This window comes from Camelina sativa, chromosome 7, assembly GCF_030686135.1.
Source record: "Camelina sativa cultivar CO46 ecotype springtype chromosome 7, ASM3068613v1".
NCBI lineage: Eukaryota > Viridiplantae > Streptophyta > Magnoliopsida > Brassicales > Brassicaceae > Camelina > Camelina sativa.
Window position 1 is genome coordinate 27,436,265 of NC_141886.1, and position 136,517 is coordinate 27,572,781.

Here is a 136,517-nt window from a genome sequence, read left to right on the forward strand (position 1 = left end):
ATGGAAGAGGTTTACTCAGACGTGGCTGTATCAGACAAAAAAGGAAACTACAAGTTCGTTGTCCACGACGATCACAAGGACGAGATGTGTGACGTTATGCTTGTGAAAAGCTCTGACAAAAGCTGCGCTAAAATCTCCGTCGGACGCGAACAGTCTCGTGTGATCTTGAACCATTACAGTGGCATTGCCTCGCAGATCAGACATGCCAACAACATGGGATTCGAGAAAGACGTGAGCGATATCTTCTGCTCTGCACTGTTTCAGAAGTACATGGTTGATGCAGACGAGGATGATATTAAAAGCCATCTCTAAATCATCTCTCTATCTCTTTAATCTTATGATTTGCTGTTCTTTTTTTATCATTTAACGAATGAGTTTCGGGTTATGAAGGAGCGATATATATTTGTATTTGTTTGATTACTTGTATTTCTCTTAGATGATGTGATGATGATGACTCTGGTGATCGGAAGCTCTGTTTGTGTAAGCTTCTCCTTATATATTGATGCGTCATTTCCTTCCTTAGGAAGTGTCTTTTATTTTAAAAACAACTCTTCATTCTTCGTCCGATCATGGCTTCGGCCTTCTTACATATTTACTATATATATTATGTAGGGGCTAACGGTCTATTTCCCGATGAGAACTATCGTATCAAGTCAAATAGAGTCCAAACTTTGACCTCCATCTATATGTTCCCGAAAAAAAAGTTCGAAAACTAATTCTCCCCAAATCAAAAGTTCAAAATCTATATCTCCCCCAATTAATAGTTCGAGACCTATTAACTCACAAACCCGAGTTATGTTGGTTTCATGTTTGTTATACCGACTATTAAAGAACATGAACCAAAGGAAACCAGATTTTGACCCAATTCTAACCTAAACCCAATTAAAACCTAAACGATGTGTTAGAAATAGCAAAAGACAGAAATCTAAATTACAAACATTCATGACACAACTAGACTAATCTTCTTCTTCTTCGTAAGCCCTTTTTTTTTTTGTGCAAACCTTCGTAAGCCCTCTCACCCCTTTTTTTCTGGTCAAATCCCTCTCACCTTAATCCTTTTTCTTCTTAAGCCTTAACACCCATAAATTATGCAATTTCAATTATTCTATTGCAAATTAGATTGATCGATCTGGAAATCTAGGTTTTCTGTTCTTAAAAAGATCTTAGGAAAGGAAGCATCAGAAAATTCTTAGAGATAATATTCAATGTATCACCAAACATTTCCCGAGAATGTCACAAGGGAGCACGCCAAGAGGAAGACAATGACTGCCATGGATGATGTCTACTCTTTGAAGAGGCAATGTCGCACTCTCCAGGGTTAATCGATTTGGAGATTAGGATTATGAAATCTGGGAATTGTTCTTATTTGTGTGATTTGTGTTAAAAGTAAATTTGGGAATTTTTCTTGTTTTTGTTTTTGTTGTTATTTAAATATTTTGCAAACCTATGCTTATGAAATCTATTGAGAATCGCTCAATTTTTCTCACCATTATGCACTAACTCCTTGGAAGATTCATGGTGCGCTCGCTCACCCATTCTTCGATGGGGTTCTTAAGCTGAGATTTAAATTAATTAAGCTACCACTAGATTTCTGAAACATCGTTTAGGTGTTAATTTGGTTTAGGTTAGAATTGGGTCAAAATCTGGTTTTCTTTGGTTTATGTTCTTTAATAGTCGGTATTATAAACAGGAAACCAACATAACTCGAGTATGTGGGTTAATAGGTCTCGAACTATTAATTGGGGGAGATACAGGTTTTAAACTTTTGATTCGGAGAGAATTAGTTTTCGAACTTTTTTTCGGAGACATATAAATGGATGTCAAAGTTTGGGCTCTATCTGGCTTGATACGATAGTTCTCATGGGGAAATAGACCGTCAGCCTATTATGCAGGCATAAGTTTAGAAGTTGTAGTAATTATATATGAAGAGTTAAGAGCCTAGAGATAGTCATAGTCTCGAAATATATACACTAGGAGTGTAAAAATAAAAACTTTTCACAGCGAGCATTATTAACCTGAGCACCCGGTTCGGTGGCTTATCTTTAACTCGGAACCATGAAGTGACCTTATAAGTTATATGGTGGACCCCTGAACGGTTACTTAGCATATCCTTAAGCCTTTTCATACACATCAAATAATCATCATCAATCATCACCAATGGTTGCTGGGGAAAAAACTTAGAGCATCCACATTGGTGGGGGACTTTTTTTGGTCCCTCCTATTTAATAATAATATTTTGATAGTTTCTTATTTTTAGTATGAGCATTGGTGTTTATTTGTATTTGGTCCCCCGAATAAAATAATAATATTTTGAAAGTTTAAAGATTAATTATTTAAAGTTGAAAAAACAAAAACATACAATTAAGAAATTAATAACAGAAAACATATAACATAAAAACATCCATACGATAACAAACATTTTATTCAACTCATAGAAATTTTAAAATCAATCTTGAAGATGTCCAAAGTTAGTCCAAATATGCTCAATCAAATCTTGTTTGCAGTATTATTGTTAACATTTTTATATCAAACTACTGGCAAACAAAGTGGTAACAACTTTTAGTTTATGAAAAAGAATTTGTCTTTGGTTACAAACAAAAGAATTTCTTAAATCATTTGGCTACTATATAAACAATACGTGAAATATCTCTCTGATCTGACCATAGACACAAAAATAAAAGTAACTGATACAGAACAATCTTTCTAATTCACAACCTTTGTAGAGTCTCTTTGCTTTTGTTCACCAAAACAATAGCTAAACCTCCTTTGAAGTCTTGATCCGATCCTCAGAGAATGGAGAACAATGGCGTGTCAAGAAAACTGAAACAGACTCAGCAAAAACTTCAACCGGCTTTATGTTTTGAACCGTCTAAACCCGAACCAAATCTCGTAGTGATTGAACAGCAAGCTATCATGTGTTTGTTTACCAAGATACTCAAGTCCTAAACTTGCTAGCTTCTGCGCACACTTGTCTCCTCCTAACCGCGAACAAACTTTACGTTATGTGAAACAAAGATTCTCCCATCGTAAGGCTTTAACTTTTCTACTAGTCTTTCCAGTCCAGTCCACACGAGTTTATCAGGCATGTGGAGAAAGACAGCACTTGCGTATATCAGATCATAGGTTGTACCTCAACCAAACTTGCTGAATTCCATATCATCGCCTCTTACTATAAGAGGTCGTTTATGTAGAAGACCTTCAGATGGAAGCTCATATCTTAAAGCAGCCATTAACGAAAGCTCATCCTTTTCAAGACAGTGAAAATGTTGGGGACTGAGATAACGGATAAAATGCAAACCCACACGCAAAGTGCCACATCCAATTTCTAGAACACGGGAGTTTGGTTTAAGCTTAGCTGATTCAGCCAAAAACTCAAATACATCACGACCACCTGCCCATGGTTCACCATAGTTACTGTGATGCTATAAGAGCTGTATGGTTGTTTGCTTCATCTCCTTCGTAATGAGATATACCCTTGTACCTGAATTTCAAAGAGAGTGAAATCAGGAAAAAGGTAATGCCAAAACAGACCCTTTAGAGTATAAAAACAGAACAATGAAGATGAACCACTTCTTTTGCAAAGACGGTGACTATTATAGAGTTAACCAAAATAACACTCTGATAAGACCTATCTACATGACAAAATCCATAGCTAAATCAGCACTCAGATCCGTGTGCTCTCACTAATAGTAACAGTAAATCATACGACTTCATTCATAGAAATGGATTCAAAAACTATCCAATCAAGGTTAAATCTCATATTGGGGGAAGAAGACAAACCTTAATATGGTAAGAAATTCCGGTGACAAGAACGGAACGGCTTCGTCAAAGAAGGGATGTGTATCGTCGCCGTCGAGAGAGAAGAAAGAACTCGAGAAAATTTTTTTTTGTCCCAAATGAGTTTTTTGGTTTAACCCTAGCTAATTCGACAACCAATCAAACGAGTCCACGTGGCGAAGAGGACGGACGAAGATCGTCCCCAAATAAGAACCGTTTTTTCGAAATTGGGCTTTTTTGAATTAAATTTAAATCTATAAATATCCTGGGACGGGCCGAATATACACCATTGCCCATGGTCTTAAAAGCAAACTTTAATTTCACATTGACCAACCCCCAACAAGCTAAAATACATCACCAAACTCAATAGTCAATACCCCATAATACAACATATACATAAGAGAAATAAGAAGCTTATGTAAGTTAATTTATAGGAAAAAACTACATATATGTACATACATGCTTTCTTGTGACAATTACAACTCAATTGTTGTCGTTAATAATAATCGTAAAAGACAGTAAAAAACAAAAATAAACTCCAAAAAATGAAACAAAAAAGAATCACGAGATTTGCAGAAAGGGCCAAATAGGCAGAAACCTGAAAGTGTGAAACGTAACTGGAAATTGCCAAATGTCAAACCCAGTTCGTCGCCGTCAAGAAAGCTATACACAAGCAAAAGAAAAAGCAAACAATAAACCCTAAACTAATTAAATACGAAATCCCCCCCCCCCCAAAAAAAAAAAAAAAAAAATCGTCGAAACGCCTCCTTCACAACATCAACAACCACCCTCTCGTCGTGTTCTCCCATCACAACTTGTCTCTTTTCTACGCGCAAAAGACATAATAAAGGAGAGATTGTTCATTCTTCGCCACAACTCCCCCCTCTATATAAAAAAGCTTCATTCTTTCGAATCAAAAAGTTTTATTGAAATCGACGTGTACGCAATTCCCTCATTTGGCCCTTTTCTTCTTCATCTTTGGTTTCGTCGCCATAGCCTTCTTATTACGACAGGTATGTTAATGCTATAGCCTTTGATTTTGCGTTTTGGTTATCGAATTTGAGATCTTTAAATCACTTTAGCTTTTACGTTTCTTGATTATAGATAAACTAAACCCTTTTGATATATATATATATATATATATATATATATATATTTTTTATAGGAATTTTCTGAGAAATGGCTACTACGACTATGTCTCACCAAGCGATCGGGTCTATTGTCTCTCATAGACCTTTCAAAGCTTCTCTTTTTCTTGAGTCTTTGAATGTACCCATGAAATTTAGTCCAAAAAGATTCAAGATTGAAGCAACTGCATCCCAGGTCATTGACAACACTGTCTTGTCTCCTTCCAAGAACAAACCTTTTGAATCCAAGAAGAGATCAAGTATGCTCCTTTTTGTTCTTTGGTCTCATTTTATATTAAGAGAAGAGAGAAACATTGAATTAAAGTACTTGTTTTATTTTTTGTTAGATGAAGCTGCTTTGATATTGATTAGGCATGGAGAATCTTTATGGAATGAGAAGAATCTGTTCACGGGTTGTGTTGATGTGCCATTGACTCAGAAAGGTGTGGGAGAGGCTATTGAAGCTGGGAAGAAGATTAGCAACATTCCTGTAGATTTGATCTTCACTTCTTCTTTGATCCGTGCTCAGATGACCGCAATGCTTGCTATGACTCAGCATCGCCGCAAGAAGGTGGTTACTAAATAGATTTTTAAAACAAGGTTTCTATTGCTTTTTTTTTTTTTTTTTTTTTTGTCAGGAGATTGCTCTGTATCTGACTTGTGTCAGTTTCTCTATAGGTTCCAATCATCCTGCACAATGAGAGTGTAAAGGCTAAAACTTGGAGTCATGTCTTCAGCGAAGAAACAAGAAAACAATCTATCCCGGTCATAGTGGCTTGGCAGCTGAATGAGAGAATGTAAAAACCAAATGCCACTTCTCTTGTGTTTCTTCTTATGTATACGAATTTGATGTGTTAAATTTCCAACTTTTGTTTCTTGAGTTAGGTATGGAGAATTGCAGGGTTTGAACAAGAAAGAAACAGCCGAAAGATATGGAACAGAACAAGTTCACGAATGGCGTAGGAGTTACGAAATCCCTCCTCCTAAAGGCGAGAGCTTGGAGATGTGTGCTGAGAGAGCAGTGGCTTATTTTGAAGACAATGTATGAATGAATGAATGAGACATTCTTCTATTACTTAATGTAACCCTTTATGCTGATGTCTAAAATCTTTATGCAGATCAAACCAGAGCTTGCATCTGGGAACAACGTAATGATTGCTGCTCATGGGAACTCATTGCGATCTATCATTATGTATCTGGACGATTTAACTTCTCAGGAGGTAACAAAACATTCTGGTTCTAGTATTCAGTCATTTTGATCATTGTGTGTTGCGGAGTTGCTGAAACTTATGTTTTGATTTTCTCAGGTTACAAGTCTAGACCTATCAACGGGTATACCATTGCTCTACATCTTCAAAGATGGAAAATTCATGAAACGAGGAAGCCCGGTCGGTCCTACTGAAGCTGGTGTCTATGCTTATACGAAGGTAAGCCAAACCAAACCCAACTGTTTCTTCATCTTCTTTATATCTCCATTGTTATGAGTTTGCTGATATACTAATAATGCTTCTTGGTTTCAGAGACTGGCACAATACAGAGAGAAGCTTGATGAGGCGTCCCTTAACTAATAATGTCTTCCAGAAATAAGCAGAAAAAATCAGTTCTTTTTGTATTTCACTTGTTTAGCTCTTTTGTAGTGACATAACAACAATCATGAACAGTTTAAATCTGTATTAGATACACAAATCATCACATTTATTGCATATTTGCATGTTATTCAAATCAAAAAAGTCAATTCAAAAGAATTGTCTTTTTTTTTTTAATATGTTTTCAGATTCAGATATTAACAGTGAGAGGAAGCTCTGCATCTCCAACGGTTAAGTAATACTTTCCTTCTTCAACAACCATAACTCCAACTTCATTAGCTCTGCTCAAATGTTGACAAAGACCAATCTCAAACTCCATCTCGGCTTTCTCTCCATTACTTAGCACAATGCTCTTAAACCCGACAAGCTGTTTCTCTGCGCGTTTCCCATCTTCTCCTCCTCTTTCGTGTCTCGCAAACATCAGCACCGGATGTTTTCCTGCCATCTCTCCTTTATTCTCCACAGAAACAGTGACCTTCGTCTTGGCTACATTGCAACCTTCTTTCTCCATTTCCGAAACAAGAGCGTAGCGAACAGAATCCGAGTTGGTTTGAACTTTAGATTGGTTCAAGTAGAGACTCATTTCAGCCGGATTCTTGAACTGGTAAGCGTATTTTGAGTAGCTGAGACCATGTCCAAACTCAAACACTTTGGGTCCTTTATAGAACTTGTAAGTCCTTCCTGGATATCCTGTTGCAGACCTCATTCTCATGTCTGTCATCTTCACATTCACAAAGCTCTGAGGATACCAAGTCACAGGTAATCTCCCTCCTAAAACACCACAATACAAAACATAAGCTTTTTCACTAACTGTTGAAGAAGAAGAAGAAGAAAGACTCACCTGGATTGTGATCTCCAAATATGATTTCAGCAAGAGCAGTCCCTCCGGCTTCTCCAGGATAACCAGCCCATATAATGCTTCCGATTTTATCATTATTCGTAGCAAACGAGACATCGACAGGACCACCACAGATCAGAACCAGAACCACAGGTTTCTTGGCAGCTTTTGCAACGCTCGTTATGAGCTCTTGTTGCTTCCCGGGAAGACTGAGGCTCACGCGGTCCAAATCTTCTTTCTCTTGAGTCAGGTCTAGTCCCATGATCAAGACCACATGATCAGCATTTCTCGCGATTGCAACCGCTTGACTAATGGCAGCGTTAGAGCAAGCCACGGAATCACATCCTTGGTGGTAAACAGCGTTTTTAACATAACCTCGTAAGGCGTCAAGAGGAGTCACAGTCTTGCAAGGCGGACCAGCGTAGTTTCCGAGAAGCGTTTTAGCGGCGTAAGCGTTTGGACCGATCACAGCTAACGACGGAGAGGCTTTGGGTAAAGGAAGGAGTTTAAGATTGTTCTTCAAGAGAACTATACCGTTACGAGCGGCTTCGAGTGCTAAAGCTTGATGAGCCGGAGCACAAACTTCGTTAGGGCTAATGTTTCCGTAAGGGAGTTTGGTTGAATCGCCGTTAAAGAGACCGAGACGAATCCTAACAGAGATGAGATTGAGGAGAGCTCTGTCAATGTCATATTCCGAGACTTTCTTCTGTTGAAGAGCTGATTTGGTGTGTTTCTGTAAGTATGATCCACAGTTTACGTCCATGCCAGCTTTGAGGACGTCAGCCACGGCGTCTTCAGGGGTTTTGGCGTAGCCTTGAGCATCATGGATGATTGAGACAGCGTCACAATCTGAAGTAATGTATCTGAGAAAACAGAGCCAGTTCTGTTTTGTTAATTAAAAAGGAGGCGAGTAAAACGAAGTAGAGAGAGGAACGAACCCTTGAAAACGCCAGAGGCCACGAGCTGTTTGAGTCAAGAGATTTGGGTCAGCGCAAGTGGGAATGCCGTTGACTCGGTTATAAGAACACATGACACCACTGGCTCTGCCTTCTTCTACGCATTTCTTGAACGGTGGTTGGTAGGTCTCCGCCAGGTCAGCCAAACTCACCTTTTAAAAACCAAAAACGAGAATCAATACTTAAGTTTTAATGGGAAGAATATTTTGTGAACTTTGTCAACATGGAAGATTAGTTTATATAATGACAATCAACGTACATATTCGTGACAAGACAAAAAGATTAGCACATAATCAATGATAAGACATAAAGAGAGTACGCAATGAAGAAACAATATATAAACTATTAAAACGGCATTATGTAACAAATTCCACATTGAAGATACTACACTTTAGGATATAAAAAAACATATCAAAAATGGAAAAGATGAGTCAAAAGCATTGCAAAAAAAGTGAACTAATTAAGAGAAATGTAATTACCTGAGCATTGAAAACGTAGCGAGTGATACCATTCCAACGGTCAAGATCATAGGCTGTAAAATGCTTACAACAAGCGGAGGCTTGGAGATGACCGGCGAGACTTTTACGACCGTCGAAAGAGTCACCTTGTAGTCCTCTGACGTAAGCCACGGCGTAAGATCCGGTCATCATGGGATCCTCGCCGGGAGTCTCTTGGCCTCTTCCCCACCGTGGATCCCTAAATATGTTAATGTTCGGTGCCCAAAATGTCATCCCTCGCGCTTGCCCTGCGTTATACACTCCTCTTGCTTCCCTTCCTATTACCTGAAAACACCTCAATACAAACACATACATTCTTACTAAAAACAAAAAATAATTGGACTTTAGTAGTAAATTTCGATATTAATTAAAACATAATGGATTCTTGCTAGACTAAAGTAACATTTTAATCAAGGCAGATAATTAAATTGATTAAATAAAACAGAGAGAGAGAGAGAGAGAGAGAGAAGAAACGAACTTGAGCAATGCGGAACCATTCATAGGAATCGAAAGAAGCAGCGGTTAAGATGACTTGAGGGAAACTAGTGGCTGCTTTAACCGTTCCGTTAAACCGGATTCCTGGACCGACACCGGCAACGCCGTGTAAAGCCTCCGACCACCATTCGTACGCGGGAACTCCAAGACGCGGAATCCCTGGAGCTGTATTCACCAGCTGAGAGATCTTCTCGTCTACGGTTAGCCTCGAGACGAGATCACGCGCTCGTTTGTTGACTGGGAGGTCAGTGCGGCAGAACTGGTAGAGTTTCGTGGATGGGTTCGAAGGGTCGCACGCGTGCGGCGGAGGAGCTGAGTCGACGCAATGGTAGAAGAAGAAGAGGAGAAGAAGAATCAGTTTAGCCATGGCTTCGAAATTGCGGAAAAAGAGAAGATGAGGAACTGATGAGTACTGGTGTGAGAGTGTGTCAGAGACTCTTCTTCTTGTTTTTATTAATTTTTGTTTTTCTTTTTGTTCAACAGTCTTATTTATTATTCTTTCCATAATTATATCTCTCTATTTAATATTGTGACTTTTCAATAACTGTTTGTCCAAAAAAAAAAAGAGTTTCAATAACTCTTTCCTTCTTATGGGCCTAAACCCAATAATGTTTCTTCAAATAGAGATTTTGCTTTAGGCTACGAAACTTAAGATTAGTCCCGTTTAGTCCATCAAAACGTTTTGGTAATCAAATATTGTAATGTTATCCAAAAGACAAGCATTAATAGAAAAGTTAAAAGTATACAACAAAATGACAAATTATCCGTCCAACTAACCACAACAAAGTGTTGACCGGTTCTCCCGTTACCTCCCGTAAATGCTGCGTTTACAAGTGGTAGCGGTTGCTAGCGATTAGAATCAATCACACAAATCGCTTCCAATCAATCCTAATCACTCCCAACTGCTCCATACCACTGAATTCCAAAAGCTGCTTCCCGCAAGCGTTTGCGGTTGTGAGCGATTGCGGTTGGAATTTTTTTTTTTTTGTAAAAAAACTTAAAAAAAATCAATAATAATGAAATTATTTTTTGTTATATTTTTTATGTAACCATTTTACTCATTAAGGATGAAAGAAAATGAAGTACGGATAAGATTGCAGAGATTATAAAATAAACAATTAAAAGAAAATAATATTCCAATTAACAATAACTCGAAAAATTTGATGTAAATTTAATGGCACATCGAACATAAGTTCAAAAAAATATAAATAAATATAATATTTCATCAGAAATTTAAGAAAATAAGATTATTTGTGAAAAATATTAAAACAAATCACCAGTGATTCTTCTCAACTCTCACTTGACCATTCCTACCGATGCAACTACTGACCCACGATCTAAGAGAAAAGAGAAAAGATCTACGATCTAAAGCATATGTTTTGTCATTTATCAAAATTACTTGCTTAAATTTTTGGTGAAAAGCCAAATGCATAAAGGATCAAGAATTTCAATATGAATTTTTTTTTGAATAATTATTATTTTAATAAATTTTAATTATAAACCAAGTTTAATAAAAAATTTGGTGTTTTTAAACATTTATATATTAGACTAGATTAGGACCCGCCCGATGTGCGGGTTTAAAAATTTTAAAATAAAATAAAATTTAACAAAGAATATAAAGTAAGTATTTTTAGTAAGTAAAACCTATCTATAAAAATAAATAGATATACCGAGGTGTCTAATGTAAATATTTGGTGTAAAAGGTGCGACTATGCGGTTGAGACTATTAATCACATTTTTTTTTGAATGCCCTCACTCGTGGGAAGTTTATGATTTATCTCTAACTCCGATCTCATCAGAGGCTTTTCCATATGAGTCGGTGTACTCAAATTTGGATTTTGTTTTCTGGAAGGATGTCTCTCAACAGGGTGATATTGATAAACTTCTTCAATTACCATGATTTTTATGGGCAATCTAGAAGACCATAAATAAATAAAAAAATTTAAGATTTAGAGATCGAGACGAATGATATAATTGCTCAGGCTTTGGGCGATAAATTAGCCTGGGAAGAGGCGCTATCTTTTACGACGGTCATGTCGGCTCCATCTCCGTCCTCGGATGTCCTGGTTTCTTCACCTTGTTGTCAAATTGATGGTTCTTGGAAAGCAACCAATGAGCATTCATGATTGGGCTGGTGGTGTTGCGTTGGTGAGGAGCGAACCTTGTTGTTGGGGGCCAAGTGTCTAAGACGGAGCCCTTCCCCCTGCATTCAGAGTTAGAAGCGTTGTTGTGGGCCATGGAGCTGATATGTGTTGAGTTACTCACTATGGTGCATTACCCTGAATATTGGCCATCCTTCTTCAACTTGCTCGATGAGTTTAATACGCTAGAGTTTTTTCCACTATTCTCCATCTCTTGGATCCCGCATGCGACAAATTCGAAGGCGGATTATCTTGGTCGTGCTTCGCATTTTCTTATCTCTGAAGATTCTTTTGTAAACCTCTTCCCTCTGGCTTGGGCAACTAACCGAGGAAATTCCTTTTAATTTATTGTTTAATTGAAAAAAATAGATACACTTTTAGTCAAAGAAAATATTTTAGATGAGTTCAAAAGTATTAAAATTAAATAAAATTTAACAAAGAATATATATTTAAAATATACTCTTTAGTCTTAACTACTACCAACAAATTGTCTTGATAAACACATTAAATAACCTATTCTATGTCTCTTCACTTTAACATTTTTATAGTTACAAAAACACATACATTAATCTTACATACTTCTATCATATATATTACAATAGCAGTCTTTTGAATAAATTATTTGATTGGTGAAAAAAATATGAAACGATATTTTTCTTTATGTAAAGGTGAGTATTTATATTTTTTTAGAAACAAGAACTAATTGTATAATTTTCACTATCATTTTTTTTATCTTATATAAAATCTTTTTCTTGTAATATAGCAACTAAAAATTAAAATAAGTAAACAATTTTATAATTTTGCATTTTATGGTATATATATAATTTATCTTATAATTAGATTCTAAATAAAATTAAGTTTTATTTTATCTATTTACTTTTATATAAAACCTTTTTAGGTTAGGTTTTGAATTTTTACATTTTTATTTTTGAAAATTTTAATAATCAATTTACTTTAGATTAGGACCCGCCCGATGTGCGGGTTTAGAGTTTTTAAAATAAAGTAAAATTTAACAAAGAATATTTAATTTTAATTTTCACAAGAACTTGCAAATTTAACAAAGAATATAAAGTAAGTATTTTTAGTAAGTAAAAACTATCTATAAAAGTAAATAGATACACCGAGGTGTCCAATGTAAATATTTGGTGTAAAAAATGCGACTCTGCGGATGAGACTATTAATCACATTTTTTTTTGAATGCCCTCACTCGTGGGAAGTTTAGGATTTATCTCTACCTCCGGTCTCATCAGAGAGTTTTCCATATGAGTCGGTGTACTCAAATTTGGATTTTGTTTTCTTGAAGGATGTCTCTCAACAGGGTGATCATGATCAACTTATTCAATTAACATGATTTTTATAGGCAATCTGGAATGCCATAAATAAAATAAAAATTAAGGTTTAGAGATCGAGACGAATGATATAATTGCTTAGGCTTTGGGCGATAAGTTAACCTGGGAAGAGACACTATCTTTTACGGCGGTCATGTCGGCTCCATCTCCGTCCTTGGATATCCAGGTTTCTTCACCTTGTTATCAAATTGATGGTTCTTGGAAAGCAACCAATGAACATTCATGATTGGGCTGGTGGTGTTGCGTTGGTGAGGAGCGAACCTTGTTGTTGGGGGCCAAGTGTCTAAGACGGAGCCCCTCCCCCCGACATTCAGAGTTAGAAGAGTTGTTGTAGGTCATGGAGCGGATACGTGCTTAGTTACTCACTATGGTGCATTCCCCTGAATATTGGCCATCCTTCTCCAACTTGCTCGATGAGTTAAATTCGTTGGAGTTTTTTCCACTATTCTCCATCTCTTAGATCCCGCATGCGACAAATTCGAAGGTGGATTGTCTTGCCCGTGCTTCGCATTCTCTTATGTCTGAAGTTTCATTTGTAAACCCCTTCCCTCTGGCTTAGGCAACTAACCGAGGAAATTCCTTTTAATTTATTAGTTTGGTTGAAAAAAAAATAGATACACTTTTAGTTAAAGAAAATAGTTGTAGATGAGTTCAAAAGTATTAAAATTAAATTAAATTTAAAAAAGAATATATATTTAATTCTTTTCGTAAGTAAAAACAATGTATAAAACTAAAGAGATAAACTTTTAGTTATAGAAAATAGTTGTTTTTTTTTGCTATAATACACTAATGTATATCCATTTACAAATCTACTGTCTACATTACCACTAAAAGTTTATTTGTACACATAAATATATTTTACTGTTAAAATATACTTTTTAGTCTTAACTAGTACCAACAAATTGTTTTTATAAACACATTAAATAATCTATTATATGTCTCTTCATTTTAACATTTTTATAGTTACAAAAACGCATACGTTAATCTTATATACTCCTATTATATATATTACAATAGCAGTCTTCTGAATAATTTATTTGATTGGTGAAAAAAATATGAGACGATTTATTTATTTTTTTACTTCAACAATATGAGTATTTACACTTTTTAGAAACAATAACTAATTGTATAATTTTCACAATCATTTTTTATCTTATATAAAAAGTAATATTTTTCTTGTAATATAGCAACTTAAAATTAAAATAAGTAAATAGTATTATAATTTTGAATTTTATGGTATATATATATATATAATTTATCTTATAATTAGATTTTAATTAAAAATATGTTTTATTTTATCTATTTACTTTTATATAAAACCTTTTTATGTTAGGTTTTAAATTTTTACATTTTTATTTTTTTTTAAAATTTTAATAATCAATTGATATGTGTCAACATCTGAATGATATAATTAACAGGTGTCACGATCTTGTTAATGAGTAATTTTGTCATCAAGGTTTATGTAATAATATATCACATTTATTATGTTCCAACTGTTATTGCATCCGCTGGTCAACCAGTCGTAAACCTTCCGCAAACGCACCAATTTTAAATCGCTAAATCAGTCGTTCAAAACGCTTAATAACGTTTGAAACCGCAATCATCCGCTTTCACAATCTTCCGCAATCGCAATCGCAATCGCAACTGCAGCGTTTAAACCTGTCAGGTCCTACGCAAAAATAGATAACAATAATTATAATAACATCAACTTATCGTTTCAAGCCATTTGTCGCAATAAAACCTAATTGTGATGATCTATCCGAGTTTTATCTGGTCACGTAATTAGATTTGACTGGATAAAAATTGTCGGTTTCAAACAATTAATCAATTGTTAGTAGATAAGATATGTTATTTGTTTCTGTCTCAACTCAAAAAGTGTTTGGTGGAAGGAGCTTTGTTGAAATTTTATTTGGAGTTCAAAATCTCATACAAATTCTAACATGTTCAGAAATAACAGTTGGGTTTAAATTTAAAATTTCTAATGTTTTTTTTAGGTAGTATCTGATAGAGATCGAGAATCAAAAACTCAAAGCTTAGTGCCACGTGGAGGAAGCTAAGCCCTTGCAAAAATTATGAAGACACGTGGCAGGCCTGGTAAACGTATCAGTCCTCGTGACGACATTATAATAAGCTCGTCGTACGTACTACGTAGCCGCTTGAGGACTAAAACAAAGAAGGGTATTTACGAACTGACGAAATTGCCCATTAAAGAGACTGTGAGATGTCGGTAGACTACGATAGCCACGTTCCAAAGCTCCTTCGGATATCAAGTACAAGCCGTGTGACACTAACAACAAAGAAGAGCATATTTTATTACAATTTTGTTTGAATATTTCCTCGTGGTCTTTAGGAAGTCCTCTGCAGTCTGCATCCCCCTTAGATCTTTTCGTGTTCATTAAAATTGTCTGTCTCATTTCCCATTATTTTCTCACGAGTAGAAAATTCAGATATTTTGTTAGGTTAAAGGTGTCCAGTCTCTCAACTCTCTCAACCCGACGTCTGGGACATATACAATTAATTCAGATGGTAATATAGTAAAGAAAAAAACAAACAACAATTTGGCTTTAATCTGTTGACATCACTAAGAAAATATATATCAAATACTATTACATCAAATCAAAACAGGTTTGTTTTTTTGTTAATTACAAGGCTCTAGTTAACCGGACCCACGGAAACCTTGTCGTATTTATATTAACCGGTCTCAATTCCTTCCACCGTTGGTTATATAAGTAGTAAAGCCTAAGGTCCCTTTTAACTCCATCCCCACCGTTTCTTTGGCTTAAACCACCACACAAAAAGCTTTGCTCTTCTCTCCTTCCTTCACCAATTCTCTCAACAACAGGTTACAACTTTTGAACAACAGCACATATGTTTTTGTTTCCCTCTTTCTGCTCGATTATGCGAATTCGTTAGCTGTTTATGGCCGTTTTATATATATATATATATATATATATATATTTATTGTGTTTGATGATCGATTTCAGCAGGTTTTAAAGATGGATATTTTCGACAACTCTGATCTCGAGTACCTCGTTGATGGTTTTCACGCTGATTTCGATGATGATGAACCACCCTTTGGAGAGGTAGTTGTCACGAGTGATTCTGATTCGGATTCTGATTACATGGACTCCGAGTTCGAGCTGGTAATGATATATACTATGTTTATTCTGCTCTGTTTTAAACAAAGGCTGGTGATTTTTTTGTTGGATGTGATGAATGAATTAGTAGGTAAACTTGTGTTATGTTATTTTTGTTAGACGCAGAGTAAGCTGAGCACTGATACGTCAGCGTTAGAAGCTAGGAATGGAAAAGATATCCAAGGGATCCCATGGGAGAGACTGAATTACACTAGAGATAGATACCGTGAGAACAGATTGCTACAATATAAAAACTTTGAGAGCCTCCATCGATCACGACAACACCTTCATAAGGTTTGTTCTGCAACTATATTTATATTGAAAGATTTCTGATTTTTGAGTTTTTTGTGTTCATGTTCATGTTCATGTTCATGATCATTGGTATTATTTTATATCTGACAGGAATGCTTGCAAGTAGAGAAAGGGAAAAAATTTTATGGCTTTCAGTTCAACACAAGGCTTGTCAAGTCCACTATTGCACATTTTCAGGTAAAAGATATTTGCTTTTTACTATGTTTCTTGATGTGTAGAGTCTTTTACAATTCACTCTGTTGCTTTCTTCAGCTCCTGTGTTTATTATTATTAATCGAGTCAGCTACTGCTATATGAGATTAGATAGTTCTTGTTCCATGCTGCTTTCTTCAGTCTCACAATTTTTTCACACCCAAGTGATTGTGTGAAGATGACAATTCAAAACTTATTTTGAAGATGAATAGCATGTGTATCTGTTGTCAGTGTTTATTCTGTTGGTTAATTGTGTTTGATCTTAGAATTTGCGACACCTCTTCCTCTTTTCTTAATGTTCATTGTTCCCACACCTCAGCTCTGCAGCTGGGGGGTTGATTCACACCAAGTCCTTTTCTTTTGCAGATAAATAACTTCAAGGGTGCTTAAATTTAAACCTGCTCGTTCCTAATAACCTCTCGAAATATAATAGTTTAGATTCGATATTAACTCAGGTACAATAATATTGTGTAAGGTTCTAACTTATTCAAAAAAAAGTGTCATGATATGTGTCTAGGATGGTCCAGGCAGAGTTGATAAATCTAACTCTAACTGGTCGAGGCAACTTTTTAACATTTTTCATAGAGCTTCATACGCCTATAAAATTATAGTGACAGAGTGTATTAAGATTCCCTTGCACTATATGTTGCTCAATGTTCATTGTTAGACCATCGGGAACTATATAGAAAGACTTGTCGCTAACTCTGCTGCATTTGAGAAACAGTTACTACATGCCTTAACCTTTCTTAAACAGGTTGGGAGAGCAGCTGGCGCCATAAGGAAACCTTTGTTAATATGGTATGATAGGAAATGTTTTGTTCATCTACAAGGACTCTCTAACTTTGTCATCCTTCTTTCTTGCAGGGAATCATTTTGTTTGAGCTTACATATTTCTGCATTTTTATGAGTGCTTCAATGTGATCTGCATTTTTCGTGATACCAATGCTCTTATGCTTATTATTCATCCTTATAATTTTGGTCTTCTTTTATCTTTTTCCCCCTGGCACAGTTTATTCATAGGTCTCTAAACCATTAATCCTAAAATTCGAGACATTATAGATATTAGTTTTGATTCTTTTCAAGTTCATATTTGATACTCAAACGGTTGTTTTGTTTCCTTCTTGGTTTGTGTTTTGTGTGAGAACTTGCATGTTCTCTTCTTTCTTTCTTTTTTTTGTCTAAGATGACCAGTTGTGTCTTATGTGAGAATCCTAATCTCGATTGTCTCATATTCACAGCTGAGGAACTTGGTATGGGCAACATCAAAGCACGATGTGTTTTTCATGAATAACTACTCTCTCATGCATTGGTCATCTTTTCTGCAAAGGGGCAAAGAAGTACTTAATGTGGCGAAGCCCATTGTTCCTGCAATGGTGAGCAACCTTACTTGTTCCTGAACCTCGGAATCCAACTCTATATTAACATTGGTATTTTCAATCTGCAGAATCAGACTGGATCGTTATCACAGTCTGTATCAAGAGTCCAGATAAGTACCATGGCAGTTAAAGACGATTTGATAGTTGCTGGAGGGTTCCAAGGGGAGCTTATCTGCAAGGTATATATTAAACACATTTGGTGTTCTACAATCTACAGTGATCTATTAGTTAATTTGGTTTCTGACTTAGCGTGGTCTCTCTGATTGCAGAGAGTCAAGGAACCTGAGGTTGCGTTCTGCACTAAACTAACATCAGCTGAAAACGACATCACCAATTCTGTTGACATATACAACACACCTACGTAATTACTAAAACAGAACATACATTGGTTTTAGAAATATCAAACTACTCTAATCCTTGTTTTCTTAATCCATGTAGTGGCTCGTTAAGGGTTATGGCTGCGAACAATGACTGTACCATCCGCCAGTTTGATGCTACAAGCTTCACCTTCCTCAACAGTTTCACCTTTGATTGGTCTGTAAATGTAAGTCATCTCCTTCTCTTCACTCTGCTGTTGTTATCTGCCCTAATCTCAAAAGTGCTGTTATTTATGTTTTCGGTGCGTCTCTGTCTGTAGAACATCTCCACCAGTCCAGACGGCAAGTTAGTAGCTGTTCTAGGGGACAGTCCAGAGTGTTTACTAGCCGATGCCGGATCTGGAAAAGTGATCCACGGACTAGAAGGCCATCTAGACTACTCGTTTTCGTCAGCATGGCACCCAAATGGTCAGATCCTAGCCACTGGTAACCAAGACACAACCTGTAGGCTATGGGACGTAAGGAACCTGTCTCAATCACTCAAAGTGCTGAAAGGAAACATGGGAGCAATCAGAGCCTTGAGGTTCACGTCTGATGGACGGTTCTTAGCCATGGCTGAGCCAGCAGACTTTGTACACTTGTTTGACACGGAAGCTGGTTATAGTCACTGTCAAGAGATTGATCTGTTTGGAGAAATCGCGGGTATCTCGTTTAGCCCAGACACGGAAGCGTTGTTCGTGGGAGTTGCTGATCGTACGTACGGCAGCTTGTTGGAGTTTACCAGAAAGCGAAACCACTCGTATGTTGATTCCATATTCTGATCGAACTATTCAGCTTGTCAGTGAGATTATTATGGTTTTAATTATCTAGTAGTGGGCCTTTGGGAGGGGTTTAAGTCTTTGTTTTTGCATGACTTCCCCTTTGTCATGTTAATGTGGTTTTTGGAATTTTTCATCATACATATATATTTTCTCTATGTTAAGTCATATTTTGACTAGGGGGCTGATCATGCTTACGCGTCCGGACACCCGGATCCGAATAAAAAACCTAAAAACTAAACTGGGTCTCCAATTTTAGCATCGCTTCATAACAATTTGTTTAATGGGCCGTTAATAATTGCAAATCGAAGTACCACAACAGCCATAACACCAAGGCTTTATTTATAAAAGAAACTGAAGGTTGCAGAATGTGATTTGGTCGATGTGGGACAAAAAACAACAGCTACAAGTTTTGTAGGCTTCAAATAGTTGAAGTAGCCCAACTCGTTAATCAGACGGTATATAGAAGAAAATTTCGTTTTCGACTGTGTGTGGAAAGATGTTCTTCAACATATAGTAGCTGATCAAGCTACGTTCGGCTGGTTTTCAACTGAGTATTCGAATTTTGTGATTTATAATGTTGTTGGTCCCTTAAACAAAACTACTAGCTTACATTTTAAGGTAGTTGATTGATTAAATATGCTGTGATACAATGATTGATATATGAGAACTTGAGATTGAAATGGTATTAGAGCAGCATCTAATACTACAAAAGAGTAGGCATAAAGATGATTAGGTGATTTGATGGTCGAGTTTTTTTTTTTCCTCAGACGAATAAAACAATTAAGGATGTGTCATATGTGTGTGAGCCACACTAAATCTAATGTTTTTAGCTTTACGAAACATTCCTCAATTATATAACACCTAACCTTTCTTCTTATTCCAGAAAATAAAGAGTAAACTGGATTCTCTATCTTTACAATAAACCTTTTTCTTTTAAACGTGTCACATATTTTAAATTGCATTCTAACATCTAATAAGAGACAACAAATCTTTTGATATTTGTCATCGAAAATAGTGGTGTTACAATCCAACTTGGGAACTATGTGCTATACTGAAAAGACAGTTGTAATTTAAACCAATTTTTTTGTACTAGTTTTTGGATCTCCATTGATATATATATATATATTTTTTTTAAACTTGTACTAATAGCTTATAAAAAAAATTGTAGAAATTAGACCATATGTCACGTTAATCACGATATCACGCGAAAACGATAAAACCAAAAGGGTCATTGAACAAAAAATGTGACAGAGACAATTCATCTAAAAGGGTCACATGCCATTCATCTTCCTCATAAAACGACATCCAACTGCTCTGAAAACGACAACATCCTCTCTTTTTTTTTATGTGTGCAAAATAGTATCCATATTTTCTATTTGCATCCTATATTATTATTATCAACTATAAGCACAAGTTTTAATAAAAATGCGAATGCCGAATGGAACAAATCTTGTATATATAAAAGGAGTGTTGGTTTGTAATTTGTTTTATGTGAGGAAAATGAGATATATATTCAAAAGAGAGACATAAGTGGAGTGAGGTTGGTTACAGTCCACGATAACCACACACATACACAGCTAGTTTAGTTTAGATGACAGTTCAATCTGGGCCATTGATTATAAACACGTGGCGTAAAAGTAAACGGGTCACTGGATTTGTTCAAGAAAGTTAGAAACGGCAACGTTTGTGATGGAAACCGCGTTGAGAGCGTTGAGAGCGTTGAAAAGGCTTTCAAAGTAACGAAACGATGAGAAGGACACGCGCGATCCATGCCATTCATCTTATTGGTTACCATCTTTCTATTATTTTAATATTTTTTATGTATGTTTTTAGAAGTTTCTTTTGAGTATATGACTTTGTTGACTAAGATGATGAATTTACATAATCTGACTATTATGTAGTTGTAATTGTAACCATTGCATATTTACTTACAAATATTATTTTTTTGGTAAATTGCTTCTTCTTGTTTCATTTTTTTTTCCTTTGGGTGAATTCTGGTGTATCGTAAAATGTTAAATATTTTTTGGACCCCTATAAAGAAGTGTTTGGAGTACATTGCATCTTTTCGTATTTGGGTAGGTTTAGTGTTGAGGCGAACGTGGGAACATTGTTTTTATTCAAGAGAGGATATAATATTCTCAAATATTCCAAGTACAAGAAGTCAAATACAAAATAATTTGACCAAAAAAATATTAAAATACAGATAATTTAAGGCAATTATAAGTATAGTCCAATTTTATTAGGAGAATTTTGCACCCACACCCACTTTTTCTAAAACTATTTACAACTACATCTACTTTCTACTACTTATATATTTTTCTCAAATTTAATTAAGTATTACTTTTCATTCCTTCTAACCCCTTCTCTCTCTCTCCACATCAGATTTTATTTTCATAATTTAGTAATCAACAAAAAAGGGTCACAATTTATTTTTAAAAAATCAGATATCTTATTTACCGTAAAAAATAATTATTACTTTTTAGTTTCCAAAATATATCAAAACAAATAATATTTATGCTATAAATCCTAATTACTCTACCGCACCTCTCATGATCTTAGTTAAAAGAGTCCTAAAATCACTTTCAATTATACAACTCATGAATTTAAATTTTACATGTTCCACCATATATTTTCACAAAAATATTTTAAATTTATCAGTTACAAATTATTTATTTTCCAAACTTATTAATTACTGCAAAAAAGCTATTCGTCAAAAACTATTAGAGCTACGATAAAAATAAAATGACGTTAATTGATATGTTTCTTTTCCAAAAAAAAAAGACATGTACAATGCTAAAAAAAAGAAATAAAGGTAGAAGAAAGAGCACGTTCTTTCTGTTCTACAAAACAAAAAAAAATCGAAATACACATTTAAGAAAAATTCAAGTAAAAAAAAACAAAAAAAAACAAATGTAACTGCCACTTAACGTCACATAACTTAACATAATATATTAACAAGAAATTAACAACATATATTAAGCTATCTGAAAATAATAAACAAGTTACTAATTTTTGTAATTAAAATTTTTAAATTTAATTCCTACACAATGATGAAAAAACTTCTTTCTATGATCTTTCTGCTAACTCCCCCACTATCTATTTATTTCTCCCCACAATAACAATACTATACCTGCAGAATATGAATGAACAAAACACCAATGGTATCCATGCTACCATGTACATATGGTTATCATTTGTAGCGATCAAACTAAACTAAATGATATCCCACAATAACAATATTATACCTACAGAATATGAATGAACAAAACACCAATGGTATCTATGCTACCATATACACATGGTTATCATTTGTAGCGATAAAACTAAACTAAATGATATCATAGCAGAAGAAAGCATGTGCTCATGTCCAACAAACATATGTCAACAAATTAGGATTAATGAACATGTGGTCAAAGTTAAGTAGATGGGCTTAGATGGAAACCATGGATCTTAATGTATGAATATACTTTGTTATTGCCGCACATTCCAAACTGGTGGTGGAAAAGAGACTAACCTTGGAAAAATTTACTTTGTTTTGAATGAATCCATGGAGACCTATCCATAATTTATTTATCCACTAAACTTTGTTTATTTTTTTTTTCGAGTTAAGGTCCGTAACTAATCATCATAAGCTATTTTTTTATGTTCTTTGAATTTTGGGTAACACATGAACCTTACAAAGAGATCATAACATAACATAATATTGCAATTGATTAACCACTTATCATTCAACAAATGTTCAATGACAAATGGATAATGTATAATCTAAAAATTCATAAAAAATATAGCAATATATATTTTAAAATGTATGAAATATATAATCATAACATATTATATATAAATAAATAAATAATTTATTTTATGATAACCATTTAAAATGTTAACAACAATAAAAAAAAAAAAAAGAATTAGAGAAAGATGAGAGGGGCAATTTTGCCATAAAAAATGACACCTAAGCCAAAAAACTTGAAAATGTATAGAAAAAGTATAAAATATGTGAAAATGAAAAAAGATTTATGTAAAGTAGGTGTGTGTGCAAATTTTCCTTTGATTATCTGTATTTTGGAATAAAAGCCAGTAACATTTACCAATTTGAAGTTCTTGAAAAACATGCAGATTATATGTGGAAAATGTTGCAGTAAAAAAGGATGGAAATATTTGTTTAGGATGGATGAAAAAAGAGAGTGACTTAAAAATATAGCTAGATTAGAAGGTTCATTATGCAGTTGACAATTTCATTTTCCTCATGACATGCTCCGCTAATTAGCCCTCATAGTTTTCGTATTATTCCATGTGAAATTTTGTGTATAACCAAAGAATATACTTGAGAGTTTAAAGGACTCTTCCGATATATGAGAAGTCAAATATACCAAACAATAAACAAAGTTTTCCTATTTTTATGTATATGTACAGTCTGTTTACGTACTTTGACTTTATGTATTACACGTTTCATCGTTAGCAAATGATTGATAATTTAATTAGTATATTGTATCCATAATATGTTAACATGTTACTCAATTCATCGGAAAAACTGAATTAAATACGATTTTTGACAGTACATGAGTAACTGGCCGATTAGACTATTTTCCTAAGCAACCTTAAAAAAAGTTGCTTCCATATTTTTTTTTCAAAGCGGGTTGCTTCACATTTTATGCTCATTGTTATTTAAGTTTTATAACAAAAGCAAATCTTAACAGTTGGCTTTTTCGTACTCGCGTAGATCCGCCGCTATTTTAGTGGACTGTGAAACTCGAAGTTTCTTCCGCCGTCACCGCAACGGCTTACGTGTTCAATGACCACCTGCTTCCCACATGTATCCCTTACTTCGCCTTGCGTCTTCCATGCTCATCTTCTGACATTTTTTTTTTATATATACAAACAAAAACCACTTTTTACATTTTAATCTATTTTGAAGAACTCTAGACGCTTCTCATTTTTTTTCACATACAAGTGGTACTTCATTATGCTTACCAAGTTGTAATTAAGTTTTCTAAAGGTTGGCGTTTTAAATAAGCATGGGTGATCGTAATGAAGCAACTAGATACAACAAACTAACTAGACGTTTTACCTTTCGGTTCTTTTATTTTATTTTTCTTTACTCATCTCTTGTTGTTATATAGATTGTTGTTGGTCGATGAGGGGAAAAAAAGAAAAACGATTGTTGTTTGTTTTTGAAATAACATGGTTCATTTCTTATGGAATTGAGAAAGTTAAAAATTTGTTATTTACGGTAGATTAAAAACTGTATATGGAAAAAGTGGTACTTCATTTTGCTTCTCATTCTAATGACTTGTCTTCGTGATGCTTATTCATACAACATGATAATCGATTTTGCATCTTCGTCTCATTAAGTTCTCGTTAGAACTTTATTTTGTCGGGAATTTGTATTTAAACTAAAGCTTTAGTAATAACAATAATCCAAATTAAAGTAAATGCGGCTAAGAATAAAATACACAACTAGATAAGATGGCGAAAGGTTCGGACTTTAGCTAAAAAATAGGGTTTTTATATATAGTAGAGATGTGATATAATATGGTAATGATAATGGTGGAGTTCTCCGCCAATCCATCTCTGATAACGTCTAGAGAGTTCTATTAATTTTTGTAACAAATTATGTCGACTAAAGTCTTAACGACCCATTATAAATTGTCATGATTAATACTTGCGCGACTAAACAACAACTTTATAAATTAAATAATCCTAATGGTGATGTATATCAACATCACTACGGGCGTCTTACGATATTTTTCTTAATTCAAGATATTATTTCTATATAGCGTCGATAGTTGAATTTTGAACAACATTCGTTTGGCTAATTCCGTAGAAAATTCTTAGTGATTACATGTTAATGGTAGATTATTATTGTACGTACATACGACCAAGTGAAAATTCGCATCTTATCGGTTAATGTTTACGTTATTAATAAGGTTATGGTTAGTTTTACGATCGAAGAACAATACTACTTTTTTTCTCCTTAATATGAATAAACTTGTGAAACTAGGTTCGTAGCGCTAACAAAATCAATATCATTAATTCATAAGACAAAGAAAGTACTTACAAGAGATATATATATTATCTTACCAAAAAAGAGATATACAAATATATATATATACCTGTTTATTATACTATTCACAAAACTACCAACGTTTCAACGGCTCGTGTATTTTCTTAAATTTATCTGATATGCGATGGTAATATGCAGGAATTATATTTAAGTATGTCTTAAAATCATCTGAATTCTAATTATTTTTGGGAGTAGTGGTGTTTATACAAAGGAAAAAAAAATAAAAATAGTAATAACGAAAGATAAGAGATAAGAGATAAGAATGAGAATGAGAAAATGAGTGGCACAGGGATGCTTCCAAAACAGTTGTGATGATATTCTTATTAATGGATGGGTCACCTACTTCCTCCTCACCAATTTCTATTTTATTTCATTCTTAGTGGAGCTGTGGAGATAGAAAGGTAGATATTTTTATAGGGACGAAATTTAATCTTTGTTCGAAACTGAAAACATGTGAGAAATTTAAACAAGCTATATACAAGTTGATAAATTCATGCAACTACATATGAATCTATGATACATTAGTTGCTCTACAAAACACTTTTTAATTTAGAAAAACAAAGTCTCAGTAAACAAACCTAAATAAGTAATGATGTAAAAAACTAAAAATAAATTTTGACTTTTTTGGTAATTTATATAAGTTTATAACCAATGTCCGATAATACCAACAGAAGAGAAGAGAGGATCAAAATAGGACCGACGCAATAACTAACGAACAAATATAATTAGCAAAATTGGTCTGTAAAATGTGGACGTGTGAACACGAAAGTTAGATCGGTCAACAAAATCAGGTACGACTATTTACTCCACAATACACAAATAATACGAAGACACGTGTTTTGAATTATTACACCTGCTGAGCCGCTTCACTGTGTATTTTACACGTGTCACATGATCATTCGCTGCATGTCATTTTTCCCACCCGCTCACAGGTTAGATAAACTACAGTTTACCTCAGAGTCAGAGATAGAAAAAAATGAAATATTTGTTCGCTTATGAAAAATAATATTTCTTCTTTAAAATATTAATAAAAGAATTTTAAAATAGAGTAATTAACCAAATTAATTGTTTTTCTTCATTTTGATAGTATTAATTTTTGACATAATTATACAACAAACATAATGTTATATTATGTGACACCAAAATTATATTTTAATATTTTAATTAATAAATAAAAGAAATAGTAAAATAACAAAATTCGAAAAATATGATACTAAGAATCGAGATGATAAATTTTCTATTTATGTAATAAAATTTTGAAATATTATACTAATTTATAGTTATTTAGACTGTTTTTTTTAACACATTAGAACTTTAATAAGAAACTTTATACTATCAGATTATTTGATAGACTGATAAAAAATTTATATAATTTGTTCTTTTAAATTAAGATGCTATATATTTTGAAACAGAAAAAAATAATTAACAAAAATCAATCTTCCTTTTTTTTTTACCGTTATCTTTTACCATGTATATATTTTATATTTTTTCTGATATTTTTACCGTTTACAGCATCAATCATAGATTCGCTCCCTCTCTCTCTCTCACATAGATTTTTTCAAAATATAAAATTGGAGGAAAATAAAATATTGCTTAAAAATGGAAAATATCGTTGTAAGAAAATGAAAAAAATAGGGAAATTAGGTAAGAAAAAAAGAGAAAATAGTGTGAGAAGAAGACACCCACTATATAAACAAGAGCCCAAGCTGCTGAGGTTAGTTCATCGGTGAGGTTTGAGAGAGAGAGAGAGTAAATTCACTTCACACACAAAAAAATATTGAGCGTCCTCCCCAAGAAAAAAAAATTGGTAGATAACAGCAAATTGTTTATTCTCATCTTGATCCTGAATTTTTACATTTTTTTTTCAAATTCCCCTTTATTCTGTGTGTTCCCTCTTCATTGATCCGTTTCTGTGAATCACCTGTCTTTTACAAAAATCAAAGCTTATGAAACTTTGTATTTTTCTTTGTTTCGATTTAAAAGGCAGGTTTTTTCAGAACGAGATCTTTTTTTCTTATTTCTTCTGATTTTTTTTTTCAATTTTTAGATTTTTAGTTCTTCGAGGGTTGATTTTTTTTTATTTTATAATTCCCTCTTTTAGGATCTACACAAAGGTTGCTTATTTCAAACCTTTTAGATCCATTTTTTATTTTTTCTTCTTCGGAACTGTTTCTTTACTTTTGATAAGATTCAGGTTTCATTTTTTTTTTCGGATTTCAAATCTTAATTTCTAGAAATGGCAGCTGCTATGAATTTGTACAGTAGTAGCAGAACGTTTCAAGATTCGTTCGGTGGTGAACTCATGGACGCGCTTGTACCTTTTATCAAAAGCGTTTCAGATGATTCACCTACTACTCCTTCTTCTTCTTCTTCTGCGTTTCTTCATCCCGCAGCGTCTGCGTCTGCGTCTGCGTTTTCTCTCCCTCCTTTCCCCGGTTATTACCCGGTTCACGATGACTGTTCATTCTTGACCCAACCTTTTTCATACGGGTCGGATCTTCTTCAACAAACCGGGTCATCATCATCACTAATCGGACTCAACAACCTCTCTTCTTCTCAAATCCACCAGATCCAGTCTCAGATCCATCATCCGACGCATCACACCACCAACAACAACTCTTTCTCCAACCTCCTCAGCCCGAAGCCGTTGCTGATGAAGCAATCCGGAGTCGCCGGATCTTGTTTCGCTTACGTTTCAGGTGTTCTTCCTCCTAAGCCGACGAAGCTTTACAGAGGTGTGAGGCAACGTCACTGGGGGAAATGGGTGGCTGAGATCCGTCTTCCGAGGAATCGTACTCGTCTTTGGCTTGGGACCTTTGACACGGCGGAGGAAGCTGCGCTGGCCTATGACAAGGCTGCGTACAAGCTGCGCGGCGATTTCGCCCGGCTTAACTTCCCTAACCTGCGTCACAACGGATCTCACATCGGAGGCGACTTCGGTGAGTACAAACCTCTTCACTCCTCAGTCGACGCTAAGCTTGAAGCTATCTGTAAAAGCATGGCGGAGTCTCAGAAACAGGACAAACCGACGACGAAGTCATCATCGAAGAAACGTGGTTCATCCGTGAAGCCTGAGAAGGTGGTTTCGTCGCCGGAGAAGGTCAAGTCCGAGGAGAAGTCTCCCTCGATCGCCGGATCTCCTCCGTTTGAAGAGTCCGCCGCGGGATCTTCGCCGTTGTCGGACTTGACATTCGCTGATCCGGAGGAGCCGCCGCAGTGGAACGAGACGTACTCGTTGGAGAAGTATCCGTCGTACGAGATCGATTGGGATTCGATTCTAGCTTCTTAGTGGGGGCAAAATAGGAATTTCAGCCGCTTGCAATGGAGTTTTTGTGAAATTGCATGACTGGCCCTTTTTTATTAGGGAGTAATTAATTATGGTTTAGGGGTTTAAGTTTTCGTATTTGTTAATATTTTCGGTATTATTATTATTATTATTATTATTATTATGGTTTGTTGTATTAGGGCTCTCTCTCTGTGTCGGTCGAGCTTGCGGTTTTTTGTCAGGCTCTCGACCATGCCACAGATTTCATTTCATGTGTAATCTTTTGTCTTTTATGTAATCTTTTTATCTTAATGAACTTTATTTTAGTTTTTGTAATCTCTCTGTTATGATTGTTTATTTACATCAAACCTATCTTACAACGCTATAACATATTATTAACTCAGATAAAAACCATGTTATGTCTTACATTGTATAAGAAGATGAATGTGTTTGTAACGTATAATCAAACTAAAAGATTATATTAGATTTGTAGTTTGGTGAACGAATTTAATCAAAATACCCGTCACCTAAATTGGTATTTAACGTATTAATCCTTTTACTACCATCCAAATGAAACACGTCTCTTTGAATATAGTCATAGATTTTAACGTTTTCGTAACCTGTCAATCCGTCGTCTCTAAAAGTCACGATAAATCCAAATGTCGATTTCATATTTACGTAACCCCCTAAATAAATCAATAGTTGTAGTCGGATTGATACAAAAAAATTCCAGCGCATAATAGCTAGCATTCTTGAAATATATTAGTATCTTACTTAACGTTTGCCAAAATTATAAGAAGTGTTTCCAAAATGGTAATTCAAAATAACAAAATACTTAATAGTACAATCAAGTATGCATAGTAACGTTCTAGTCATAAACAAAACAGCTGGCAAAACAACGGTTTCGTTGCATCTATGAATGTTGTAACGCATTTACATGATATAACTCATTCCCTCCTAACACGTCACTTTATTCTGCATATTCGTAGTTACATTTTTCTTTTTTTGGATTCTTTCTGACAAGTTCTCAACTTTGCAAGAAATCATTATCTTACCATATTACATGTATATATAACATATATATATATATATATATATATATGTTACTTGCCCGTTATAATTCACAAAATGGTGAAAGCTTGGCGTGTTAGTATATGTGGCCGGCCTTGCCGCAACTTTTCGCGAAGTTCATCTTCCTTTATCAATTGAGTCACTTATGTTCAAACGTAATACAAGTGTTGGATTTTGTAATGATATCAAAAGAATCTACAGAAAAACCCAATAATTCGATGTCACTATAGTGGAGTAGAAAATGACAAAGTCGGAAGCAATTTGATCGAATCTTCTACACATATTTTCAAAAAAAAAAGTAGATATGGGTTTTCACCTATACATATAAGTAAAAGGGAAAATACAAAAATTATTGTAAGCTTTCAAAACAATTTTACAGAGGAATCTATATATTTTTTTATATGTACTAGAAGTATATTATAAGTAGCAAATCGAAGAGAATTCCAAATTACGCAAAGGAAGCATAAAGATGAAATGTTTGAAAGGCACACAACACCAAAGAGCCCCCACCAAAAGATTATGTTCACACTCCATTTCTCTTCTCTTTCACATGGATTTTTTCAACCCATGTTGTTGTATTTTTATGACATTGCATTGAATTCGCTAGCACCATTATTGTTCGTTGACGTGTGGGATGGATGTTGAATTAAAAAAGCTATCCAGCCTGAGTAGATGTGTCCATTTTTAGTAATATCATTCTTCAGTTAGTTTTTTCACTTTCAGTTTAGATAAACCAACTTACCCAACTTATACTAATAACGTTCGACTATTACAAATATTTACAGATCCCAAAGGCTTAATCTAAATACAAAAAGAACCCACTCATTAAGAGAAAAAGCCCAACAACAACATTTTCAAGTGGTAATTGAGTTAAAAGAGCACTTAATCTTACAAAAGTTTGAAATATATGGGCTCTTTTCAAATTAGCCCATACGAACACAATCTTTCCCGAAGGCCGATTTTAAGTATAAAAATTATTGTTTCTTTTTTCTGTTTGGGTCAAGAGTTACTTCCACAATAAATCAGATAATATTCCTACCAAAAAATAAATCAGATAATATACAGCAGTAATCATTAAACATGGTGAACTTGTTTTTCATTGACGTTTTCTTTATATAAAAAAGGATATATAATAACGATAGATAGCAAAATTATCATAAACTTGAAATTGAAATATTCATAAACTTACAAAAATATAACTTTGTGGGTTGATTAACTTAACTTGACAAATAAGTATCTTTTGAAACATAAAGCACATTTGTTCTACATACAATAATTTTGTTGAAAATCCAGAGTACATTTGTTTATCGGTGTACAAATTAACACGCAGTCAGTGGAGAATGGGCTTTTAGTGGGCTTACGATGGTCCTTTGATGGATCATTCCTACCCCGATATTTCACGTCGCTGTCCGTCCCCTTTTCTTTTTCTTTCCACGTCGATAATTCACTTGTTTGTATTTCCCTAATTATGATGTTCCCAACTCAGAGAAGTAAATTATTTTATTTTTCCGTTGCAATTTTTTTTGATAAACCCTATTGGCTGATTCTGTCAGCTCCAGTAAAAACGCACAGAAGTGTTTTAGAATGGACTTTTCTTCGAAGAGCCACCACACTGTGGGTCCGAGTTTAGAATGCTTTCCGACTAATGCGAGAGAGTAGTCAGACCGCTTACATTTCTGACTACCACTGTGGATCTGACAGATTTCCTATACAACTATGATATTTGTTTTCAGAGTGGATCAAACCTGGGTTAGTTCCTTCCAATCTTTTCCCAAATTTCCCTTACCACTAAACCACAACTGTAGGGGCAAAAAGATAATTACATAGACTCAAACCCTGGTCTATTAATGTTTTTAACGTAAACACAGAACACATGAACTCCAATATATGTAAAAGAAAAGAAAAGTCCCCTTAATGGAACGAACTATCACCTCAAATTTATGTTTGGTACAAATTACGCAACTTAATTAAAAACTGTAGGCACTCGTCGAAAGTTATGTTATTAATTCTATTTCGAAAGTATAATAGAAAAAGAGAGTCCAAATAAACAAAACAAAACCAGAGAATGCACTAATTTGTGGACCTTTTTTTTTAACAAAGTAACTTATTTCAAGTAAATGCTTAAGATTTTGACGTTACATCGAGAGACTTTGGTACTAAAGATAAAAAACTTAGTTGGAAATGACAAAGAGCTTAGTGTGTACCGTAAAACGGACAAATGTATCCACTACTAGGAACTAGCTTATCAATGGAGTATTTCAAAAAATTATTAACGTAATCCTAAATAGTTATTTTTTATTTGTCAACAATTAATTATAATTTATAGAGATAATATTATTTTTTGCCTCCCCGCAAAAGGAACTCAAAGTACAATTACCAATCAGATATTCCCATTTAAATAAGCAAAGCGAAAACGTTCCGTTCGTGGCAAATCTTGAAAACCTCCATTTAAAAAAACAAAGATAGATAATTTGTTATTTATAAACTATATATGAAATAACATGCTCTTTCCTATTGCGAATTTGCGAGTCACCTCTAGCAATGGATGAATTTATAGCACCGCAGTGGAAATAATAGTTGGGGCGAGAAGAGATTATCGGGGACGTGATCATATACCTAAAAAATATATTAAGTAGAAGACTTAGGTAACAATAATGCATTCCGAATTTCCGAATAGTTTTTTTTGTTCGTTTGGTATTGTTAAATGTTAAGAAAGTGTGGTTAACATTTAGATCTGATTCCTAACACTTAAATTCTAATATAACTTCCAAATTTGAAACTAGTATTAGTATATATAATTCTAATCTATATATATTCTATATACTTTTTATATTAGCACAGTTGGAAACGAAAACAAAATATTTGTTGCTGTTGTTGCTTTCTTAAAGTTGTTTCTGTTGTTAGAAATAATATTCATGATATATTGAAAAAGTTTTTCTTTATATATAATATAATAAATATGTTTCATATTCTAGTATGTGTTGGACTAGCCGACTAGCTAAGCGTCAATATGGTGGTTGACATATAGATATGTTATATCTGATATCTTATTTTATGAATATATGTAAACTTCTAACATGCATGTTACATTCATATCTAAATATCTAATATAGTACACTTTAACAATTTTACAAATGAAGTAACTCAAAACTGTAAATCAATCACAAATCAACAAAATTTTAACTTATTTTTTCCAAAACAGATTATGATTGGTGACATTTTTAATTTATGTTTATACATAATCTATATCACTTATTAATATGGATATAACAGTTAAGACGAATAAATATGTTACATATTCAGGAGTGTATTGTACAAGCTAAGGATCAATTCGGTGGTTGACAAAATCAATATTTTGCTTAATTAATTAGAAAAATATTAAGCGACAGAAAGGGAAAAAAATAATATTACAAGTAGTTTAATATTACTCGGTTTACTAAAAAGCATTTGCGGATGGTAGCCGGAAAATCAATCACACCCTAAGTCATTTAGTTGGAAACGCTATTCAAACCTAACTCTCTAATAGTTAAGTATATCCCCCTCTCTTTTTTATTTTTGTTTGTCAAAATAGTTAAGTATATCTTTCATCAGTTTCTACCAAACTAATTACATGTGTCTTCACATGACTTAACTTTGTTTTCCTAATTTTCTTCCATCAAATCAAATACTATTAATTAATGTGCATGCCACAAACCAAAAAAATGTAATATACATATATTGAAAGTTTAGTATATTTTCCAATATAACCGACCACTATAGTACTCAATAGACATTTATTTAGTTTCTTTCTTTTTTCTTTTTATGCAATGCAACATTCATCTAGTTAATTATTCATGGAGAATGATCGTGAAGTCGAAGTTGGCGGCATACATGAGGGCACAGAAATATGTTCAAACGGGGTAACAGTCGAATTCAACAGTGGTCAGCATGGTATACTTCATAGTTCACAATATTAACTGGCGTTATTTTGAAAAACTTTTTAGATTTTTTCTTCTGAACTGTGTAGCTATGTTTTTCAGAAATTCAACAATTTTCTGTAACTTAAACTGTTGCAGAGTCTTAATTTAGACCATCTCCAATTTTTCCTATTTTTTTCTATAATATTATAGTAGAGATAAATTTTATTCCTATTCACTTCTATTTTTATCTCTAAAATAAATATTGCTAATTTTTCTTTTATATATAAAAAAAGAAATTTTATTTTTTTTCTCTATAAATAGAGAAAAATATAGCAAAGTTAAAATAAAGTTGGGTTGGACTAAAACTCAACTCAATATGCCAATACGTTGAGTACTATATTAAGCTGCAAAGACGATCATATATAGGTTGAGAAATTGTTTGTTCTAAGATATAATTCATTTTCAGGATTTTGTGTCCTTTTTGTAGGGATTATACACGACTTGTGTTTTTTTTTTTTTTCGTTATATATAATTTCTATATAGAATTATTATAATAATCTAGTACGTTTTCTTCTAAAGGTTTTTAATGTTTGGATTTTTGGTGCACAAAATAAGAAATATATATGACATTGACCTCTTATTATAATATCTATTTTGAAAAATCAAAAATATTTTAAGTTAAACTTATTCTATTAGTTTTCTAATTTAGGATGCAATCTGTACATGTGAACATATAAATAATTTAGTAAGATTTCCCTCCTTACAAGGAATCGGCCTAGCGAATTTAATAAAATTCAACTATTAGATCTAAAAATATGAAAATCAACAGAATATAATTATAATTCCTCTTTTAATGGAACATAATTTTAGTTCTTACACTTAAACGTGTTTGACAAAAAAAAAAAAACACTTAAACGTAATTCAACCCACTACATTACTTTGTATTCATTTAAACAATTTTCTAAAACTTGTTTTTTAATCAGTATAAACATCTTGGAAAAGATAGCTTACCATTTCATATATAGACTGTAAAAACTACTCAATCCATTTTGTTGGATCGAGTGAGTTTAAATATTCTTCATATCAAATAAAACAGTATATGATATTATTGATCGCACCTTAGCAAAAAAAACAATGATGGTATAGTATTATTTAAAAACAATCAAACTAACATTGAATATATATATATATATATAACATTTGGAAAGAAAGAACACTAAAGAAGTAAGCTCCTTTAGCTCATGGGGCAAGACAGTTGAAATGTGGCCCTATGCTTCATCGAAGAGACTAACAAATCTTCAGTTTTGTTTTGTCCTTTTTTTTAATTAGCATTGGGAATGAGCCAAACAATAATTTACAAACTGATATTATATGAAATTGTGACTATCATAGATAATAATTAAGAAGAAAAATAGGTATCTTTTTCTTAATGAAAACATTTCTCTAACAGTAAATTTACTGAAATATGAGACTTTGTGTATTTTGTATGTATATCAGAGCTAGTATAGATTATAATCTAGTTTAGTTTTGAAGCTGGTTAATTTAACAATACACAAATAAAATAACATTAGCAGATAAAAGAACCAGATTATCAGGAAAGGAAAAAAAAATGAAAGTTAACAAAAAAAAGATTTAAGTATATAACAACTAATTATTTGTGCAAGTGGGAAAATAATAGATAGCCACGTATGCACAAAATTGAGGAGCTGTGAGATGGAGACACATTCACATGTTTTATAAAACCAAATTATTGTGGGATAAAAAAACGAATAACAAAAAAGTACCATTGTGTTTACGTACATTAATATTTAGTTCTAACCGTACGAATCTTACCGTTGAATTTCAATCGCATTACGTATTTTGATTTGATTACACAAAATAACTCTTTTGGATTATATTCGTATAATTTTTCTAGAAAAAAGAATCAGCGGTAATCGCAGATTAAACAAAACGAAGATTTCGATTCTATGAATTTACTATATTATAACTACAAGTCACTCTCTAAATCTAATTTTTCCTGATTCGAATAAACTTGAGTTGGGATTTATTAGTGAAAAGTCGAAAAATAAAGGCACTGCTCAGGTCTATAGATCTCTCCTAATTAAAGACTAGAAAACTTAGGCAATTTACCAAATTCTTTACGCATGATATGAGCACTCAATTTCTTTCCATTTGCATTTTTATTGTTTCCAGCACTAATCTGGAAGCATATATTATAAACAAAATCTGAATGACGGTGAAGAAATCTGAAAATATATCGTTTGTTCGTACATATCTTCGGCTTAGCAAACTTGAATACGAATATAATGATCATAAGCAAACTATAATAATGATAAATGATGAACCAAACAGTAATTTACAAACTGATCTCGTTCGTTCGTACATATCTTCGAGTTTTGTCAGATATTTGGTACTAAGAGATTATGAACCAAATCTCCCAAGTTCTTTTATGATAATTAGTAATGACACGATCTTACTGAAATGACACGTGACACTACGAGTTTCTGACATAGCATTTTTACGTGGTGACATGAGAGTCAAAACGGTATCTTAACGTTAAGCTAAAAACAGAAAACAGTAAGAAAAAAATCAAGACGATATCGTACTGCTAAAGCTGAAATACAGTACTCTTTTTTTCTTTTTCTTTTCCGAATCTCGTTCGCCCTCCGCATAAAATGTAATTAATTACTATTAAAAGTCATTTTTCATATTTATTTTGACATTTTCGGAATATTTTTTTTTATCCATTACTGTGTGGATAAAGTTAAACAGAGAGTAACAAGAAAAACAGAGTAAGTTAAAAAAAATATATAATATATAAATAGCAGTAAAAAAAAGTGTCCTTGTAAATTAAAGAAGAATGGAATTAGGGAGTTCGAGAAGAGAAAGGCCCAGCGTGCATGGACCATGCGAACAAATTTTTATTGAAAAAACAAAAATCTTCCTTAATAAGAAAGTTATTCTAATGTCTTTTTGTGGAATGGGGACCCTTAATCAAAATATTAATTCTCTTAAATAAATTAATCAACTTACACATCAATAGTAATTATAGTTTTAATCTATTTAACAAATGGCTTAACAGCCTAATTAAGTCTTCTTTTATGTTAGTTTTTCTTCTGATGACAAGTACACTAAGTTTTGAAAACGTTTGGTAAACTCACATGTGCGTGTGTAAAACCTGTATTAATAAGTTGTCATACCATACACGTAAACGGTAAACCTTATTAGTATCCTCGTTAGATTCAACCCTTCTTCTACACATTAATTCATTTTCACCCAAACAAAAAACATGGTTTAAAACATGACATTGTAGGGTTAAAAAATCGTACGTTATTTACGCTAACAAGTAAACTAGGAGCATATTGACAATATTCATTTGTTAGTCATCCTTACACATTGTTTCTGAAACGTGTTCTTTTTCTTAGACAAACAGAACCTGGAGGAACTATGTATGAGTTATGGAGCCAAATCTTTGGGACCTCTTGAGCCCAACCGCTTGGCTGCATCCTAAGTTTCTGATCGACTTAGCTAGCTTAATTGTTCGATAAAACTATACTTTAGGTAGTTTTGCCTATGTTTGTTTCTCATAAAAATAAAAATATTTATTCATTATTTGTCATTGCTTCTTTATATTGTAAAGCTCAAAAACAAAGAAAACTTGTGTATTACAAAATCTTTGTATCATAATATGATCCGTGATGGTGTAAAATAAATCTATTTCTCACGTTAAAAGTGGATCACCATTTGTATATACCTTTTATGTTTGTTTAAAGAATGTCATGTGGGATACAAAATTTTGGATCAAAATTCTAATACATAAAACTAATCATGTATTGAAAGGGAACACACATAAATCGAAATTTCATCGTGTCAGAGAATATAATTTGGTATATGGAACTATTTACAATGAACTTTTTGGGTTATGGTGATTAGTTCATGAACCCAACAATGCCTAATTTAGCTTTTCTCTAACCGCCGCCAAATATAAAGATACTAAATAATTAAGCAAACAAATAAAGCAAACCACAAACACACAATGTCTTAATTAACAGCACGAAAATGATCAGAAACTTCCACTCATGTGTTTATGACTGTGTTTTATATAAGTACAAGTTAGTTGAAACACAATGAATATATAGAATATGCCAATGAAAATTAGTTTTAATCAAAAATTAATAGTTTAATACTACTAAATACAAAGTGGTTGTCCCCGACGGAACAAGAAATCTAAAGGGTTTCTAAGTTTGTGCCCTTTGTGGATTCTCAAGTAACGAAAGTCAAGAATGTTGACCCATGTGGTCGTCTTTAGCTATGAAATTGTATTCAAATACCAATTTGACGTAATTTAATTAGAGAAATTCTAAAAGAAGGACAACAAACCGTCGCGAATAGTGGTATTAATTAATTATATACATTAAGGGTGAATCCGTACGTATAATACAAACAAGTGCATGCAATGAAAAAAACAATGAAAGAGAAAAGTGATACACGTAGGATTTATGTACGATTTTCTTATTTACAAAACTAAAGAGAGTTTATAGCTATTAGCTTCGACTGAATACAGAATACCGCAAACTATTAGATAGATTGTTCCTGTGGGCGTTTCGCTCTATTTCTTTGTCTTTTCCTGATTTTAATTAGGTCTAATTAAAAGCGGGCTGCTTAAAGATTCCTATTAAAGTGTCCAAAACAAGAGTTTTTTTTTTTTTTTTTTTTTTGAAAATATGTGAATTTCAATAAACAGAAAGTTTGGTGAAGTTACAAAAGCTTTATATAGTCCTCATCCTTTGCCAAAAAAAATAAAAACAAAGAAGGAGTGATTAGAGACAAAGATATGAGTAGGTTAGTCTAGCCATATTTCAACCATACGAGCCATATTTCAACCAAAGCAGAGCTCCTTCACTCTGATAGCTATGCTCAGGCTTCGACACTTTGCGGGCAACTTCTTGAAAGCCAAACTTGGTGATGGTCAACAAATAAGCTTCTGATTTGATCATTGGATCCCTTTTGGACCCCTAATTGAATTCATGGGAACCACATGACCCTATCAAACCGGAATCCCTCTTCAAGGGAAAGTTGCCACTGCAGCGTCTGATTCAGGCTGGCCCTGAGACCAGCAAGATCACCCCAAGCAGAAACTCTTCAAATTTACCTTTCATCAATGCTATCGCCTTCACTTTCCACAACCCCGGATACTTTCATTTGGCGAGTTGGAACAGAGGATCTAGCAAATTTCTCCACCTCCAAGACTTGGGACACTCTCAGGCCTCGAACAATTTTCCCAGGATGGACAAATCAGGTTTGGTACAAAGGAGCTATTCCTAGGCATGCTTTCCACAAGATCACGTTTGCTGCGATGGGGTTTACAGATTGACCCTAATTGCTGTATATGTGGTCTTGCTTTGGAGACTCGCGACCACCTTTTCCTAAGATGCCATTTCAGTGAAACGCTTTGGACAACTGTCAATCGTCGTCTCGGGTACAGACCTTTCACGTTCCACACTTGGGAAGCCTTCTCGGTTTGGTTGGATCTTAAAGATAGCACTGCTCCACGATGCCTCCGAAGGTTGACTGCACATGCCACTCTTTATGCAATCTGGTTAGAGCGAAACAACAGATATCACAACAACTCCTCCACTGATACTCAGACCATTTTCAAGCACCTGGATAGACAAATTCGAGATGCCATCCTGACAAAACAGAGCAAACGGAAAAAAAAAAAAAAATCCAAAACAAGAGTTCCCATTTCCGGTAGTTCGGTAAACCGTACCAATGGATCTATGTGCTATGGCTGGTTGTTATTATAACGCATGTGATAGTTAGACAGGCAAACGATATTTATAACTCAGTTCGTCATAGGCTCATAGTCATAACCATCGCCGCATTACTCGAACTATATAAATTTCATTACCGCATCTTTATTGAACTAATACGTATAAAAATACACATGCATACGTATACTATACTTTCTTACAAGTGCTCTACTAATTCTTTATTGAATTGTTGCCCTTTCCATACTTATTTGTAACATAAGTAATTAAATAGTAATAGACTGATCAATGTTAAAGAATCCGATGTACCATTCGTCCATTCCAAAAGATGTAGTAAGAATGTTAGATATACATTGATCCTTCTATAGAGAAATATGTTGCTTTCTTTTTCCCTATCATTTCGTATTTTTGAGATCTCTGAATTTTTTCATTGATATGTTAGTTTTTTTTTTTCTTTTTAGATTGAAGAACAACCCAAAGTACTTAAGAGTTGTAATGTCCTTCAAAAGAAATCGAGATAGATAGACCCCATCTTATTATGTATTACATATGCACGTATACTTTTTCCGTAAAATCAAAACTTTTCTTGATTCCCAATTTTTACGAATATAGGCGAGATCATGTACAGATATGGTTTTTTGATAAAATTCCTGAATTTATTAATATATTGATGTGTATTCTAAGAATTCCGAATAACCTTCAAAACTCAATAGTGATTACATATTTTTTAAACATTTCAAGCCGTTTTTCATTCATTATACATTCCTTATCATCATTTTCTATCAAAAGAGTAACATATATTCAAAACATAAAAGAAGACTTGGAATAAATAAACAAACATATTGAAACGACCATTTCCAACAAATAATTACCACATTTTACACATGACTAACGTCTGCGCGTATTATACAACCGTCGCATTAAATTGTAGCTGTCTAGTAAACTAAACTTGTAGTACTCTCAATTATTGATTAAAACCACATACAAATAACACTAATTAAACAAAATAATGTAGCTCGGATGATTAAAACAACAACATTTTTGATATCTTAAATAAAAAGGGGTCTTCTTTCGCCTGCTATCAAAAGCTCATATCTCATGCTACGTAATTAAAAATATAGACCAATTATGAATATGATTATTAGACGCATTTGTTTAGATCAAGAAATTCAGATATTGCGGTCCATAATTTTTTCAACACAGATAGTTTTTGCCAAGACTCGAGCTCAATCAACACATAGTCTACCTCCAAAAAAAAAAAAAAAATCATAAAAATAGTTTTAACCTATGGAGACCGAATAACATAAAAACAAAAAAAAATTGCTTATGATAATTTATTAATAATAAATCAATTTGTTTTCCAATATCTTAAATTTCCATATACACCATATCTGTATTTTTTTCATTCACATTGCTAAATTATTAAATATAAGACTCACGATAAAAGGCATGCTTAAAAAACCTAAATAACTATTTTTCAAGGATCCAAAGGGAGAGTGAAAAAAGAGAGAGGGAGGCATAATGTGGCCAAAAAGATACAGAGGGAGCCACCAATGGTAGATGGAGTTTTTTATTTCCTATTTCTTTTGTCTTCTCTCTACCTTCTTCTCACACTTGTCCTTATAAATTCCTCTTCTCCTCCTTCACCATTTCCTCCTCCTCACCCTCTCTCTCTCTCTCTCTCTCTCTCTCTCTCTCTCTACATCTATCTATCTCTCTCTCTGTCTTCTCTGTCTCAACAAGAAGAATATGACTAACCAGAATGTCATCGTGTCCGACAGAAAACCCATCTTGGGTTTGCAAACCATCACTGTCTCTGTCTCAAACTCTCCTCTGTTCTCTAATTCATTCCCCACTTACTTTACCTTCCCTCGTCGAAAGTTCTTGAAACTTCTTGAAGCAGCTGACAACAACAACAACAACAACAACAACAGTAACTTAGTTGTTGCTCCAAAGATTACTACATCTTGGGTCGATTCCATGCGTGATTCTTCCCCTACCCGTCTCAGATCCTCTTCCAATGACTCTGTTTCAGATAACGACGACAAAACGTCTTGGATCGTACGTTAAAATCTGAATATTAATTACTCATTTTGCCGGATTCTGGAATCTGAATATTAATTACTCATCTTGTTTTTGGTTTAGGTTCGATTTCCTTCGGCTTTAAGTATGTTTGATGAGATTATGAATGCTGCTAAAGGGAAACAGATTGTTATGTTTCTTGATTACGACGGAACTCTTTCTCCCATAGTTGAAGATCCCGACAAAGCTTTCATTACCCATGAGGTTTTTATTCTCTATCCCTTCCATGGCTTTTTTGGGATTGATTATTAATTATATTGTTTTTGGATTAATAGATGTATTCTTTTTCTTACAGATGCGAGGTGTTGTAAAAGACGTCGCTTTAAATTTCCCTACTGCTATTGTCACCGGACGATCCATTGCTAAGGTACATTACATTTTACCAAATATTTACTATTTTTATACATTAAAAATCATTTAATTGAAATGTGTTTTTTTTTTCAGGTTCGTAGGTTTGTGAAAGTAAACGAGATTTACTATGCCGGAAGCCACGGCATGGACATTGAAGGTCCGACCAAAGAAAATAATTATGGCCAGGTGTGAAAACAGATGCACAAAATTCGACATATGAAATAAGTAATTTAATTAATTATTTGATTCTAAAGAATTTTTTTGTTTGTTTGTTTTGTTTTGTTGAAATGTTCATAGAGTAACGAAAGAGTGCTGTTTCAACCTGCACGTGAGTTTTTACCAATGATCGAAAAGGTACATTTTGAGATCTTTTTTTTTTTCTTTTTTTAATATAACAAAATCGAATTACGTACGATGGTTAAAACAGTAAAATTTATTTAACTCTGTGGGGATATAAATAATTTCAGGTGGTTAAGATTTTAGAGGAAAAGACAAAATGGATCCCTGGGGCTATGGTGGAGAACAACAAGTTTTGTCTGTCCGTACATTTTAGACGTGTTGATGAGAAGGTAAAGAACAAATATTATGATGAAAAAAAAAAAAAAAAAGTTCTCTTATTTGAGAAAAAGATAAATGGTCCAAACTATTTCTTGTTTTTAGCCCGAAGTACTTAAGACTTATTCAAGTATGTTTTTGGTAATGTAGCACCTAATTTTCAAATAATACACTATCGTTAAACACCGGTGTAGTGTAGACTATGGTAATGTTAGTCTTATTCGGTATCTCACTTTTCAGCAATAAACACAAATTAGCAAAACACCGGTTTTATTTTAATTTGTGCGTAGAGAACGAATTATTTATTTTCATGTTTGTTGTAACAGAGATGGGAAACGCTAGCCGAAGTAGTAAAGTCAGTTCTTACTGATTATCCGGAGCTGAAACTAAACCAAGGTAGAAAGGTAAAATTAATGTTTCATCTCCTCTTTTTTACTAGTCATTAGAAGGCTACCCTCTTTCAATATCGATAATCTTTAATTAATCTCTTTTTTTTTTTGTATATAAAATCAGGTGCTTGAAATCCGCCCAACGATCAAATGGGACAAGGGCCAGGCACTCAATTTTTTGCTAAAATCATTAGGTGAGAGAACCCTCATAAATATTTATTATTTGGCAAATACTGTAGTACTATTTTTTAGATCTGTGAACTCTTATTTATTTTATCTAATTAAAATAGGATATGAAAATTCCAAAGATGTTGTGCCGGTGTACATCGGGGATGACCGTACCGACGAAGATGCGTTTAAGGTAGAGTCACAAATAATTAATACACGCTTTCGTACCATCAAAGGACTATATGTTAAAACAAATCTACTTTATATTATAGCGTACGTACTAAATTAACCATAATATATAATTTTTATAGGTTTTACGTGAAAGGGAACAAGGTTTTGGGATTCTTGTCTCAAAAATTCCAAAGGACACCAATGCATCTTATTCTCTTAAAGACCCTTCTCAGGTTAAAGAGTTCCTGAAGCGTTTGGTTGAGTGGAAGAAGAAGTCAGTGGGAGAAGAGTGAAACGCATACAACATAAATAACACCTGAGTTTATTTCCAAATTTTGAGTAGATTATTATTAGTTAAAATAAACACCCTTTTCATTTAGTTGATGCCTGGAGGGTGTTTTCGGTCTGAACTCTTTTTTTTTTTTTTTTGGATCTACATCGAACCGAAAATTGTAAATTTCGTGTAATGATTTAGAAGTGAAAAAAAAAATTATCAATATTTTTACTCATTCTAGTTTAACCTTATATCTTTCCTTTTTACTTTCTTGTTGCTCCTGAGCATATATACCACTTCAACATTCTTTTCGTTTATAACTTTGATTGTCTAATTACTAAATATGAGATATTTTTCGGTTTTAGAAGAAAAAAGATTAACTGCACTTTTTTCTAACATTGAAGGCATTAATACTGTAAAATCATCATTTTCACAAATACTGTATATAAGTTTACATGCACTTGTAAAACGAATAAAATAAGGAATATGCTTGTATTATTATTATGATATAATACCCTTTAAACCAAAATTAATGATATTAAGAAAGAGCAAACATTAATGTCAGTGGTTACAGATGGTTAGACTGTGCGTGGTATATATACTTCATGACTATCCAGCAAAATCACCCATTAAATAATCAGGCCAAATGTCATTGGATTTTTTTCCCCCTGTAAAAATAATAAAATAAAGTATGGATCACTGATCACATGAAAAATCATATAACTAGTGTTAAAATAATAATATTTTTATAATATAGTTTTGAACAGAGTTAAATATTAGTGAAAGTACTGTTTTGCCGAGAAGGAAAAGCTCTCCTTGTCTGTTTATTTAAATACTCAAAAAGCAAACTGAAATAATACGATTATGGACAGCCTGAATGAAGCACTTCCGCAAACCCAAGAAATTCAAATCCCAAATTACATCTTGGTACTCTTTTTCTTTCTTTTTTTTTTTTTTTTTTTCATCACACACCATTTACGAGGATAACCTACAGTTACATTTTGATACAATTCTGAAACCTTTAGAGTAAACGACTAAACGTTAACAAGACATATTAGAGGAAAAAAAAAAGATGTGGACATCCAAGGTAAAAGACGTAACTATCTTTGGTCGTTCCATTTTAAATCAATTAAACTCCTAAAAGTGTAACAAATAGTATAAACTTTTCATTTGAAAAAAAATGAAGACGAAAGGAAAAACATTACTACATCCCCCTACATAAAATATAAACAGTTGTAAATATTACGATTTTTTTAAGAGTGAAGTGGATTGAATAACTCCCTAAAAAAGCTCGAATTATTGGAAGAAAAAAGGATACCTTAGGGTGAACACATCAATAACAACTTTATCCATATATAGAAACTTTTTTTTTTTTTTTTTGGTTCAAACATATAGAAACTTTAAGTTTATTAATAGGCTATGGGTGTAGACTATATATTGGCAAATGGCACTGCCACTGAGAAGAAAAAACAAAGGAAAAATTGACGAAGTTATGATTTCCCAACAAAGTGATCAATAGTATAGCTTGGTCGACTTTAGTTATATATATTATTTTTTGTTAAAGAGTTTCAACTTACACATTCCTATTTTCTTTCCAAAAATTTCGATATTTATTAATACATTATACATATTATATATAAAAAGGATTAACTATACCGTACCGTAAATAATATCTAAAGATATAGATTCATGATAGATTATGATAGCTATGATGGGTCAGCAGGCTTTATCCAAAACTTTTAGATGAAAACTGCATAACATTTACATGTTACTTGCGTGATCTTGACAATTTGTAACGTTCTCTTTATAATTTTCGTTAAGTATCAATTATTAATTATTATGGCAACCAGGGAGATGAAAACATTAATTACAAGTTGCATGCAGATCACGAACATGCAATAAACTGAGAACTTTTTTTTGTTTAATAGCAACTTTTGTTAAATAAATAGTCTCCAGATATTTGAGATATAGCTAAAGTCACAAACTTTTAAACAACACTTATTAAGTTATATTTTGTGCATGATAACCAACATAACTATCAAGTGATCTATAATAAAAAAATATATATTATCAATAAAGATAACCAAATGGACATAGCTGATAGATCTGACCTGTATAGTGATCGTGCTAAAACCATGTAAGGGAGTTCGACAAGTGGGAAAACAATAAGAGCAAGTTCATGCGATTACTGAAAATACATCTGAATGGTCTATCCTTTTTTATCTTTTTGTCAATGGGTATTCGATCGATTTGTACATGTGCATGCGTTAACACTGACACATACTTCTGAATTGGCTTATCTTTCTTTCCCTTTGTTAATGGTTGTTCGACTTATCCCTTTATAAGCGGCAGCCAGATATTATGATTTTCATGTTGCCATAAGTTATTGTACCATCAAATAAATACATCAAAAATATATGAAGATAGCATACGATTTTTTTTCTTGGTTTTATCATAAACTGACACTGTTAGATAATTTGGTGCGCTAATATGTGAATTTAGGTGCATAATGATTCTATTATTATTACGAAAGTGTTTATAGTAGATTTTAACAACTGTATATATATGTTAAACAGAAACGAAATGGGAGGAGGAATCTGGTTAAAGTGAAGTCTCTTTTATTTTCTCTTTTAAATGAACTTTTCACTATTAAAACGAAAAGACTATATATATTATAGTAATGATATGTGTGTATATATGTGGGATAGTGAGTTATATTTCGAATGGTAGGTGGTGAAAAGGAAAGCCGCTATAAAGTAACACTACTTAGGTTGAATGAGGAGTTGGAATCCACTTAAAGTGGTTCGAATTAATGAAAAATAAACATATAAAAGGCTTCTATATACTATTGTTATTTTACACTAATCCTTTCTTTTGAATATGTTAGATATATTTGGACTTCAAGTGGGACAACCAACATGCTTCCATTCCACGAGAAGACATGACTCGATATGTGTAAAGAAACCAAAGCCGTTAAGTGTGTGTGTATCTTCACTTACATTTACCATATTAATTACTTATTGAGATATTTTTATATGAAGAAGAAACCCCATCATTGGTGGCCCGACTTGGATTGAAAAAAAATAAACTAAGTACGATTTCCTCCAATTATTGGGATCAACTCTATTTGCTACTTAATTTTATGGTAGCTTCCTGCTTCTACTTATTCATTTTTTACTATGATTCTCAATTTATGTTGTTAGGCATTGACCAAGTAAATAAGACCATATCCACATATATCAAAATCTCCCAAGAATTAATTAGTTTCACCTAGTTAGAAACTTAGAATAAAAAAAAGAGTACATTTTGTAGTAAGGGAAGACAAAATATTAGAAATATCGTATTTCAAATAACTTTTTTTGGTTTCAGCCAAAGTAATCATTTGGTGACGTGGTTTTATGAAACTTTTGTGTGAAAGATCTATTCATCCCGATATTGATGGGACGCTCGCTAGAGCAAAAATAAGATACATTGTATTATCAATAGGAATGACAAATAAAATCATAAGTTTGTGCTAAAGACTCAATATATTCATGAATAGATAAGATGTTTTGGATGGTGACAACAAAAAGAAAAAGATGGACATATATAATTAAGGAAATACAGAAGAAATTAAAGAAAAAAAGAGAGAGGAAACATAATAGTCTGTTTTCTATGTGACAGCTATCAATGACTCACTAAACTATTCACATGAACAATGGGGTTCATGTGTTATTGAGTTATTCTTTGGATCTGTGTCCCAAATTAACTACTTAGTATTTGATATTTCATTTTTTTTAAATATCAGTTGGGATCTTCACGTCTTAAAAATATATTCCCTAAGAATAGTTGAGACCAAATTATATCTTAAATTACAGTAAAATATTAAATATTTTAGAAGACTTTTTTTTTTTAAATTGTTTTGGTTGCTTACACATGTTAGTTTATATAAGTTTTTTTCTTGTTGTTTATTAGTGATTATTGAAGGATTCCTGAATGAATGGCTAAATCCTTCTTCTTCGAGCAGTGACAACTGACGAAACAGGCTAGGTCCAGTACTGTTTAAGTAACACCAAGCATTATATAATAATTTGTTATTTCAAAATTCCTTAACTACAGCTTAATCTGTTAACCCCCCATCATGTGAAAGCTATAAGGGACCGAATAAAGCTAACACGCATCTTAAAAAGGTAACGGGGACCATTTAATCAGATTCTCAACATTAAGTTAATTACGATTAGTGAAGCAATAATACAGGGTTTTAAGCACACACGTGTCACCCTAATGGTCCCCTCCTCCCATCTGCTCTAGTAATTTGCTTCTCCCATGTTGTAGGCTTTTAGGCCTCGAGAAAATTTTGTGTACTATATACAATATTTTTTTAAAAGTCCTTTCCTAATAAAAAGGATAAAGATTAATCTTTTGATTGGATGATTAAGATTTCAGACCATGTGATTTAGTGATCTTACACTGGGGAGCAGATTTAGTTTCGTCCCAATAGTAACCCCGCTTTCAGGTTTTAAAAACGTAGGTAACATATTAAACATTTGGTAGAGCCGTAGAGGTGTACTTATGCACTTATTTTTATAATCTTATTGTGTAGTGTATTGGACTACAAATTAAGGATAAAAGTATAGAAGCTAGAGTTATAGGGTTAGTTGCTTAGATCGGATCAATGATTCTACTGGTTATTGTTATACTACTACTCTATTTTTGTTCTTAGATTCCAACTAACAATTTAAATTAAAGGGTTAATGGAGTAACGAATATTTTAAAAGTTTTCATATAAATATTTAAAAATTTTCATTTAAATGTCACTCCAAGTTGAGTTGAGTGTGACCACAAACAAAAGAAATACTCGTTCCATCTTTTCTCATCCTCTATATAATAAAACGGAAGTACACAACATTGTTTTGTAGACTATATAATTTTAATAAGTTGGTTACAAATAGGTTATAAATTAAGTTTTATATTATTTGTATAGTCTAGATTTATTGTTTCCAAAAATCTTAAAAAGAATATTCTAAAGAATCATTTGATATCATCTAACTTATCATATTAATCTCCTTTATTAAATTATTCATCAAATAAAATCTTTTGATATCTAACTTAACATATTAATTTGTTAATTATTATTATATTTCACCTCTCATTTTTATATATGAGTCTATTTTGTCAAACAAATAAATTATCATATTATTTATTATAATTAAAAAATAGTTTTATTTCCGGATATACCATAAGTTAAATTTTTAAAAACAAATATAAATGATTCAATCTATAAAATATTTAATTTTTATTAATATTATTCTTTAAAAATAATATCTATTGAACTAAAAAATTTACTGAGTAACGAGTCAAAATTTGAATATTAAATTCAATTTCATACTTTTTTGTTGAATTTTATAATTTTATATAATATAATAAACTTTAAATAATTTATTTTGAAATATTTTTAAAATATTGAAATTTGATATTAAAGTTAGAAACTCTAAACACTCTAAATTGGTTTGTTATAGCAATGTCAATAATATGTCACTATAATATGAAAGAATTTCAAAAAAACAAATATTTTAAAACAAAAAGTATAACAATATATTAAATTAGTCATAATATAATAACTCGCTTTTTAAAAACCAAATTCACAAAATTATATCTTATAATGACATTCAAGTCATGAGGTAGAATATATATTGTTGAAATAACTTCACGTACATAAACTAATATAACATATTAAAATTTTATTTTAAACTAGAAAATATACAAAATTTTGTATAAAAGAAAATTTAACCAGTGTTATAGCACGGGTACTTATCTAGAATAACAATCACATAAATTAGATTTTATAAAAAATTTACAATGTAAATAAAATGAATTTCAACACGTGCTCTAGCACGGGTCTTAATCTAGTATATTCTATTAAAGTTGAAGTACTCACTAGACTCAAATTGAACCATGACTTTGTTTTGGTACGTTTTTCATTAAAAATGATTAGAGAATCACTTAATTTAATTAAATTAACCTATAGTTTCGATTTATCTAAATGACCATTATACCCTTGGGTCGATCACTTAAAACTAACCGAAAATAGAAGAAAAAAAATTTGTGGATCTGTTTGTTCTCCAGATTAATAATTTTCGGATAATGTATATTATTTGATTCAAGAATAGTTAAACACACAACCAAACAGAGGTATAATCCCTATAAATAAGAAAACTGATATCAGAGTATTTAATGGCTTCAGTAATATCAAATATTAACTATTACCATACTTAATCCCTATAATTATTACGAATATTAACAATAATGAGAAATCTTTAATACTTATCAATTTTGACTTTGTTGCTTCCAAAATAATCAATAGATTAAATACAAAATTGTATATATATGTACACTAATTTGATTTGCTTTTATATTGTGAGATATTTACGGAAACAACAAATCAACTTAATACAATTAAATAAAAACAAATCATCATTTAGTTTAGATTTTCAATATTTCCTTAACGAAATTATAGTAATTAATTATGATTAGTATAGATGAAAAGAATAAAAAACGCATAAATTATATATATGTAATGTTGTAAACTAATTTACAGAAAATGTGTATTGTATATCCCACATCGACTAAATATTTTGGAATATGGTTGATAATCACTATAAATATATGACTAATATGTTTTGAGTACAAATGAGCAAGAAGCTTGATTTATCAGGTATCCAAATTTAACAGTTTAATTTGGTTATATATTTGAGCATATTTAAACTTTTAAAAGTAAACAAAATATATAATCCCGTACTGTAGCACGGACCCGAAACCAGATCGACAAGATCATTCAAAAACTTAATTTTGCCATCGCCTTCTTAATCGCCATTTTTTCGTTCGCCTTGGCACTATCCTTCTTAATCGGCATTTGTATCAAAACCAAGTATAATAATAAGACACATCTTACGACTTACTACAATACAAACAAAGCCATAAATTTTAATTAACAGGCCTTGATTAAAAATCTTATGGGCCCAATAAATGTTATACAGATCAGCTATGAAACGAGATGTTCATATTCGAATATAGAAATTAACTATACAATAATGGGCCTTAGAGTTCAAACATTTGGGAACTCAAAAGAGTATTATTAACTGCGGAAACAATTAGGACCCAGACCAAGTGTTGTGCTAATTATTAACATTAGCCCCAATAATATTGATCTGCTGCCACTCAATACTTATATTAGTGACTATTAATTTTTCCAATTAATTAATTAATCAAAATAAGTAAAAGAGAGGTATAATATTACAGTAAAACCTTTATAAATTAATAATGTCGGGACCAAGACGTTTTATTAATTTATAGTGATATTAATTTATCTATAAATTAATAATTATTATTTTATAGTGTAAATTAATAATTATTAATTTATAGATATATTTTTAATTGTTTTTTTTTAAATTATGAATTAGAACAATTATAGCAACATAAGATTAAACTTTCGGATGTTATAAATTTTATAGTTTAGGAATTGAACTTGTAATATTTATAAAGCATTATTGACAATAAATTACAAATACTATAAACAAATTGACTTATACACATGACATACATAAATTCAAATTTATGAATAATAATAATATCAATTCTCATATTTTAATAATCTGTCTAATTATCAAATTGTAAATGATGCATATCTAAAAATTAAAACTTTAAAATTTAATTATTTGTATGACATGTTATAAAATATTTTAGAGATATCATTATAGTTTGAAAATACAACATTACAATTGTTCTATAGAAATGAGTTTTAGGAGAAACATGCACTATTATATCAGTATATATATATATATATATATATATATATATATATAAATTTACATGATTATTAATTTATGATATTATTGGGACCATATTTTACATTGAGATTTCAAAAAACTTATTATCTTATTATCTTATCGATATTGTTAATTTTTACACTGGCCCGACTTGGGACCAGCAAAATTTATTAATTTATAGTGATTATTAATTTATAGAGTATTAATTTATAGATGTTTTATTGTACCTCAAGTAAATAATTGGGTGAAGGTATAATATTACCTCAAGTGTGGTTAATAATTTCAAAACTAAATATACCGTTTTCTTATACATATGATATGATAAATACATACGCCCCCCAGTTCCAAATTTCCATTAGATATACTTCAAAGTCCAATTCCAAAGGCTAATTAGCTAAACTATTGCTGTATTTCTCTTCTCTTTTTTTTTTTTATCATCAAATTTCTCTTATATAATTATAATCAGAGGCAGAGCCTAACTAAACCACTATTCCAACTGGCGATTTTATTTTTAATTAGTTTAGCTTAGCTGTGAATTTCGAATAGAAAAAACCTAATAATGATTCACATAAAGCCAATGATTAAGATCTTTTAATATCTATTGTTTAGTCTCCGTCACGGCTGAGTTGTCCACTTGTCCCCCAGATTAAATTAGAATAAGCAATATCCACTTTCTCCTAATTATTAATTTCAGCAATTCGGCATAGTGCTTTAAAATACCAAAATTGAAGAACAAATTTTTATTTTATTTTAGGGAACTGTTTATCAAGTGAATCTTATTATATAAAGTTTGATTTCAAAGTTACTCATTAACAAGATTGTAACATATGTTAAGATCGTAACACATATTACTTGTATTAATAAAATGTTAATATGTGTCAATCCTAAATTTACTAAAATATTAAAAAAAAAAATTAAAAAAAAAAATTTCTAAACCTATTGTAAAAAAGAAATCCACTAACTATCAATATTTGTTAATTCTTTCTTTTAAATATTTTAATTTAATTAAATTGTAATATTTTTAAATTTTACTTATATTAGTTAGTTAAATATGCTTTCTTATTAGAAATTCGTGATGATTTTAAAATATATATTTTTTATTATTTTGAATTTTTTTTAGTTAAGGATATGTAGGATCAGTATTTTTTTCTTAAATATTTTTAATTTTAATTAATTTATAATGATAATATTTGTAATGATTAATGTTTGAAAAAAAATTTGGTGACTCATAAAATAGTTTTAAAGTATTGTAATAATTGTAATAATATTTTTAAAATATAAAACTATAATTTAGTGTATTAAAGTAAAAACTTATCTCTTATTAATAATATTTATATATTTATTTTTAGAAAATATATTTTATTTACAAAAAAATATTAATATATTCTTTCAAAATTTTATTTTATTCTTTTTGTCCCTAATAGATTGATGTTTTATGATACTAATTTTTGTCCCTAAAAGATTGATGTTGTAGATAGATAATAAAAATAAAATAATTTTTTAACTTTATATTTTTTTGTCATTAATAGAATAGTATGTATTTTCTCTTTCTACTCAAAAGTAAATATAAATTAATTTACAAATACAAATTAAATTATTTCTTAATATATTTCATAATGTCAAAATATTAATCTATTAGGAACAGTAGCACTAGCTTTCGTCCTATTTAAAGACAGAATCAAAATAAATAAAAGATAGGTAGTATATAAACACAATGTCGTAATTTTCATAATACTGTTAGAGTTCTACAGCGGAAGAAAACAAAATTCTTAAATAATATATATAGTGTGAAGCAATCTTTTTCTTTTTGAGCTAATTTTTTAGAGTGAATTAGACCTATTACTAAAATGGTATAAAAGTCTAGATTCAAATTTATTGAAAGTTGACTATCATTTGTGGATGTCTAATCTCACAAACTTCATGCTTCAGTTCAGATGTTCAATCCTGAGCATAAAATGAGTGTGTTAGAGTTCCACGTCCAAAAAAACAAAATAATTGGACAACATATATAATATGAGTCAACCATCTTCTCTTGAACTAGATTTCACGAGTGAGTTAGACTTATTACTAAAAAAATACAAGATAATAAAAAAATTAATTTCAACAAACAACTTCTAATTTATAATTCGATGGATTATTCTCTCTTGTTGAAAGAATCTCTGGTTTTATATTCCACAGGTTCACTCTCTCATAGTTAGTTGTCTTAGAGCAAAGCGTGGACAAATGATAATTAAATATACATAAATTTCAGTTTTTTTTTAGTGGTCACAAAGTTTAACATTTACTATTAAAGCTGAGATAATGATTCAGTGACGTAAATAATGTGGAAGAAAGAGTCAAGTTGCCTGTGACAGACAATAAATCAACAAAGACAAAATAGGCAAAAAAGAAAAAAAGAGACAAAAAATAAAAGTTGGAAATTGAACCCGTACCTTTTTGGCAATCGCGTAAACTTTTCGAAAGATGTCAATTTGTTCCGTGCCAATAAATATTTTCTCATTTGATTCCCTTTTACTAACAAAGTAACAGCATTGACTCTCTTTCAAATACAAAATACAGAATGTGAATTAAAATTGAGAAAAATATCAAAAAAATCACGAACTTTCAAATTGTGGCCAAAAAAAATCATCAACTTTTAAAATGTCATTTAAATTATCAAGTTTTTATTGACTTTTTTAAAAATAAGTAACTTTCGTTGACTAAGCCATTTGAGGCACAACGTTAAATTTTCAGTTAAACAGCGATAACAAAATTAACTTCCGTCATAATTTCCGTTAAGCCAAAACGACGTCGTTTTAATTAGAAGATTAAAACAAAAAAGTTTTGCGTCAAGCAGAAATGGAACAACCTACCTTTGAAACTAAAAACAAGCACTTTACCATTGAACCACGATCACATTTCAGCATATTAATAAACAGAGATATATTTATAGATAAAAACTCGATTAAAATAACAAAACTAAAAAAGGTTATATGTAATGTATTTATATATATATATTATCATATCATTACTTTACATATATATATATATATATTAACGTTTTACAATATAATATATAATATAAAAAGCAAAAATTAATATAACTTTTTCTTTGGTAGATAAATATTTTTTTATTACATACTAAGTAAGATATATAACTGATAGCGTGCATATATCAAAATTAGTATGTCTTATTTATCGGGATGAAGTGCATAAATTTTAAATACGGTTTTTTACACATATACCAAATAAAACATATTGATTGTAGATTTTATTTGGTATTTGTAAAATATTTAATTTTTACTCTTTATATTATATATATAAAAAGAGTAATGATATGATAATATATATATTATAAATATATTACATATAACAGTATTTTAGTTTTGTTATTTTTAATCGATTGTTTATATATATAAATCTCTGTTTGTTATTATCGAAGTATTATTGTGGCTCAATGGTAGAGAGTTGGTAATGAGCCGACAAAGGTAGGCTGTTTGATTCCCAGTGGAATCTAAATATTTTTGTTTTAATCTTCTAATTAAAAATGACGTCGTTTTGGTATAACGGAGATTCTGACGGAAATTAACTCCGTTAACTGAAAATTTAACATCGTGTCTCAAATGACTTAGTCAATAAAAGTTACCTAATTTTTTTAAAAGTCAACAAAAACTTAATGATTTAAATGATATTTTAGAAGTTGATGATTTTTTTTGCCACAATTTGAAAGTCGGTGATTTTTTTGACATTTTTCCCAATTAAAATTTTACTTTGGTGTCATAAAAGAATTAGCCAAACAAACAGTGTCGTAAAATAACAAAATGTTGCTAATATCACGTGTGTTCTCTTCAAATCCAATTTATCATGAAAAAAGGAGTGTAATCTAAATTAGCAACGTTAAATGTTTTCTTAATTTGAAATCTCTATGCGAGCATTATACTTTTATATACCTTTATTATGACGTTGTTGTCATATTAACTGAATTGCCATAATTGATTCAAGACCAGTCTAAATTATTGTCGAGAGTCATTACTCTCGTGAGTAAGACATTTTCTACTCAGCCACTATATCATGCATATGATGTATGGATCTCCATAGAAGGACGTGTGACAAGATCCGCCACAACAACTCCCAAATCCATGCATTATTTCAGAAGACAAAAAGTGCATTAATACAACCTGTCCCAACTTTAACCTCATCATCGCTCGAGCTTTACATATTGAAATAATATAATAAATATATAAATGGATTTCAAAGTAACTGTAACATAGAGAACACTAATTATACATTAAAAAAAAAAAATTCGTTGCCTCAAACCAATAAGGTCAGGATGAACCTAGACAAATATAATCATAATGTCTTAAAAAGTCTTCAGAATTCGGTTTAGTGAATGTTTAAATATAATTATCACCTAATAAGTCATCTCGATATTTTTTTTTTGTGCAAAATAAAATATAAATGTCACACAAAATTAATAAATTCGGCTTCTATCTAGTGTAAAATTCTCTATGAAAGTAATATAGGAAAATCCACTAGAATTTGTGTTCAAGCTCGAACTCACAAGCCATCTTAAATAGACGAGGAGACTAAAACAAGACAATACAGTGTTTCTTCTATGTTCCCTTATGTTAACACCATGATATGATCCATCAATGCTAAAGCAGAGAGAGAGAGAGAGAGAGAGAGAGAGAGAGAGAGAGAGAGAGAGAGAGAGAGAGAGTGCCGCCTTACAGGGTTGGCTTGTGAGCAGTACAACTTTCCGTACAAATGCAACGGGAGCGTACCAAGGATGCTGATGATTCCCCGTGACCGTGAACCACCACGGGTGTTGTAAAAGAAGGTTTTGATTGGTTGTTCGTATATTTAACGTAGATATGAGATGTTTGCATTTGCAATTTTCAAATATATTCTACAAACACACAAAATGTTCTTCTTCTTTTTTTTGGGTGAATTTATTCCTACATGTAAATGCAAACCAAAGACACAATTAAGTCTTTTTTTCTTTTTGTCAAAAGTCTTTGGAACGAACAAATAAATTGATAAAGGCTGTTCGAACTAAAATTCGGTATTGTTCGTCGACACTGAACCAAATAAAAATCATATGTAGCTATTAATTTATTTATTTGAGGAGATAGACTTTTGAAGTTAAAGTCGTTTATATTCGCACTACTAGAAAACAATATTTTAGACCTAATAGCTAGAAAAGTTAACACTATTTACTCTCTTTTCATATTCATGATCATGGTATTGGTATTGGTACTGGTAGGGGTGGGCATTTAAACCGAACCGAACTAACTGAACTCAAACCGACCCAAACCAAATTCAATCCTACATTCCAACCATTCGATTATGTTTCTTTTCAACCCAAATGGTTCGGTTCGGTTCGGTTTTAAACCAATGTGTTTCTGAAATTAATTAATAATATTATTAAAATTATAAACATGTGATCTTATCTATTACCACTTGCATTTTATTTATATTTTACATTATTTTAGTTTTTCTAATAAAATTAACTAAATATAAATATAAATTTAATTATACTTAATATTAGGTATTAATTTTAATTTTCTATCTTTTCTAATTTATTTGATTAATTAACTATTATAAAACCATAATCAGTTTCATTTTGTTACATTAATTGATTCTTAAACCGAATTAAAACTAAACCAAACTAAAACTAAACTAAACATAAACCGACTTGAACACAAACCAAACTAAATTAACTTGGGTTGAGTTTGGTTAGAGTTTTAACAAAATCGAACAAACTGAACCGAATCGAATCCAAACACAACCCAAACTTAAACCGAAATGCCCACCCCTATCGAATTATTCATCAGTCATAAAAACTATATTTTCACGAAAATTTCAAAAAGGTTTATTTAAAGCTATGGTATCCATCCAAATGATCAATTACTATGATTTCCCCCCCCGGTATGGACCGTGATGATTTTGATAGAAAAGTTAAAGCAAGACTGGACCGTTGATTCAGGACGGTGTCGCCGGATAGGAGAGCATCTCAATCGTTGATGTCTCCTATTTAATTATCAAACACCAATTAAAAAAATTGCAAAAAGCCGTACTTATTATTCTTTATTAATTTAACTATCATTATACCGACGGCAATAATGACCCTACATGCCGGAGAATTAAAATAATCATCATATATCCTTTACCCCATTTCCCTTATTTATACATAACTCTCCTCTCTTACACACACACAACTCATTACAGAACACAGAAACAAAAGTGTAGGAGTCTCTCTAACCAATCCCGAAAGGTTTTAAAAGGGTATTTTAGTCAAATCAGCATGGATGCTTTTGATGCGATTCCAGATCCTGTGGTCATCGACATTTTAAACAAAGTCGGTGACGTGAAAACGTTGATACGGTGCCGTTCCGTTTCGAAACGATTCAACTCGTTAGCCACTCAGTCCGACTCGCTCCTTCTCCAACTCGATCAGATCCTCGGAACCACCGATTCTGACCCCGAGATCGATTCCCCGATCGCTAGCTTTTTCCGATCTCTGTTCAAATCAATTCACGGCTTCCTCCCTATCTTCCCCAAGCCAGCTGACCCGGCCGAGATCCTAACCCGATCTCCGAAAACTCCGGCTCAGATTCTCGTCGGGTTTGAACGGATCCGGAACCTTGAGGTGGAGTTATACGGCGGCGATGTCAAGCTAGAGAAAGGCGCCGCCGTTAAGTGGAAGGCTGAGTTCGGGAAAACACTCAAGAGCTGCGTCATCGTTGCTTTCCGTTCAGCCACGGTTAATACTACCCCAGGAACTACCGATTCTTCCGCCTCCGCCGCCGTCGACGGTGCTGTGGAGTCTGATTCTGAGTTCGTCTGTGGGTTGAAGACGCGCGTGGTGTGGACGATCAGCGCGTTGATGGCGGCTTCGACGCGTCATTACCTGATGAGAGATTTGGTGAAAGATCACAAGGAGATGGAGAAATTGACTGTACGTGACAGAGAAGGTGAAGGTACGGTGGTGATGGACGCTGCGGGGATGAAAGAATACAGAGAGACGGAGGCGCGTGAGGAGGATAAAGGAATTGAGCGCGTCGGGGAACGCACTGTGGTTCCTAGCGTGAGGATGAGTATGAGACACGCGCCGTCGCTGCTGTTGAAGAGCGGGATTTGTCTCGAAGCCGCGACGCTTGTGGTCGTAAGGCCGAGTGGTGTAGCTTCCGATGATAACGACGCCGAGCTGGTGACGGAGGCTTTCGCCGGAGATGGCGGCGATTGTATGTACGGAGAAGCCGTTACGGCGTTGCTCAAGCGTAGGAGGAATGTGTTAGAGATGAATTCTTTCTAAAATATTATTTTTTTTAAAAGGCTTAATGGGCTTTTTTTGGGCTATCGTATGTGCGGCCTGTTTCTTATGTATATAAAAACTTTGAATCGTACAAAGCCGATTGTACTATTGGCGTACGACTTTGGTCAAATGACATCAAATCTGAATTATTATTCCTCTAATATGATATGATTACCAACATTAATTGCGTTACAGCATCTAATATAATATTCTCTCCGTTTCATAACATAAGATGTTTAGAAAAGTATTTTTGTTTTTTAATATAGGATGTTTCCAACTTTCTATACAATTTTTAAATTAAATTTATATTTTATATTATGTAGACTTTTACGATTGATTAAACTTTTTAAAAGTAATTATTTTGTAATATACGTGTTTTCACTAAAACATCCTATATTTTGAAACTATATTTTGAAACAAACGAGTATTACTGATATGATTCGAACGAATTTATTAATAGCAATAGTTTAAATATAAAACGCTGTTAAGTATCTTGAGTGATCTCACCCATATGGCCATATCTAATGAATATGTTTAGAAAAAAATACAGCTATTTTATTCAATAGCAATTACTTTCGAAATCTGACATTAATTTTTGTGATTGCCTATGTTCATGAGGTGGATATAACATGAAATAAAGGCAATTATAATTACGCAAATTGCAAGATTCAAGCCTATCGGATCCAGTTTGAAGCCCATCAAGGCCCGCTCTTCACAGGAGAAAACTTTCAGTTTATGAGCTCTTCTTCTTCTAGTTCGACTTTTTCAATGTCTCTTTCTTGAGCAAATAAAAATCTTATATATTAATTGATCTGATATCATTATGAACACATTGTTAGTATTCCATTGAGTGGTATCATCTCATATCATGATCAAAAAAGAATGTTACATTAATTTGGTCACTAACATGTTTCTTTACATTATTATACATTTGCAAAAAGGCTATAGAGTGCGGAGAAATAATTAAACCATATTACCAAACAAAACAAGGTGGTCCTTGCTTAACATGTCAATGACAAATATTTGTGCTTTATATCAAATGAAGACTAATAAAACAGAATATCTCACATATATGTAAACTTGATTAGGCTATAGCTCTGAATGATGCTTCAATCTATAACTTTGATTGCAAGTTTAAAGTTTCAGGCAATAACATTTTCATACTTATCAGGCTTTACTTTTGTGGTTTTTCACATATTAATATCATGTATAGAGAGTTTTACCTCAATTATGCATTGTGATTTGACAAAGAAAAAAAGACTTATTAGATTCGTGGAAAAAAAAGCGTGAAATGTAAATTGCCTAACTTTTTTTCGAGTGAGGCTCTTAAGAAAGGCCTACCCACATGATTTCTCAACATTGTCGCTCTCATTCACAAGGATTGGGGTACAACTAAATCAAACAGTATCTTCAATCTACATAAATTTAGCTTTATGAATATTGATTATAAAAATGATATCTTCCATTTCAACAATCTATTTATAAAAAGTATTGCTACTTAAATGTTAAATATAAAGTTTTTTTTTTTGCTAGTGCAAAAGGCCTACCTCAATGTTGATGCAAACTTATCATGATAAAACATACAATATCTAACTTTTTTTTTTTCATCCTTTAATTTGAGTTTAGGGTCTGCTAGTTTCTTTGTGTTGAATTATTTCTTGAAGTGCATATATATCAGTTCTAATCTGTACAACTTTAAAGAGACTAACGCAATTAGCGCCAAATGGTAAATTTAACCTAATTAGAGTGAAACCCGGAACCGGAAATCGAGTACGCAGTATTAGGGCTTATTTACCCATATCACATGAATTAGCGTGAAAAAATTCGAATTTCAGAATTTTGCCAAATAAAGCTGTTGTGTAACTAATAAAGTTCATCTAACTAAAGCCAGTTACAAAAATTTGTAATACTAGTTAAAAAGTTCATCGAGTTTTACACATTATTTCTCTCACCAAGGATCCAAAACGTCCATGTTATACATGTTTTAATTTAAATGGGAATTAACGGTTAAAGCAAGAGTTTCATGAAAATTGCTGGAACGAACGAGAGCTATATCTTAACCAAAGAAACGCAACTGTACCTGTGAAAATTCAGTTAAGCTAAGGAAGCAATATATAGTGTGAGAAGCATGACATTAAATCAAAATATTGTGTTAGAAAATCATTTTCTCGTTTTCTGTTTTGTGAAAGGTAAAGAAGAACAAGACCAGCTAGCATAAAGGGAAAACCTCTTATTCAAGAATTGAAACTTGTCTAAATCATGCAACAAATGTATTGGATGATTAAAGAAACTAGTTCACTGCGACGTCTTGGACCAAGTTTAATTACTTAATGTTGAGTTCAAGTTTTATTACCATAGTGTCCATAACTATTGTGAAATATATGAACGGTGAAACTGTAAAATAGTAGAGAAACAAAACTGTTTGAAGTGGAAACCACAACTTTTTGTTTGGTTAGTTTTCAGAAATCCGCAATGATGCTTTTCGATTTAGCAAAACAATCATATCAAACAATTCATGCCTCATGTCACACAATAACTTCACCATACACTATTTCAGTACGTGATCATCACATCATTAACATCCCTAGATCGTTTTGCACTCCTGAATTTCGTTGTCATTTGGTACTAGCTTATATAGTTTGGAAATATAGTTAGAAGGTAGTTAAATCGTAAGATAGCAATTGAAAATTTGATGATTGTATGGTTGAAAGATAACAACAAGAAAGGGAAATGTGACCACACAGCTTGTGATCAATATTCAATAGCATTGGATTAAGAAACAAGCCTCGTGCCCTTCCAATCTTTTCCTTTTTTATTCTTCTTTATACCATTGTCTTTCTTTTTCTATCATAGATAATAATATTATCAGTTTATATTGAATTTGCAAAAGTAAAGCCCACGAAACCTTTCCAACTTTAATCTATTGAGCAATTCGACTATAACCCATCATCACCCTTGTCACATTCACATGTTATATATACTTTTTAAAAAATAATATGAATGAATTATAAAAAATCACCAAACCTTTGAAATATGATTGTGGATAGCTTATCGATAGATGTAAGAACTATAACCAATGCATTTATTTTTTGTTAATCGAGTTCATAGAGATGAAATGTAGACTAACACGAGTTCTATACTGACGACGATATGGGTTTCACATTTAGTATAGTAACTAGTAAGTATTGCATACACTCACCGCATACACTTTGAAATTTGGTATTGGCTTATATATAAATCTCAAAATTAAAACTGAATAACTTATACATCAATACATGAATGATGAATCTATTCAAAAACAAGAACAAGAAGGTGGTGACGACCACTGAAAGTGAATGATTCAGTCAAGAAGCTTCTTGTTTACGATTGAATAAAGTTGTAATGAACCCACTTCACTCCATTGACCCCATCACTTCTTCTTCTTCTTCTCCATATTTATCCATCAATTACATTTTTACGAAGTCAATTTGGCGAAGGTGCACCACCGATTTTTTTCACTTTTTGAAAAAGGGTTTAAGTGAAAAGGAAAGTTCCCCCCCCCCCCCCCCCCCCCCCCCCCGCAAAAGCAAAAAGCATGTAAAGCTGTCACAACACAGGAATATCAAAGCCTAACAAGAAAATTTTTATAAAGAAAAAAAAGAAGAATAATTTTATAAATCCAGACATAAAAAGCTGAACCCTTCCCATTAAGAGATCGATCCAAAAAACCAAAACCCAAGAAAAACAAAAGCAAAGAAAAAGGTATGATCAAAGGAAGCAATGGAAACAGAGGATCTTCTTCTTCTGGTTACTCTGCAGATTTGTTGGTTTGTTTCCCTTCCAGAGCCCACTTAGCTCTTACTCCTAAGCCCATTTGTAGCCCATCTCGTCCTTCCGACTCCTCCACTAACCGTCGTCCCCATCACCGTCGCCAGCTAAGTAAACTCTCCGGCGGCGGTGGTGGAGGAGGAGGACATGGGAGTCCTGCTTTGTGGGCTAAACAAGCGAGCAGTAAGAATATGGGTGGTGACGAAATAGCTGAACCAACATCGCCTAAAGTCACTTGCGCCGGTCAGATCAAAGTCCGGCCGAGCAAATGCGGAGGAGGAAAAGGAAAGAATTGGCAATCGGTGATGGAAGAGATCGAGAGGATACATGACAGTAGATCGCAAAGCAAGTTCTTAGGGTTGAAGAAAGATGTGATGGGTTTCTTGACTTGTCTCAGAAACATCAGATTCGACTTCAGGTGTTTTGGTGATTTCCGACATGCTGATGTCACAAGCGACGACGAAGAAGACGAAGATGATGATGAAGATGAGGATGAAGAAGTAGAAGGAGAAGAAGAGAACTCAAAGAATGTTTTCTCCAAATGGTTTATGGTTTTACAAGAGGAACAGAGCAACAACGACGACGCTAAGAACAACAAGTGTTGTGACGCCGTAGATGGTGATGAGAAGAAACGCGATCTTGAAAAGTCAGACGCAGAACCGGCGGTTCCGCCGCCAAACGCGCTTTTTCTTATGCGGTGTAGATCAGCTCCAGCGAAGAGTTGGTTAGAAGAGAGAATGAAAGCAAAAACAGAGCAAGATAACAGAGAAGAAGAAGAAGAAACAGAGGATCAAGAAACGAATACGAAGAAGACGAAGAAGGATTTGAGATCACTAATGGAGGAAGAGAAGATGGAACTGGTGTTGATGAGATACGATACTGAGTTTTACAGACTCTCTTCAGACATCGCTAAGGAAACTTGGGTTGTCGGCGGGGTTCAAGATCCTCTGTCTCGGAGTCGAAGCTGGAAAAGCTGAATTTTTTTTACATATCCACCGTTACTCATCATTAATCATCGTATTTTAAAATCTGATTAAGCGTTTTTTTAATAGTCTTATCATTTTGATTATCTGTTAATTATTTTTGAAACTGTTTTTTTTTTTTTGGTTTCTTGAGTTTCCATGGTTCCTCTGTTTTGTATCTCAAAAGGTTTTTTTTTTGTTTACCTTCTTTGTTTCGTGTGTTTCATCACAACGTTTGTAATGTAATGCAAATATGTACAGGCTTTTTATATGTTACACGAAGTTGCTTAAAATATCATTTTTTTGTATTATATGTTTCCCTTGATAATACGTTCTTTTTGTAAACCATCGAGGAGTTTAATATAATAAAAATCAAATGAAAACAAACATTTCATTTTGCTTGTTATGTCACGAGTTCAATCCTAATATAGAACCAAATTGAAGGTTATATATACTTTGAACACGGCAAGCAATAACAAGCAAGTTAGCTCTCTTCATCCTGATAATAACATCAAACGAATAAGCCACATCAGCCAACCTTGTCTGAGTTCTCTAAATGCTATAGAGAAGCACAACACTCACTATCAGGTATGATCACTACAAACGAACATACACAATTATCATCAAATGTCCATGAACAAAGTTTCTTCCATTTTTAAAAAAAATTTCCTGACCACCTTTTGCTAACAGTTAGGCAAACAACTTTGTATATGTTATTGTGTAACAATTTTATAACATATTTCTGCAAATTTTAACTACTATTAAAAAAAAAAAAAAGTTTCATACCCTAGTTAATCTATTTGATTAGATGGCTAGTCTAATTTTTTTTAGCACTTTAATTATTTACTCCTGTTTTGGTTCCAAATCACTAGATCACACATAAGTTTCGAATAAACCCCTTTCAAGTTTCAACTTTGCCCACATATCCATAAGTCCTCGAGACAAGGCTATTGACATAAGACAAATCTATGAACAGAGGTCTCAAAAATCACAAAATTCAAAGCTTTAATAATGGGTTTATGAAAATATAATAGAAAAATCACAAGACTTTTCCCTTATGATATGAGGTGTTAGTCTTGACCAATTAATACAAAATTTTGATTGGTAAAAAGTAAAAACAAACTTTCTTAAAAAGCTCCTGAAATGAGAAAATTATGAGATTAGCAAAAACCCAAAAAAGGCAAACAAACACGCAGACACAATCAAATCATTTAAAAATCTCTTAAAACTATACAAATGTTTTGGCTTAGCCAATTTATCTCCCATTTCAATTAACCACAACTAAATCCGAGCCGATTCCTTTAAACCGGACATTTCTACCGGTCTGCTTCCTAAATCGGACATTCACCTCAGCCAAGGCTCTTCTAGTCTCTTCATCTCCAGGTGTCTCCATCAACAACAACTCATATTCTTGAATCGCGTGTTGCCATTTCTCCAACTACATTCAGTACATAGATTAAATCCAATTCAAACATTCATCACAAATACAAAATTACATCAAACCAATAAAAATGCAAATGTCATTTCAAAATCGGTTTGGACCGGTTAAATTGAGCTTTTAAATACCTTGGCATAAGAATCAGCCCTGCGCCGTCTCGCCTTTCTGTAGGATGGCTGGAGACTGAGAGCCAATGTGCAATCTTCAATGGCTTTCTCGAACAGACCAATCTTAAATCTTGAGGCAGCTCTGTTACATAGCAAGAGGGCATTATAGGGATCTTTCTCTAGTCCTTCCGTGTAAACCACGCAAGCCCCTTCGAATTTTGACGCGTTGAAAAGCAAGTTTCCGCTCAGTCTCGCTGAAGCAACCGCTCTCGCTGTTTTAGCTACCGCGTTTACTTCTTCGCTACTTGGATCCAGTCGAGCCGCTTGCCTTGACGCGGTTACTGCATCTTCAAATCTGTCCAAGAAAGAAAGCAAGACATGAGTAAGTACTCCTCACATGCATTTTCACAAGTTAAAAACCAGCAAGATATTTCATCCCATTTAAAGCCGAGCTCCGACGATTAAGAGGTGATGGTGTTACACTGACCTTCCTACTGCAATGTAGACCTGAGCTCCGACCATTAAGAGGTAAGAAGTGATGGAAAGACCAAAAATCTTTATGAAACTATCGATCTCGAAGCGTTTTGTTCCTTTCTGGTACACGCTGTACGCTTCCTCGTGTCGCTGAAGATGCAATAAAGCCTCGGTTTGAAGCGCATAGACCTTTAGGAGATCGAAGATTACGGGTTTTAATTAGTCAAAACAAGAGAACTGTCCACCAATAGCTAAACCACACAATTCGTCGATTAAACAGAACATAAGCATACTATATTTGGCTCCTTGTTAAACAAAAAAAAAAAAAAAAACATTGGAGAACAAGAAAGAAAGCTAACCCTAGGAGAAGAATCGGCTCCATATGATATCGCAAAAAGAGTCTCTTTCAACGCAACATTCCATTCCTTTGATCTTCGAGCTTCATCGCACCTCTTTAAGCATTTTATAACATCTTCAACTTGTTCTATATGTTTTGTCTCTGTATATTTTCCAGCTTCGTTATAATGACTCAAAGCTTTTTCAACCTCACCCAATCTGGTAAAAAAAAAACAAAAATCAAAATCCAGGGTGCAATTGGGTGCTTAATAACTAAATGGTACCACAGTCCACAGAGTAATTATCTTAAATTTAAAGGGACTAATTAGAAAGAAAAAAGTGAAGACTCTACCTGAGTTGGAGGGAAGCGAGTCTCTGATGAGCTCTCTCATAAGTTGGGTTTAGTCTTAAAGCTTCTTCACAAGCATCGGAAGCTTCAAGAAGACGACCGAGACTGATCAAAGCGGCTGATTTGTTACACCAATACGTCGGCGTTTTGGGGTCAGCTGAGATGGCTCTCTCGTAAAACACAAGAGCTTGTGCAAACCTCCCACGACAATACTCTTCGTTTCCCATTCTCTTGAGAGCCTCTGGATCGAGTCTGTAATTTACAGGCTTGCCCTCCCACCGGCTTTTCGTCTTCGGGACGTCAGCTTTAACGGCGGGCTGTGGTTTCACGATGATGTTTCCCATGACGCCGTTAAGAGAGAATCTCTTGCTCTCTGTTCTTGATGAGCCCGAGGAAATCGATTTCTTTGCTGAATCTGATGATTTTCTGGTGGAATCTGATGATTTTCTCGGTTGGTTCTCATCGGTTATTTGCTTTTGTTGGGGTTTCTGGGAATCAGACTTCTTTGGTTGAGAAGAAGTATCGGTGGACACTCTGGGGAGGATTTTAGGGTTTGTAATGGTGGGTGTTGACTTGGAAGGCAAGTTATCTTTTACCCTGCGATCTTTTTCCGGTAAAGAGGGTTTTCTCCGACGAGGGCTCCAGCTTTGGAAAATACATCCAAGGACACTCTCACAACCCATTTTTTGACCTGTGGATAACTTCTTCAATTTCGCCATTTTTAAGAAGGAAACAAAAAAAAAAGTTGGAAGCTTTGAAGAAGATAAAGAAGCAAAGCAATGTGAAGAGATCGATGAAACAGAGGAGTAAGAGTTTTTTTTCTTTCTTATTTTCTAGTTGAAGATGAAAGGTGTTTATGTACTATATATATAAGTCTAAGAAAAGAGTTACAGTGGAGTACTTTCCAAGAAACCAACTTTTTGATTTGTCTGCCTTTTGCTATAACACAAAAATCTTGCTTTCGTTTTCTAAAAATCCACAATTAAGATCTTAATTTTATTTAATGGGGTCGATTCGTTAAAACATTCCTGTTATTGAAATAATTATATATGAATCGGCTGACCCTATCGTTTGATTGTTTTATTGTCTTAATTGATAAAGACGAAAAATGCAAATAGTTTGTTCAAATGTATCTTTGGACCCTAGCGAAATATTAATATTTGTTGTTAGTATCATTATTTCAGACATTTACGGTCATGATTAATACTACAAGGAACACGGAACTTTTTCACAAAGACAATTATCATCATAGAGCACAAAACTCAAAACCTTTAATTAGTTGGACAAATTAGTTACGAGCACTAGCAATAGATTCATAATAAACTAAGCAATTCTGTTAGTAGTTGTTGTGCCCTATAATTTATATGTTTTGTGGTTGTTTGTTTTGAATAATCTATCTCATATTCCTGATTTCAAACTTTTTTTTATTATACAACTAATCTTAGCAACAGCAATTTTAGGTAAACATCAAAATTGTATTAAACATATGGATCCAATGATGACTCCAATTGATGTAAGTATCCTACGATGATTTGTAAAACATATATAATAAATTACCAATCAAATGTTTAACATTTAGTTAGTATGGTATGAATGTGATAAGTGATATATTCAACGCTTATTTCGTGTTATAAGATGTGATTTTGACTGATTTTTTTTTTTTTACAATGATTTTGTGATATGGATGGAAGTAAGATTTTTCTCTTTTTACCAACTTATGATAATGGCATTAGCCTGTGGTACACTAACAAAAAAAGTTAACAACCAACGGGTCAATGCTTGATAGTAGTGCTTTATTAAAGTTAAGTATTGGAATATTTAAGTCTATCTTCTTAAACGCCAAAGCATCCATAATAATATATAGTGGGTGAAATTAGTATATGGATTGATACTAACCACCAAATTATTATCATGAACAGATTCTGCTGAAATTACGCTTAAACCATTAACTTATATTAAACGGGAAACCTTTTTTCTTTAACTTACGACTTGTACGTTCGTTAAAGTGATAACTCATTTTAATATGTATACATTTTTCTAGTTGAGATAAACAGAATTTATTGTGTTCATACACTGTCAAAAGAGCTTGTTCGTTCGTGCGAGCCGTCGGTGCCGGCTTTGTTGGGGACCTTCTGTCTCATACGGCTTCTTTCTTTGTCTGTTGTTGTATGTTTGATTTGGCTTTGACTGCTATTCCATTTTTTTTGTCTTCCCAAATTTATCCTAAAACTACTTTCTTAAATTAAGAGGTCACTATAATATTTAGGGATCGAATTCCACAAAAACTCTAGATTACACAATAAATTATAGAGTTTTATGAATTACGCTAAACAAATTAAGTTGAATTAAAATAAACAATGCAAAATAATAAATAAAAGCTGTTGTAAATTCAAGGATCAAAATGTTAGGCCTAGGGAATTTCTCAGGAGATTACAAATTATTAAATCAAGAAATAAATAAGATTCAAGCAATTAAGAACAGATCTAGAACTCTAAACACTTTTGTAAAATAAATCAGTTCTCACTGCAAATATTATCTAAATTTAAAACCAGAAAATCCAAATCTCTTTGTACAATTCTAGATTAAAAATCATCTTTGAAAATAGGTTTAGATTGTTCACAAAATTAATAAAACAAATCTCTTTGCAAGAAGTAATTTTGCTCATCAAAAGGTTTTATCAGGAAAATCAATTATATTCTCATATCAATTTATTTTATTAAAGTATTAATTATAGGTGATTAATCAAGAATTAATGTGAAGAACAACCTATGATGAAGATCTAGAAAGATAATGAATCCTAAATAAACAGATCTAATAAATCATAAAATCCCTGTGAAAAACCTTGAACCTAACAAGCAAACTACTCAGACATGTTTAATGAAGAACAAGACATAATTCTGAATAATAAGCAATTGAAATTAAAAGAGTATAAGGGAGTTCAAGAATTCTTCTCTCAAAGCAGATCTCTCTCTTCAAAGCTCTCAAAATCTCACAAAGGGTTGAAGAAAAATAAATCTTGCTAGAATAAAACTCAAGGGTTTACAAAACCCAAAAACACTATAAATATGTCCTAAAACACGTCCAGGGGCTTATGTTGCAAATATGGAAAACTTTGGCTGAATTTGTAAAACTTCCAAAACTTGGCTTCTCTCGCAGACAAAACAGGGTGTCGATCGACACCATCACTCTTCATCGATTCCAAGTTCGTTTCTTCGGGATTAATACTCCAAAATGATCCAAATTGCTCCACTTTGCTCAATCCATGCTAAAATCCTAGAAAACCTGTAAAGACTCAAAAACATCCTAGAAAACAAATCAAAAGACTCTAAAAGACTCTTTATATCATGGTTAAAAAACCACAAAAACCATGATATATCAACTCTCCAGACTTAACATTTGCTTGCCCTCAAGCAAAACATAAGCTTAGACATGTGAAAGAGGTTTGAAAACAGGGAACTCACTCAATTGCATGATGATTCTTATTCGCACTCTTCATTTACCTGACTCAAGAACTTACTTAACCATGATAAGCATCAACATTCCTTACTTAAATCCCACAATCCTTTGGAATATCTGAAATCTCCATTGTCATCTCATTACATAAATTAAAGCAAGTTCAGGTGAGTTCTTACCTTGGTGTATCGATTAGTGGCATATGGACTCTCTTCAAGCCAAGTAATTCTTCATACATCTCCTTTTCTCTCCCTTTTCTCACTTCAAAGGAGTTGATTTCTCCCAATATATATATATATATATATATATATATATATATATATATATATATATTTTTGGGACAAAGGTGTAAGCGAATACCGGGGTCATCGGTAATTTACCTACCCCTCGCTTCCAAGCTTTGTGTGATCATTTGACTCAAGAGTAGAATAATGAGGTCACAGGTAATTTACCTATCTCTCTAAACTGATCAAAATCATCTCATCTTTTATTCTCTTTCTTTTTTTTTTCTTCTGATCTCTTTTTTTTTTAAGTACTGAAGGGAAGAGAGAGGGGAGACATACTTTGAAAAATTGCACTGTCTTGTATGGCTCGAAGAAGAAGTCTAGTCCACTGATTTCCAACTCCAAAGTAAGAGATTAAGTCCGATTAAAATCCTGATAAAAGTTGAGACAACGTTAGATCAATCAGAAATCCATTGAATAAGGGCTTTCGGGATTGTTGATAAGGTTCATAGTCTTTCTAAGCTTCAGTTCTGAGATCAAGCATAAACAAATAATCATTAGAGTGTTAGCCAAATAAGAGAAATCATTAGTCAAGATCATAATTCCCAAAGAGAAAAAGAAAATTTTTGAAAAATTTGACTCAAACTTTATGGTTTTGACTGACACAACTGAAACTCAAAAACAAAAACGTAGTTAGTAACTAACCTCCCCCCAGACTTAAACAACACTGTCCCCAGTGTTATCAAGTATGAGGAAAGCAAAAAGAAACAAAAACATATTGAAAATTGTAATAAAAAGATGAAATGTTCTCGGGTTACCAGCTGGTGTCGACCGATATCATTTCATTGTCGATCGACACTCATCACGAATGGTGTTTTGTTGGCCGAAACTCCTTGTTAGTTGCAGATAGTTGTGTTGATGGATCAACTTTGGATGATTATTCTGTTAAGAAGCACTCAAACACAAGTTAAAAGCAACATGATAGATAGACAATTCATAATTTCAAACAAAAATCAAACAAAAACTGACTCAATGCAAAAATGAAAATGACTCAAAAGGAAAAGAAAAACCTAGAAGTGGGTTGCCTCCCACTAAGCGCTTATTTTCAGTCATTAGCTTGACTGCGTTAAAGCTCAGGCATCAGGTGAAGCAGAACATGGCAATACATGCTTCCGAGAGAATGTCCTCTTCATCCAAGGGGGTGTATAAGCTTGAGGTGCATGGGGTCTGCCAAGGATGTGAGGAACATGACCAGGGCGGGAATTTGGGATGAGTTTGCTTCTCTTATGTCCTGCAAAATCATCAACAGAAGAAACAAGCGCTCTACGATAATCTTGTGGCTTGGTTAACTGCAAAACAGTTTTTGTATCTTTGAAATTCTTATTGATGATAGGAGGGGGTTTGGGTGAAGAAAATGCATACCTTTGCCTTACCTGAGGACTCTCGGGTGTGGAGTGGTGACTTTTCTGTCTTAGAACAGTTTTCTGACTTGGAGCATCAGTTGTGGACAAAGTCAGTCTCGGATGTAGAGGAGTGTCGATCGATGCTGATATGGTGTCGGTCGACATTAAAAACTCGAATCTAATGGTAGATCAAAGAGTCCCCGGCAACGACGCCAAAATTTGATATGCTCGAATTTACCCTAGAGCTACTCTCTCAAATTAAGAGGTCACTGTAATACTTAGGGGTCGAATTCCACAAGGACTCTAGATTACACAATAAATTATAGAGTTTTATGAATTACGCTAAACAAATTAATTTGAATTAAAATAAACAATGCAAAATAATAAATAAAAGCTGTTGTAAATTCAAGGATCAAAAGGTTAGGCCTAGGGAATTTCTCAGGAGATTACAAATGATTAAATCAAGAAATAAATAGGATTCAAGCAATTAAGAACAGATCTAGAACTCTAAACACTTTTGTAAAATAAATCAGTTCTCACTGCAAATATTATCTAAATTTAAAACCAGAAAATCAAAATCTCTTTGTAAAATTCTAGATTAAAAATCAGCTTTGAGAACAGGTTTAGATTGTTCACTAAATTAATAAATCAAATCTCTTTGCAAGAAGTAATTTTGCTCATCAAAAGGTTTTATCAGGAAAATCAATTATATTCTCATATCAATTTATTTTTCTAAAATATTAATTCTAGGTGATCAATCAAGAATTAATGTGAAGAACAACCTATGATGAAGATCTAGAAAGATAATGAATCCTAAATAAACAGATCTAATAAATTATAAAATCCCTGTGAAAAACCCTGAACCTAACAAGCAAACTACTCAGACATGTTTAATGAAGAACAAGACATAATTCTGAATAATAATCAATTGAAATTAAAAGAGTAAAAGGGAGTTCAAGAATTCTTCTCTCAAAGCAGATCTCTCTCTTCAAAACTCTCAAAATCTCATAGGGTTGCAGAAAAATAAAACTTGCTAGAATAAAACTTAACGGTTTGCAAAACCCAAAAACACTATAAATATGTCCTAAAACACGTACAGGATCTTATGTTGTAAATATGGAAAACTTTGGCTGAATTTGTAAAACTTCCAAAACTTGGCTTCTCTCGCAAACAAAACAGGGTGTCGACCGACACCAAGGTGGTGTCGACCGACACCATCACTCTTCATCGATTCCAGGTTCGTTTCTTCGGGATTAATGCTCCAAAATGATCCAAATTGCTCCACTTTGCTCCATCCATGCTAAAATCCTAGAAAACCTGTAAAGACTCAAAAGCATTCTAGAAAACAAATCAAAATACTCTAAAAGACTCCTTATATCATGGTTAAAAAACCACAAAAACCATGATATATCACTCTCACCTACACGTATGCCTCCAAATCTTTCTTTAATAGATTTCACTAAAAATTCGTACTAAAGAGAAGCTAGAGCCAAAAAAAATCAAAGGTTCATCTACATAGTGCTTATGCTTAGATATTTGATACGATTATTTGACTATGACAGTTTTTAACAGATTCAAATCTAGTTCATGACCTATCAATCAATGATAGATGTTTTCAGCAAATTGGAATGATAAGCGTAGTTTTCGTTTTTGTTCTAAATCATGGAATGAATGTGCTTATATTTGCCTGCCGACAACTTAGAAAACTCGTGCTAGCTAAAAAATTAAAGAAGAGGGAAGACGGATAATTAAAGCTATGACCAAAGTTATAATGAACCCAAAACTAGCCACGTAAATAGATTCTCTTAAATCTATCTTTTCAAAAAAGAAATCAACAAAAACAACAAAAGTAGTCAAAAACCAACGATGATATAATCGAATAGTAGTCTTCTTGTTTCAAGATTTCTTTCCTCTAAGAACGCAAACATACTTCCAACATACTATTCATCATAATGTGGATGTGTATGGACCATATACGACTAGTCTAACATATAAAAGCTTTATCCAACAACAAAACAGTATTAATTTAAATTCCGCTACGAAAAAATAATAAATTAACAACTCAATATAATAAAGAATTGCTTGTTTCACAAATAAGTAAAGGTGGTCAATTTCTCTAGATATGCATCTTTAATACTAGTGTATCGTTCTTGAATGTATTCAACTATGTTCTAATTTTTTTCTCTATTTTATTCACTTATGATACATATTGATTCAATCTTTTTGGAGTATATATGAATTAAATAAAGACAAAAAAAGAGGACTGATATAGAATATATATACCTGAAGGAATATGTATTTAATAAAGTCACTCGATTAATCTCTACTATACTCAAAGTGCATACATTCTTTTGTATGCAATCCCCATGAGTACAAAAATTTGATATAGTTAAAGAATACATATACGACTTTCTTTTCTAAGAAATACATGACGAAACTAAAGAGAAAATAGGTGATATAATGATTGTGATATATTAAATACTTGAAGTCATCATGCTTGTATGATAGTGTTCATTGTATAATTCATTATATGCATGTAAAAAGAACCATTACAGTTGGTTTTTTCTTCGTAGGATGGATTTTGAACACTAAATTACCACCAAATCATAGTCATATAATGTTAAAGATGGCAAACAATATGATTGAATCTATGGCGTGTGGACCTTGTAAACGGAAAATAATATATGAAAAATATAAAGGTGACTTTGGGTTAAAGATTAAATATGCAGAAAGGCTATTATTTCTCATAGAATTTTGTTTTGTTAAAGATCTTTGAAGAAGAAATTATATCATAATTTGCCAAAATAAGTTTAATTGAATATAATTTCTTACTCATACATGCATTGAAGAAGCTAATTAAAAAACGAAATGAATGTCTATATATAATTCATTTTTAATAAGGAATCTTAACTAGTATCGGAATATAAGGTCTTACTGCTAGTTCAAACCTAAAAAATTGTCAAAATATACATAGTTTATAAGTTTTCGTCATGTTGATCAACTCGTTCTTATTTGATATTTTAAAATGATAGTGGACGATGTTGCCACTCGATTTGATAACTGGTTCCAAATATAAAAGCAATTAAAGAAAAACGAAAAAAGAAAAAAAAAATTGATAAGAGGGAGAAATGTATAGGCACATGATCCAAAGGCACATTGGGACTTCCATATATATATATATATATATATATATATATGTTTGGCTTAGAAGGGAAAAAGAATAAAAGAAGAAGACTTGCTATTTTTGGATATATCTTCACTTAGGGTTTTACCTTTTGTATAAACTCTTTTACTAAACACGGGCCGTTCGTTGCTTATACACGAATATCATCAGTGGCTGGAACTTGGAATATAAGACTTGTTCAAACAGCAGTAAGTGGTAGACTAGGCCCATGATCGGTCCTTACCGAAAAAATAATCAATTATGCGATTCAGGGTCCACATTAGCCCATGAGTAACCCCCAAGCCAAGTATACCGTATTGAACTGAGTGTTGCAAACTTACAAAGTTACAATTACACTCTGTTGGTCGAGAAATTGTTTTTCTTTTCCCCACAACACTAGCAAGTAGATGTTTTAAAGAACAAAACTAAACAATTTGACTCGTGAGGAACATAGGTTAGTAGTAGTCATTTGTATTAATGTGTTTATAGCTTTTGTAGTTATATTTTTATCTTCAGATCATCACTATTAGTTAACATTAGTGTTTAACCAAAACCATTACCGAATATGGGCCTAAAATTTTTGGTTTTTATCTATCACTTATGAAAATATGGGCTTAAAGCCCATAACTTGTAGTCGTGTACTAGAAAACCACTCAAAACAGTAATAAACGTAAACACGTCAGCATTGTGACCCATTTCGGGATCACCGGGAAAAGTCATCGCCTTCTTTGACAATTCTCACGCGCCACCGTCAGCGACCACGTATGTAATAAGCTGACACGTCCTCACCGTCAACATTGATGATTCGCATCCCAATTTTTTTACGATATTGACTCAAAGAGAACAAAAATCCGATCGAAACCCATCAAAAACCCAAAAGTTCAGGTTTTTTGTTTGTTTTTGTTTATGATCTGGAAAGATGAAGGCGGAGACGGTGACGCTGATTCTGATTAATCTAGCCGGAATAATGGAGAGAGCTGACGAATCTCTGCTTCCAGGTGTATACAAAGAGGTCGGTTTGGCTCTCCACACTGATCCAACCGGACTCGGGTCGTTGACATTGCTGCGATCCATGGTTCAAGCCGTTTGTTATCCCTTGGCTGCTTACATGGCCATTAGACATAACCGAGCTCATGTTATAGCTCTCGGTGCATTTCTCTGGTCCGCGGCTACTTTCCTTGTTGCCTTCTCTTCCACTTTCTTCCAGGTTCTGTGCTTTTTCCACAATTAAGGCTTTTTGGGTTTATGGTTTGGTTTAGTGAAATGCATAACCTCTTGTGACATTTCTGATAGAGCAGGTGGCAGTGTCTAGAGCTCTGAATGGAATTGGTCTTGCTCTAGTGGCTCCAGCTATTCAATCTCTTGTTGCTGACTCAACTGATGATGCCAACCGTGGCACTGCATTTGGATGGTTACAACTAACAGCAAACATCGGTTCGATCCTAGGGGGGCTATGCTCTGTCTTAATAGCTCCACTAACCTTCATGGGCATACCTGGTTGGAGAGTTGCTTTCCATATCGTAGGTGTGATCAGCGTTATCGTTGGTGTGTTAGTCAGAGTATTCGCCAATGACCCACATTTTTTCAAGGATGGTGTTGATGTTTCGAATCAACGAGGTTCGAGGAAACCTTTTTGTACAGAGGTGAAGGATTTGGTCCGCGAAGCTGATACTGTCATAAAGATTCAGTCTTTTCAGATAATTGTGACTCAGGGAGTAACAGGGTCGTTTCCTTGGTCTGCTCTTTCTTTTGCACCAATGTGGTTGGAACTTATCGGCTTCTCACACGGGACAACTGCATTCTTGATGGGTCTTTTCGTGGCTGCATCTTCTCTAGGAGGCTTATTTGGAGGCAAAATGGGAGATTTTCTGTCTACCCGTCTTCCTAATTCCGGAAGAATCATTCTTGCACAGATCAGTTCAGCCTCAGCGATCCCGCTTGCAGCAATTCTCTTGTTGGTCTTACCAGATGATCCATCCACGGCTGCAATCCATGGTCTGATCTTAGTCCTATTGGGGCTGTTTGTTTCTTGGAATGCTCCTGCTACCAACAAGTAAAGTTTCTCTCTCTTTACTATGCCTAATGACGTGTTATCCTCTATCGTTTCGCTGTTGTTGCTGACCTTGGTGAAACAAATGCAGCCCGATCTTTGCAGAGATTGTTCCAGAGAAATCAAGGACAAGTGTCTATGCACTGGATAAATCGTTTGAGTCAATCTTGTCATCGTTTGCTCCTCCTATAGTTGGAATCCTGGCTCAGCATGTTTATGGTTATAAGCCAATCCCTGAAGGGTCATCGAGGTCAGCAGAGATAGCCACGGATAGAGAGAATGCAGCATCTCTAGCAAAAGCTCTTTATACATCTATAGGAATCCCAATGGCAGCGTGCTGCTTCATCTACTCCTTTCTTTACCGTACCTATCCTCTAGACAGAGATCGTGCTCGGATGGAAGCTTACATAGATTCTGAGATGCGTGAACTGCTTCCGGAAAGTTCCAATAGAGACATCCAGTTTTCACAAGAAGAACCTTTCGTAAAAAATGTTAAAACCAATTTACAACCTAGTAGATAGGAAAATTTGCAAAAAAACTTTACAAAATATGCTCTTTCGAGTTGTGCTAATGTTTATAAGTTTACACCAAATTTTCAAAGAAAGTGTATATACAATGGATCAGAAATAGCTATAAGAGTGTCAGCTTATCTGGGTTTTATGGCGGAGAGCATTATAAATGGCCCGTTTCTAACCCGAGTGAAGCCAACGAGTCCACAGGCTGTGCAGAGATCTTCAAGCTCGCGTTCACTCAGAAAGACGTGAGCACCTGAATATCTCATTATTTCCTACCATTGGCATGACCGGAATGTATAATCAGCCACAGATCACACAAGGGAGCAAACGAGGAGAAATTGCAAGACAGCAATTGAATGTGTTAAGACTTAGAAGTAACATATGCACACACCTGACGAAAATTCTTCAAGAACGGGATAAAACTAAAAAGACCGTCATAGATGAATGTGGTGGCAACAAATACTCCTCCAGGTCTAAGAACACGGCTTATCTCAGCAACCTAGACGAACCAAAAGGGAACATAATAAACACATAATGGATTATTGAATGAGTGGTTTTTTGTAAAATGTTGGATTAGGAGAAAAGCTTTACGGCTGAGGAAGGTGAAGGCCAACAATGCAGAGCAGCACCAGCATGGACAGCGTCAACTGAACCCGAAAGGAAAGGGAGTCTAGCAATGTCTGCTCGGACTAGGACAAGTTTCCTGGAAATATAACAGCGGAGTGAATTTAACACATCTTGTAACTCAAGATCTTAAGACAATAACGGAAGAAGCTAAAAGGTGAAAGTACAAACTCTTTGTTGGGAAAGTTTTCTTCTTGATTTAAGAGTTCATAACACTGTCGCAGCATATTCTCTGAGTAATCTAGGGCAACAACCAGAGAAAATAGCTGACTTCTAGCGAATAACCTCGAGAACATCCCACTTCCGCAACTGGCATCAATAATATTGCCTCCCAAAACAGGCTTCAGGTAGTCTTTAGCCATTTCAAACTATTAAATACAACGTTAGCAGTGTTTGGCTCTGGCCATAGATTGCAAGATGAAGAACATATAAGAGAAACCATCAGTTATCTAACCATATAAGGCCATAGATTGCAAGATAAAGAACATATAACAGAAACCATCAGCTTTCTAACCAATTATAAGCAGAAATTTAACACATATCTTTTACAATGATCGCAGTAAAAGAAGAGGCCTTTGAGAGTTTTGGTCTCACCTCTTTCTCTGGTCCTGGAAAACCACCCCATATGAAATTCTGACGCCAACCCCTCTCATAAAGGAACGAGACTAATGGAGTTCTACAAAACAACAAGGCCAAAAAATGTCTGGGAAGTTGATTCGAAAGAAAAGATAAAAGCTTAAGATAGACAAGGAAGCAGTTAAAGCAAATAAGCCACCTGAACAACTCAGTGGAAAGAGGCATTGGCTCACTGTATTGCTCGGTTCCACTAGCGACAGCCAAATCAAGATGCGTCTCATTACCGGAGTAACCCCTTTTACAGGTATTGCATTGTAATTGAGTACCAGAGGAGGCAGTAGATTCTCTGTAGCCAAGAAAATATAAAAACTTACATCTCAATCGTAATGGAAATAATCCAGTGAAGAGTCCTGATGAGACTCACACAAAACCATTAGGTGGACTAATCCATGCTAAGGAGTTATAACAGATGGGACAAGCTAGAATCTTCTTCTCTCCTCTGTTCTTCGTCTCCTTCTCGATAACAGAATCCACCTGCTACATCAATCTAATTGAATCAGCTGAATTTGGAGATCATCAACGGAAACCATATCAATCACAGCACAGTACCAAAAATATTGAAAACCATATACTGATTCCGTAATCGTAAGTCGAATCTGTTCCTATAGAATAAAAAAAAAATGGAGAAGAAGGAAGAGAAGCGTACATTCGAATTCGTCTCGGCGACGGAGACAGAGACAGAGACAGAAGAAGAAGCGTGAGCTGATTTGGAAACGAAAACAACGCGTCTTTGAGCTGCGTACTTGACGGAACGCAACCGCGACAAGGAAGAAAAACCAGTGGGGAGAAACGCCGTCGAGAATCGACCGGAAACAACCGTCATCGGCATTTTTTTTTCTTTTTTCAGGCCTCTCTCCGTGTCCGTGGCTGCCTATTGAGCACGAAGCAGTTTTAATAAAGCAAAGAAAAATCACGCACACAAAATACGTGACTAAAAAAAAACAAATTTGAAATTTGTGAAAGCGAAGCCCTTTATATACAATGATGGATCATTCACTAAAGCCCAATAGACCTAAAGTTTTGGGCTTTGTATTTTTCCCTTTCTTTTTTTTGTTGGGTCAATTAAACCAGTAGAGATTATCAGACGAATCATACTCTATAAAATATGTGAATTCTTTACATTTTTTCAGCTTGGATTTTTTTTTATTAATAACATTATAATCATCTCTAACCACATTTGTATCTCTTTCGTTACGAATAATCAGGCTCAGAGATTGCGGAAAACAACGATTAAGGCCTAATTGAGAGGATAAAATCTCGGCTTTTTGAATTAAATTACCCTTTTAATCAAAATTACATGTTGTAATGCTAAAAAATGCTAGTGATAGATAAAAAAAGGTGGGCATCACGTGATGGCTGCTTAAAAAAAAAAAAACGTTGGTAAAAGTCTTTACTAGTTTTGATGGCTTCACATGGTCTTGTGTCAGAGAGAACCACTATATGATTGACCAACATAATTCTATCTAAATGCGCTTCGTTATTTATCTTTCCCCACTTTTACATAACCTGCAACTGCAATCACTAATCCCAAACCCATACTCTAAGAAAAAAAGAAACAATTTTGTGATTAGAAAATTTAAATATATATAACCATGAGGTAGTGGATCAGTGGTTTTTTTTGGTGGAAGAGTTGCCTTATTGGTATAGGTCAAGGATTTATTTTCCCAGAATTACTCAACTTTATCCTTTTGGCCACATAATTATGAGCCTGTTATTTACGGCCCATTTGCATATCTTAGGAGGACCCTACCCACGGAATATCCTTTCCTAGAAAAATTAGTCTCCGATACCTTCTTAACAAAAAAAATTAAATATATACGGAAGATAATTGAATTTAATGATCATCATCACCACTTGTGAATTACACGTGGCAGCGTAGAGAAGAAGCTTCCAGATCACACATCATATGAATGAACGAACATAACAAAAGGGTAAAAGCGTCAATCGATTGAAAACAACTTAAAAAAAACTAAAGTGGGGGAGAGAGTTAAAAAAAAAAAAAAAGGAAGCTGAGACTAAATAATCTTCTTCAAATTCTTCTCTGTATTTTTTTTTTTTCTCATTCATTCACTTCGATTTGCTTGGCTTCATAGAGAGAGAGAATGGAGAGAAACACTCCGGTGAGAAAGACACACACATCAACCGCAGATCTACTTACTTGGTCGGAAGTTCCGCCGCAGGATTCTCCTTCCTCCGCTTCTCGCTCCGCCGTTCGTTCTCACCAGGTACTACACTGTTTGTTTCCCCTTCTAAGAAAAAAAATTCAATTTCAGGCATTGATTTGAGCAATTTGGTAGTAATCTTTTTATTTCAAAATTTTGCTATTTTGGTAGCCGTCGGATGGGATTAGCAAAGTGGTGTTCGGAGGTCAAGTGACGGATGAAGAAGTTGAGAGCTTGAACAAAAGGTGATGCCTTTACCTCTTCGATCGCTATTTCTAGTTTTGAATTTAGTTTCCAATTTTTGTCTTAGGAACTCGCAATAATTTGAATTTGTTCCGTTCTGAATTTTTTTGGTGGATTGAGAGAAAATAAAAAAAAGTATTAAATTGTGGCTTGATTTAAGGATTACATATCGTATTCGTGGTGCTTGGAGTTGGTGTGATCCATCCTGATATCAAAACTTGTGAATATGTTTTATAAAATGTCATTAGGAAACCATGCTCAGAACATAAAATGAAGGAGATTACTGGTAGTGGGATATTTTCTCGTCACGAAGATGATGATGCATCAGAGCCATTACCTGTTTATCAGGTATCACATCTTTTTATATTCATCACGTTAAGAGAGTTTGAATTGTTCTGTTTAATGGATTTAGTGCATAATCCTGACTACCTTAACAGCAGGCACTTAGTGGTATAAGCCATATATCATTTGGTGAAGAGGATGATCTATCTCCCAGAAAGCCGTCCACTTTACCTGAAGTGGCCAAACAGCGTGAGCTCAGTGGGACTATGGAGAATGACTCAGCTTCAAAGCTGAAGAAGCAACTGTCTGATGCTAAATACAAAGAGATCAGTGGACAGAACATCTTTGCACCTCCGCCTGAGATCAAACCTCGCTCTGGAACTAATCGTGCATTGGCTTTAAAGGACAATTTCAACCTCGGTGCTGAATCACAAGTAAGACCTTTCCATGTGTTTTCTTGACATTTCTAAGTATTCATAGCTGTATATAGACTAAATCAGAGAAACACTACTCTGCAGTCTGCTGAAGAAGACTCATCTGTGAAGACGGCAAAGAAGATTTATGACAAGAAATTCGCAGAACTTTCAGGGAACAACATATTCAAAGGAGATGCAGCGTCATCTTCTGTTGAAAAGCATCTGAGTCAAGCGAAGCTAAAGGAGATAGGAGGAAACAACATTTTTGCAGATGGGAAGGTAGAGGCAAGAGACTATCTAGGAGGCGTCCGTAAACCACCAGGTGGTGAGACTAGCATCGCCCTTGTTTAAAAACCCCTCTTTACCGGCAATAACTTGACTCTTTGAAACCGTGATTGATCGTTGTGTGTTTCTTGTGGTATCCCCCATACACTTCAGCTCAAAGTGTGATTTGTATTTTGCAGTTTTTCCTCGGTTATGGTGGTTTATTAAATATCATTATTCAGTTGTGTTTTAAGCCGTTTAGGGCTTTCTAATGTATCTCCTGTAATGGATATAACAAGTTCGAGCTTTTAAACTGTTGGGAGATTTTTAGCATTACTACGAGACAGAGGATACTGCTTGGGTCAGAAGTCATTGTTTTCCCAAGCTGGTGAACCAAAGTAATTTGATATAATGATATGTAATCGTTTGTAGCCACAATGATCCTAATTTATATCACAAAATTGAGTTGGCATCATGACACAAAAGTTATGAGTATGTCTAAGTATTGATTGATAATTTGATATCGCTATGTCGAGTTAGCATGTTAGACGTGATTTACATCACTACATTAGACCCACACTTAGATGAAAAGTGATGTAAATTTAGTTTGCGATCTACTACTACTTGACTACGTAAAGCAATATCGTTGAGGAAAGAGAAATATATATAAAATAAAATAAAAAAATGTTTGGTGGTGAAAGTGAGATTGATGTGATGGACCCTCTTCGTTAACTTCACAATTGTGCTTTGGAAACCAAGCCACTTTGACATCGCTATTGCCTTTACATATATTTTGATATTTTTTTTTGTTAATATGTTGTAATGATATATCATACAACCTGAAAAAAAAAAAAAAAAAAAAAAAAAAAAACTAACTGACAATCAGACCAAACCAAAAGAAATCGCAAAATCAATATGAAATTTATACGTAAGCTTGGGATATTTTTAGATAAAAATGATATTTACTATGAATGAATTTTTTTTGTCACTTAGAATCTTGTTATGAAAAAAAAAAACAGCAAACCTAGTGAAACTTTGTGCACCAAGTCAGCCCATTTATCTCGCTTATGTTTAGTTTAGTATCAGACTTATGCTTTAACTTTTTATTCAAAACCTTTAAAAAATTATAAAGATATAGTGTTGATTTAGTCTTACATCCAAATATGTACAAAAATCGAAAACCGTACTAACCTCATACTTAGAAAATTCTTAAAATATCTTAAAAGAGAAAATTTTGTTATAGAAAATATAACAACTAAATTGATTTTTTTTTTTTTGTCAACTGAGAATATATATTGAAGAGTTAAGTTGGGTAAGACTCGAGGAAAGTCTGCATCTATACAAAGGCCAAAAGACTAATTTCTAGTCAGCTAAACAGTAAACCTCATCTAACTCTAAACCTTGGTTCATCGAATGCCTTTACAAAAGAATATTTTAAAGTTCAAAGAAAAAGAATACAATGGAATCTACTGATATTGAATTGTATAATAATTATAATATTTAAGACATTGTTTATTTTTTTTGGTAATCTACAACATTGTTTATTTAAGAAATAAGGATACATCTCACGTTTGTTTGGTAGACTTTGTCACTTTAATTTAGTTGAACAAATGGTTTTAAAAAAAAAAAAAATCTAAAATAAGTAAAATTTACCCATTCAAAACATAAAATTTGTAACGGATTATAAGGTTGATTTAGTCTTGCATAAAAATCAGTAAAAATTAGAAAACGATTATAACGTAGAAAATCAAGCAGAATAATGCGTGGTCTCTCTTAGAAAATTAAATCATTTACTTATAGCCGAAACCGTTAGAGAAAAAGAAGATGAAGAAGATAATAAGTTAAAGATAAACGAGAGAATCTACACTCTCTCTAGATACACCTCCTCAACCTTTGTGTGATATTTTAAAACCTTTCTTTTTCATTTTAATGGCGTAAACGAAGATTTGTACGTTTTCTCCTTTATAAGGTAAAAATTCATTGTTTTGACGTATACGATGTTTTGATTACGTTTCTTCTCATGGGATATACACAGATACATAAACTAATTCTTAGTAAATTTGTCTTCAGTGTTGTTGTTATATAATGAAGATGGATGAGTTTCGTGAAGGTTCGGTCGCTTCGTCTCCTTCAACTCCATTACGAACACCGTTACATTCTCCTACCCTCTTCCATGAAGACTTCTCTTACAGCAACAGATTCTCTTTCAACTCTTCATCAGATTATTCTCTGTCGAGTTCTTTCTCTAATGGGTTCTGTTCTCCCGAGGACAGTTCTTCTCCGTTCGCTTCTCCTCCGTTTAACGGGATCCTTCCTAAACACAACCACACTTCATCACCAGTCTCTTACCATCATAATGATTTATTGTTTCGTAAGGATCAAGAAAAGAGTGTTGTTGTTAATGGTGATGATTTAGGTTTGTGTGAAGATCTCTACCGTATGAATATCAAGGAGGATGTTGAAGAAGATCTACGTTACGGACGAGCCGAGACTCACGGTGATCATCTCGGTTCGATTCCTAATACGGTAGATCCACTCTACAACTTTACACCTAAACACTACGAATCTAACAATGGAGTCATTCTTGATGGTGCTTTTGTCTCTCGAAGCTTTCCATGTGGATTCTTCAATCCAACAAAGGAGCCTAGTGTTAACCATGACTCATGGTTTAACAACACTCAAAACAACTCTGGATTCGATCAAAGAAAAAAGTCAGAGAATAATCCTAAAGTTCAAGATTCCTCCATAGCCAACACTCAACAAATTGGATGGCCTAGCTACTACTCAAACAGTAATGGTGGCACTAGTCCTTACATCAATGGTCAGGAGATCTTCGGAATGGGTTCGAACCGAGGCGGAATGAGAGAGTACTCGGCGCAACCACAACAACCCGAGATTTCGTATAATCATCAAAGCTACAGAACAACATCAGACATGTTACCATTGTTCTGCCAAGGAACTCAAGTTACTATGGTTTCAAAATGCTCAGAGCCATTTAGCTCTGATGATAGTTTCTTCATGGATGGTCATAAAAGCTTGGATCATCATAGAACCAGTACTACTCGAGCAGTGATGTCTGATAATGGAACTACTACAGAGATATGTCATCCGAGTCTGCCTAACATGTGTGACATCCAAGGATATGTATACTTAATGGCTAAAGACCAACATGGATGTAGATTCTTGCAGAGGATTTTCGATGAAGGCACTTCTGTTGATGCAATGATCATATTCAACGAAGTCATTGCTCATGTCGTTGAGCTTATGATGGATCCTTTTGGAAATTACTTGATGCAGAAACTTTTAGATGTTTGTACTGAAGAACAGAGGACGCAGATTGTGCTCGTGGCAACCGCTGAGCCTGGTCAACTTATCAGGATATCTCTCAATGCATACGGGTAAAAAGATTTACATTCTCAAGAGATCATTTTGTTATATCATATGCTTTAACAAACATGTTTTGTTTTGTAGTACTAGGGTTGTCCAAAGATTAGTGGAAACAATCAGAACCGGGAAACAGATTTCTCTGGTGAAATCGGCGTTGAGACCCGGTTTTCTTGATTTGATCAAAGATTTGAATGGAAACCATGTGATTCAACGTTGCTTGCAATGCCTTAGCACTGAAGACAACAAGGTCAAATAAATTATTCTCACTCTCTTGATCATCAGATTAGTATATATATACAGCTAACTCTTGTTCTGTTTTTTTTTTCTTCAATTCAATAGTTTATCTTTGACGCGGCGACAAAGTTCTGCACTGAAATAGCAACGCATCGACATGGATGTTGTGTGCTTCAAAAATGCATTGCTTATTCAATGAGACAACAACGAGAGAAGCTGATCGCTGAGATCTCTAGAAACAGCCTCCTTCTTGCTCAAGACCCTTTTGGGTAACTTGATTTAACAAAACATATAACTTTTTATTTGAAAGAATCTAAAACCAAAACTTTTTTATTTTTGCAGGAACTACGCAGTACAGTTCGTTATAGAACTGAGGATTCCATCTGCGGTAGCGATGATGTTAGCTCAGTTAAAAGGGCATTACGTTCAGCTTTCGATGCAAAAGTTCAGTAGCCATATGGTGGAACGATGTCTCATGCATTGTCCGGAGAGTCGTCCACAAATCGTGCGTGAGCTCGTCTCTGTTTCTCACTTTGATCAGCTTCTTCAAGACCCTTACGCCAATTTCGTTATCCAAGCCGCTCTTGCTGCCACTAAGGTATATAACTAATTTTTTACGTACATGTTCCCTTTATGAATTACACTCCAATCCGGTTTTATCGGTTCGGTTATATCGGTCTATGAAATTTTGTAACAGGGTCCACTTCATGCTTCACTTGTGGAAGTCATAAGGCCACATTCGATTCTACGTAATAATCCTTATTGCAAGAGAATTTTCTCAAGGAACCTATTGAAGAAGTGAAGGATGATGATGATTTGCTGAGTCTGTAATTTTTATGTTGTTGTGTGTTTCTGTTTCTTCCCCCAAGCTTATTCTGGTTATTTTGAATAAATCTTTGGACACTGGACAGTGGTCTAGATCCAGAGACGATGAAGAGCTTAGTGTTTGTTTCTTCTGTATTGTTTTGTTGTTGTTTTTGTCTCTCTCTGCTAATTTTGGGTTTTGGGAATCGAGTTTCATGTTGTAAAAGATCGGGTTATTAACCCGTTTTTGTCATTGAATAAAAAAGTCTTCGGAAAACATAACTTTACTTCTTACTGAGCGACATTAGACTAGGACTAATTCACAGTTCATTTACACTAATCTCACTTTCGACATTACTAACGCCCCAAGAATATGGGCTTTGTTTCTGTATTAATCTGATCAATCAAGCTCATTTTTTTCGGTTTTCTATCTTAAACAATCAGTTGTGAAAATGAAAAGATGGTCCAAATTAATGTTATGGGGTTACATTAATTAGCAGCTTGTAAAGATGAAGACCTATTACTATTAGGGTCATATTTTCAACCTAAATATGTTGTTTTATAATATGCCATTTATGCAACTTTTTGATTAAACATAGATGATAAGGATTTTGAAATTTTGAAAGAAGAAAAAAAAATGATGATAAGGATAAACAAAAATAGGAGTATTATTAAATATTTATAGGTATCTATGTTTTTCCGGGTGACAATTCAAAACTCGAACATGTACATATTTCTATTGCATTTAAAACTTATTTGACATAATTTATGGGTAATGCATTTATTTCACATGATCAATACATCTTCTCAAACCTAATTCTTGGGCAAATCGACCGTAATTAATAAGAACATATAACCATATTTAATGTTCATCGTCACATGCATGCATTTTGTTTCCAACAAAATTGTTACTCGTATTAAAAAAAACTTTGCATTATTGGATGTTATTTTATAGTCTATGTTGTTGACTATTTTCATAACAAAAGCCGATCCTAATAGGTTATACCAGTAAGGCAGTATCAGAGCTGAGACGAGACGACGACTTAAAAAATAACGCAAACCGCACGTGAATATATCGTGTCATTGAATTGCATGGAACCACTCGCACAAACGTTAACACTGAAAGTTTACAAACAGTATACCATTTCAGATTCCATTAAAATATACTGTAGTACTTTTGTTACTTATTCCGTCTCGTGTTAATTTGTTCTTTTAAAATTTTGCATACAGATACAAAATGTTGGAGTGAGTTTCTGATACACCATTTATTATACACTATAGAAGTTTAACTTCTAGTTAAGAAATTGAATCTTTTTTTGTCAACTGCTTACACAGTTATGTACGTATAACTTAAATGGTTCAGTTAATAAATTTAAGAGAATTATACTAAGGATATAACTGAAATTTAGGTTGAAAACATGCATTTCTTATACACACACACGAAAATAGTCTTAAACATTTATATAATTCAGATGGTTCAATAGATAATTCAGATGGTTTATTTTCCTATGACATCATTGACATGTATACAGTAGAACCTCTATAAATTAATACTTTTTAAATTAATATTCGCTATAAATTAAAAAATTCTTCCGGTCCCGAGTTGGACCGATGTAAAAAAATAACACAATTCGATAAAATTATAAGATAATAATTTTTTTGAAAATCTTATGTAAAAATATGGTCTCATCAATCTTATAAATTAATAATCACATAAACTAATATATGTATATATATACATATATAGACATATATATCTAAAAAAATTAGTGAGATATGATTGTATTATTGTTTGCCTGTTATCTAAGAAAATCTAGTGAAATATGAATTTATCGTTGTTTCCATATTCTTGAATTTGCATTCTTGTTGGAGTTCATCTAATATTTTTCATTGTTATTTTCTCAAATCGCATCCAAAAATTATGGAGAGTGCTAGATGCGATAATTGCTTCTTTAGTAATTGGTTTTAAATGTACCACAATATCTTCTTCGACTTCATCATTACCGTTAAGGATAGTAGTAGCAATTTATTCTAAACTATAAACTTCTAACATTTATTATTTTTACCTATATAATCTAGTAAACAATTGACATTGATCCTATTACGATAGTCAAGATTATAAATTAAAAAATTCTTTAAAAATGTGAATGATAAGAAAATATTTTATTTTGTAATAGAAAATTTTTAAAATTATGAAAATGAGAAAATCTCTTCATAATTTAATAAAATATTATTTTATCAATAAATTAATAATTATTAATTTATCGATAAATTAAAACCTCTATAAATTAATAAAATTTCATGGTCCCGACCTTATTAATTTATAAAGGTTTTACTGTATATATACTTCAATGCATAGACTTTATTTATTTTTGGGTTCAACTTTAATGCATGTAATTGAATTTGCATTTATAATCGTTCAAAAATTATTCAATGGAAACGTGTAGACAAGTACCGAATATTTAATTCTTCCACCAGGAAATTACAACTAATTTATTTCAGAAAATAACTATATTAACTTGTATTTTTTTTTTTAATTCGTTGTAGCTTTCAAACACATTTGTTTTATTTATTATATAATATTTAATTTATGAAATATAAAAAGATATAGTACAACCTTTAAATAAGTTGGAGAGAGGTTGGCAAAAAAAAAGTGGAGAGACATGAATCTTTATTGTATGCATGCATGGAGGAAGGGATGTTGCGAGCTTTAATAGCTTGTTTTTCTAATATTTTCAATTTTTTTTATAAAGAATATATTACATTTGTCTTCATGACAATTAGGTTCAATATATGCATGAATTACAAATTTGAAAGGACCGATTTATCCAAACATAAACATGCAATGTAGTTTAGCATGTCGTATATACGGTATAATCTCACAGTAAAGTGTTATGTTTGTTTGAGGGAAAATAAACACAAACAAATTATCAAACCGTCAATGAAAAATATGGCTTATACGTAATTGATTCCTAATTTTAAAAACTATCGAAATTTCCTTCATTATATTGTTTTGGTATACTTAGACATTATGCATATCCCGAGTTTTTTGTTTTCTTCAGGGAAAAAAAAAAAAAGCAATTTCATAGATAGATGTTACATCCTTGATTCTCTCGGTTTCGCAGCTTTGTTTGTCGTTGTTCTTCATCTTCACTAGACCGACAATTTATCGACATAATCACTAGACCAAGTTCCAATATCCTCCAATCGTCGTTATTATTAGTAAAGTGGTGACTCACAAAGATATTTTAATGGACAAAAGTAAAGTATAAATGGTGAACGGATACACAAAAACACAGTAAGATATGGAGTCATCTTATTAAAACAAAGGGAGAAAATAAAGGTTGGGTATTTATGAGGAAAGTAGCCAAAAGAGACGGAAATACAAAACGAGGAAACGATGCTCATGAGTGCATGAGTCACGACATGACTTGAGATAGGAGGTCGTTGAAAGGCTTTAACTATAAGACATTTGTTTAGAATTTTCAATTCGAATATCCTAGTTTTTTATTTTTGTAATACTAGAAGATAAAATAATAATAATAATAATAGAGTTGTGGAAGGAGGTTGGTTAGTAATGTTAGGAGTATATATTTGTGTTCTATAACCAAAAATGGGACTAGGGAGTTAATGTGAGTATTAAAGTTGCATCGGCATTCATCAATTCATCAACCTTCCCTTCTCCCATCTTTAATTCTCTTTATTGTTTTCTCCATTTATTGACCTCCTCTCTCCCTCTATTTCCCAACTCTTATTCACTACACATCCTCCATCTTCATCATCATTCATGACACATACACATGCATGATCCATCCATCCATATGAGTATGACTTCATCAACAAATCTAACGAAGAACACGAGACATGAACCACCTACATGCATCATAATACAGTTGTACATGCATGCATCATACGTCTAGATGACTAAATATGATATGGTAGAGGAGAAGGCGAAATTAGAAAGAGAAGTTGGTTAGAACTTCACATCTAAGCATTTAAATGAGACTGTTTGGAGTTATTGAAGACACCCAACTTGGAACTCACACATCATGTTTCACATTACTTCCCTCTCTTTTCTTTATTAATTCCTCCCCAAAAAGAAAAAAAATCGAAATTAAAATGAAATACTTTCGATTATATAAATTATCAAACCATTTTTTTATTATTATAATGGTATCTAATTCAATTACTCCATATGAACCGGTGAAGACAATAACTCCCCTGGAGATTTTTCCTACATGTATATATATAGTGATGATCTTCACATTCATTTTTAAGTCTATCTGCTCATTTCCTCAAAGGATCAAAGAGTTTAAACTTTCTTTTAAAGAATAAATCACTCATAGGAATCCAAGACTGAGGCTAATGGTTTCTCGACAAGAAGGAACCCTCTATTCTAGAAAGAGGGATTTCACAACAATCTATGAAGAAGAGTTGCACAAATCTTTCAAGAAGAGCAAGCAAGAAGATCAATCACAGAGCACTCTGTTCAATGAACGACCAAACTCAGAGAGTATGAGATCAATCACATTTGATTTCGAACTTCATCTCCACACTCCTCTACCTTCAGATTGGCAAGCTAAGGTATATATTCATAAATATAGTGACGTATCTTACTTATATTCGTATCAATATGAAAAACATTTATGCGTTAAATTATTAAGATAAACATGCAACTAAAACATAAATTACTCATATTTTTCAGGAAAATTCAAGAACATCTGAGGATCATAGGACCTGTTCCAAAGATCCGGTGACTGTTGGACGACCTAAGATGAGCCTAGACCTTGAGCTGAACCTTTCACCTTCGGGTTCACCTTCACGAACCACAACGAAGAAAGAGGAATCCTCAAACCACAATAATGAAACAGTGTCACCAAAGGGTAAAAGTCTTACATTAAACCCAAGTAAGATGAGCGATATAATTGGGGCAGGATTAAGCCGATCTCCGTCCTGGCTTGCGTTTGAAGGTGGTGACGATGATGATGTTGATCACAAGGAACAAGAGATGGTAACAACAGTTTGCATGAAATGTCACATGCTGGTTATGCTGTGCACATCAACTCCAGTTTGTCCCAACTGCAAGTTAATGCACCCACATGTTCACAGCTCAACAAAACTGTTTAAACCACCATCAAATTTGCTTAGGCTCCTATGCTAGGCTCTTTTCAGTGTTAACTGGATCTATGATATTTGTACGGCAGAATATGAATTAGATATGGACAAAAAGTTATGTATATACTACCAACTCCAAGTACCAAAAGTTGTTATTATATATGCTTCTATTAACTATCATGCATGCTTTTAGATCTTTAAACTCTCAAGTCTCAATCTATTAGTATTTGCATTGAATTGTAGAACTGGGACTATATAGTATAGCACTAAAACATTAATGGGTAAGCTTTATTCAAGGTAGATAGATATACTCGAGTTTAAAAGAACCGTATGTAAAAAAGTGTTAATTAGAAACTTTGTAATATAATTATTGAAATATGGAAAGCTCTAATTAGACTCCAAACTTAGTAATCTAGTTGTTTGACCAATTTCATGGGAAAAAAAAAAACTTTTTAGAGGTTTTTTTTTTGGGCAAATGGAGGGAAAATCTCGAAAATAAAAAGAGGATATTTTCATTATTCTGTAGTTTCAACTAATCATGTAATGACACCTGTCAAATTGAACCCTCCATTAAAAAAAAAGTCTGGAGTAAAATAAGTTTTTGAAACTCAAAAATCGAAAACAGAAAGAAGCGAGTGAGAGAGAGAGAGAGACGAAGGAGACGATGACAAGCAAAGACGAGTTTTCTCGAGATCGAGTTGCGATTCGCTGCGCCAGAGCTACGATGCTTCTCTACTCACTCGCATCGTCTCGCAAAATCGATACCGCCGGCGAGGTTTTAGATCCTTTCCGAATCGATCTTTTTTTTTTTTTTTCCAATTTGCTACAATGTATCCGTAATTACGAAATTGCCATGCGAAATCGAATGAAGCAGGAGGAAGGAGAGACGCGCAAAGAAGAGATAGAGGAGCTGACGATGAAGCTTACCATGGAGAAGAAGAAGACGAATCGGATTAAGCTTTGCGGTTTGATGGAGCTGCTTCTTCACGTCCTCCTGGTACTCTTGCTTTCCACTTTCTTCCTCGTCTTCTTCTTCCTCAGATCTACTTGATCTCCTCCTTTAGAAATTATAATCGTCAGCTTCTTCTTTTTTTTTGCTATTTCCAGTTTTAACACAATCAATTTCTTATGTAAATGGTCACCTTATCAAAACCTCCGTCGCTAATCATTGTAATTGCTAAAAACAAAATTTAACCAAATCAGCTACGTTTGGTGTTGGAATGTTTAAGGATTTAAAGAGCCTGATGCAAAATGGTAATAATGTAGCTGAGATCTTAGAGTTAGGGAAAACGTTTTTAGAAGTCGAGCTTTGTGTGCTAGATTGTACTTGGCTGTTCACTCAAGTGCATCGGGATCAATTCATCAGCATAAGAATTGGATACCTCAGTCATTAGGCTTAAAGTTCAATGAATCAATCTTGGTATAAACACTTAACTTTTGGCCTCTGGAGTAATGACTGTGTGTGTTAATGTTATGTCCGTTTCATACCTCTTTTGAATTCTATATTTCAGCCTGATTCTTGGCTCTTATCTCAGTGCTCATCGTGCTTGGCTTTGAGATTGAACTCCCTTTTTGTGTGTGTGTGTGTGTGTGTGTTTCTTCCTGGATAATGAGTATCTCTCCGGAACATGCAGCTTTATCGAGCTATCAAATTATTATGTCTGTTAGTAACTGTTTCAATCCAGTTTCAGCCTGAATCTCAGTTCCTCATCGTGCTTGGCTTTGTGATTTTAACTCCCTGCTATCATGAAGCTTTATCAGCTTATTTGCTAGTCAAAATTCTGGTTAAGTAATAAAATAGAATAGGGGACTTTTATTTTCAGATATCTGCATCTTCTGCAAATATAGTTAAACCTTCTAAACCTATAATTAAGAAGGGTTAAAATCTTAGAAAGAAACCTTTTGTAGCAAATTGTATAAAGCTTATTCATGCTTGGTCATGTTCAGATACATGAGGTTTATGTGGAGATAACTATACCAGAGAAGCACGGTCTTCTTGAATGGTCAACAAATGCTGATTTGATTCGACTTTACAATCTGAGTGTTTAATCATATTTCTTTGATAACCTTTTCCAACCAGAAATCAGGACCAAAAACATCACTGAGCCATGATCAATTGCTTAGAATCATAAGATGCTGCTAGTATATACCTTTTCCTATTCAGCACTAAGGATGTCTCATGCTTTCTCTTTACTTTTTAGTTTTTACAATTTGGAGCCATAAGAAATTGAATAAAAATATAAAGGGACAAAAACGGTTCAACCGGTCCAACCAACTCACAATTGGACAATTTCCAAATTCTTCTCTTGTTTAGTACAAATTATAATTTACTTTGTAACCTCGTTATCCAAATGTCAGCACTCCATATCTATCCTCACGATCCTTCTTCTTCTTCTTCTTCTTCTTCGTTCAGCGATCTATCCGATGAAGCTTTCTTCAGCACCGGTGGTTTGTTTCTCGAGCCACCAGGTGTTTCCTCTTCCTTCTTCAACTCGATCTCCTCCAAATGCTCCGACTCAGAGCCCCTTCATTTTCCCGGTTACTGGAAAAACAAAACCCATCTCCGTTCCGGTAAGAACTCGATGTTCTTGTCCGTGAGCTTGAGCAAAGACAGATCTGAGCAGCAATGTAAGAATGCTTTGGTGGAAATTCCCGGCAAGGATAATGGAAAGCGAAATGTTATCGGTGGAGTGAGGAGACGCGGGACCATGAACACAAGGAAGCATCTCTGGGCTGGTGCTGTAGCTGCCATGGTTTCAAAGTATATATACTGTTGATTAGAGAACGCATATAACTTGTTTGATCAAATGCCTGAACCAATAACTATGATTGGTATTAATGTTGTTGTTGTTGCTGCTGATGATTGCAGAACATTCTTAGCACCACTTGAGAGACTAAAGCTTGAATATACAGTTCGTGGTGAGCAAAGGAATTTGTTTGTGGTGGCTAAGTCAATTGCGAACACGCAGGGTTTGACAGGATTCTGGAAAGGTAATTTGCTCAATGTTCTCCGAACCGCTCCTTTCAAAGCCGTCAATTTTTGTGCCTACGATACGTATAGAAAGCAATTGCTTAGACTCGCTGGGAATCAAGAAGCCACCAACTTTGAAAGATTCGTTGCCGGAGCTGCTGCTGGGATTACTGCTACTGTACTCTGCTTGCCACTTGACACTGTAGGTTCTTCATTTCTTTAAACCAGTTTAGATCAAAAATGAGATAAAGTTCTCTGCTTTAGAGTTGACATAAGACAAGAAAGTTCTCTGCTTTAGAGTTGGCATAAGTCTGGTGTTAGTTTTAAGACAGGACGATACAAACATGTGGAACCATTTTGACTGAAATGTGTTTATCTACTCTCACAGATACGAACCAAACTAGTTGCTCGAGGTGGAGAAACCTTGGGCGGAATCGCAGGAGCTTTCCGGTATATGATCCAAAACGAAGGGTTGTTTTCACTCTACAAGGGTCTAGTCCCTTCCATAGCAAGCATGGCTTTGTCAGGTGCAGTTTTCTATGGCGTTTACGACATCCTTAAATCATCCTATCTGCATACACCAGAAGGCCTGAAAAGACTGAGAGACATGAAGCAGCAGGGACAAGAAATCAATGCTCTAGACCGGCTTGAGTTAGGACCCATCAGAACTCTCATGTATGGTGCTATTGCTGGTGCCTGTACTGAAGTAGCCACTTATCCGTTCGAAGTAGTGAGACGGCAGCTTCAGATGCAGATGGGTAAAAACAAGCTCAATGCTTTAGCTATGGGATTCAATATCATTGAGAGAGGAGGGATCCCAGCTTTATACGCTGGACTTTTACCTAGCTTGCTTCAGGTTTGTCATAATAGTTCTTTCATTACTATACTCAAACTGTGTCTCTTTCGCCAAAAGCTTGATATGTTCTGTTTTCATATCTCCAGGTATTGCCTTCGGCTTCAATAAGTTACTTTGTCTACGAGTGTATGAAGATAGTACTTAAAGTAGAATGACAAGTTGTCAAGATTAAGATTTTGGGAAGTGTTCTAAAATAGCTTAAAAGAATCACCCATCATAACACGTAATGAAAGATGAATCGGTCTAATATAACACAATGCTTAATTTAAACCTCGTCCTCGTGGAAAAGCATATTGGGGATTCCTTTGTTAACCGGAAACTTCCTACCGGTTTCTGAGCAGACGAGTGAGCCTTCTTCGAGGTGAAGCTCCAGCAACGAATGGTGAAATTTCCTGAGAAAGGGTTCGTCAGATTCGAGCGTGGTTGTATCCGGTGCGTGATCGGGAAGTTCGGTGTAACCCATAGAACGTGCACCGTCCACGAGAGCCTTCCAATCAATCTTGGCGATCATGTGCTTGAGAAAATCAGGGTTGAAATCGACCTCTTTCACGATAATCTTCTCGGGTTCGATACGCAGAGGAAACTTGTTAACCACTCCTCTAATGTTGCAAGACAACATGTTGTGTACTATCAACCTCATCTTCTCTCCCTCTCTATCGCTCTCTGCAACGAGGAAGACGGAAGTGTCTTGATAGCGGTGTCGACGATAGTACCCTAATGGACTTGCGAGCCTTTGTATGATTCACTTGTGTAAATGAGCTTTATCCATATGAGGCCCATAACTAGATACGGAAGATCAGTCAAGTCTTCAAGTCTTGACTTAAAGTCAACCGTTGACCATCTATGGATTTCGTTCGTTTATTCCAGGATTTGTAAATTAATCCGAAATTTGTGGATATACGTTATAACCTCTATAAATTAATGCTATAAATTAATATTCGGTAAATTAATAATTTCTATAAATTAATAAATTTATTTAGTTTAACATTAGAACTAATATAATTTTGGACATAATTCGATAATATAATAAAATAATAATTTTTAATTTTTTTTTATAAATATATGGTCCTATTAATAATATAAATTAATAATTATATAAAATTATCTAAATATATATATATAGTTATACACATTAATTTATATTAAAGTTCATTTTTAATATTTTTACTATATAAAAACAATTGAGTACTATCTTCAAAACATGATAATTGTTATATTTTTTTAATTGATTTTATAAAAATATTAATTATAACGATGAAATCTTATTTTTAAACTTTTTTTAAATTAGAAAATTCTTTCTATAAATTAAAAATTATTAGTTTATTGAGAAATTAAAACTTTTATAAATTAATAGAATTTCATGGTATAAACATTATTAATTTATAGAAGTTTTAAGGTAACTAGTTTGAAAATGTGACAGAAAATAAATAAATTTGTTCAAGTTCAAAAAAAAAAAGAGTTCAAATATATTGATAGAAACAATTGGATTAGGTAATAAAGTTTTTAATATTTTTTAACAAAAAAAATATAGTTTTTAATATTTGGAGAATTCCACCGAGATATGGTGTGTATCATTGAATTTAATGTTGATATATTAAGATAAATAAAAGTAATAAATTCTTAAAAATACAACAAAAACAATAGTATATATACCTTAATTTGGTTCCAAATCTATAGTTGGACTAAGATGTTATATAATATTACCAAAAATTAATTAAGTACATTTTGGGTAATGCAGTTACCATAAAAAGGCATGCAAATCACATTATTAGAGTTAATAACGTTAGATTTTGTTGTGAATTAAAAATATTAATTCATGAAAGAAAACTATAGGAGAACAGAAACAGAACAGAAACAGAGGATACTATTTACTAATAAATTTTTCAGTGGATATAAAAATTTCTCTCAAGAAAACGACATTAACGAAGGAGATCGAAAGCTTCGTCTCTCCAATTCTGATCAACTTAGGGTTTACTTCTAAACTTCTACTCCATTTCTCTCTTTCAATTTCGTCTCTTTATGCCATTTATTAACTCAATACTCGTAAAATTTTGCAGATTGTTTTGTTCAATTTTCACAATCAATGCCCAAGTTCTGCTGTTTTCGTTCTTCTACACAAGTAAAAATGCAAACTTTATAAGATTTGGGTTTTGTGGGATTTAAGATTTGGGGTTTTTTTGAGATTTTGTTTTGTATGTTGTGATCGTTGTTTAATGTGGTTATAGGTTGTGGTAGCACAAAAGTCTAACTCAGGTAAAGGAAGAAACGATGAAAGAGGAATCAAGTATGGATTTAGTTTGATAAAAGGGAAGTCTAATCATGCAATGGAGGATTACCACGTTGCTAAGTTTATCAATCTCAACGGCAATGAATTGGGGATTTTTGCTATCTTTGATGGTCACAAAGGTGATAGTGTACCTGCTTATTTGCAGAAGCATCTCTTCTCTAACATCCTTAAAGATGTAAGTTTTTTTATAATAAAAGATTGTTGCTTTTCTTGTTTTGTGTTCGTGTTATGGATTAGTAGTGTGATATGGTTGATTTTTTTGTCTAGGGAGAGTTCTTGGTTGATCCTCGAAGAGTGATTGCGAAAGCATATGGGAATACAGACCAAATGATTTTATCAGATACTGGTTCTGATTTAGATAGTGGTGGTTCGACAGCTGTGACTGCTATTTTGATTAATGGGAAAGTTTTGTGGATAGCTAATGTTGGAGATTCTCGAGCAATTGTTTCTCGTAGAGGTAAAGCTAAACAGTTGAGTGTAGATCATGATCCTGATGATGATACTGAGAGGAGTATGATTGAGAGTAAAGGTGGATTTGTAACCAACAGGCCAGGTTATAACAACAACAGCCTTTTTAAATGATCTGTTATTGTATAAGAAGTTGTTATAATATATATAAGGATGATTTGTGAATTGAACAGGAGATGTTCCTCGAGTGAACGGTTTGTTAGCTGTGTCTCGTGTCTTTGGAGACAAAAACCTCAAAGCATATCTGAATTCAGAGCCTGATATTAAGGATGTTACCATTGACAGTCACACAGAGTTTCTTATCCTGGCTAGTGACGGTATTTCCAAGGTAAGAATTGTGGTTAAAGTGGTATTACTTATATTAGTCTGGAGCTGTTGTTGAAGTGAATAGAATTAACATTTGTTGAAACTTATTTTGAACAGGTGATGACAAACCAAGAAGCAGTTGATGTAGTTAAGAAGGTTAGAGATCCAAAGGAAGCAGCGAAGCAACTAATAGCTGAAGCATTGAAAAGAAACAGTAAGGATGACATATCTTGCATCGTTATCCGATTTAGATGATAACCGAACCCCCAAGGGACCAAGACTCGAGTCGAGCTTTGCTTCATGTATATGATTCTTTTGGGTCTAGTTCAGTTTGATCTAATAGGATTTTAAATAGGACTATTATACTTAGTTTGTTTGACAAACCAGATGATTTATCATATAAGAAATACATCAAAACTAGATACAGTCGATTTTAAATTGTTACAATTTGTTATTGGAAACATGTATCTCTATTTTATCTCTATTTTATCTCTATGCTAGCTAACCGAAGAACATAAACAATCATTCATTCAGTTGCATTCATATGTTAGCAGGCTTTATATAAAAAGCCCATAATGGCCCATAAAAACATTAGACCTAATGGAAAATTAGGGTTTCTGAAGCCAGGAAACTTGGTGGCGGCCTCTACATAGTATATATACCAATGCTCTTCCCTGTCCCAAAATCGTGTTCTTGATGGTTCTCATAGTCGATTCGTTCTCTCGTTTAATTGTTTCAAATGATTTCAGTTATTAGTAGTGTTGATGTTAGATTAAGGAATTAGGGTTCTTTTTTTGTTTTGTTTTGATAGGAGAAAAAAAAAAAGAAAGATGCCTCTTCTTTCAGCAGCAAGATCCATTCTTGTTAGCTTTGTTCTGGAGGCACATATCAATTTGCCATTATGAGAGGGATTCTAATTTGCCACATATATTGATACAAATAATTAATATAGGGTAATACGTGGGAAATGATACATTTGTTAAACCTTCTAAAAGAACATGAGAAAAGATAAAACAAAACCAGAGATGTTTACTTAAGAGTCAAACACTTGCATTAGATACAGGAATCTGTGGTTTAGTCTCGATGAGAAAAGATTTGAGAAGTTTGACAAACGTTTTGGGTCTTTCGAAGTTGAAGATATGACCAGTTCTTTTGATGATTACGAGTCTTCCGTTATCTCCTATATGCTTCTCTAGTCTCTTCCCCATATCCAATGGGAACACTTGATCATGCTCTCCCCATATGATCAATGTTGGCTGCAATCCATTAATTAAAAAAACTAAACCCCATTAATTACACATTTATATTAGTGAAATTTTAAGACAAATTTGTAAAAGAGAAGAACAGAACCTGTGTGAGCTTTGGAATCTCTGAGATTATTCTGTCTTTTGGTATGGCTTTGATCATCTCCCTCTTCTCTTCCATATTATCTTTGGTCAATGCCTGTTTCGTTTCACATTTTTTTCACTAATTACGAATATTTTACTAGAAATATATTTAAAGTTTACTCGTTTTTGACCATCTCATCGTATTCAACAAAGAACTACCAAACAAATTTTATAAGATCCAAAAACGGAATTATGTTGATAGATCTAATGAACCCACCATATAAATAAAAAATTCAGAAAAGACCAATCAAGTTGACAATATTAGGACTACATTATCTTTAAACAAACAGTTAAAAGAATCTTTAAAAGTTCAAAATCTCGTTAGTTTTTTTTAAACTATATTCTCGCACTGACTAGATTTTTCACCATTATAGAAACTTTCTCCAGGGTTCTTTTAAGACATCTGGACACGTGTCGTAACATGATTCGATTCAAGAAGTAAAAAGTAGAAAAAGTAGCTCACATGTTCGATGAAGTCATGGAGGAGACAAGTAGGAACCAGTCTCGCCAACGCAGGTTTGTAGAAGATGTAACCCATAAGTTCCCTTAGCTTTTTCACTGACTCCGGCACAAGAATCTTCGAAGCTTCGTCAAGATCCGACACCTTGAAAACGCCGGCTTTCATGTCTTTCTCCTCCACGCAAACGGCGGCGCAGCATATCACAACCCTCTCCACGGCGTCTCCGAACATCGCCGCCATCCGATAGCCGACGAACCCGCCGTAGCTAAGACCGACGAGGCTGAATTTTTTGACGGATAGGGCTTCTAAGGCCCGCATGAGCGTTTGGGCCTGGAAAATATCGGATCTTTCGGGTCGGGTTGTTGAGGATCCGCCGAAGAAGACGAGGTCCGGGATGTAGAGGTTGAAATGACGGGAGAGACGTCGAGCTACGTCGTACCATTGCCAGATGGCAGTAGCTCCGAGGCCGTGGATGAGGAGGAGGTTGGGTTTTGGTTTGGAGTCGGGTCGGGTTTTGGATACCCAGAAGTTGACTACGGTTCCGTCTTTCAAATCGATGGTTACGGGTCGTAGACCGGATCTTTTGAAACCGGATTTGTAAGTTCGTTCTATTGCTTCGGACAAGCTAAAGCAACCTCCTGTCATTACAGAAGAATAAAAATGTAGTGAGAGGATGGGATACAAAAGAAAAAGAACCAAGTGTTTTTTTTGAATTGAAAGATGTTGTGTTGTGTTGTGTTTTGGTTCTCTGGTATTGGTTGAGGGATTTATTACGAATCAGCACATTTTATTAAGTAGTATTAAATAAATTGAAGGAGTCTCTAAAATTGAAATGTGGTTATAAGTTAATAATAATTTAAGGAGATTTTTATTACGAATCAGCACATCATATAATTTACGAATTTCTTTTTTAAAACGTTTTATTGTTCCTCGTAAATTGTTGTTAAGTTATGTGTTTTATTATATTCATGTAGTATTTATTTGTATTTCGTCTAGTTCTCATGTAAGTTTTATGGTAAAAGCAAAAAATATTCAATGTGTATTTTATTGGTAAAAAAGGGATTATTAAACATTTTCAAATTATATCTTGAGGAAAAAACTGAATGTCAATTATGCGCAAAAATGTATTGTCTCGACGTTACCTTTCTGTATTGTATACTTGTATAGAGACTAGAGAGGCTTAATTTGGTGGTACAATTTAAATCTTAGTAATTTATTTGTGAGAAAAAGTAGATGGCATCAATGTGATTACAAAAATCTTTGTACCCCGAAATCGAGAGGCACGTGGGGGTTAGTCTTTAATGTGAACATATAAGGTTGTGACAGTGTGTAGGTTGGGAAATTAAATTCGAGTATCTAACTATAATTTTCAATTATTATTTTTTTCTAGAAAACGAGAAGTATTTGACTGAGACAAAGACAGAAGAAAGTATTCGTCAATTTTGGTTATATGAGTCTTTTCTTTGTCAACGTTGAAGAGTCTTCTTGAATCTGCCAATATTCTCTAGAAGAAGAGAAAGAAAAGAAGCATTTTTTACACATAACTATTTGAATTTTAGCGTTCTTATTTTGGAAAAAAACTTGAGAAGAAAGGAAAACGTTCATTTCATCAGTTTAAGCGTTTGGTTATATATATTATAGTATGTTAATGATGGATAACCTAATTTTAATTAGAGTTTAGGACACGTTACGAGGACAGCCAATTAAAACCAAACTGGTAGATATATGTTGGTAGCTAAACTTATAAATACAGTATTTTTAGATGTAATTTGCATGTATTAAGTAAGTTATGCGTGGGCGTGGCCTTCATGTGTGTACTTTTATATACTCGGAATAAGTATGTTATGCTTTATATTTTTACGTTGATGGTTAATGATTAACTAAAACAGTGTTCGTACGAAATAATTATGAATAAAATGGAAATGAACGGAATGAAAATGATGGATGAATATGTTTGCTCCACTCACTAGTTCTTCATAAAACTATAATAAAGGAACAAATTTTCATAATGGAATTTTGTTTTTGTTTTATTCAAATTTATTCTGAGGAATCAATCAATGGAAATTTTAATCGTAAGATTCCACCTTTATCTATATCGTAAGATTTTATTGTCTACTAACAAGTTAATCATAGCCAAATGCATTACTTGTTCAACATTATTTAGATATGATATGAAAACATATTTAACCAAAAGCACAAAAAAAAGCCTATAGCACAGAAAGCTATAGGAGACTTTAAAAACAGAATAGTATTTATTAGCGTTTATAGGAGTTAACAAGAAGACTCCTAATCTCATACCCAAACCTCATCGACTTCATAATCCGAAAGACATGTTCTACTCGTCTTTCTTGTTTTTCGGGATTCCAGAATCATGTTCTGCAAAAATTCAGTTTTAGTTGATTAGTATTGTTCATAAAAATAAAATTGAAAACTTTCATCCCAAACTAAAAAGTAGTATGTATTACCATCGTGATCGTGATCTGAACTCCACACGGAAAGATTATGTTTCAGCATTTCTATAATAATTTTCTCCTCTTTGTATTTTTGCTTGTCATCAAGGCCATCGAGTTCGGCGATTGCTTCGTCGTAAGCTTGTTTAGCTAATTTAGATGCTCTGTATATTCAAATGGTTATACCACTATTATTACTTATAGCTCTAAGAAAGTATGCTTTTTCAAATTAATAAGCAATAAAAGTATATAATATATAAATAAATTTCATGATAGATTGTCTAAACACCGCTCTTAATTTATTTTTAAAACAAATGTGATATATGTTACCTTTCAGTGGAATTAAGGGTATCGTAACTGAACACAGAGAAGTTCAAAGCCAAACCGAGTCTAACAAGATTGGTGGGTGCTAAACTATTCTCTGCCAATTCCATTGCAACCTACAAAGTACATAGCATTGTTTTCCAAACTTACATATCGAAGAAAAGACAAAAGTTAAGGATAACAAACAGGATTGAGTGATGATGACCTTATATGCCTCAAGAGAATTGTCAGCATTTTCTTTACGTTCAGCATCAGAACCAAACTCTGCCATGTATCGATAATAATCTCCTTTGCTACGTATATTATACCAAGAAACTTACAAATAGATAACAAAAAAAAAAAAGTAGAAGAAGATAAAAAGATGATGGTGATGGAATGTGACTTACATTCTGTGGAAAAAGATAGTTGATTCCACATTATTGGTAGTTGATGGGATGAGATGAGCATCGATGAGAGACAAAATGTCATTACAAACATTGAAAAACTCATCTCTAACCATTTCTTGTTTTTCTTTTATCAATTTCACTTTCTGCTCATTTCCTTTCAGGTCTTCCACTTCTCCAATGGTTGATATTACTTGCAACGAATCTCTCCTATTCTCCATCACTTTCTTGTACCCAGTGGTTAATACGTCTATTTCCTCTTTGCTTAGCTCTATATCATACTCACACACTTTTCGCATCGTTTTTATCGTATCTACCACGACAATTTAAATTAAAAAAAAAAAAAAAATCAATACTATTACTCTTTATTAAGTCACGGAAACATGTAATAAAGTAACTAAAACGATATTTCTGTTCGTAAAGGACAAATATGTGAGAACATGTATACCATCATATCTTTCAGAATGGCAGGCGATCTTAGCCAAGTAAATGAGTTTTTCTCTTTCGTTCTCCATAACTTTGATATTCTATTTCTCTCGGTCTTTGTATACCAAAAAATACAAAGTTTGTATTAAATATAAGGGAGATAGAAAGATATTTTTTGTGTGTGTAAAATAAGCAATATATCTACATTTGTTTACCAATTAGATTTAAATTTATTATATCTAGATATTTGTCTTTATAAGAAAGATAAAAAGGTATATTTCTGTAAAAGGAACAATATTTCTACATTTGTTTTACAATTTAAATTTTGATTAAATATATATAATATTTGTTTTTAATATATGTAAACTGAAATATTTAGAAAAATATATTAAGATAAAATGTAGATGGAAACTAATCTTAGTATATTATGCTTCTATAGAAACATAAGTAAAAGAAGATTAGGCAAAAGTAAAGGTAGGTGGAGAAGTCCATATGCTAATGTACCAGCACTATAATATGGGCTTTTTAAAAGCCCAAAATTATGACCCAATAGAAGAGATTAACAAAATCGTAATGCTTTTTTTCTCTGTGTGATACCGTCTCAGTCGCCCTCACGGCCTAACGAGGAACGACCTTTTTTTTTTTAATTTTTAAAAAAAATCTTTTATATTTGTGGAACAATTATCTTAACCAAAATAATCGATGGGGCAAGTCGTCGGAAGTATCGTTATGTTTGGACCCATTCTTTAAATTTTGTTTAATACGGTGCGTAACTGCGTCATGTTTCCAAAATCTAATACTCCCTCCATTACATATAAACATATATAATGTTTTAGTTGAAACACGTATACAAAAAAATAGTTACTTTTTAAAAATTTAACTAATCATAAATAAGACTATATAATATAAAATATAAAATTAATCTAAAAGTTGCATAGAAAAATAAGATTTAATTTGCGGAAATAACACAAATATAACAAAATAATAGTAGATATTTTCTTTGGTATGTCAACGTAACTTGTAACGACACGTATAATCAAAAACAAGGGCAACATGTTTTTAAAACCTCATATCGCTTACGTCCACTTTGTAATTTTCTTACAAGTTACAACCGTTTGGATTTGTTTTGAACTACTAAGTTGGTGGAGATTGTGTAAATAAATGATATGTGATGTGCCAAGTTTCATGAGTTTTTTTTTCGTAAGAAAGTGAAAGGGGGAATCCTATAAACGAAAAAGCACTAATATATTTTAAATTACATGTATCTGATTCTTTTGTCCTCGTACAATAATGGAATATATATATAACCTGATTTTCATTTCTTTAATCTAAATCGCGGAATTACTGTAATTTTACGTTGCTATCTCTAATAATCTAATATCATTATTAATAAGTGCGGTTGTATAATGTATGCTGCATAAACCATATAATCTCCTAAAAAGTACTTTATATTATTGTAATAATGATGTTGGGATAAAATACTGTCATGTGTGGGTTGTAGTATTTTTTGTGTGTGTCCAAAACTGTCTGATTAGAGTGTGTGTTTTTGGTCCTTGAGGAGCATGTGACACGACAAAAGGGACCATTACTTGGATATAGTCTCCACCAATGATATCTAACCACGTCATTAAAACAGCTGCTTGTGTGATGGGTGGGATCCATAGATATCTGACATCGACGGTTAGCATTGAGTGGATACAAGGAGAGTCCATGTGAGATTGGGTGGACTACAAAGCATGAGAGAGTCGATGGTCGCCGTTACTTGCGGCTACCGGACGCAACAAACCGGACCTGATGCCTACACTTAAAATCCATCAGAATTAATTTCAAAATCTCTTACAAAAATTCAACACATAAATTTTGATAAATACTTTAAAATCATCTTGTAGTAACATATATAGTAGAAAATATATTTTTATTTTGTTTCTATATATGTGTTTAATCCAAATGATATGCACTTAGATTAGTTCGAATTCTGTAACAAAAAGGATTAGTTCTTATTTTAATAATCAAACTTTCAAAACACTGATTGAGGCAGCATTACCATAACCTAGAAAAGAAAAGAAAAAACCTAGAAAAATCGTATATCTTTCTGTTTATTTGTTTTTAATTATTTTTTTTTCCTCACCAACTAATCATGTTTCCTCAATGCATTAAGATTATTATTCTACCATTATTAGACGGAAAATATATTAAAAAGAAACTCCGTGTATTAGCCGCGGATTCATACTAAAATCCTAAATGCATAAAAAAAACACATAGACTTGGAATACATTAAAATTCTAGAAAGGTAAGGATATAAATAAAAAAATTATTTGGTTGAAAATTGAAAGTGAAGAAGGAATAATATAAAATACGTACACACATCTTTTTCTATGTCTTTAAGAGTTAGCGAAAACACCATAGATTTTAGTCACATGTGTCTCTCTTGCATGTTCTGTCTTTAACCCCGTCCTTTTCAATATTATCCTCCTCTCTCTTTTGTCTAGCTATCCTCTGTGTTTCTTTTCTTCTTCTTCTTCTTCTTCTTCTTCTTCTTCTCTGTTTAGTGGCTGTGGTCGTTTGTATTGGTCACACAGAAACAAGTAGGGCGATCTTTAACTCTGGCCTACACATACGCGGATTCGGCGTTGGTCGGATCAAGAAGTGTTTCCTTTTTTTCCGGCGTCATTATTTCTTCTATAGTCATCGATTTGGTGCTCTCGCAACTTCCAATAGATTACGGCTAAGTCTTAGTTTCCAGATAATGAAGATGTTACACTGCTTTGCTGGATTGATCAATAGGAAGAAAAATAAGGTAACGTATTTAGTATTCTTGTGAATTATTTTCCTGGCGAATTAATTTCTGCGTTGTTGAACTCGTTCTGTTGACTGAAACAGGGGGATTCAAAACCTCTGCCACCGAAAACACAGAGAATCCTTCAGATCAGACTTGAGGAGCCAGTGAAGCCTCTGGAGAATGACGAGACTAACATCGCAGGCTACGACAAGGACAGTCCTATCAAGCATGAGTCTTATGATGGCGAAGATGAACGCGACGACAAGGATTCAACGGACCGTGAGTTTCCTAAATTCGAAGATCAAGAACGAGGCAGAGCCGTTGAATCTCTTAAAAGCAAGGAGATTGTTAACGAAGTTACAGATACTTCTGAAAATGGTGATGATGATGAGGAAGGTGGACACGTTAGTGATCCAGGATTAGGCAGAGCCACGGCTTGGGTAGCTTCTCCTAAGCTTAAACGATCCTGCTCCACTCTCAGCAAGTTCAATGGCCGGTTCCAAGGTTCTGATCTCCATGACCTAAGAGAGAGCGTTCCAGTTGGTACTGAATCGGTGAGGTCTCATAGAAGTGCAGATAGAGTGATGCTCAAGAAACACTCGTCCATGCAAATACTTCCCTCTGGGAGCCGCCGGCTCTGGTGGAAACTGTTCTTATGGAGCCATAGGAACCTTCACAAACACCGTGTTTCGTTAAAGTCACAGCCTTTGAACAAGAACCATCAGTCTGGATATACCTCTGACTTTGCTGAGCCCAACCAATCGAGCCATGATGAAGAATCTACAAACAATTGCGCTGAGTTCACAAACCAATCATCAAACTTATGGCCTCGTCATAATCAGTGGGTAGCCTTCTCTGCTGAATCCTCTTCGATGAAACGAGTGGACGAGTGGGTGAGAGGCCTCGATATCGAAGCCACAGTTCTTCTAGACAACGAGGATAAGGATGTTTTGGCCAGCTTCCCAACTTCTCCTAATACAGAGAGATCACCTTCACGTAATGTGGTCGAGTCCGGTAATGTCACAGAGGCTATAGTACATGCAAACAGCTTAATCCAATCGCTGAGCAAATCCTCTAGTGTGGCTCACATCTCCAGCATAGGCTTGAAAGCGATCCCAAGTATCTCACATTTCACCAGCCTCAAGTCAATTGACCTATCAAACAACTTTATAGGTTAGACACTCTTGGTTACAAGGTTTTTTAAGTGTGTGTGTGTGTGATGCTTACTTAACATTGTTCTGTTTATTGCAGTTCAAATTACCCCTGCATCACTTCCAAAGGGACTCCACGCATTGAACCTGTCCAAGAACAAGATCAGTGTTATCGAGGGACTAAGAGATTTGTCACGCCTAAGAGTGCTCGATCTCAGTTACAATCGTATTTCGCGCATAGGACAAGGTAAGATTGAAGTCATTAAGTAGAATCCATACAATGCTTGTTTGCTTCATGTCTTAACCAAAAGCTATTGATCAGGTTTATCGAACTGTACACTGATCAAAGAACTATACCTCGCCGGGAACAAGATCAGCAATGTAGAAGGCTTACACAGATTGCTGAAACTCATTGTTCTTGATCTTAGCTTCAACAAGATCGCCACCACCAAAGCAATAGGCCAGCTCGTTGCCAACTACAACTCTCTTGTCGCTCTGAACATTCTCGGGAACCCGATTCAGAACAATATCGGTGAGGACCAGCTGCGTAAGACTGTCTCTGGTCTTCTGTCTAAGCTAGTTTATCTTAACAAGCAGCTCATTAAGCCACAACGAGCCAGGGAAGTTCTTAAAGATAGTGTAGCGAGAGCTGCGTTTGGTGGCGGAGATTCTCTGCACCACCGGCGCAAGAGAACATCCACCAAGAAAGCTGTGGGATCAGCCTCCCCTAGCGCTCACCACCGAGGCCATATTGGAAAGGGACGTGGATCTAAAAGCAGAAGAAGCCAACATCAGCTAAGGAAAACTTCAGCTGCAGAGACACCATCACATTGAAAATCTCATTTTTTTGTATGAAACTTATGAATTGGCCAATGCAAATAGATCTCCACCATAGCAGCTCCCGAGTCCATATCTTCACAAATCACATTTGTAGCTTAAACCAAGTCATCTCTGTTCTTTGAAATACAAAATCTGTTTTCTAACAAACAAGCAAAAAAATGTTGCCGTTTCGTTTTCATTCTGTTTTTACTCTCATTGAGTTGATACGGTTCGTGTAACATGTAATTACTAACCAAATATATACCGTCCGGTTCAACTTAATCGTAGCTAATTCCGTCGGTTTGACAAGAGTATACATACTTTCAATTCCGGTACGGTACAATGTTGGATAAAAAAGATATCGGATACGGTTAACAAACAACCAATGAACCAAACAAGCAGTGAAAAATTTACCAGAAAGCTTTCCAACTTATTTCATAAACATCTTCACAAATATGAATCATATTCTTTTCGTCGTATAATAAAAAGTCATAGAACAAAAGTTATATAGTAAAAAAAAAAAATTCTAGATTCTGTAAAATGGGAACTCACGAAACCAGATAAAGAAATTTCACCGGCGGTCTTACGTCCCCGGCGGGATATATTTTCATTCTCTTTCTCCTTTCTTCCCCGTATCACCAACACAGTTTTGATTGATTCCAAAAATTGTGAGGCTTGGAACAAAAAATTAAAAAGTGGAGAGAAACACCTGTGTCTGTCTATGTTCTTCTTCTTCTTTAGAGCGATTGTTGTCTTTTGGTCAAAGGCTTTTGGCAGATGAGAAGTCTCTGTTCACTGCTGCTTTCAACCTCTATCACTCGAGCCTCCCACTTCAACTGCGTTATCATAGCTCTCGCCTTTTCCACCAGAAGTGCCGTGTCACGGATGATCACCCATCCCTGCACCAAAGTTCTTTCATTAGAAACCACCTCAAGAAACGATTAATAATCTTTATTTCCAAAAAGTATACAAATTTCGTACCTCTGGACGAAGTAATCTGTCAATCTCTGTGAAGATAGCCATGAGCGAACATGGACTTCTACGGCGCTGAGTTGTCTGAAGCGACAAGAGATTGTCTGCGTGCACCAGATCATATGTTCTCGGGTAAGTCGGGAATGGCTCACACCTGAAGAATAAAAAGAGATGTTCATGTTCAGAAACATTCATGACCAAATTTTGTTTTTTTGTTGCTTCCAACAGACTTGAGGACGGACTCACCAGTCGTGCAAAACTCCGACTAAGCCACGGTCAAGGATCATGGGGAGGTGGTTAGGTCCAGCTGTTGGGACCACGTTCATCACCCATACTGATTTCTTTGCTTCCAACAATGCGGAATTGAGACCACCGTATTGAGCATTCATATCCAATACGTTTCTGAGCATGTTGTAAGGCGGTGATGGATCTTCATCGCCTGGTCTCTTGGGATGATCAGAGAATATCAGAGGAGACAAGAGAGACCAGTATTCTCTTACTGTTATTTTCCAGTTCTCAGCATCCTCTCCAAGCACCTCCGGGTGAAGACCTGAACAAAAACCAACCCCAGGAATCAAAAACTGCAGACAATATGGATTCAGAAGCAATTGTGTAACTAAGGAGACTAACCATATAGTGAAAGTTCAGTCTTGTTCATGTTAGATCGGCTAGGCCATCTTGTCCTGCCTTCAATGGGAATCCACCTCCGGCTACGTGTTCCACCAATACACATCTGAAGTGGCCTGTAATAAGGAGACTCAACGTCGTGCCCTTTGGTACACACAGAAGGGCCTACCCCAGGTTTCCTGTTTATAGGAAAAGCATCCATATTTAGAAGACTTGATAAAACAGCCATATATGTAATGAATGTAATCCATATGCAGATTCTGTAATACAATATTGGTGTGTGCGTCACTGACCGGGAACTATAACATTTGGTTTTGATTGTCTTTCTCCAGACAACTGTTTCGTCTTGCTGAGGTAAAATAGTCCAACAGATGCTTTCAGCAAAATCATGAATAAAGTTCCATCGTTTAAGATTCTCTTTGCTACGAGCGTTTGTGAGCGGAGATGTCCAAACAAAGTAACCTCCGGGTTTCAGAACCCTGTCGACTTCCACAAGGAGAAGGCCATCTGCAAAGCATATTAACAGCACTGTAAAGCAATGCAACATATCAAAAGGAAAGATTGTTGGATGTTCATAAAATTGTTACCTTTCTGGTCCCAATCAATGCCACATCTTAAGCAATGCAACATATCAAAGGAAAGAGAAGGATATGGCAATTGCTTTGATATAAAAGAACCAATCATTGCAGGGAGACCCCTTTCGAGGGTTAGCTGAACTTGGCTACCCGAGGCTTCGTAGTTTGCTATGCACATGGTTAAAAGTTGTTTGGAGAGTAGATGTGCACCAAAGCTACCATAACCACATCCAATATCCAAGATAGTTCTCACCTGAAACGACGACATTAAGAAGAAAATAGCGAATAAGAAACTGATCTGACTGAGAAAGATAAAAAGATCAAGTCTTTCAAATTTGTGACTTACACCAGCTTCTATGAAGTTATCATTTTTAATCCCAATCATTTGGGCGATCTGATGGGAATAATCTTCAACCTCATCAGACATAAGAGATGCTGAACGAAAAGATATCTGGTCATCTTCCATCATCATCATTCTGTAGAAAAGGCCAAAAACACAACGAAGCTCAGCAATGGAACAAGTCAAACTTTAGCAAGAGAGAGACCCAAAGAAGCAACAAACCATCACCTCTTGGTTATACTACCAGAAGAGACAACTTCTTGAGCACTAATCTTAACATTAGCTAACCAGATGACATCTTTACCAGTGGGCCACCTAAGAGGAACACGATATTTCACCGGTGGCAAAACCAAACATTCTTGCTTTGATCCAGGGCCACAAAAGCGATCAATCTCATCACCGTTGGAGTAACCAAGAGCAAGATTCTCAGAAGCATTAAAGCAAGGAACAAAATTCTCAGAAACATTTATATTACAATAATCCAAGTCCTTCCACCTATTAGGACCAAGAGAAATCTCCTCAATATCCAACAAGTCAGAAACAAGCTGCTCCTGTAACCTCCTATAGTTGTGATATACATGACCTCTGGAAGAAGTGGAAATAGAAATAGTCCACCAGAAAGATCCAGCAAGAGCAAAAACCACAATAAGAACCAAACTGATCTTAAGAAACATGAGCATCAATCTGTGTCTGGTCCTTGCAGTATAAGGATCAGGAGGGAAAGCGTTGTCGCCGCCGTGCTTGTGGTTACTACTAGTAAAGAGGAAAGCAAAAGGAAACCTCAAGGTTAAGTGGGAATCAGTAGTAGAACGACCACGAATCAAATCTTCTTTATCGGTTTTGTCTTTCATTTGAGAGTCTCTTAGATCATCACTGCTATCAGAAACTCGTACTCCAGAGATGCCACGCTGTAGTGGCATCGACATTTTCTTTTCTGTTCTTTTTAGCTATAAATCTAAGATCCCTGTAAAAAAAAAAAACACCCAGTTTTACAGAGAGATTAGCAGGTGGAAAAAATAAAAATTGAAGCTTTACGAATAAATTTAGATTGAGCTGAGTATATAAAATATTTGTAATCAACGATCTCAGCAACTTGAGATCACGCGTGTCGAATTTAAACAAACAAAAAAAAAAAAGATTCCAACTTTACATAAACAGATCCACGAATTATGAGCAGAGAAGAGATGAAATGGTAAAAGTATTGAGCACAGATGGAATCAGAATCAGCTCGAGGAATCCAAGTAAACTCGATATTAGATAAAGATCAAGCAACTTAGAAATCGAAATCGAAGGACAACCCAGAAAAATTGGAGAAAAAAAAAAACCCCATAGATTAATCCAGAAATCAAGGGGGAAGAAACACCCCAAATCAAGAGAAATAAAAAAGAAACCTTTGTGTTTTTTTTTTCCTTTTCAGAGTAGTGTTCTTGGTGCGGAAGATACGCACTGTGTAATTTACACAACGACCAGATTAAAATTTCGTTTTTTTTTTCTTTTCCCTCAAGAAAAAAAAAATGGAATTTTTGAGAATTCGTGGCTTCTCTTCTCCGCTGTGGGCTGGGAGAGATCTTGTATCTCTCTCTATGTATTTTTTCTAAAAGAGTTTGGAGGAGAGAACAGTGGGAGGGAGGGAGGGAGAGAGAGAGAGTGAAGAAGAAGAAGCAGAGCGTCGTGGAGATTTTGTATGGATCCAAATCTCGACACAGCTCGTGAGAGGAGAGAACTCAAAATAATAATTTTAAAGGAAAAAAAAAAAGCAAAAACCCGAAATTTGTTTATATGATGATAGAATTAGAATTAAAGAAACACTTCCGTTGGCAAAAGCTCTCTTCTTCTTCTCTCTATGTGGGTATTTGTTATTTATTTAATTTTTTTTTTTTGGGGGGGGGGGGGGGGTTTAAAAATAATTAGTAAGTGTTGTTTGTTTTGTTTGGGTGTGAGAGCGTATTTAAGGGAGCAAAGAAGAGAAGCTTCCCATGGATAGATGTCTAATTAACTACATAATCGTATTCATTCACGCTCTGTTTTCTTTCTATTTTTAAAATTTTCTTGACCTCTCTCTCTCTCTCTCTCTCTCTTTCTCTTTCTTCTCCATGAAGACAGATCTTGGCGGTGCATAACAACAAATTGTATTTATTGACTCTTTTTTAATCCCAATTAGACTGAAAAGAAAAATTAGAAGATGCTTAATAATTAATGGAGTAATATTTTCCCTTATATGTTGGATTAAACTATCTATAAAATACAAGTCGTTATTGGACCGGTAGCACAAAAAAAAAGAATACCACTTACTAGTATGTGGTTAGGTCTCACTTTCTAAAGGTTATTTTTGTCGGTAGTTAATGATTTTTTTTACGGGAATGATTTCTCTAAGGTAGTAATTGTGTTTTATACCGTCATTGAATTTATAAACATCATAAAACCCCTAATATATGGTGTTTTTTAGATGCAGATCTGAATGTGTAAAATTGTTTTGACTTTGTATTCATCAAATTTGGAGTGTTTTTAAAGAACGACAAAACACATGATGTTCAATTCCATGACCATGAGAGAAAAAAAAAGAATGGTCGGTTTAAGGCCAAGTTCCTTTCAAAGAAAATTAATACGAGTTTTAATACTATATGCTTTAGAGCTCAGTATTTTCTCAAAGAAAACAAAATAATACTATGCATTGTATTCGATTTGGTTAATAATTTATCCTCTTATCCATCACAGAAACTTATAATGTTTTCCAAAAAGATATCTATACAAAACTCACGATCATTTATTTTCAAACGCATTATTAGGAGACCAGTTGCCCACTTGTACACGCCAACCACGATAAGGTTAATATTGTGGCGATACGAGGCAAAATTTTGGTACTTTTCAAAATTTCCACTCACACCATCATGTATTTTCCTAGATATTTTCTAGTACTTTTTTATTTTATTTTTTTCTTTCTTCAATATTTGATCTTATTATATACACAAATTTTTCATTTGTAATCTTCTTATATATTGCAGTATTATTTAAGACGAGTGAGTTGTTTCATGCATATAGTAGGATTAGAAACCTGCATGTACGTAAATAAAGTGGGAGAGGATGGTGATATTTTCGCAATTCTTCTTGTTAAACAATATTTGCAATTTGTTAGTATATGTTTGTACTTATCAAAAAGAAAGATACTACGGATGATTTGACATAACATCACATAAAACAACGACGTGCGAATATATATAAGCAACGTTAAATATGAATGTTACCGTAAGAATGTAATATATATAGTCAGCCACATTGTATACACAATTTGGATGATTAATGCGTAACACAAAACTAGCCATGCTTTTGTACGAATGTCTATAGTTTAGCCTTTTGGATGGATCGAGGAATGTAACTCTACGGCTAGTTTTTCAATCTCGTAAATAGGCAAACAGGTGGTTTGTTTAAGAGCACTAAGGGTCTGAGACAGGGGATGCTTTGTCGCCTTATTTGTTTGTATTGGCCATGGAGGTTTTTTCGGGTCTGTTGCACTCAAGATATGAATCGGGTTATATATCCTACCATCCAGGAACTTCTGATTTGGAGATCTCCCATCTCATGTTTGCAGATGACATGATGATATTTTTTGATGGGAATAGTTTTTCCTTACATAGTATTTATGAAACTCTAAAGGACTTTGCAGGCTGGTCAGGGTTGCACATGAATAGGGAGAAGACACAACTCTTTCACGCAGGCTTGAGCCAATTCGAATCCAATGCTTTGTCAAGTTATAGATTCACAGATGGGTCTCTGCCTATTAGATATTTGGGTCTGCCCCTGATGAGTAGAAAGCTAAAAGTTGCAGAATACGCCCCTCTTATGAGAAGATTTCAGCTCGATTCAATTCCTGGACTACCAGATCTCTATCTTTTGCAGGCAGACTTCAACTGATTGCATCTGTAATTTCTGGAACTGTTAACTTTTGGATATCCACCTTCATTCTCCCTCTTGGTTGTATTAAGAAAATTGAATTTTTATGTTCAAGTTTTCTCTGGTCTGGTAGTATCGATAAGAGAGGAATGGTGAAAGTGGCTTGGTCTCAAGTCTGCTTGCCAAAAAATGAAGGAGGCCTGGGATTAAGGAGGTTTGCGGAGTGGAATAGAACTCTATGCTTAAGAATGATTTGGCTCATGTTTTCTAACAGTGGCTCTCTCTGGGTTGCCTGGCATAAGCATCACAACTGTAGCAATACAACAAGTTTCTGGAATTTGTCTGAAAAACCCACTGATTCATGGAACTGGAAGTGCCTGCTAAGGCTACGAGGTCTAGCTGAGAGATTTCTCAAATGTAACATTGGTAATGGCAGTCTCACCAGCTTCTGGTTTGACAATTGGACACCTCTTGGCCCTTTGATCAAAACCATTGGCAGTCACGGCCCTAGAGACCTCAGAATTGAGTTAAATGCAAAGGTTTCTGATGCATGCAGTTCTTAAGGTTGGAAGTTGGCAGATCCGAGATCTGAGCAGACACTGAGCCTTCATGTGCATCTAACCAGTATAGACAAGCCAAGTGATGAGAAAGGTTCAGACAGTTATGAATGGATGGTAGATAACAAAGGCTGCAATGGATTCTCTTCAACTAAAACTTGGTCTGTGCTAAGACCGAGAGCGGCTACAGTCGATTGGTACACTTCTGTTTGGTTTAAAGGGGCCACACCTAAACATGCTTTCTTTATGTGGATTGCAAACCTTGATCGTCTGCCTACAAAAATCAGACTTGAGCGCTGGGGTCTGCAGATCAATACATCATGCATTCTTTGTTCCGCTCATGCTAAAACAAGAGATCATTTGTTGTTGTCGTGTGATTACGCTCTGTTCCTATGGAATGCAATGAGCAGGAGATTGGAACAGCCACCCATATCTTTTCTTACATGGTCTGATTTACTCTCTTGGACGAAGGTTAAGAACAACAGGTCGCCACCTATCCTGCGTAAACTGATTGCACAATCAGTATTGTACGCCATCTGGAAACAGCGTAATAACCTGCACCACAATCAGATTCACGTGTTGCCATCAGTACTTTTCAAGTATATTGACCGTGAGATCAAGAACACCATTACTGCTAGAATTCTCAACAAGCGCTTCAAGAAACTGATGAGCTTATGGATTTAACGAAGTTAGAATTTTCTCTAATTTGTCCTGTTGCTTTCTTGTTTTATCTTTTTGCCGAGAAACCAACTACACAGACTGTATAATTTGTATCACCAAACTATTCATATTTATGTGATATTTGCAATTTAGCAAAAAAAAATATATATATATTTCTCATAGCAGCCCTCTCCGTTTGTCTCTAACCTTCATTTTAAACAGAAAATACAAACAAGAACCCCTAAAATTAATTATTATTTCCCTTTTTGCATAATAATTGTTTGACAAGTAAGAAGACGAATAATGATTATCCAAGTTTTTTTTCCGTCGACGATGAAATATCAGTTAAATCCCATGATAGAGAACGGGATCAGGTTGTTTCACAAATTTCCAATACGCAAAGAGACACCACACACCAAGCATCCTTCAATATTTTATAATTTTTTGTGTTTGGGGAAATGTATGATTCTATACTAACAAAACAAACAAACGAAGAGATAAGTAATACTGACATTTGGGTAAAACGAGATGGTACATCAAAAGACTGAAAATTTTAAACATGCATGGTAAAACAAATCATATGTGATGGAAAATTAAGTTATCACTTAATTATCACCCATTTAAAACTGGACCTGTTTATTCACACGCAAAAGAAAAACACAAGTAAGACCCATAGTTATAATCACTTTTAGCTCATAAATGCTAATTAATCATTAAAGTTTCTTTATCAGCCAAAAAGATTAGAGGTTAACTAGTAGTTACAGAATTTATGGCTTCCGTTGCCGTATTGCCTGTATCCTGTGCCATCCTAGTGTGTACCTATTTGTTTGTAGTATATACTCCCTCTGTTCTTAAAAGATTGATGTTTAGAATATTCCTTCTGTCATTAAAAGATTGATGTTTAAAATATTTTACACATTTTAAGAAAATAATGATTACTGAATTTAAATATATTTTTTTCTTTGACTAAAGAAATATTATTTAATTTTAAACCAATAACAATTCAAAATTTTAAATATTTTCAATGATTATTTTTTGAAGTTTACAAAACATCAATCTTTGTGAGACAAAAAATTATCCCAAAACATCAATCTTTGTGGGACAGAATGAGTACTATTCTTTTTTGTAATAATTTTTTTTTTCGTTTAAGAGAGATTGATTTTTTCGTTTTTATATATTTTTATAAACTAAAAAAAATATTTTCAAAAAAAAAATCATAATCGAGATTATTTAGACTTATTAAATTACTATTAGTTCTAATCATAAAAAGGTGTTTAGTGTGAAAATGTAGTGCATATATAATTAATAAATATGAATATATATTTTTTAATTTGTATGAAAATTAACTTCTGAAAATATTATTTTTTAAGAGCAAATGGAGTTAGTAAATTCAACAAAATTAACCATATGTGATTAAAATAATGATTAGTGATTATATCAAGAATGCAAAATAATTATATTCGTTCTTGCATTCTTATGTCTGAACAGAATTTATTGGATCAGTGCATCACCATATATATATATATATAATTATAAACTGATCAGAATAAAAAAAATTGGTTTTTTTTTCTTTCTTTCTGAGAACTGAAATAGTAGTAGATAAAACGGGGAGTTGTGGGTCCCATTTTGTAACGCGGTAATATGTCGGTGGCTCCATATATCTGACGTGGCATATGTGACGGTGACTGTAAACGTACACCCGTATACAGGCGATTACGAGACTATGTTTGGTTACAAAGATAATAATAAAACGTAGATAAGTTTTAGTGTTGCACGGTATTCGAGTTTTCTTGTGTTGTGGCGGACCGTGACAAAGGAAAACTTCACGGATCGTTTAATTCTGGATCACATGTGATGTTTAACTATTTCCCAATTTTTCTTGATTCAACACTAAAAAAGAAAATGCAAATGTTTTATGTTATATTTATTCAAAATTTATGCGCACAAACCAAATTAAAACAAAAATAGAATTGGAAATGTTTAGTTAACTCAAGACTTGAGATCTTTGGAAACGTACAGATAAAATGCATTTACTTATATGTACATACATGTGAATTTGTATGCGACGTGCAATGTATCTTTTAGAATTTCTTTACCGACGAGTTGTAATTAATCAGAATTTTGTCTCTGTGTGTGTACACAGACACATTTTTTTGGCTTTGTGGATCTAAAACACGTGATGATCGTGTGATAGAAAATTTAATTTTGGAATTTTACATGTACTTTTTTGTCCATAGGTCAAAGAATGGACCAGTCAGAGATTATGAATCTAAAAGCATGTATATATTAGTGTTAATTAATTATATCATTAGAATAGTAGTAGTAGTAGTAGTTTTACTATACCATGATAATATTATGCCGACGCTTGACATTGTAAAATAAAAAACGGGTATTACAAATTTTTGACATTCAAGGTTGATGAGGAAAAAGAGTGAAACTGAACAAACTCAACGAGGAAAATCATAGCTTTGATGATTAGAATAATTTAAGAGTAGATAGAGATAACTAAACTTATACCACCAGGGACAGTCGTCAACTGTTTACTTAATTTTGTTTTCAATGAAATCTATTCATTTTCTAACTAATTAAGAAATAATGTTTGATTTGATTCAAGTCGTCACATGCGACTTATTTTTTTCTGTGCTTAAAAAATGATAAGATGGAATAGACACCGACATAGTTTGAACTTTTGTATAAACCGATGTCGACTGACCGAGGAATACTGTATTTTTGTAACGCCATTCTCAATATGCATAACACATACTAATTTTTTTTTTTTGGGTTAAAATATAATGACATCTTTAAAAAAATGTAACTAATACATGAGATGAGATGGTTAAATTAACAAACAGATAAGTGTAGTTAATAAATGAGAGTAACATCTTTGTTCTTGTGGTTCTTTTTCTTAATGATTTACAAAACAGTTTTGGGGAAAGTTTTATGAAGACGTAAGATGATGAAGAGATGTATGTATATAGACGACAACTCATAATAAAACAAATATATCTTAGAGACAAAACGGTCCAAAGGTTACAAAAGATACGCAAATAAAGTTACTTTTTCACTACGTTCCATTCCATTCCATTCCATCATCTCTTCCGTTATATCGACATGGCTACAGTCTTGTTGCATGGAAAATCATCATATCTTTTGAGTTTACAAACGTAGAAACAAAAATAATAATATTAACAAAAAAAAGACTTTTTTCTGGTCCAGATCGATGTTACTAGATAAGTTTTTGTCAAAGATGTTACTAGATAAGTTAGTCGTACAATTTTGGGAATTTAACGAAAATTGCTTTTACTGGCAAAAGAGGAAACGTAATGCATATTACTGGTATTTTACAAATACTCGTGTCATATTATCTGTGATTTGTGAATAACTCCGAACTATTTAATTAGTAAGTAGTCTATTTATTTTACAAATAAAATACTCGTGTGCATTCGTTGACTTTTTGGTATTAATCACAAAAGTAATGAGTTACCACAGTGTGATTTGTATTTTTAGTGCAGATTTTTGAATAAAAATTCAGTTTTCATTCTTCTTACTGGAATTTCTTAACTAAGAAATACAATTATATGGTGTTGGACTGTTGGGGATAAGAAAAAAAATCAGTAATTTTCAAAAACATCCACAAATGAAACAATTAAGAAAATAGATAGATCTGTTAGTTGATTATATATATACTCTTGTTAAGACCAGATATATAAGTCAAAAATGGTTCCACATTACATAACCGTGTGTCGTGGATCTCAACCCAATATTTGACTCATTGAAACAATTAATTAAAAAATGAATTATCAAAATTCGACAGAGTGGATTCTCCAACTTATTTGTAGGTTAATGTGGAGGTTGTCGTTCCATTAATGTCAGTGCCCTATTTCCTAACCTCACTACGCTCTTTCTTACTCGATATTAGTATTACTGTATTTTTTTTCCCCTACATTTTAGCACGAATTGATTTTATTTTAATTTTAGGTTATATAGCACCACAAGTGGACTTTTTGGTCAGTGCTTAAATAATTTGAATTACAACTTCTGTATATTATTAAAGTACCAAGTACCAACAAAAGGCGATCATAATTCGTAACTAGTAACCGTAGTTGGGGACAAAAGTCAAACGACCTCGCTACGTTACGTATTTTGCCAATTCATACACGCTGTCGGAACTAATTTATGTATATACGCTACTTTTTAATTACACTTTTGTAGTATTTTTTTTCAAGTACTTTTTTTTTGAATTTTGTCGTTTTTACTTTACTCTGTTTTATTTTGTTTTTTTCCTCCATTATTAAATTATTTATGTCGGGTTTTTTCAGATGAACTTTTCTTTAAATGTCAATGAACTAAATCATAAGTGTAAGCATAAAAATGGTGCTTTATACGCGTTTTTGTTTACCTCATGAATTTATATCAAAACCAATAGTAATACTTAAAACTGACTAATGATTGATTTCTAATGCTCATAAGTCAAAAACAAAAAATCATAATCGTCCAGGCGTCTTTTTAAAAACCTTTTACCTTTTTAATCACGGGATATTTTACAAAATACGAAGTTGCTCTTCTGTAGTGTGTACCATATAGTATATTATAACTACATAAGATATTCGTCTGTGTGTGACGGTAGATCTGGACGACATAGTATGAGTCATTTTGTCTTGGCTTGCCTCACTTTTCAGAGTTATGATAAATTGTCCACAGTTATGGACTATATTACATGCACGTCCCAGCCTCCCAGGTTTATTATTATGTGACAATACTCGTTAAAGGATGTATATCTTTAAAAACTAGGTTTTTTCCTTATCTTTATTGACAGCAGAAAAGTCGGTTAATCATGAGTTCATGACGCGTAGTACAAGCCCAGAGATACCAACAAGTACTAACAAGTGAAGTGAAAATTTGATAACATTATAAATTTAAGTGATAAACTTTATTCAATATGATATTATGATTGACAAAGTTTCGGCCGCGGACTTGAAAACTATGTTCTTTATATATCTCCAAAATATATATCAATATTGGATATCAACAAACGAATTTTTAAAAAATCCCAATTGCATGGAACAAAAGGAATTTCACATTCTTAATATATATATATATATATATATATATATATATATATAAAACATATTGATAGAAACTTGCACCTAATTTCCTCAACTAACTTGACCTTAAGTGCTACCAAATCCACCACTCTTTATATTATTTAACGTAACTATACATCAAATTTCTGTTACGACTTACGATATATATATATATATATAACCAATGGAATCTCATTGTAACATCGATAAAGATTTCATTTTTTTAGAGAAACTTCAAAAATATATGTACAAATATACCAAAAAATAATGAATACATATATTACCGGCGATATAGAAATATTAAAATTCCTTTATAAATATTACAATTCGTGAGGAATAAATGATTTCAGTGGATAACAAGAGATTGGATTACTTTGTTTTAGTGGCGACAAGATCAGACTTATCATTAGTAAAACTATTCGATGTATATCATATAAGATTTAGAATCTACAGCGGCCAGAACAAAGCTTAAGCTTCATTATTGTCCACTCGAATCCAAGAGTTGTAACTCAAAGTCGACATTTCGTTTTCCAAAAGTTGATGGCTATCCATCTTTTGTCCCCTATGTTGAGATTATTTAGTTTTGTTTTCTTTTGGAGAAATTAGATACTATGTAAAACCAAAATTGCATTGAAACTTAAACCCGTTTTATGGCGAGACTTGTGTCTTGACTCTTGTCATTTAAGACGCCAAGAATTATCAGCTATATGAATGAGTCTATGACTGAAATCGTAATAAGAAGATTCGGACGCTGGTTCTTGCATCATAAGGTAAAACATTTTTAACTGTTAGACCACTATGAAATGATTTATTTTAATTTTTATGCATTAAATAGATGCACAAATCATAAAAATGATCAAATGGGAGAAAATTATTAACGTAAGATAACGATATAAAGCACAAATCATAAATGATCAAATGGGAGAGAATGAGATATGGACCAAATTAGAGAAAAGGGGCTTTTGCAAAATTCTCAAAGGAATAATAATTATTAAATGAATAGTAAAAAAACAAAATTAATATCAACAAAAAGAAATTCCATGTGATTTCTTTTAACACTGGGTTGGTGGGGGCTCCTCTCTTCTTCTCCCCCTCTCTTTCTTTCACGTCAAATGTTATAAACCCTTTTCTATCTCTAAAACCCGACCATAAAAAAGGCATTTGCCACAAATATCACTCCCTCTTAAGTTCCTCATGTCATGTGCACACATGCCCATTGCATGTGTTGTTGATCTCATCATCAAAAGAAACCCTTTTCTATCTCTAAAATCCGACCATTGATAATGATTTTAAAACACTCAAGATGATGAAAATTTAGGCCTTGAATGGCTTCAGATTTTATATCAGATTTTGGCTTTTGATTATGCAAAATCTACTTTTTCAGCCATTCATGATTTTTTTTAAAAATAGATTTACTAAATATTAGGGAAACAAGATTTTGCTAGATTTTATCAATTCTATTTTGTGAGTTTTTAGGAAAATATTAGGTAACTTTTTTTTTTCTTTTTTTGTTTTGTTCTAATATAAAAACTATAATAAATTCAATAAAACCCTTTAAAAATAGTTATATACAAAAACCAAAAACAAATCAAGTTACAGTTAAGTTTTTGCAAAAACTAAAATCTACACCAAATTTCAAAAACTTAAAAAACCAAAAACTAAAAGCCAAAAACTAAAAACTATTTAAAAACTACAAAACATTCAGGACCTTAAAGTAACTGGAACTGAAAGATTTTAAAACGAATAAATTATCGAAGATTTGTTTTCGTAGGGATATATATACCGAGGATTGAATTTTTGACCAGTTTGGGGTGTGACGGCTTTCCCTTTAAACGTGTATAAGAAAGTTGTAGGGACGAATTTATACGTATGGAAAAACTTAGGGGAACGAACATGTGAGAGAATTGAAGAGAGAGAGATAATGACTAATGAATTGGAGTTTTCAAGTGATTTAGATGGGTACCAATATCCTCATGCTTTTAATCTTTCTTTCATTTTTATAATTGCTTCATGACGCCTTAATGACCATGACATGACTGATGGATAAGCGCCACTTCGTCATTTGTGAAGAGAAAAAAAACCTTCGAACTTGGTGGGCTTCTGAGAGGCCCAATTTTTATAATATAATGGATGGGTTTTTTCGTTTCATGAAAAAGAAAACCCAAAATTTAGTAGTCCCTCTGTGTAATAAGTACACATGGGAAAATTAGTGGGGCTTGATATAAAAAACGGATTGGGGTGAGAGAGGCTCGAACTCTCGACCTCAGGATCACTCAGTAGCTATGAGACCTACGCGCTAGCCAACTGCGCCACCACCCCAGATGTCTTTTCTTTCAAACTCTATATTAATAACTTTCAAAAATTAGTTAAGCATAGCTGCATAGGTTATATTTTTTGGTCTTCTCAAGGTTTATTTGCTTTTCTTTATCACGCCTATGTTATTTATATACGATTGAATCCAAATAAATTGGAATGTTTGTAAAGATTGGTATTTTTAAAATCAGTGATCGACGGACGAGGCTATTTTTTTGCAAACACAAGTCAAGAGAAGACAACGAAGTAGAAAGCAGTTGAAGCGTGACAGTAAGTCCACGTGGAAGGGGAGCTCGAGACAGTTCATCGGAATCTCTCTAACTGTCTCTCCTCTTTGCCACGTTGCCTTGGCTCCACTTTGCTTTACCTGTCTGTCTGTCTCCTTTTTTTGATTTTTTTTTATTAACCCCAGTTTATAGAAACTATAAACAAAACAACAATCTGTGTTTTCGTTTTAAATATTTATTGGTCCATAACCTTTCAAGAATATCCAAAGACTTGCAAGAAGTCTATATTTGATTAAGTATATATAGTAGTACGTTAAGAAATGGATGAATAAGCAGGCATGGATATTTGTGTGCTCGCGTTGGTACACATTTTAAGCAATATATATTAGCTTGGTTATCACATACACAAAATCGAATAGTTCTATTATACCAATTAATTATAAGGATAAAAATTCGGCATATAGGGTGGACTTGGTGGATATATAAGAAAAGCGAAAAAGGGGTTTAGAAATGATGATGAGGAATAAGGATGGTCGTGCGTGCGTGCGTCTATCAAAGCTGCTCTGCAATGAGCTCATCTCATGTAATACTTTACAACATGTAATTTATGACTTCTATCTTCCTGTTCAAACTACACTACAAGTCTACACCCATATAAAGAACTTATATTAGCACATATATAGAATGTACTATTTTGAAGACCAAGATAGTTAGACAATTCAATCGATATGTTAATAGAAAGCGCTGCTTGAGAAGAAAAATGTTAATAGAAAGCGTTACTATGATTCTTTTTAGCTAGGGGTCTAGGATATTCGACTAAATATACAGTTTAATGTTTTTTTTTTTTTTTTTTTTTCTGACGGCGTCAAATGTTTTTATAGTTATGCATATTACTTTTTAACAACAATGGGTTTGATTGGTAACAGTTTTTAAAAACTTTACAAATATACAGTTTTAATATTTACCGATCACAAAAACTTTACCAAAAACTTTACTCTCAGTTTTTTTATACAGCTTTTATGTACAATTTTTTCTTACAGCTTTGCACTATTCACTAAAAGCTTACAGCTTTTTGGTACAGCTTTCTATACGTTACCAATCAGACCCAATATCATGTTTTCATTATGTAACGAATATGGAAACGGCAAGGTTTTGTTTGCATCGTTTAATTTCTCAGTTATATATTTTACATGCCAAAGTATTTTTTATTAATGAAAATAGTATACATTTCAAAATTTTAATGGCTAGTAGGGCCACTTAGCTTATATATGCGAAGAACTTCGCATAAACAATTTAGATCATAACAAATTAGACAACTCAATGGTCAGAACTCAGAACTAAGAAGTAACAACAATGTCAACATTTCATCTATGTCAAACGTTTATATTTTATTATAGTCATATAATCCCCGGGTGATATGTATATATATATGAGGTCATGTTAAGAGAATATTAGTGTGATTAGAGTCGTCGACTCATATAATCTGAGAATGAAAAATTTGGATTATACACCAACTAACGTGGCTTGAAACCATATATATAAAGCATTTAAATAAGGAATAAGTAGACGACAAAAAAATAAAATAAAAAATAAAAAAATAAGGAATAAGTAAAGACCATGTTTTTAAATATATTATGGCTGATATATAACATGACTACATGATCAAAACAATCATAGTTTCATAGTTGTAAATATGGAGTTGTAAATATGGAGGATGAGAAATCTTTAAAAGGGATCTATCCGAAAGTCAAGAGCGTCTTCGTCAATATTTTGATTAATTTTTCTTATATGGTTTGGTGGAAAGAATAATGGACTTCCACTAATCATGAAGACTCATTAACAAAATCTGTTTGGCTTAATCTTTAAAATAAATATATGATATTTGACACACATACACACTTTACATCGTTTTTGACAATATGATTGAGTGCCTATATATATTTATTTGTGAAATATGAACATCGGGTTGTCAGTTAGCTATAGACATGTCATTCTTTATGATAATATACCCAAATAAGATTATGGCATCACGAAATTATGCCCAATAATTATTCGGAAATAAATCTTCGAATGTAGAATTATATAAGTATATGAAAAATCTAAATTGTAAAAAGAATGTAATTCTAAAATCCAGACTGTTCTTTTGTCCGTCCGTCCATAGCTTTCCAGTAAGCTAATGATTAAAGGAAAGGTTCAAGTACATGTTAGCATGTGAGAATAAGGAACAAGTCCCATTATTCAATAGAAAAAATATATAGATATATGCATTTAAGTTGATACTGAAAGTATAATTAATTAATTTCATTGTGAAAATATATAAAACTGTCATCAGTGTATGAATCACACGAAACCTACAGAGACAAGCAGGAGGAAGAGAACAAGAGACCAACTCAAACGAGAACATGGGAAATGATAAAACAAACTGTATGAAACTTATCAAACAACTGTATAGTTTTGACATAATCTGCATATTACTAAATATACTCTAGGGAATTAAGATAATTTATCTTTAAATCACCCAAAATTTGGATCACAGATAAAAAGCATTAAAATATCGAATATATATTTCTAATGATGACAGAAGACAGTATTAAATATTTTTTTTTTAAATTTTTTGATTGAAAATGTAAGATTCAGTATTAAATAAAAGTTCATTTCTAATACAATCAAGACCTTTTTGAGATTCTTTAAATTCAACCATTATACTAACTAAAACTTAATAGAAATCAATCACACTATCTGGTTAACTAATATATATATACCTTGATAAGATATAGTATAGTTAAGAAATAATTAAATCTTTGATTATTACATAAATAATTAGATAAACCAGAGTAACGTCGTTATAACTAAAAAGAAGATATCAAAATATATATTATGGAGAAGAAAAGTTGTGGAGGAGCTATAATGTTAAAACCTGGCAAATTAGACAGCGAAGACATACTCGAGTGCTGCCTTGTCACACTCTTTCTCTCTCTCTCTCTTTCCTTCTTCTTCTTCTTACAAAACCCTCCAATCCCAATTCTTATACTTCCCCAAAACAATCTTTTATCTCTCTCTGTCTCTCTTCTCTCTCCCTCTCCGTATGTGTAGGGTCGGAGTCAAATACGACACTGTTTTAAGGGTTGCGATTTGCAACCTTTTGATTGGTCTCTCTTCTCTTTGCCCAACCAAAAACAACCTTTGATGATATAAAGATCAGCCAACTTTGTCCATTCCAAATCTCTTTCCTTTTTCCCCTAATGTTTTAGACAATCCTACTTTCCATATTTATTTATTTTATTAATTTCTATTTGTTTTTTGGGGTAAAATATATCATCATCATCATCATCATCATCATCATCATCATCATCGGAGAACTCCATATTTGTTGATCGTGATATTAATTAAATAAATGTCTCAAACGAGCTATTACCGATCACCGTTCGGAGACACGACTTACACCAAAGTGTTCGTTGGAGGATTAGCATGGGAAACTCCTACGGAAGAAATGCGTCGTTACTTCGATCAGTTCGGGGAGATTCTTGAAGCCGTCATCATCACCGATAAAAACACCGGCAAATCTAAAGGCTACGGATTCGTAAGTTCCTTTTTCTCCATCTTTCTTTTGTTTCACGTTTTGAAATTAAGGGTTTTATTTGCTAAAATTTCTCCGATCATCGTTGATTTAATTAGGTGACCTTCCGGGAGGCAGATTCTGCGACAAGAGCCGTCGCTGATCCAAATCCGGTGATCGATGGGAGAAAAGCTAATTGTAATATTGCATCTTTTGGACGGCCTAGACCATCGCCGCCTCGAGGTAATTGTTTCTTCTTAACTTGAGATTACTCCGTAAATTTTTTTCTTTTAATGAGTTTTAATATGATCAAATGATATATTATTGGTTTGGTAAGTTATCAATATTATCTTTAAGACTTTAAGGTATTTTTGATCGTCTAAAACATTAGTTGTACATTTCTCAATTATGTTATGTGCGTAGTGTTAACCACTCAAATCCCATTTTTGAGATCGTGAATTACTAGTTTTTGAAACTTGATCAGTCAGCAATGTACTTAGTTTTCAATCGTTTGGTTTACTATTTCTCTGTATAGGACGAGGACAAACAGGAAGTCCGAGTCAATACCAAAGTGGAGCACCATCAGCCTATACGGGGATGGCTGCACCGCTGCCACCGGCTGCAGCTGGCCAGCTCATGTATCCGTCCTACGGGTAAGCTAATTAATGGCTCCAATTATTTAAAACCCCAAGGATTTAGTTAAGAGATACTTATTATAAATGTTTCGCATAGATAAGGACATGGTCCATTGCGATAGAAATGGTAGGAGACAATTTAATGCATCAATCGGGCCACTTGTTGTCAGGCTGTAAATATGATAACATAAATATGTACATTAAAAAAAAAAAAATCCTTGCAATGAATTTTATAATTGTTCGTCTTCAAAATTATAGTCGTCTTCAAAATATGTTGAGAAAACCCTTATCGTGCAAGACTGTAATACTAAAATCAAGGTTTATTAATAAATCTTTTTTAAGTTTAATAATAAACAAGTAGAATTTGTATTTTCTGAGGAAAATCATAAATTTTTCTAATTTTGTTTTTACAGAGAATCATTCAATTCTTGGTTTTTTTTTCAGGTACACCTATAACCCTGATCAGTTTGGGTACCACCAAGTAAGACTCTCTTTCTCTTAGTGACATATACATACGCAGCATGAAAAGCAAAACCGAATTTAATCATGAAGTGCAAGATATGAAATTAATAATAGATTTTACGTACAAAACGTATCTTGTACATGTCGACCACTTACATAATGCATGAAAAACACTAGCACATGCATGTTTGTTGTAAACATAGACATCCATTATGATGATCATATATACATGCAGCAGGCACTGTACAACACACAGTTGCAGCAAGCTCAGTACTATCAGCAGCAACAGCAACTATATGGAGGGGGAGCAACATCACCATCATCATCAGGAGCAACCATCATGCCTTCTCCTTACTATTACGGATATTCTCTTCAAGCCCCTAGAGTACCATACCAACATCATCATCATCATCTTCCTCAACCATATAATCCTCAACAACAGCATCAACGGTTTTCTTCTCCTTCTTTCCTCGTTTACCCATCCAATTCCTCTTTTGCCCCTCCTCTCCAAGGACTACTCTCTTCTTCCACCGGTACGTAACCTTTCTTCGACTCTCTCTTATTTATTTAAATGATTCTTAGGAATCTTACGTACATCTAAAATAAGATACTACGTGAATATATGTAACATGGGTTAGTCCATCGAAACCCTAGATTGTCAGTCCAAAAAATGTCATTCAGCTCGAGATGATTAGAAGAACCACATGCATCATACCGAAAATACGTGTTAGAAATCGCACATCTAAAAAAAGTTGCAATCTAAAGTAGTATATATGTGACATATATAGATCATCAATTGATTTCAAATTGAAAATCTTAGCAACTTAACGTTATTAAATTGTTTGTATAAATGATCGAACGACATGTCTATCATCATGTGTAATTGCATTAATCATTCATGCACTGCACGTAATTGATCCTTCATACTGTCTTAAACTCGAAAAAGAAACAAATAAAAAAGTTATGCACTCTTAAGAGAAGAAAAAAGAAAAGGGGATATTGGGTAGAAATGGAAAAGAAAAGGAGAGTGAATGATTGGAGAGAACAGTGAATAAAGGATAGCATGTGGAGTGAGCTGTCTATTTCAATTACATTGGTATATGTGTCTCTTCTATCATCTGTCAATTTGGTCGCAAATTGTCATGCCAGTGAAGCCACCATACACTGACAACATCTACTACACTAACTTATAATGTATATGTGCATTTTCGTTTTGGACACTCTGTGTGTGTCTAAATCCAACATTTGATTATTGCATTGTCACCATTTTCAGTATTATTGATTGATTTAGCTGAATGATTCTACTCAAACTACATATTTATTTTGATCTAAATCAAATTATAAGTTGCAAAATTAGTACTGTATAACATTCAATATAGTTGTCAGATTTTATCCGGATATATAATTATATTTTTATGGCCTTTTCTTTTTCTAGAATCTGAAGCAGTACCACAACAAGTATCAACATCATCAGCAGAAGGCGAAGCAACAACAACTGCTCCTGAAATTACAGCCAGCAGCAACACCAAAGAACCTAATTCAAGTTCTTGATCTTTCTCTCTCATTACCCAATTTGTACAATCTTCACATTTTTACATCTCTCTTTCTCTCTCTCTCTCTATCTCTATCTCTGAGAAAACAAGAAAAAACAGCTAATTCATTTATTTCTCAACCAGAGCTATGACTTGAGCCCCAACCAAGAAGACCGACTCAAGACTGTCAAAAACTTTAAAAGACGGCTCTATCTCTTATCCTATTTTTGTTTTTCTCTTTTCTGACGGAACATATATAAATTGAGTTTCTTCATAATTCTTTTTATTACTCATTTATTTTTTTTCTAATAATCTTAACTTTATGCTATATATCGTTTTTTTTTTTGTCAAATATACACCCCATTAACTTAATTATAAAGTTTTTGGTACTCTACCTTAAAGATGAGTATAAGAGCATCTCCAGTGGAGAGTGCTCTATGAATTACTCTTCAATTATGGTAAAAAAAAAATTGAAAAACTCATAATATAGCTCAAAAATCCGAGAATCGCTTCTTCCGGAAGGAGTTGGAGCAATCCAGAGCAAATCATAAGCAACCTCAAATTTAGATTGGTTGTAGGGTAAAAAAATATTTTTTTTCTTTTCCGACCCTTTCTCTCTTTTCTCTCCCGATGGATTGCCAATTCACCTCAAGTCCGGAAAACTCGTCGGCGGATGTTGCTTCTGATGGCCTACGGAGGACGGCGAGGCCCACCGGCTAGCGATTAGGTTCGGATTCAACTTGAATTAAACTTTGATTAGTCTCTGTTCGGATTCAATCTAATGGGGGTAACTATTAGATTGTGTATCCATTGTCTCTTCTTTCGATCTCCCTTGCTCAAACTTTGTTTTCGTTGAGCTGTTGTTCCTATTCTTTTTTTTTTTTTTTTTTTGTAGAAAGGAGATAAGAGAGCCAGACAGCCAGAAATGCTAGGCCACAAGGTTAGATTTTTTGTTGTTATATTGTGTTACTGTTACCAAACAAGACCTTGAAACTCTTGGCTAGAGAGTCCGCTTCCTACCAATTTGTTTTGCTGCATTTGGTCTGACATTTATTTGAATGGAACCGGCAACGTACTTGGAGATTTTACTGATTAGAAATGGTTTCAAGTCTCTCTCTTTCAATGTTTCTTCTATGTAGCTTTAAGAACCTGTTTTGTCTTTTTATGGTTATGTTTTGAGGTTTTGTCTGAGAGTGAAGTCAGATTGCTTTGATTCTTCTATGTAGCTTTAAGAATCTGGCAAACATTTATTCATTGATCCTCTGTTTTGTCTTATTTCTTGGCGATGTTTTTGTGTTGATGTGAGAGTAATATCAAATTGGTTTTATTCATATGTGTTGCGTTTTTGTGTTTGTTGTATGAGAGTTTTAAAATTAAGTTGATTTGATTGTTTTGTATAGCTTTCAAGAATCTGAGACATTTCACATTCTAGTGGATCCTCTGTTTTGTCTGTTTCTTATGTTTTCGAAATTTGCAGGTTTTATGCTTCTGAAGTACTTCTTGCACTTGAGTTGCAGAGTTTCGTGAGTCCTACACTGATTCAATCAACTTCACAACCGTCTTGTCATATTGCTTCGTACTGTGGCGGTCAGATTCAATATAAGATTCATCAGTGCAAAATTATATATGAGCTTTAACACATGATGTTGTGTGTGGTTTGATGTGTAGCGGAGGATGAGTTTGACATCCATTGTGGCGGTCAAGTCTCCTACTTCATCTAGTGACGCTCCCATTAGGAGAACCATCTTGGCCATGGAAGCGACCTCATATACATTCAGAGGTTTCTTCCCTTTCAATGAGCTGCTTCATTCACTAATATTGTAATCTCTTTGTATTAGATGTCTTGATAAGGTTCATTCACTAATATTGTAATCTCTTTGTATTGTAATCTCTTTACATACATTTTGATTCAATTAAAGGTTTACATACAATTAAGAAACTTGAAATTGTTTATAAATTTTGAATTATAATGATTAAGCAATTTTATAAGGTTTCTCTAGTGGAAAGTGATTTTGTTTAAAGTTCTTAGTGGATTGTTTTGATTAGTTTAATATTAATTATATGATTAGTTTAGTTTTGAGTAACTTAGATGAGTTTCTTGAGTGGAGATGGTCTTACAACCAACTAACTTATACAGGAGGAAAGAAAGCCATAGTGTGTTGCTTAAACAGAAGCACAACACCCGGAACAAGCTACAACAAAGGGTAGAGCAAGCTTGCGATCATCTACAGTAGAAATAACAAAAGGTACAATAAATACATAAACTAAGATAAAAAGGTCTTAAGACCCTATAGATAGTGAGAACCACCAGGAAGATAGGCCACATGAAGTGACAGTAGGCTGCCCAAGACCTATTCATTGGCCGCGAAACGACGATAAACCTAGCTCGCACTAAAGATGATAAGTCATCAGCTCCCTGGAAAGGGAGAGTAGGTTGGGAACAAGTTCCCAGAAGTCGAGTGACGGAGAAAAGATCTGAGATAAGACCATCTTGCCACACTCTTGTGAAAGAGCTTAACCGAATGAATAACAGAAAGGGTGAATCAAGACGAAATTGTGTAGTCAAGGGAATGGACTCGTCGAGGAAATTGCTCTCCACTTGAGATGAAATAAATAAGAAATGGATATTAAAATTGGCCACAAGGCAAAGCTTCTTGTAAAATGTCTCTCATCGAATGAGGAAATTAAACTATTTTTATTAGAACAAATAACCTCCCAAAAGGGGGAAATTCTGTCACATAAGAAAATTGATAAACGTTGTGGGCACAAAACAAGAAATACAATGACATATCCATTGATTAATTTGCCGGAAAAATAATCATGCTTAGAGATACATGGGCTGGAATGGGAGCACTTAATACTTGTTGGGCCTAAGTCCATTAAATGAAAAGTGAAAGACTGGCCATGTGTTAGCCCACTAGGATTGACAACTCCGTTTAGATGGGAAAACAAGGTAAACGACCTTCTTCTCCGTTGCAGCTCCACACTAGATATGAGCAAAGTGAGGTGGCGGTGCTGCTTGGAGGCGGAACTATCATCGACCAAGGAGGTCGAGAGGCAAACCAGAACAGTTTTTTTGGAGGGAATACCCGAGATAGATGGAGAATTGGTTGAGCTAGAGAAAAGTCTCGACAACGGCAAACCGTTTAGTCGGAAGGAGAGGTCAATCGTTACAAGTGTAGCCGGCAGAGCTCTGAGAGAGCAACAGCTTGCCAAACTAGGTGAATCTGCTTCAACTTTGGTGGCTTTGGTGTTGAGCGGCAGAAGGGTGATAACGGATGGGACTTCCGCTCCAAACAGTGTCGGAAATGGCTCTCACCGGGACTGAGGACTTTCTCTCTATAGACCATGAGCGTGTAACAGATCTCTCCCATGAGAAGGAAGACTCAGAATCTCTCCCCAAACAGGGGGAAGTCGGAGCTATCAATTTTACACAGGAGATCTTGCCGGAAGAGTACATTGACCGGCTCTGACCGAAAGCAAAACCGTCTGAGACTAGATCTGATAACTCAACCAAGTGGAGATGGCCGAGACCTTTAAGGAGAAGCATAGATAGCTTATGAAACTGCATCCGACAAAACTCTTTGAGAATACAATCCCCTCCGACCACTGACAGTCTAGAAGATGTAGAGAGGTCGGGAAAAACGACCACTGACAGTCTAGAAGATGTAGAGAGGTCGGGAAAAAAATTTTGGTTATAAACCACGAAGAACACATGTTTTCGCCGGAGAAACTCAAGAGCAGTGTCACCCGGTTTGCTCGCCGTTCTCGCCAGTACCAAGGAAGGCTGGCGGAATTCCAGAATGTCTCGTCGGCAACTAGAAATGCCGGCGGAAGTGGACCAAAAGTGTTCGAGTAACTGAACCCGAGAAAGTAGAAACAAGCGCCGGTCAGCACGGAGAGCCAGAGATTTGTCGCCGGAAGAAGCTCATATTGTAGATGAGCGACTACCTCGACTTCCGTGTCTGAGAAATTGTGATTAATAGTGTTTGTGTTCATGTTTGATTTTTTTTTGGGTAGTGTTATGTATATTCTGTGTAACGAAGAACCATTCTGGATGAGCTTGTGTCTCAGAAGAGCTAAAGGTCCTCTTGACTACAAAGGTTCTTGGAAAAAAACTACATTGCATCTGTAAGTACTTTTTGGAATTTATGTTCAATGAAACAATTTGGCTAATGTTGAAAGTTTCAGACTCTCTCCCTGGATTCTTTGTGTTTATGTGAAAAAGTGTTGATTGATTGGTTTTTCTGATGTTACAGAGAAGGAGTTGCTCCAGAAAATGACGCTTACAAGAAACCTTTGCATTTTGATGGTAATTCCCGCTTGATGCATACTTTACTCTTTCAAGACTTTTTCTGTTCATTCCATTCTCTTATACAAGAAGGTCTCGTTTTGGTTCTGCTCTTGTGCAGGATTCAATTCGTTGTATTTGTATAAACGATTCTATAGGTGTAATACATCTCTTGACGGGTTCTCTTTTGATGATGGCAATGTGGAACGTAGGAGAGATATCTCTTTGGATGAGTTTTCCAAGGAATATGATGCCAAGAAACCTGTAAGTTTCAATCTTTTAAATCATGTGTATATGAAAAGGTTATGTCTTCTTGTGGCTAGTAAAAGAGATTTTGATCTGTTAGAATTTTCCAGATAGGTGAATTGTTTTTTGTGATGTTGTTACTGTCTATGGTTTTAGGTTTTGCTTTCTGGCCTTGCTGATTCTTGGCCAGCCAGTAATACGTGGACAATCGACCAACTAGTCGAGAAATATGGTGAAGTCCCGTTTAGAATATCTCAAAGGAGTCCCAACAAAATTTCCATGAAGTTTAAGGATTACATCTCATATATGAAACTCCAGCGGGATGAAGATCCTCTGTACGTTTTTGACGACAAGGTACGAGAAACAGTTTTGTAACTTTATACAAAACTTTCTTCTCATCAGGGTCAGAGAGAGTTGTAGCATAACCCAAACTTCTTAGTGAAAATATTTGGCACTTGGATTTAAGGGTTCGTGATCAGAAATAAAAATTAACGTGACGATGATCCCAACGGTGCGTGGCTCCGAAGCTACTTCCGCGAAAGGCCGCCACTCAACCATGAACCACCTTCTCTCCGTCCACCATAAGTTTCTTAACGACCGCCTCCACTTTGTCCCTCTTCACTTACTCGCGTAATAATGTTTGAGTCTGACAAGAAGAAGACGGAGCCCTCTTCGGATCTCTTATATATAACGGTTAGCTTCTTCTTCTCTTCGCGAGCTATACTCCTGTTTCGTGAATTAATTCTGGGAACCCCCGATTCTAAAAGAGTTAGTTGCTGTGAATCAGAGAACTCCTGAGAAAACGCTGACGTTCTCCGTCTCCCCCAATTTGACAAGAAGATGATGTTATCCCGATCCAATAATTGAGTCGACTTCTGAAGGTGAATGAATGAATGGGCAAGTTAGTACAGTTTCGTGCATAAGACTTCGCTTTTAGTACCACAAGCAGGTTCGTGACAATCGTCTTTAATTTGATCTTTTGTTAGGCCATCATTAACGGCAGAACTATTGTGTGTTCTTATCCCAGTTATATTAATAAAAAAGGAAACAGTGGGCTTAGATCAAAAATTTTGGTCTTGGGATAGAACTGATCCACAACGCAGTTCTTCTTTGTTTTCTGTGTTGTGATTGGTTGAGATATTTTGGAGAGAAAGAAAAATCTCTCATCCTCTTCGAAATCGATGATGGCTGAAGAAGTAGGCGCGCTCACATTCCCGATGTCGAGAGAATCGGAGTCCGCTTCTCGACTCAAAACCATAATCTCCGATATGCTTCCTCGTTTCTCCGACGATTACATCGACGACGTCTTCTCAGTTCGTCATCTTCTTTAAATTTCATTTTGCCTTCCTGTTCTAGAGACGACGATTCTTAGGTTTTTATTGTTTTCGAATTCCTTCGTCTGTCTCGTTACTTGTGAATTTTTCCCAAGGATTTGGTACCGGTGACTGATGAATCAGCTTGTTTCAGGAGTATGTTACAGTCCTTGTTTGTAATGGAAAGAGTCAGAGCCATGCAAGATAAGATTTGGACCCGTTTCTTGGGGAGAAATCTCGGGGATTTGTTGCCTGGTTTGCTGTTTTGCATCCCTTTTCTTTGTTGGCTTTTGATACATAAAGGTATTAGTGACTAACATGCGATTTCGACTTGTGTACGACATCCGCCGCTCGTCAACCCGATTCCGATACTCAGCCATCAGAATCTTCTTCGTCTTCGTCGTTCACGTTCGAGAAAGAAATTGAGAAACCCGTCTTAGTTCTGTATCGATGATAGATGCTAAGAAGGAGAAGCATCAGGTGCGATTGAATTGCTTTCATTTTTTTTTTGGAGGTTTTGTAATGGTGCGATTGAATTGGATCGATTTGTGTAGATGTAATGGGAACTGCTGAATGGAGAGCCATGAAGAGTCCATCTTACTACAAGCGTGGTGACTATGTTCCTGGACTCAAGGTCAGCTTTTGAATCTTCTTATTTGTTTTAAGGATTGATGTGAGAGTTTTAAGATGAGGGAGGAGAAGTTTGGTTGGCTTATATTATCTTTGAGCAAATGGATTAGTTTCATTTCCTGAATCACATGAAGTTCCTAGTTTTAAGAGTGACCGATGTGATCTCCAACGTCTCCCTTCCTCTTTTCCAAGTTCCTTCCTTTTAAGTCATCTCAATTTCATCGCTCCATTGTTCTTCAGGTATCAATTTTACTGCTGTGGAAATTTTAGAGTAGGCGTCTCTGTTGATTTAGAAAGTTAAGGATTTGGATACGACCCTCTTTGATCTGACACCGGAATGTTGGTGGGTTTCGAATTTTCTCTGATAAAGTGTCGATCTTTTAGTTTTAATTTTCTGGATCGTTGTTGTCTTCTTCTCTAGTAGAAAGAAAGAACTGATTACCATTGAGTATATATATGTAGTTATCTCTTCTTCAGCATTTTCCTGCTGTTTACGTTTTTGGTGCTGCTCTATGGATCGAATTGTATCTACAAAGCCCTTTAATTACTTTGTTGATTGCGTTTTTCTGCAAATGAGATCAAAGCTCCGGGATCTTAGATGATGATCTGAGTTTTGAGGAAAGCTTTTAGGTCTGATTCCATACAATGTTGGGGATATTAAGAGATGTTGAGTATGTTGGTCTTTTTCAGGTTCGTTAAATGCAGATTGTTGGACCGTTTAGTTTCAGAGTGGAGTCTGGAATTCAGATTGATCTGAAGAATGGAGCTAACCCCGTGACTGTAGATAAGACAGTATTTGCTATGGAATATGCTATTCAAGTGCTTGCTTCTCCCAAGGTTGTTGCTTGGTTCTCCCACAACAGAAAGAATTCATGGTTGAGCTTCGTTTCTTTGAGATATAGTATCAGGACTTTCCACTCAAAATGTCTAGCTTGATCCTATGAAGATTGTAGTTGTCTGCAGAGAAGTAAATAGACAATGGTTGATTTTTTTTTCAGTTTCTTATGTTA

The 136,517-nt window shown here is 33.9% G+C and overlaps 21 protein-coding genes, 1 non-coding gene and 3 pseudogenes across 39 annotated transcripts in view; 16 read left to right on the forward strand and 9 right to left on the reverse strand.

Annotated features, from left to right (window-relative positions):
- Positions 1-545, forward strand: part of LOC104702586 (major pollen allergen Lol p 11) — a 1,214-nt gene extending 669 nt beyond the window's left edge. Inside the window, exon 2 of the mRNA XM_010418468.2 lies at positions 1-545. This exon is cut by the window's left edge and continues 38 nt beyond it. Coding sequence (XP_010416770.1) covers positions 1-312 — 312 coding nt within the window. The 3' untranslated portion in view covers positions 313-545.
- A 2,002-nt stretch (positions 546-2,547) lies between these two features.
- Positions 2,548-3,650, reverse strand: LOC104733236 (uncharacterized; annotated as a pseudogene). Its single transcript, XR_015562010.1, has 2 exons — positions 3,637-3,650; positions 2,548-3,481 (listed from the first exon to the last, which is right to left on the reverse strand). The product of XR_015562010.1 is annotated as an uncharacterized LOC104733236 (transcript).
- A 701-nt stretch (positions 3,651-4,351) lies between these two features.
- Positions 4,352-6,918, forward strand: LOC104702588 (2,3-bisphosphoglycerate-dependent phosphoglycerate mutase 2). Its single transcript, XM_087457178.1, has 8 exons — positions 4,352-4,790; positions 4,943-5,164; positions 5,252-5,475; positions 5,583-5,701; positions 5,790-5,946; positions 6,023-6,124; positions 6,212-6,331; positions 6,425-6,918. The coding sequence occupies exons 2-8, from the start codon at positions 4,957-4,959 to the stop codon at positions 6,470-6,472; spliced, it is 978 nt and encodes a 325-aa protein (XP_087313304.1). The 5' UTR covers positions 4,352-4,790; positions 4,943-4,956; the 3' UTR covers positions 6,473-6,918.
- On the reverse strand, positions 6,489-9,866 carry LOC104702587 (putative beta-D-xylosidase 7). Its single transcript, XM_010418469.2, has 5 exons — positions 9,260-9,866; positions 8,764-9,066; positions 8,267-8,436; positions 7,332-8,191; positions 6,489-7,261 (listed from the first exon to the last, which is right to left on the reverse strand). Exons 1-5 carry the CDS (start codon positions 9,779-9,781, stop codon positions 6,681-6,683), a joined length of 2,436 nt encoding a protein of 811 aa, XP_010416771.2. The 5' UTR covers positions 9,782-9,866; the 3' UTR covers positions 6,489-6,680.
- Positions 9,867-15,389: 5,523 nt separating this feature from the next.
- On the forward strand, positions 15,390-19,097 carry LOC104702590 (putative WD repeat-containing protein C2A9.03). 6 transcript variants are annotated; one of them, XM_087457179.1, is made up of 10 exons: positions 15,483-15,608; positions 15,754-15,909; positions 16,024-16,197; positions 16,306-16,392; positions 17,162-17,205; positions 17,646-17,780; positions 17,852-17,962; positions 18,053-18,144; positions 18,222-18,327; positions 18,421-19,097. In XM_087457179.1, the coding sequence occupies exons 4-10, from the start codon at positions 16,308-16,310 to the stop codon at positions 18,919-18,921; spliced, it is 1,074 nt and encodes a 357-aa protein (XP_087313305.1). In that variant the 5' UTR covers positions 15,483-15,608; positions 15,754-15,909; positions 16,024-16,197; positions 16,306-16,307; the 3' UTR covers positions 18,922-19,097. The 6 variants fall into 6 exon arrangements, with proteins under 6 accessions (XP_010416773.1, XP_010416774.1, XP_087313305.1 ...); XM_087457180.1 differs by having other exon boundaries at positions 15,520-15,608; positions 15,751-15,909; XM_010418471.3 differs by lacking the exon at positions 17,162-17,205 and having other exon boundaries at positions 15,390-15,608.
- Positions 19,098-26,695: 7,598 nt separating this feature from the next.
- On the forward strand, positions 26,696-28,586 carry LOC104702592 (ethylene-responsive transcription factor RAP2-4 pseudogene; annotated as a pseudogene). The gene has a single exon (XR_015561188.1). The product of XR_015561188.1 is annotated as an ethylene-responsive transcription factor RAP2-4 pseudogene (transcript).
- An 11,892-nt stretch (positions 28,587-40,478) lies between these two features.
- On the forward strand, positions 40,479-43,216 carry LOC104702594 (trehalose-phosphate phosphatase B). Its single transcript, XM_010418476.3, has 10 exons — positions 40,479-41,052; positions 41,137-41,277; positions 41,369-41,440; positions 41,518-41,610; positions 41,722-41,778; positions 41,892-41,993; positions 42,306-42,383; positions 42,493-42,562; positions 42,659-42,729; positions 42,848-43,216. The coding sequence occupies exons 1-10, from the start codon at positions 40,741-40,743 to the stop codon at positions 42,998-43,000; spliced, it is 1,149 nt and encodes a 382-aa protein (XP_010416778.2). The 5' UTR covers positions 40,479-40,740; the 3' UTR covers positions 43,001-43,216.
- A 13,611-nt stretch (positions 43,217-56,827) lies between these two features.
- On the forward strand, positions 56,828-58,263 carry LOC104702595 (F-box protein AUF1 pseudogene; annotated as a pseudogene). Its single transcript, XR_015562490.1, has one exon. The product of XR_015562490.1 is annotated as an F-box protein AUF1 pseudogene (transcript).
- Positions 58,264-61,557: 3,294 nt separating this feature from the next.
- LOC104702596 (uncharacterized) lies at positions 61,558-63,145 on the forward strand. Its single transcript, XM_010418478.3, has one exon. The coding sequence runs from the start codon at positions 61,827-61,829 to the stop codon at positions 62,865-62,867; it is 1,041 nt and encodes a 346-aa protein (XP_010416780.1). The 5' UTR covers positions 61,558-61,826; the 3' UTR covers positions 62,868-63,145.
- A 693-nt stretch (positions 63,146-63,838) lies between these two features.
- On the reverse strand, positions 63,839-66,417 carry LOC104702597 (inactive TPR repeat-containing thioredoxin TTL3). Its single transcript, XM_010418479.3, has 5 exons — positions 65,560-66,417; positions 65,231-65,426; positions 64,885-65,060; positions 64,419-64,752; positions 63,839-64,290 (listed from the first exon to the last, which is right to left on the reverse strand). Exons 1-5 carry the CDS (start codon positions 66,273-66,275, stop codon positions 64,120-64,122), a joined length of 1,593 nt encoding a protein of 530 aa, XP_010416781.2. The 5' UTR covers positions 66,276-66,417; the 3' UTR covers positions 63,839-64,119.
- A 7,930-nt stretch (positions 66,418-74,347) lies between these two features.
- Positions 74,348-76,453, forward strand: LOC104702599 (uncharacterized). The gene is made up of 3 exons (XM_010418482.3): positions 74,348-75,006; positions 75,098-75,852; positions 75,941-76,453. Exons 1-3 carry the CDS (start codon positions 74,719-74,721, stop codon positions 76,368-76,370), a joined length of 1,473 nt encoding a protein of 490 aa, XP_010416784.1. The 5' UTR covers positions 74,348-74,718; the 3' UTR covers positions 76,371-76,453.
- On the reverse strand, positions 76,376-78,573 carry LOC104702598 (putative methyltransferase At1g78140, chloroplastic). 4 transcript variants are annotated; one of them, XR_015562424.1, is made up of 8 exons: positions 78,271-78,570; positions 77,989-78,098; positions 77,764-77,910; positions 77,583-77,664; positions 77,160-77,387; positions 76,956-77,067; positions 76,756-76,863; positions 76,376-76,636 (listed from the first exon to the last, which is right to left on the reverse strand). XR_015562424.1 is itself a non-coding variant. In XM_010418481.3 (8 exons), exons 1-8 carry the CDS (start codon positions 78,451-78,453, stop codon positions 76,496-76,498), a joined length of 1,080 nt encoding a protein of 359 aa, XP_010416783.2. In that variant the 5' UTR covers positions 78,454-78,573; the 3' UTR covers positions 76,376-76,495. The 4 variants fall into 4 exon arrangements, 2 of the variants coding, with proteins under 2 accessions (XP_010416783.2, XP_010416782.2); XR_015562423.1 differs by having other exon boundaries at positions 77,989-78,101; XM_010418481.3 differs by having other exon boundaries at positions 77,160-77,356; positions 78,271-78,573.
- A 980-nt stretch (positions 78,574-79,553) lies between these two features.
- LOC104702601 (uncharacterized) lies at positions 79,554-81,324 on the forward strand. 2 transcript variants are annotated; one of them, XM_010418484.3, is made up of 5 exons: positions 79,554-79,849; positions 79,958-80,031; positions 80,278-80,377; positions 80,467-80,745; positions 80,830-81,324. In XM_010418484.3, the coding sequence occupies exons 1-5, from the start codon at positions 79,727-79,729 to the stop codon at positions 81,076-81,078; spliced, it is 825 nt and encodes a 274-aa protein (XP_010416786.1). In that variant the 5' UTR covers positions 79,554-79,726; the 3' UTR covers positions 81,079-81,324. The 2 variants fall into 2 exon arrangements, with proteins under 2 accessions (XP_010416786.1, XP_010416787.1); XM_010418485.3 differs by having other exon boundaries at positions 80,470-80,745.
- Positions 81,325-82,752: 1,428 nt separating this feature from the next.
- On the forward strand, positions 82,753-85,693 carry LOC104702602 (putative pumilio homolog 7, chloroplastic). Its single transcript, XM_019227337.2, has 6 exons — positions 82,753-82,960; positions 83,062-84,389; positions 84,463-84,625; positions 84,718-84,881; positions 84,955-85,210; positions 85,310-85,693. Exons 2-6 carry the CDS (start codon positions 83,077-83,079, stop codon positions 85,412-85,414), a joined length of 2,001 nt encoding a protein of 666 aa, XP_019082882.2. The 5' UTR covers positions 82,753-82,960; positions 83,062-83,076; the 3' UTR covers positions 85,415-85,693.
- Positions 85,694-89,442: 3,749 nt separating this feature from the next.
- On the forward strand, positions 89,443-90,733 carry LOC104702603 (uncharacterized). Its single transcript, XM_010418488.2, has 2 exons — positions 89,443-90,000; positions 90,122-90,733. The coding sequence occupies exons 1-2, from the start codon at positions 89,782-89,784 to the stop codon at positions 90,575-90,577; spliced, it is 675 nt and encodes a 224-aa protein (XP_010416790.1). The 5' UTR covers positions 89,443-89,781; the 3' UTR covers positions 90,578-90,733.
- A 382-nt stretch (positions 90,734-91,115) lies between these two features.
- LOC109125673 (uncharacterized) lies at positions 91,116-91,768 on the forward strand. Its single transcript, XM_019227892.2, has 2 exons — positions 91,116-91,306; positions 91,403-91,768. Exons 1-2 carry the CDS (start codon positions 91,196-91,198, stop codon positions 91,580-91,582), a joined length of 291 nt encoding a protein of 96 aa, XP_019083437.1. The 5' UTR covers positions 91,116-91,195; the 3' UTR covers positions 91,583-91,768.
- A 176-nt stretch (positions 91,769-91,944) lies between these two features.
- Positions 91,945-94,628, forward strand: LOC104702605 (putative mitochondrial adenine nucleotide transporter BTL2). The gene is made up of 4 exons (XM_010418490.3): positions 91,945-93,292; positions 93,401-93,704; positions 93,891-94,358; positions 94,445-94,628. The coding sequence occupies exons 1-4, from the start codon at positions 92,883-92,885 to the stop codon at positions 94,511-94,513; spliced, it is 1,251 nt and encodes a 416-aa protein (XP_010416792.2). The 5' UTR covers positions 91,945-92,882; the 3' UTR covers positions 94,514-94,628.
- On the reverse strand, positions 94,500-94,998 carry LOC104702604 (multifunctional methyltransferase subunit TRM112 homolog B). Its single transcript, XM_010418489.3, has one exon. The coding sequence runs from the start codon at positions 94,996-94,998 to the stop codon at positions 94,624-94,626; it is 375 nt and encodes a 124-aa protein (XP_010416791.1). The 3' UTR covers positions 94,500-94,623.
- A 1,039-nt stretch (positions 94,999-96,037) lies between these two features.
- On the forward strand, positions 96,038-97,901 carry LOC104702606 (putative protein phosphatase 2C 17). Its single transcript, XM_010418494.3, has 6 exons — positions 96,038-96,327; positions 96,416-96,477; positions 96,584-96,820; positions 96,913-97,198; positions 97,287-97,441; positions 97,537-97,901. Exons 2-6 carry the CDS (start codon positions 96,442-96,444, stop codon positions 97,672-97,674), a joined length of 852 nt encoding a protein of 283 aa, XP_010416796.2. The 5' UTR covers positions 96,038-96,327; positions 96,416-96,441; the 3' UTR covers positions 97,675-97,901.
- A 448-nt stretch (positions 97,902-98,349) lies between these two features.
- Positions 98,350-100,291, reverse strand: LOC104702608 (uncharacterized). The gene is made up of 3 exons (XM_010418495.3): positions 99,271-100,291; positions 98,770-98,862; positions 98,350-98,675 (listed from the first exon to the last, which is right to left on the reverse strand). Exons 1-3 carry the CDS (start codon positions 99,910-99,912, stop codon positions 98,460-98,462), a joined length of 951 nt encoding a protein of 316 aa, XP_010416797.1. The 5' UTR covers positions 99,913-100,291; the 3' UTR covers positions 98,350-98,459.
- A 1,061-nt stretch (positions 100,292-101,352) lies between these two features.
- Positions 101,353-103,020, reverse strand: LOC104702609 (14-3-3-like protein GF14 epsilon). Its single transcript, XM_010418496.2, has 6 exons — positions 102,873-103,020; positions 102,428-102,737; positions 102,247-102,334; positions 102,048-102,157; positions 101,733-101,881; positions 101,353-101,643 (listed from the first exon to the last, which is right to left on the reverse strand). Exons 1-6 carry the CDS (start codon positions 102,937-102,939, stop codon positions 101,603-101,605), a joined length of 765 nt encoding a protein of 254 aa, XP_010416798.1. The 5' UTR covers positions 102,940-103,020; the 3' UTR covers positions 101,353-101,602.
- A 1,665-nt stretch (positions 103,021-104,685) lies between these two features.
- Positions 104,686-107,672, forward strand: LOC104702610 (uncharacterized). Its single transcript, XM_010418497.3, has 4 exons — positions 104,686-105,647; positions 105,731-106,802; positions 106,881-107,027; positions 107,103-107,672. Exons 1-4 carry the CDS (start codon positions 105,597-105,599, stop codon positions 107,612-107,614), a joined length of 1,782 nt encoding a protein of 593 aa, XP_010416799.1. The 5' UTR covers positions 104,686-105,596; the 3' UTR covers positions 107,615-107,672.
- A 336-nt stretch (positions 107,673-108,008) lies between these two features.
- On the reverse strand, positions 108,009-112,216 carry LOC104702611 (putative pectin methyltransferase QUA2). Its single transcript, XM_010418500.3, has 9 exons — positions 111,505-112,216; positions 110,342-111,077; positions 110,120-110,249; positions 109,786-110,026; positions 109,492-109,705; positions 109,202-109,377; positions 108,818-109,121; positions 108,581-108,725; positions 108,009-108,498 (listed from the first exon to the last, which is right to left on the reverse strand). Exons 2-9 carry the CDS (start codon positions 111,037-111,039, stop codon positions 108,337-108,339), a joined length of 2,070 nt encoding a protein of 689 aa, XP_010416802.1. The 5' UTR covers positions 111,040-111,077; positions 111,505-112,216; the 3' UTR covers positions 108,009-108,336.
- Positions 112,217-122,536: 10,320 nt separating this feature from the next.
- TRNAM-CAU (transfer RNA methionine (anticodon CAU)) lies at positions 122,537-122,621 on the reverse strand. Its single transcript is given in 2 exon segments — positions 122,537-122,572; positions 122,584-122,621. It is a non-coding gene; the product is annotated as a tRNA-Met (tRNA).
- Positions 122,622-125,732: 3,111 nt separating this feature from the next.
- The window catches only part of LOC104702612 (lysine-specific demethylase JMJ21-like), an 11,278-nt gene continuing 493 nt past the window's right edge, over positions 125,733-136,517 (forward strand). Inside the window, exons 1-9 of one of the 6 annotated variants that reach the window (XM_019227893.2) lie at positions 125,741-126,422; positions 126,518-126,641; positions 126,934-127,051; positions 127,478-127,514; positions 127,731-128,028; positions 128,931-129,754; positions 129,923-129,967; positions 130,505-130,614; positions 130,696-130,966. In XM_019227893.2, the coding sequence (XP_019083438.1) occupies positions 126,237-126,422; positions 126,518-126,641; positions 126,934-127,051; positions 127,478-127,514; positions 127,731-128,028; positions 128,931-129,046 (879 nt within the window). In that variant the 5' untranslated portion in view covers positions 125,741-126,236 and the 3' untranslated portion in view covers positions 129,047-129,754; positions 129,923-129,967; positions 130,505-130,614; positions 130,696-130,966. The other 5 variants (XM_010418502.3, XM_087457185.1, XM_010418503.3 and 2 more) reach the window with 5 other exon arrangements.

What these genes read in the sequence shown, in the direction of transcription:
- LOC104702588 (XM_087457178.1), top strand. Translation starts at nt 4,957, where the DNA reads ATGGCTACTACGACTATGTCTCACCAAGCGATCGGGTCTATTGTCTCT. An exon ending in TGAATCCAAGAAGAGATCAA is followed by an intron (nt 5,165 to 5,251) that starts GTATGCTCCTTT and finishes ATTTTTTGTTAG; the next exon opens with ATGAAGCTGCTTTGATATTG. An exon ending in CTCAGCATCGCCGCAAGAAG is followed by an intron (nt 5,476 to 5,582) that starts GTGGTTACTAAA and finishes GTTTCTCTATAG; the next exon opens with GTTCCAATCATCCTGCACAA.
- LOC104702587 (XM_010418469.2), bottom strand. Translation starts at nt 9,781, where the DNA reads ATGGAAAGAATAATAAATAAGACTGTTGAACAAAAAGAAAAACAAAAA. An exon ending in GCTACGTTTTCAATGCTCAG is followed by an intron (nt 8,437 to 8,763) that starts GTAATTACATTT and finishes GGTTTTTAAAAG; the next exon opens with GTGAGTTTGGCTGACCTGGC. An exon ending in GGCCTCTGGCGTTTTCAAGG is followed by an intron (nt 8,192 to 8,266) that starts GTTCGTTCCTCT and finishes CTGTTTTCTCAG; the next exon opens with ATACATTACTTCAGATTGTG.
- LOC104702590 (XM_010418471.3), top strand. Translation starts at nt 15,763, where the DNA reads ATGGATATTTTCGACAACTCTGATCTCGAGTACCTCGTTGATGGTTTT. An exon ending in CCACTATTGCACATTTTCAG is followed by an intron (nt 16,393 to 17,645) that starts GTAAAAGATATT and finishes TCATATTCACAG; the next exon opens with CTGAGGAACTTGGTATGGGC. An exon ending in GACATATACAACACACCTAC is followed by an intron (nt 18,145 to 18,221) that starts GTAATTACTAAA and finishes TAATCCATGTAG; the next exon opens with TGGCTCGTTAAGGGTTATGG.
- LOC104702594 (XM_010418476.3), top strand. Translation starts at nt 40,741, where the DNA reads ATGACTAACCAGAATGTCATCGTGTCCGACAGAAAACCCATCTTGGGT. An exon ending in CCGGACGATCCATTGCTAAG is followed by an intron (nt 41,441 to 41,517) that starts GTACATTACATT and finishes TTTTTTTTTCAG; the next exon opens with GTTCGTAGGTTTGTGAAAGT. An exon ending in TTAGACGTGTTGATGAGAAG is followed by an intron (nt 41,994 to 42,305) that starts GTAAAGAACAAA and finishes TTGTTGTAACAG; the next exon opens with AGATGGGAAACGCTAGCCGA.
- LOC104702596 (XM_010418478.3), top strand. Translation starts at nt 61,827, where the DNA reads ATGATCAAAGGAAGCAATGGAAACAGAGGATCTTCTTCTTCTGGTTAC.
- LOC104702597 (XM_010418479.3), bottom strand. Translation starts at nt 66,275, where the DNA reads ATGGCGAAATTGAAGAAGTTATCCACAGGTCAAAAAATGGGTTGTGAG. An exon ending in CTCGCTTCCCTCCAACTCAG is followed by an intron (nt 65,427 to 65,559) that starts GTAGAGTCTTCA and finishes TTTTTTTACCAG; the next exon opens with ATTGGGTGAGGTTGAAAAAG. An exon ending in GTCTACATTGCAGTAGGAAG is followed by an intron (nt 64,753 to 64,884) that starts GTCAGTGTAACA and finishes TTTCTTGGACAG; the next exon opens with ATTTGAAGATGCAGTAACCG.
- LOC104702599 (XM_010418482.3), top strand. Translation starts at nt 74,719, where the DNA reads ATGAAGGCGGAGACGGTGACGCTGATTCTGATTAATCTAGCCGGAATA. An exon ending in TCTCTTCCACTTTCTTCCAG is followed by an intron (nt 75,007 to 75,097) that starts GTTCTGTGCTTT and finishes CTGATAGAGCAG; the next exon opens with GTGGCAGTGTCTAGAGCTCT. An exon ending in AATGCTCCTGCTACCAACAA is followed by an intron (nt 75,853 to 75,940) that starts GTAAAGTTTCTC and finishes AAACAAATGCAG; the next exon opens with CCCGATCTTTGCAGAGATTG.
- LOC104702598 (XM_010418480.3), bottom strand. Translation starts at nt 78,453, where the DNA reads ATGCCGATGACGGTTGTTTCCGGTCGATTCTCGACGGCGTTTCTCCCC. An exon ending in AGTCCACCTAATGGTTTTGT is followed by an intron (nt 77,911 to 77,988) that starts GTGAGTCTCATC and finishes TCTTGGCTACAG; the next exon opens with AGAATCTACTGCCTCCTCTG. An exon ending in CTTTCCACTGAGTTGTTCAG is followed by an intron (nt 77,665 to 77,763) that starts GTGGCTTATTTG and finishes GTTGTTTTGTAG; the next exon opens with AACTCCATTAGTCTCGTTCC.
- LOC104702601 (XM_010418484.3), top strand. Translation starts at nt 79,727, where the DNA reads ATGGAGAGAAACACTCCGGTGAGAAAGACACACACATCAACCGCAGAT. An exon ending in AGCCATTACCTGTTTATCAG is followed by an intron (nt 80,378 to 80,466) that starts GTATCACATCTT and finishes CTACCTTAACAG; the next exon opens with CAGGCACTTAGTGGTATAAG. An exon ending in ACCTCGGTGCTGAATCACAA is followed by an intron (nt 80,746 to 80,829) that starts GTAAGACCTTTC and finishes ACTACTCTGCAG; the next exon opens with TCTGCTGAAGAAGACTCATC.
- LOC104702602 (XM_019227337.2), top strand. Translation starts at nt 83,077, where the DNA reads ATGAAGATGGATGAGTTTCGTGAAGGTTCGGTCGCTTCGTCTCCTTCA. An exon ending in CTTGCTCAAGACCCTTTTGG is followed by an intron (nt 84,882 to 84,954) that starts GTAACTTGATTT and finishes TTATTTTTGCAG; the next exon opens with GAACTACGCAGTACAGTTCG. An exon ending in CCGCTCTTGCTGCCACTAAG is followed by an intron (nt 85,211 to 85,309) that starts GTATATAACTAA and finishes ATTTTGTAACAG; the next exon opens with GGTCCACTTCATGCTTCACT.
- LOC104702603 (XM_010418488.2), top strand. Translation starts at nt 89,782, where the DNA reads ATGGTTTCTCGACAAGAAGGAACCCTCTATTCTAGAAAGAGGGATTTC. An exon ending in CTTCAGATTGGCAAGCTAAG is followed by an intron (nt 90,001 to 90,121) that starts GTATATATTCAT and finishes CATATTTTTCAG; the next exon opens with GAAAATTCAAGAACATCTGA.
- LOC109125673 (XM_019227892.2), top strand. Translation starts at nt 91,196, where the DNA reads ATGACAAGCAAAGACGAGTTTTCTCGAGATCGAGTTGCGATTCGCTGC. An exon ending in AAATCGATACCGCCGGCGAG is followed by an intron (nt 91,307 to 91,402) that starts GTTTTAGATCCT and finishes AATCGAATGAAG; the next exon opens with CAGGAGGAAGGAGAGACGCG.
- LOC104702605 (XM_010418490.3), top strand. Translation starts at nt 92,883, where the DNA reads ATGTCAGCACTCCATATCTATCCTCACGATCCTTCTTCTTCTTCTTCT. An exon ending in GTAGCTGCCATGGTTTCAAA is followed by an intron (nt 93,293 to 93,400) that starts GTATATATACTG and finishes TGATGATTGCAG; the next exon opens with AACATTCTTAGCACCACTTG. An exon ending in TTTTACCTAGCTTGCTTCAG is followed by an intron (nt 94,359 to 94,444) that starts GTTTGTCATAAT and finishes TCATATCTCCAG; the next exon opens with GTATTGCCTTCGGCTTCAAT.
- LOC104702604 (XM_010418489.3), bottom strand. Translation starts at nt 94,998, where the DNA reads ATGAGGTTGATAGTACACAACATGTTGTCTTGCAACATTAGAGGAGTG.
- LOC104702606 (XM_010418494.3), top strand. Translation starts at nt 96,442, where the DNA reads ATGCCCAAGTTCTGCTGTTTTCGTTCTTCTACACAA. An exon ending in GTTTTCGTTCTTCTACACAA is followed by an intron (nt 96,478 to 96,583) that starts GTAAAAATGCAA and finishes ATGTGGTTATAG; the next exon opens with GTTGTGGTAGCACAAAAGTC. An exon ending in TCTCTAACATCCTTAAAGAT is followed by an intron (nt 96,821 to 96,912) that starts GTAAGTTTTTTT and finishes TTTTTTGTCTAG; the next exon opens with GGAGAGTTCTTGGTTGATCC.
- LOC104702608 (XM_010418495.3), bottom strand. Translation starts at nt 99,912, where the DNA reads ATGACAGGAGGTTGCTTTAGCTTGTCCGAAGCAATAGAACGAACTTAC. An exon ending in TCCATGACTTCATCGAACAT is followed by an intron (nt 98,863 to 99,270) that starts GTGAGCTACTTT and finishes GAAACGAAACAG; the next exon opens with GCATTGACCAAAGATAATAT. An exon ending in AGATTCCAAAGCTCACACAG is followed by an intron (nt 98,676 to 98,769) that starts GTTCTGTTCTTC and finishes AATGGATTGCAG; the next exon opens with CCAACATTGATCATATGGGG.
- LOC104702609 (XM_010418496.2), bottom strand. Translation starts at nt 102,939, where the DNA reads ATGGAGAACGAAAGAGAAAAACTCATTTACTTGGCTAAGATCGCCTGC. An exon ending in ATTCTCTTGAGGCATATAAG is followed by an intron (nt 102,158 to 102,246) that starts GTCATCATCACT and finishes TGTACTTTGTAG; the next exon opens with GTTGCAATGGAATTGGCAGA. An exon ending in ACCCTTAATTCCACTGAAAG is followed by an intron (nt 101,882 to 102,047) that starts GTAACATATATC and finishes TTGAATATACAG; the next exon opens with AGCATCTAAATTAGCTAAAC.
- LOC104702610 (XM_010418497.3), top strand. Translation starts at nt 105,597, where the DNA reads ATGAAGATGTTACACTGCTTTGCTGGATTGATCAATAGGAAGAAAAAT. An exon ending in TCAATAGGAAGAAAAATAAG is followed by an intron (nt 105,648 to 105,730) that starts GTAACGTATTTA and finishes TGACTGAAACAG; the next exon opens with GGGGATTCAAAACCTCTGCC. An exon ending in CCTATCAAACAACTTTATAG is followed by an intron (nt 106,803 to 106,880) that starts GTTAGACACTCT and finishes TGTTTATTGCAG; the next exon opens with TTCAAATTACCCCTGCATCA.
- LOC104702611 (XM_010418500.3), bottom strand. Translation starts at nt 111,039, where the DNA reads ATGTCGATGCCACTACAGCGTGGCATCTCTGGAGTACGAGTTTCTGAT. An exon ending in CATTGATTGGGACCAGAAAG is followed by an intron (nt 109,706 to 109,785) that starts GTAACAATTTTA and finishes TATGCTTTGCAG; the next exon opens with ATGGCCTTCTCCTTGTGGAA. An exon ending in ACAGATTACTTCGTCCAGAG is followed by an intron (nt 108,499 to 108,580) that starts GTACGAAATTTG and finishes ACTTTGGTGCAG; the next exon opens with GGATGGGTGATCATCCGTGA.